Genomic DNA, 140,656 nt, shown 5'->3' with positions numbered 1-140,656 from the left:
CACATTCTGATTGATCCTGTCCTGTCTAGGGATCCCTGACCGTGCCATTACCAGTGACCCCTCTTGTGGCCAGGATTTTTCTCTAGAAATCCTTTTTTTTTTTTTTTTTAAGATTTTACTTATTTATTTGACAGACAAAGATCACAAGTAGGCAGAGAGGCAGGCAGAGAGAGAGGAGGAAGCAGACTCCCTGCTGAGCAGAGAGTCAGATGCTTCCAGGACCCTGGGATCATGACCTGAGCCGAAGGCAGAGGCTTTAACCCACTGAGCCACCCAGACACCCTAGAAATCTTCATTTTTGAGAGGTTTGTGGAGGAAAAATGCATGTAATAGGTAATCATTGATCTATTTTTGTATCTTAATTAATCAAAGGCATTTAACTGCCAGGGCTTCCAATCAGTAAGAGGTGAGATAATTTTAGCCCAAAGCAAGGAAACAACATTTCAATCAGGCTGTGCAGCTTTTTTTTTTTTTTTTTTTTTTTGGGGTGAATGCATGGGGCACCGTCTTTCTCCATTCCTAACCCAGGGATTTGAAGACTCCAAATGAGAAAGTCCTGTCCTGGGGGGGACCCCCTAGTAATAGCAGTGCCTCACACATCAGACCTAAGGAAGACACAAAGAACCTTCTAAGATGGGACCCAGGGGCAACCTTAGAAGCATTAAAATAATCCCAAGAAACTAGTTGGCAATAGTGTGAGGAGAGTGGGACTGACAAACGGCACATTTGGACTCATGCAGTCTCAGGAGGAAGATTTATTACTTAAAAAAAAAATTTTTTTTAAGATCTTATTTATTTGACAGACAGAGATCACAAGTAGGCAGAGAGGCAGACAGAGAGAGAGGAGGAAGCAGGCTCCCTGCCGAGCAGAGAGCCTGATGTGGGGCTCGATCCAGGACCCTGGGATCACGACCTGAGCCGAAGGCAGAGCCTTTAACCGGCTGAGCTACCCAGGTGCCCCTCAGGAGGAAGATTTAAAATGTATGTGTGGGGGAAGGGTGGGTAACATCTTCTTAAGCGTGTTGGAAGGTGTACTCAACCGATGAGGGGAACTTTGAGCTATGGACTATTAATAATAATACATATTAAATTCCTATTATATATCAGGCACCCTAGTTAACTTAATGCAATTCCTCAAAACCCACCTGTGAGGTTGGCACTGCCCCCCCCCCTTTTTAACGATTTTATTTATTTATTTGACAGAGAGACATAGCTAGAGAGGGAACACAAGCAGGGGTAGTGGGAGAGGGAGAAGCAGGCTTCCCGATGAGCAGGGAGCCCAGTTCCAGGGAGCCTTGATTCCAGGACCCTGGGATTATGACCTGAGCTGAAGGCAGACACTTAACAACTGAGCCACTCAGGAGCCCCGATACTGCCCACCATTTTAGAAATGAGGAAGCCGAGTCAGAGAAGCCTTAAGGAACTTGCCCAAGGTCATGTGGCTAGTAGGTCAAGAGCCACTTGTCTGACCCCCAAACCAGCCTCCAGCCACTGGAGACCTGGCTCTCCTGTGCATGAGAAATGAGCATCGAGTACTGGGTCTCAGTTTTGGCTGCTGGTTGGACTCTCTTGGGGAGCTTTAAGAAATATTGATGCCTGGGTCCTACAGCTATGGATTTTTCTTTAATGGAGCATGGGGACTTTTAAAGGTTCCCCGGTGGGAGGTGGTTCTAACATGCAGCCAAGGCTGAGCGCCCCTGGCTTTGCGGGTACTGCGCCCACCACCTGACCATCTCCAGGATTAAGAAACAGGGCAGAGAAGCCCCCGCCAAGCTCAAAGTCCAAGGTTGGTAACTGGGGCTGGCCGGGAGCCAAACTGGGAACTAGGCACCAGTAATGATAGCACGATGTCAATCACAGAGACAGACAATACTTTGATCCTGATATATTGAGCTGTACAGATGCTCTAGCCACGCTCACAGCAAGGTGAGGAGGTAGGTACAACAATAAATTTCTCCAGTTTGTAACTGAGGACACTGAGGCACAGACAGCTTAAGTGCAGGGTCACTTAGCTAGGCTGGGTTGGGCTGCTGACCCCTGGCTTCTCTATACCACCTCTCTAACCCAAGGCCACTCTCAGCTTTGCAGACCCTGCACCCCCTCACCCCCCACCCCCCCTTCCCCCCTCCCCCCGTCCCCAGAGGTCTTGTACCAAGAACAGCCCTCTGGTGCCTGATTGGCTGGGGGCCTGCTCTGCCCGGGAGAGGTGGGGTGGGGAAGGTGGAATCCTGTCCCCCTAACCCTAATGGGTCTCCCAGTCTGGTAGGGGAGTAAGGGCAGAATCCCCAGGCTCTTAGAGCAGACACAGTGAGCCAGGACCTTGCATGTTGGGGGCACTAGGACACAGAGGACTTGAGGGGGTTGGGGCTCCTCCCAAATCCCCAGCTGATGGAGGGATCCTAACCCCAGGGCGGCAAGCATCCAAGACCCCTCTGAACCTCAGGGTTAAACGTCAGAGTCTGGCTCCCTGGGCTCTCTTTATGGCCCCCACAAAGCATCTAGACAGAGACAGAACAGTAGTCAAGACACATATAGTACAGGGCCAGACCTTCAACGCTGTGGACACCGCTTCCCCTCCCATAACAGGCCCTCCCCGCAGGTTTGGGGCGGGGGTGGGGGTGGGGAGCCACCTGAGCCAGTCTGGCACTGCTAGGAGCCCCTCGCCCACAGCCATTTCCTCCCCTTACCCTGCACTTCCATCACCAGAGCCTGGCGAGGCTGTCCAGCCGCTTCCTGAGCTCTGAATGTTCATGGTGAATGGAAACTCTGAGAGGACCATGTCTCTCTGCATTTCCCCAGCAACCAACAAGGGCCTGGCACAGGGCTTCTTCAGAAATGCTCGCCAGGCGGAATTGTTCTCGGCTGGCGGCGCGGCCCGGTGACTCAGCCCATCCTGAGAGATGTGCTTGGACCAGGGCGTCCAGGCCAGTCAACCCCTGTTAGCCAGCCTGGAGTCAGTGGTTCCCTGGCCCAGGAGCCCCGGGGGGGTTGGGTGGGGTGGTGTCCACGGGGGGCGCCGTGGGGGTGGGAGCCGAGGGCATTCAGGTCCCAAGGCCCAGGGTGCCCCAGACTGTCCAAATCAAGGTCTCGTGGCAAAGGCCCAGGCAGACGTGTGGCTTACACAGTCCCTTCTGGTGTCACCTGAGGGTCTTTGTGTGACAAGACAGGAGTGTTAGCTTACAATACAGCATCCGGGCGTAGGCCCCAAACCAGATGAATCTATGCCTCTGACCCATCCCTGAGGGATTCCTTTTTTCTTATTTTCTTATGATTTTATTTGCACAGTAAGCTGTAGGAATTTCTGAAGGACACCAGGGTGAGGAAGAAGCAGGCCTGGCCCCCAGGGCTACCTGGTGGAGGGGGGGGGGGAGACCCTGGGGGGATGAGGAGGCAAGTCTGTGGAGGGGGGCTGGGTGGGGGCTTCTTGCAGGAGGCAGAGCCACATTCCTCTCATTCCCTAAGAATGAATTTCTGGAGCACCTGAGGGGCTCAGCGGCTTGAGTCTAACTCTTGAGCTCAGCTCAGATCTAGATTTCAGGGCTGTGAGTTCAAGCACCCTATTCGGTCCCATGATGGGTGTGGAGCCTACTTTAAAAAAAAAAAAAAAAGGGCACCTGGGTGGCTCAGTGGGTTAAGCCTCTGACTTCGGCTCAGGTCATGATCTCAGGGTCCTGGGATCGAGCCCTACATCGGGCTCTGCTCGGCAGGGAGCCTGCTTCCTCCTCTCTCTCTCTCTGCCTGCCTCTCCTGCCTCTCTGCCTACTTGTGATCTCTATCTGTCAAATAAATAAATAAAGTCTTAAAAAAAATTAAAAAAAAAAAGAATGAATTTTTTTTTTTTTTTAAGAATTTAAAATTTGTGTGAGAAAGCGCGCAAGAGAGAGCTAGAGAGAGCATGGTCGGGGAGGAGAGGGAGAAGCAGACTCCCACTGAGCAGGGAGCCTGAGAGGGACTCCAATCCCAGGACCCAGGGATCTTGACCTGAGCTGAAGGCAGATGGTTGACTGAGCCACCCAGGCATCCCAAAACAATGAATTTCTAAGAGTAGAATTTCAAGGGTGGTAAACAAAGAGGCAAGAGGAGCTTTTACTTATTTACTTCTCCATCCATCCATCCATCCATCCATCCATCCATCCATCCATCCATCCATTTCTTTGCTTCCTCTAATGCGCTCCTGGGGCTAATCAGCTTGCCCTAGCACAGCCTCCAAGGTCGGCTTCTCTAACCTACCAGCCTGGCTGAAGAGACCCATATGAGAACTCACACCAACCCCAGGGAAGCTGCATGCCAGCGTGTTGGGGGGCGGGGTGACTTTGAGTCCCAGGAGAGCTCTGGGAGCCCCTGCTCCTAGCCCACAGATCTGACCCAGCTGTTCCTGGGCCTGTGGAGCCCCCAGGACCAGGAATGAAAGAGACCAGGATCTAAATGGCCCCCAGGGCTGGCTGAGGGATCCCTGGGAGGCTGACCCCGGGGGGCAGCAGCGGTGGCTCTGGTGACCATGGGACCATCCCAGGAATGGGCTCTGGCTTCTATTCCAGAAGCAGCTCTGGGGCAGACATGCGGTCTTCTAGGTGCATTAGCCTGAGCCGAGGCCCCTTCCTCATAGCATGTGTCCAGGGCAACACAGGCTCACGCATTCAGTCAACACTTGCTATGAGCCAGGCACCTTGCTTGGCTGTGCAAGTCAGCCCTGAATGACACCAACAAGGCGGGACTCTGGTGGAGAAGGAGGGGAACAGACACCAAACTGCGAACACATCAGTACGGAACCTAATCAGGTCAGTCGTATCAGGAAGAAAGATGAAGCGAGATAAGGGGAGAGAGAGTGGTTGGTGTGGAAAGGTGAGCTATTTCTGCTCCTGGGCAGGGGAAGCCTTGGAAGGCAGTGAGCAGAGGCCTGAGGGAAAGGAGTGGAGCCAGCAGACTGGAGGGAAGGAGGGAAGGAACCTGCAGGTATGGAGGTTCTGCTCCCAGAAGGAGCTTGAGGCGTGACAAGGAGGTCAGCATGGCTACCATGCTGGGAAGGAGAGTGTGATGGCAAATGGGGGTGCAGAGGTAGGAAGGGCTGCATCTCTGCGACCCACGGGGCCCTGCTTTTTCTGTGTGTCGTGACAGGAGGCCACAGGTTGGCTTGGGAGGAGCGAGGAGCGAGGGATTTGAAAGCTGCCAACTCTTCGGGAAGTTGAGACAGGAGGATTCGATGCTGGGATGGAGGCAGGTGTGAGGAAAGAGGAGGAGGCAAGGCTGGTTCCTAGGTTTGCCTCCTGAGTTTCCCAGCCCACAGTGCTGGCGAGGGGAAGTTAAGAATTCTGCTGGGGACCCGTGACGCTTGAGGTGTCCAACTGTGGAGACTCTGGCTTGTGGCTGGGGATGGGAGGCTGTGAGGCTGGATCTGGGGTGGGGTCGGGCCTGGCTTACAGGTGGGGCTGACAGGTGGAACTGACAGCTCTGGGAGAGATGGGATCCCTGGAGAAACTGAGAAGGGAGGAGAGGCATAGTGAGCACCGAGCCCCAGGCCTCTACCACGGAGGTCCGCCAGAGGAGGCCAAACCAGCCTAGGAGACCAAACAAGAGGAGCTGGACAAGAAAGATGAAACCAAGTGGACAAGGCAATGTGACCAAGTGAAGGCACACCGGCAGGAAAGGGGCCAGCTGACCTGCGCCCAGACTGCTCACGGGTGAGAACATTTAGACCGGCTTGCTGGAGGCCGCGGGTGACGTGGACAAGAGAGCCTCAGCGGGGTGATGGGGACTGAGGCCTCGGAAGAGTGGGTGCAGGCATGCATGGGACAGCGGGACACCCAGGTGCAAGGGCAGACAAATGTCCCTGAGGGCGTTCGCTATGCAAGGGAACAGGGAAATGGAGCCAGAGATTAGCCAGTGGCACCTGCAGGGTGAAGAAGGCCGTGGGCCGTGATGACCTTGCTGAGAGCTTTCAGAGCTGCAGAAGTAGAAGCGGACTGTTAGTCGGGAGGCCGGCATGTCGTCCTGGAGACTGGAAGGAAAGACATAAGGAAGGAGAAATATGCAGGCAGCTCTGAAGGGGATGGAGGGCCTCTGCCAAGGCTAAAAGCCTCTGACTTAGCAAACAAGGGGAAAGATGCTTAAGTAGTGCCCCGTTATTACCAGACAAGAGCAGAGCTGAGATGGAGGCTGGTGGAGGAGGGCCCCAAGATAAAGGGGGAGCTCTAGTTAGAGCCCTTTTGCCCCAGGCGGGTCCTAAGAGCTGGCCAGGCTGGGATCCAGCATGGGATGGGACATCAGCAAACAGCCAGCCTCACAGCCCAGGATTTTCTTACTACTAGATGAGGCATTGGCTTAAGAAGCCATCGGCTCTGCTTGGGGGCCTGGTGACACAGAGGGGCTAATAGACCTCTGGCAGGGAGAGGCCCTTCTTGCTGTCTCCCCATTCCCGGAGGGCTTCCTCCACCCACACTAGTGAAATAATGAGGATGGACTTTTACCTCTAGAACCTGGATGAACCAGTTAGGATGCCTTAAACCAATGTAACAGTGATGCTCGCAACTCAAAGTACGGTCCCTGAACCAACAGCTTCGACATTAACTGGGGTCTTGCTAAAAAATATAGAAGCTCAGACCTACCGAATCAGTCTTAGTTTAATGAATTCCCAGGTGATTTGTAAGCACGTAAATACTGGCTTATGCAGCTGGGTCTCAAATTAGCTGTACCTTGGAATCACCAGATTTTTAAAAATATTGGTGCCTGAGTACCACCCCACCTTCTGCAGACCTCCCAGAAATGCTGATTTTACTGGTAGGGGCTGTGGCTTGGGCATCAGGAATCTTAAAATCTTTCCAGGTGATTCCAACATGCTAACTTAACCACAAACTCTGAAAACCACTAACTGAAACTGTGAAGAAATTTATTTTGGGAGTTAGATTCCAGGGTTCCTCCAGGGTAGGTTCAGCAACCCCCCTGATGTAATTGAGGACAAACCATTATTAGAGGGTTTTTTGATCCTTAGGCTGGTCACCTCATGGTTGCAAAATGGCTGCCATAGCTCCTGGAATCATTCACCCACATGACAGGGGTCAAAAGTTGGGAATGAGGTGCAGGGCCCATGTGATGAGTTTGGTTTTGGGCTTCTCTCCTCTTGTCAAGCGGGGAAAAAAACATTCTTAGATCCTTGTATAGATGTCCCCTTCGTTCTCATCGGGCAAAGACAGGTCACGCTTAGCTGCTGGGGAGACTGGGAAAGTGAATTTTGGGGTTTTTCACTGTCCACAGCAGGAAGCAGAAAATGGAGAAGAGGGCTGGAAAGGCTCCCGGGTCTGCCAGAAAAGGCACATCTGAAATACAAAGGCACAGGTGGCAAGCTTAATGCTTAACACATGAAATAACCGAGTCATTAGTTAACTACCCCCATCCCTAAGCAAGAAGCCACTCCCTGACTCCCCCAAATGGGAATGTTCTCAGAGGCTTCTGGAGACCCTGCCCACTTGGCCCAGTTTATGTTTTGGTGGAAACTCTTAATATTTCCATTGTCTGACTTGAGAGTGTTGAAATTATTCATCTTAATTAAGTGTTGCCTAGGTGTTATTTTGACAGAGACTCTCACCCGTTGAATTTTCTTTACCTCTTCTTTGTTTTAGAAGCCAAGAAGGAAAACGTGTTAGTGGGAGGGCAACTTTCCTGCCTGCAGCATCTGTATCTGAAAGATTGCTGGAAGAAATGACAGTCAGGTTGGCCCCAGGATGGCCTGCCTTCCCACTCAGCCAGTCTTTTAGAGTCTTGAAAGGCAGCGAGAACTCTTTCTTTGCAGAAGTAGCTGCTCGGGTTCCAAGGTAGGTCAAATAACATCCCTCACCTAAGTAGACCAGGTGCTGGTTTCACGAGGGGATATTTATCCTCTGGACTAAAATGTGGATTCCTAATGTGTACCAGGAGGTTTTTGTGAGGAGAGGGAGCAAACAAGTCTACACGGGTGACCATGAGCAGCCTCTCAGGGTGGCATTTGACCTGAGACTTTTCTTTTTTTTTTGAGCTGAGACTTGAATGGACATCCAACCATAAGCCAGTCTGGGTAAACAGAGTCCCAGAGGAAACCACAAGGGAAAAGACAAGTGTGGGAATGAATTTGGCCATTTCTAGGAAAGATGGAAGCCTGGGAGGTCTGAAGTGACAGGACCAAAGGTATAGATATTTTTTTTAAAAGATTTTATTTATTTATTTATTTGAGAGAAAGAAAGACAAAGAGCAGGGAGAGGGGCAGAGGGAGACGGAGAGAGGGAATCTTAAGCAGATTGCACGCCCAGCACAGAGCCCCATGCAGAGCTTGGTCTCATGACCAAGCCCAGACCAAGAGTTGGATGCTCAACGGACTGAACTATCTTTGGCCTCCTGTTACAGATGTTTTTAAAATGACTTTTGATACACACACATATGTATATATGGCTGCCTTGTTTTCCAGAATGAACATATATAGTTCACGGGTCCAGTTGCTAACAGTTGTTATTCCTGGGGTGTGGGATGTAGAGGTTGACATGATGAGAAAGGGGGCTTTAAAGTTTCCATCTTCTGCATGATTTGAATTTTGGCTAAATATTTTGGCATATATCATTTGTAAAACTTAAAGTGACCTAATGTTTTAGAACATTGGTAATAAGCAAGGTGGTAGATAGAGTGTTTTATTATTCTAAATATTATATATGTTATATAAATTCTGTTATTAGTATGAAATATTTCATACCCAAAACTTGATTTTTATAAAGTGTATTAATTTATACATCACCAGGTAGTTCTGAATATGACAGTTTCCCTACATACACACAAAGATTAATGATTATTCCTTTTTAATAGTTTTGCTTCTTTATTCAGGTGTAGGCTCTGATTCGCTCTAAGCCACTTTATACTCTTGTAGGTTTAAGTTTTTTGTCAAATGGGAAGAAAGATCTGACTAACCTCTCAATTCCCTAATAGAATTGTTCAGGAAATTAAATGAAACGGTAAATGAAAGGCACTCTGTAGATTTTTATTTTTAAAAAATATTTATTTATTCATTCATTCATTCATTCAAGGGGGAAGGAGCAGAGGGAGAGGGAAAGAGAGAATCTTCTTTTCTTTTTAAGATTTTATTTATTTGAGAGAGAGAGAGAGAGAGAGAGAGTATGTGCGCGTTTGCACGGCATGAAGGGGGGAGGGGCAGAGGGACAAACAGACTCCCTGTTGAGCAAGGAGCCCAACGTGGGGTTTGATCCCAGGACCCAGAGATCATGACCTGAGACGAAAGCAAGAGTCAGATGCCCGATGACCAAACCATCCAGGCACCTCTCTGCAGACTTTTAAATGCAGTAGAATAGAGTGGAGGAGGAAAGAGAATTAGGAAGGAATTTTCACTGGGAATGAACTCCCCCTTTAATCACATCTCACCAAAGCCAGCGGCTTCTCAGTGCAGCCTTCCTGGACTCTACCATTCACCCTGATCTCTCCATTCTCTTAATTCTGTCTCGAATGTTCTTGGCTACACGATGTGACCCTTCAGTGGTTTTGTATGCGTTGACAATGACCTCCCCCAGAGAAGGGCCCCACGAAGGCACCAAGTCCTGATGGTGGGATTTGAGGCATTAGGGAAGAGGTAGAGAGGAGATAATTTAAGGGGAAAAGGTGATCTTTTACAGAGACTTGTACGTGTTGGGAAGAGCTTCAGATTAGGCTGTGGAAGAACTGAGTTCTAGTCGTTCAGGGACGAACTCTGAGCATGTCAAGTCTTTTCACCTCCCTCGTTTTGGTTTTCTTGAGCTGTGGGGCAGTTTACGTTTTTGTTCTGTCATTTACTACCTGCGAGTCGTGAAACGTCCCTGTGGTCCACGTGCTGTAGAGTCCCCACTCTCTGGGCCTCCTCCTCTCCCAGGAGTGTGAAGACGCAGCTTGCTGGTGGCTGGGTGGGGTGATGGGACTAGATCACTTCCAGGCAGAGTGAACCCCATGGGCCTGGTTCTCCAGGCTCCCTCCTGCCCTGCCCCGGCGATTGTGGAAGGAGTCCTGGCGTGGACACGGTGTGCGGAAGGGTCAAGGCCACTGAGATCGCTGAGTCCCTGCACGGAGAGCTGCTGTGGGAGTGGGAAATGGACTCAAGCTACATAAAACCACTGAGATTCCTGGGACCTTCTGTTACCTAGACTGGCCTCATGAACGTACAGACTGAGCCTCAGTTTCCCCTCCTCTGGAGTAATGACACCTGGTTTACATGGTTGTGGTGAACACTGAATGAGAGAGAGAGAATGGGTGTCAGATTTGGTGCTCAGTGTCGGTTCACGGAAAGAGCTCACTACACGTTTGCTCCTTGCCCTTCCCTAGCAAGATGCTCATTCTTGGCAAAGACAGGGAGGCCATCTGACCAGCCCTTCCTGTGGACCCCTGGGGCATGACAATGAGGTTAGTAGCTCCCAATGGAAAGAGGCACATAATCGTTATTAAGCAGCAGTTCTTCTGAGTTCTGTCTGTCCACACTTCCTGTTGCCTTCCACGTACATCCCGGGGCAGGAGTTTGGGGTTATTGAGCAACTGGGACTGAGGGCTTCTGCCATCCACCTTCCACTTGAAACAAGCCTTGGCAGCTGCACTTTCTCCTCTCCTTGGCCCCTAGCTGCCTCTGTCCTGCTGGGAGGGGACCATGGGAGTGGGGGTGGGGGGGGGGAGGGAGCCCTCCCCATTTACTGTGAACGGTCCCCTTGGTGCCATGAAACAGGGAAGAAAGATTTGGGACTATGGGCATCCAGTAGTAGGGCCCTCGCGCCTCACTTCATCTATGCCTTGACTCTAGTCACAACAACAGAAGATAAATAAATAAATAAATAAATAAATAAATAAAATAAATGAAAACAGACCTCTGAGCTACAAGTGCCTTTTTTTTTTTTTTTTTTTTTTTAAAGAGGAAAGTATTGAAATGGTGGTGCATGGAACAGAACATGAGCCTGAGAGTTCAATGGAGAGAAACCCCTACCACCCCCCACCCCGGGGAAAGCACGCTTCCCTTGTGAATGATGGCAGGGTCTGTGGGAGGCACAGCTCTGTGTGGGGATTCCTGCGACCAGTCCCATACATACTTTCAGGTGCCTCAAGACAGCAGTTTCCTGAATCCAACCCACAGGAGTGGACAAGAGAGGTTAAAGTGTTCTTAGGAATTTGAATTAGTTCGATGGCAGAATTTTTCAGAGCCAGTGACTCAGGACTGAAATCCCACTGAAATCCCCCAGCCCCACAGTTCTAGTTATGGAGGAGAGGATGGGAGCAACTTGGAAATGCTTTTAGCCGAAACTTTAAAGACTCAAAAGAAAGTCAAGTCCATTTTCAAAGTCTGGGCCTGGCTGTGGGAGGCCCTGGTCCTACTTCAGCTGCTCTCTGAACCCACAGGGTCTGTGGCCGACAAGTAAGGAGCTATCCCAGAGAGTTCAGAAAGATGGATTCCATCTTATGAGAAACAGATGACTCCTTGCTCTGAAATGGCGAGCGCCTCCAGGAATCCATCCTTGTCCCTTCCTTGTTCCAAAGCAAACACTTGCCTTGGCTTCTGTTCTCACGCCCAGACGTGCTCTGTGGGAGTGGAGCTCCTGAGCCAAGGACCTGGGACTTGAATTTGAATGGAAATCAACAAGCCTATCCATGAGCTGTGACCACAGAGTAAAGGGACTGCCTTCATAACGAACCTTCCAGACTTAAACATCCACCTAAGTGTCATCCCCTACAACACGGTCACCTCAGTGGGCCACACATTTGTATCCCAGGTGATTATAATAGCACGGGATCAGCATTTATGGAGCATTTACCAAGTGTTAGGCTCTGTGCTAGAAACTTCTGGGTATTTCTCATTGGACCCTCATAGTCCCATTACCAGATGAAAAAAACCGACGTTTAACGAGATCAAGCCATGTGACCAGTGGATGATAAGGCTGAGAGTCAAACACTGGCCCAAAGCTCTCCACTCCAGGGTCAGAATGACCTTGAGAATTTCGAATGACTGCTGTCCTTCCAGATCCTCACTGCTGGTGTGAGGGTTCACCTTCACTCAGGTTCATACCCGGGAATCAGGAACTTTCACATTCCTTCACTATGTCATTGAAATCTCCCCGCTGGGAGGCATGTGGACAATCATCCCAGCCCCCAGCCATCTTCAGGACAAGCCAGGGATGCTCAGAGAGGGTAAGGAACTTGCAGGAAGTGGCAGTGCAATAACTCTCGGGAATGGACTTGATTTTTTTTTTTTTTTTTTAAACAGCCAAAAGCTATTTGGAGCCAAGTCTAGTAATCTAGGTAATACATCCAACTTGGCAAAATTAGGTATGTTCAGCATAAATTACACAAGACTGATCATCTTGCGGGGTTCATAGTCTGGTCATGAAGGCGATTCCAGAAGAGGCGTTTTAGGAATGGTTAGAAATTTCTTTCTGGTCTGAACCAAAATCTGCCTCCTTGTGATTTGCTCCTGGGGCTCTAGTTTGAATCCTGGAGCCACAGACTTGGCCCCATCACCACCATTCTCCATACCCCACTCTGTCCTAACAAGCTCAGTTATCTAGGTTAGAAGCAGCAAATGGAAAAGATGAACATGCACATTACGTCTTTAACCTACAATGTCCAGAGAGTCAGCTTTTTCCAACAGCCTGATGGATAAAAGTATAGTTGCTTTTTTCAAGTTTATCAAGTGACTTTAATACAGGGTTGAGAACCACTGTGTTAAGAAGAAAGGACAATTTAAACCTGGAGCAGCTCAGTAACTCCTAGCCCAAGGCGGCCCAGGAACCATGCCCCAGAGCTGGGCTTCAAGTCACCCACCAACTGGACACGCCCACTCTCCTTGACCCACAAGGGTTCCCTGCACTTGGGGTCCCAGCAGGGACAGCGAGGGAGAAACAGTCTCTGCGACGTGCTTATCACCCCCAGCAATGCTGGATCTCTTGTTTGGAAGACCTCCGTGTGGGATGTGCTGTCTGGATTGCTGGAACACCGAAGGCAGGCAGTGCTCAGGTGCTCCTGGGTTCTGACTCTGCTCAGCCCCCACATGAGGGTATAGCCCTAGTGACATGGTCCGGGTCCAGAACCAGGAGAGGCCTGTATTTGCAGACATTCTCTTATCACACGGGATGGTTAGATGTTAATTCCTCTGGAACTATGAAGTAAGCTCTGTTGTAATAGGGTAAGAAATTCAAATTTCCAGTGAGATCTCACCTCCCAGGGATGAAGGCAGGCAGGCACCCCTCCCCACCTCCTCTAGAATTCCTCTAGAATTCTGAGGGCCAAAGGAAGCTCCTGTCACTACCTTTCTTCTGATAAGATTTTGAGTCCTTCTCTAATTTAATTTAACCTTACAGGGATTAAGTGTAGCATCAGTGCCCATAACTTCAGTTTGGGACATGAGGAAGGGCTGACCTCCTGGCCCTGGACCTGAGCCTGATAGGAATAACGGGCCTAAAGGAACCAAGGCAGGGATGGGCGGGGGTTGCCTCCCCCAAGGCTCCTCTGGGAGCCTGCCCACTAGCCAGGCCTGGCCTCCATGGCCCCTCCCTCTGTGGCCCCTCTATTTCAGCCTCCCCAGTGGTCTTTTTTTCTTAAACCCAAAGTATCCCAGGACGTTCTGGTCCCAGCTCTCTGTCAGCTCTCTGCAGCTGAAGTGGCCTTTTGGCCATTTCCCTTCCACGGCTGTCTCTACTCCCTTCTCTCAAGTCAAGGACAACGACAGGAGGGAATTTCAGGCCAAGAGCAAGACACAGTTGTAGCGCTTAATCAAATGCCAGCCATCTATTTACATGACTACAAATGAACTGCTTCCATGGACACAGTGATTTTACATACTGTGCCATCCAGATGACCTTGTGTGATAGTTATGTGCTTACTTGACTGAACCACTCATGCCCGGATGTTTGGTCAGATATTATGCTGGGTGGTTCTGGATGAGATTAACACTGAAATCAGTAGATGGAGTGAAGCAGATTGCTCTCCTTAATGTGGGTGGGCCTCAACCAATCAGTTGAAGGTTAGCCTAGAACAAAAAGACTGACTCTGCCCTAAGTAAGGAAGAATTCATCTTGTCTGATGGCCTTTGAACTGGTTTGTCAGCCTTCTTCCTGCCTTTGGACTTGGGCTGAATCGAAACACTGGCTTTTCCTGGGTCCTGAGCCTATGGACCTGAGCACTGGGACTGCAGTATCCGCTCCCCTGCTTCTCAGACATTCAGACTCGACCAGAACTAACCATCTGGCTCTCCCGAGTCTCCAGCTTACCAGCTTATCCTGGGGATGCTGGGACTTGCCCGCCTCTACTATCAGGTGAGACAATTCCTTATAGTAAGTCTCTTTGTCTCTCTCCATATATATCCTATTGGTTCTGTTTCTCCAGAGACCCCGACCTTGCCTCACAGATATTGCTAATATTCCCATTTTACAGATGGAGAAAAGGGCCACCCTCCCCACCCCCCACACTCAGGTGTATGCTGCCCTGCCCTCTCCAGCAGCACCAGCTGGATCCCGCTTACTCCAGCTCTGCTCTCCTCCTTCCCTCCTTTGGATCTGCACCTGCGCATCTGGCTCACCTTGTCTCGGTGGAAGCCCTGCCTCCATCCCTCTGTCCACCTGGGCCCGGATGTGCCTGGATCTAGGCTCTGTGATTCTTCCGGCTTTCAAAGCCAAGTCGATATTCCTGGGGGAGTTAAAACACACTTGCTGGCCTTCATTGGTGCAGTCACTTCCTTTTTAAACAGTTGGAAATATTTCAGGACCCACATGATTCCATTTGGTTGTCAAGCCACATCATTGTTTTGGAGAGCAGGCTTGTATTTCCTGGAGACTGTGCCTAATCTCCATGCCTTTCCCCACCTCTTTACACATTCCTTTCTCACTCCAGACAATCTCCTCCTTCATGCAGGTTTATTTCCAAAACAACTCAGGGAAAGGTGTTCGGCTGGCCCATACATTTTGACCCACTGTGTTTTCCCAAAATCTAGGGGGTAGATGAGCTGCTTCTTGGCCATAGGCTGGGTAATTTTTGTGCTAGAGCAAATGTATTCTGACTTTTTGATGGTAGAAAGAAAGGAAAGAAAGGAAGAAAAAAGGAGAGGAAAGAAACCAATAGCAACACCCAACAGCCAAATTGATATGCACATTATGGTAACAATTCTGCAAGAACAGCTTGTATTCGCAGACAACTTAGCCTCTGGCCAACCAGGAACAGGGGGCACCGACAACCAGCAAGCCATATACCAACCATAAGATTGTATTTGCCCAGGTACTTTTCCCATCCCTATTCAAAAACACTTCAGCACATCAATGCTTCTTCCTTCTGAACATCCAGAGAAACAGGTCGGTGAAGGGGATGGCTCGGGCTGGCGGACGGAGGTGGGAGACGAGAAGATCTGTGAGGCCCAGACAGTGTTCTCTGTGAGACTTCTGCTCAAGGCTGGAACCCGGGAGCAGGATCATAAACTATGCCACAGTGAAGTTAGGGAAGGTGGAGGAAGGCTTTCCAGAAGGCAGGAGCATGAAAGAGGGTTTGAAGAAAAGGCTTGTGGAGGGCGTGCCAAGAGAGCCCTGAAGTAAAGTTCCCAGAACCCTCCAGCCCTCCAGTTAAAGGACCATTAACCACGAATTATCGTCCAGGCTATTCTTTCTGTCGGCAATCACAGCCATGACAATGGATGCTGCAAAAGTCAACCCCAGAGCTCCTGTTGCCTAATCCATTTAGTGAGGGCTGGAGGCGGAAATGAGCTGATGAAGTTTGTTGTTGATCCAGACACATTTCAGCTGGCAGGCCGCAAGGTCTGTGAGAAACTCCAGATGGAGTTAATCTCTGCGTCCTGGGCAAGGAGGGCGGCTAAAATTGACCCTGAGCCCATTCAAGGTAAGGCACAAGGAGTGAAAGCTCATCTCCGCTTCCTTGGTGAGGACTCCGGGTGGGGTCCTGACGGGGAGTGGGCACTCGCCCAGCTCGGGGCAGAGGCCCGCCTGGGGCACCAGAGCACGCAACTTGCCTGCTGTAGAAGGACCCCGGGCTCCAGCTTCCTGAGCAGCTGCTAGGCCCACAGGAGTCTGGGCTGCCCCTTTTATCTGGAGTCATCTCAAATCCCACCTGGCATTGCAAAGACCCACCCAAGGTCACCCAGTTAGATAGAGGACGAGCCAGGCCCAGAAGCCAAAGTATTTCCACTCCACCTGCCTGTAGCTACCCCGCCCCACCAGAGGCAAGTAAACAGCAACCTTGAAACCTCCAGCTGGAGGTGGTGGGGGATGGGGAGCCATCCCCGTCTCACTCGCTCCAGTCAGGCTTTCCAGCAAATACATATTGAGCCTCTGCTGCTTCTCATGCATGGTTCCATGTGGGGGATGAGGGCACGGAGGTCGGAGTCAGACCTTGGTCATTTAATTCTTCTGAGCCTTGATTTCCTCATCTGGAAAATGGGCAACATTCATCGCTGGGCCTCACACATACAGTGAGGGCTCCATGAAAGGAGGCTACATAAGATGAGGGCCTGGCCCCCAAGAAGTTCTTGGTCTCTCAGGGGAGCCAGATTCGTTAATAATTGTTCGTAGTATACATGACCACAGTGTTTGGGAGCCGAGGAAGGACTCACTAGCCAACGCGGGCTCTGCCACTCACCCGAGGCACTACTGCCACAAGTTCCTCAACCTCTTTAGAGGGCCTGGTTACTTGCGCATGGGGATGATATAAATAGCGCATATATTTAGGGCCATGGATTTGCGATTTGGACCTCATAAATACGAAGGACCCAATGCTCAGGAGGCATCAGTAAAGTAGTATCAATTCTGAGGTGAAATCAGAGAATCTTCACAGGAGAGGTGACATTTGAACTGGCTTTTGAGCGGAGTTTTACAGGGAGAAGTTGGGCAGAATGGCATGGACCAGGGCATGAAGATGTGGAAATACGGCATTTTCAGAGAAGAGTGAGCAGCGTGACAAGTCTGAAGCAGGGAGCTTGTGGGAGCGCAGGGACGAGGGCTCTGGGAACAAGCTATGGTGGCCATGTGCCCCATTTAGAGAAATCTGACCTTTTGGGCAATGAGGGCGAGTGGAGGTTTTTGAGCTCAGGTAGGACAGGGTCAAATCTGCCTTTTTAAGATGTACTTTGTTAGCACTTCACTGGCTGCTGGTTTTTTGTTTTGCCAAGAGCCATGTTATAACAGCAGTAATACAATAGTGATAAACTCCTGAGTAATTGTCAGCACGCTGTTGGTTGCCAGTGAAGGAAAACCAAAATCAGACTAGGAGCGCTAGTTTTCAGGTATGTCCACAAGTTCTTTGATCTTCCTTCCTTTGAGAAGGATGCCCCTCCCCTTGAGTGGAGGCTTAATGTCACAACTCTCTTCTAACCAGCAGAGTAAACGGAAGTCACCATGCACTTGAGACACCAACTCAAAAGGCACTCCTCATTGCTCCCTTGGACATCTGGTCGTGGGGGTGTCAACTGCCACGTTGTGAGGACACTCAGTCAGCCTCTAGAGAGCCCACGGGACGAGGAGCAGAGGGCTCCCACCACTGGCCACATCGCTAGCCCCTGGGAAAGCATATCCTTCAGGCCCGGCCCAGTCAGGCCTTCAGAGTCCTTGGTAATACCCAGACTGAACTCCTTGGAGGGACTCTGAGCCAGAACTGCTCAGCTAAGAGCACCCCCAAATCTCTGACCTATGGAAAGTATGAGATGGGAGATGTCAGTTACCGCATCTTGCTGTAGTTCGTTGGTTTGTGCGGCAACAGGTAACCCACCAGCGTATGCAACCCAACAGAACAGGCAATTAATCGGCGCACTTGAACTGAGAGATTCTGAAGTAGGTACGACTTGATGCACAGGATCAAAATATGTCGACAGGATTCAGTTTCTTTTCAGCCCTTCGATCTGGCTTCCTCTGCATTGGCTTTTTTTCAGGTTCCCCGTGTTGGCTCCTGAGAGCTCCAGGCTCCGGTCATCCTTAGGGTTAAGATCTCCAGGGGAAGAGACTGTGTGACTCTGTCCCAAGGGTGTGTCTTTCATTCTGGTTGGGTTCCATGCTCATTCTAAACCAATTATTGTGCTCTGATTGGCCAGGCCCATCATTTGCCATCATTAGGGGTGGGGCCACCCTACCAGCAGGATGGGGCCTGGGGCAAGGGAGGTGCCTCCTTAGAGGAAAATCAGGGTTGAGTTGCCTGGAGGGGAAATGGTTGCTGGGCAGTGAAACAATGGGTATCTATTATACCCATGTTTGCATTGTACTTGTGTGTGTGTGTGTGTGTGTGTCTGCTCTGTGTTACTCCACAATAGACACCTGATCTCCTGGTTCTTCCTCAAATGCTTTAGCTTCCTCCCTCTCCTTTAGGTCTTAAATGTTACTCAGTGAAATTTCCCCTGAACACGCCATTTTATTTTACTTTATTTTATTATTTTTTAAAGGATTTTATTTATTTATTTGACAGGGAGAGACACAGCGAGAGAGGGAATACAAGCAGGGGGAGCAGGGAAGGCAGAAGCAGGCTCCCCGCAGAGCAGGGAGCCCAATACAGGGCTCGATCCCAGGACCCTGGGATCATGACCTGAGCTGAAGGCAGATGCTTAATGACTGAGTCATTGAGCCACCCTGAACATGCCACTTTAAAAATGTCACCTCCCTCTACTTCTCCACTGAGATATTGTGATTTTTTTAAGTTTTTTTTTTTTAAGTAATCTTTACACCCAAAGTGGGGCTTGAACTCATGACCCCGAGGTCAAGCATTACATGCTTTTCTGACAGAGCCAGCCAGGTGCCCCGATACTGTGATTTATAATAAGAAATATATATTTGGTCTTTGTGTCCATTTTTGGCACAAAGTTCCTAAAACCCTTCAATTTCCTGTGTGATAAGACTAACGAAGTTGCTCTTATTGAACTCCTTTCAATAACACCTGGGTTTATGTAAATGAGGTGATTTTTGGAAAGCACTGAGTGGTGCTGGTTGTGGGGGAGGGGGGAAGGGGGAAGGGGGGAGTGGGGGTAGCCAACCATGTGTTGGAAGGGTTAGACCCTTCAGTCTCATCCCCCTGACCTTCAGGGAGAGGAGAGGGATCGGAGGTTAGATCAATTGCTAGTGGGCAATGATTTAATCAGTCATGCCTGTGTAATGAATCCCCCATAAAAACCCAAAAAAGGATGGGGTTTGGAAAGCCTCTGGGTTGGTGAACATGTGGAGAACCCAGGAGAATGGATCCTGTCCCCATAGGCACCACTTCCATCTGGCTGCTTCTGAACAATATCCTTTTATAATAAACCAATCATCAAGTAAGTAAAATGTGTCTGAATTTTCTGAACCACTCTGGCAAATTAATCAAACCCATGGAGGGGGCTGTGGGGACCTGGAATCTAGAGCCATTCAGTCCAAAATCGAGGTGACATCCTGAACTTGGGATTAGCATCTGAATCTTGCAGGTGTGGGAACTTAACCAGTGGGGCCCGATGCTGGCACCAGGTAGGGTCGTAAAGGAGTTGAATTGTTGGACACCCGCTGGTGTCAGGGAATTGCTTGGTGATATCGAAAAACCCACATTATCAGATCCCCATAAGCTGTTCCCTTCCCTGCTTGGTTTTTTTTCTTCATACTATCATATTGTTTTCTTCATTTATCTTATTATCAGTCTCCCCTGCTGGAATGTCAGCTCCACAGGGCAGGGATTTTTGTCCATTTTGGTCACTGCTATACCCTGTGTGCCTAGAACATAGTAGGTACTCAATAAATAATGATAGGATGAATGAATGAATGTTCACAGTCATCCTGTGAACTAGGTAGAATCAAGGTGATTCTCCTTCCCTCTCTTTCTCTCTCTCTTTTTTAAAAGATTTATTTATTTATTTGAGACAGAGAGAGGTAGTGCGTGGGAGGGTGGTGGTACACAGAAGGAAAGAATCTGGAGCAGACTCCCTGGTGAGGTGGAGCCCAAGGTGGGGAGCCATCCCTCCAGCCCGGAGATCATGGCCTGAGCTGCAGTCAAGAATCAGACACCTAGGGGCACTTGGGTGGCTCAGTGGGTTAAAGCCTCTGCCTTCAGCTTGGGTCATGATCCCAGGGTCCTGGGATCCAGCCCCGCATCGGGCTCTCTGCTCCACAGGGAGCCTGCTCCCCGGCCCTTCTCTGCCTAGTTGTGATCTCTGTCTGTCAAATAAATAAATAAAATCTTAAAAAAAAAAAAAGAATTAGACACCTAACCAACTGAGCCACCCGGGCACCCTGGTGATACTTCTTTTATAGATAAGGACATTGAAACTTTTTTTAAAAAAAGATTTTATTTATTTATTTGACAGAGATCACAAGCAGACAGAGAGATAGAGGAGGAAGGAAGCAGGCTCCCCGCTGAGCAGAGAGCCCGATGTGGGGCTCCATCCCAGAACCCCAGGATCATGACCTGAGCCGAAGGCAGAGGCTTTAACCCACTGAGCCACCCAGGCGCCCCCATTGAAACTTTTTTTAGAGTAAAAAAAATTTTTTCCAGGTGCCTGTGTGGCTTAGTGGGTTAAGCATCTGCCTTCAGCTCAGGTCAAGATCCCCGGGTCCTGGGATGGAGACCTATATGAGCAGAGAGCCTGCTTCCCCCTCTCCCTCTGCTGCTCCCCCTGCTTGTGCTCTCTCTCTGTCAAAAAAATAAAATCTTACATTTTTTTTCTTTCTAAGTAAATTCTACCCCCCAACGTGGGGTCCAAACTCATGACCCTGAGATCAAGAGCAGCACACTCTGCCGACCAAGGCTGAAAGGCACCCCAAAATTTAAAAAAATGTTCACTGAAACATAGTTTACATATAACCTCGTATTAGCTTCAGGTATCCGACGTAGCAACTCGACAATTCCCTCTGTTACTGTGTACTCACCATGATAAGTGGAGCTACCATCTGTCACCACACAAAGTTATGACAATATTATTGACTCTATTCCCTACACTGGACTTTTTATCCCTGTGATTTATTTTATAACTGAATGCGTGCACCTCTTCTTCCTCCCCTCCCCCTATTTTGTCCATCCCCCACCCCAGGATACTGAAACTTGAGAGAAGGATCCTATTGGCAAAAAGATGAAAAAGAACTTTAAAAAAAACCAAAACGCCAAATTCCTTTAATTGTTGAGTGCTAATGAGAACGCGGCAGAAGGGAACTTAACGCATTACAGTGTGTTCCCACCAAGTGAAGGTTAAATGGTGCCCTGATGAGCGGTGCTTCTGATGGAGAACGTAGCAGGAGAACTGAGTCGTCACGGGGCACCTGCTGGATCACAGTCAGCGCTGGGAGCCGGCAGCCACCCCCCCCACCCCCGTTTCCTTTCAGCAAATAGCAACAGTCACGTTCAAATTAGAGTGGCTACTTTGAGTTTTACTGGCTTAATCGTTTCTGGTGAACAGGGATTTGTAAGCTTGTTTTGATTTTACTTGCAAACCTAAAACCTCAAGAAGTTTGTATCAAGTTTTAGGTTCATAAACATTTGACAAACATTAAAACAAAAATTAAGTAACTTTGTGAGAATTTGTATCCTTTGTAGAGGGCCGAGCTTATGTTCAAGACTGAGAGAAGCCGGGTTTCAGAAGACTCAGTCCTTCTTGTCATGGGTGGCAGAGAGAAGGAGCCTGAGAAGGATGTTCTTAGGACAGGGCTCAGGGCTTAAGGACCACCAAGCCCTTACTGTGAGGGGGACTAAACTGACCGAGGGAGCACAGGTCCTCAGATCCCAAGGATCTTTCTTTGATGTTATCCTGCCAGCCAGATAAGGATACCTGTCCTCCAGAAGATACTCTTTTTTTCTTTTAAATGGTTTTATTTACGTCATCTCTACCCACGACATGGGGCTTGAACTCATGACCCCAAGATCAATAGTTGCATGGTCCCCTGACTGAGCCAGCCAGGTGCCCCCCACCACCCCGCAGATATTCTTTCACTTCTAGGAAGTTGAAATTCACTTCCAGGGTTGAGCTTCTGAAGACCGGTGGAATCCAGCTGCTAAGAGGGGGAAGCTGAGGTTAATACAGTTCCCCTGCAGCAACTCACTCCCCAGCCCCACAGCTGGCCCACCAGGTCCTAAAATGGGGCAGGGGAGTGTCTACTCAGCAGGAGTTTCCCAGTCCATGACCTGGGGGTTTTGCTCTGGTATTTGCCCGGAAGTAGAGCTCACTATGGGAAAGTGCATGGCCCTCCCTGGAGGAGTGAGGTTGCGCAGCCACCGGGCATGACTATCTCTGCACATCAGGGTAGGGATATATGCAAAAAGATGAAAAAGAGGGCAGCAGAGAGGCCAGATGTTCCATCCCCTGACACCCAAGGCCAGAGAACTGGGAGGAACATGGAAACTAAAAAAACTTCTGCCTGCTGTGGGCCAGTCCTTCACCAGAGACCCTGCAAGAAGGAAACTGACGGTGTTTTCTCTTCCCCTGAGCAGCCTGTGGTGGGAGGGGCAGGAACTGGCCTATAAGCAAACAACCTTTCAGAGATGGGGAAGGCAGGGGCCTGGTGAGGGCTGGGAGCTGAGGGCTGAGGCACATGAGCATGATGGCCACGTCAGTGTCTCCAGAACTGGCTTCTTGGGTGGTCAGAAGATCTAGGAAATGCTTACATGGACTATGTCAAAGGACTGGCCTTCCAGGGCCTCTCACAGCTTGATGAGGGAAACTGAGGCACAGAGCTAGAATGTGCCTAATGCCATTTTTCATTCAGCAAAAATTGAGCTGGACCACCTATAGTGTTCTAGGCCCTGTGTTAAGCTGTGTGGGAGAAAGAAGAGGAATGAGACCAGAAGGGGACAGTAGGAAAGAAAATGTGGACAAAGAACACAAGAAAGCAGAGAAAGTTACCTCAGTCATAAATGGTGTCTGAGGGAGTTCAGGATAAAATGTGCTCATGAATTAGATCGCTGCTGGGACTGGCAACAAAACTAAGGTCTCTGACCAACTGAGCTAGATCAGTGATCTTCCCTCCCTCCTTTTAGCCTTCTACAGATACTGCTGTGCCCTTAGCTCTCTTAGGAAGAGCCAAGAAGGACCCTATTACCATTAGTGGGGTAGGGATAGAGATTCAGGACATGATGAAGGAAACACCCAGATCTTTGGGCTGGGAGGCCCACGGTACTTTTAATTTCTAGAATCTTGCAGATCCTACTTTTTCTGTGTTTCCCCATGGGGACTTACATGGCCAGTGACACAGAGTGGGGGGAAGAAAAAGGAACTTCTGAGCATCTAAGTGGTCTGCTGCCTTCCAGACACAGGGCTGGCCCTCTACATTCTTGATGTTACCTCATGGGGCAGTCTAATTCGTTTCTATTCTCTTGGCCTGTGCCTGTCTGTGAGTATATGTTAGATGATGAATGCTAGGGGAAGAAGCCCATTGTTTGGGCCCAGCTAGACCAGAAGGTTTGGGAGGAATAGGGCTCTTCTGTGTGTCTCCTAGCATACTGCCTGGCACTGAGTGGGTGCCCAATAAGTACTTCCAGAACTCATAGACAAGAGAATTCCTCCTTCGTTCTAAGGATACTGGGTCATCTACTCCAGAGCAAGGTTCTTTCAATAGCAAAGCATCTATGACTTTCTGGGTGACTCATTACCCCAGACTGGGGCAGGGGACGGCTGCCTGCAGGGCTGGTGGTGGGTGAGGCTAGTCTCAGAGCCTGTTGCTGGCAAGTCAGGAGACCTCTATTCCTTGAGCAGCTCCGGGGAGAGGCCTGACTGGGGCCTGAAGGAGCATGTTGTCTTCCCTACCTTGACTTGAGCAAACTTCTTGGGCCTCCGTTTCTGCCCCCTGGCCTGTAGATTGGCAAGAACTCTGCCCACAGCCTGTTCCTTTGTGGTTGCCTCCAGAGAAATGCAGAGGATGAATGGAAAAGGGGCAACAGAGGCTGAGCCTCTGGAGAGAAAACGGTCAGGACTGCTTTCCAGATGAATCCTTCCATTTTCTTTCATGACCTTACCTCACTCTATTTTGGCTGTGCCCACATGACCCCAAGCGTTTTGTTTTGTTTTTAAGGGGCTGTTTTCTTTTCAACTTTTAATTGAAAAGTCATATGAAGTGGACATGCTTGAGCTTCCCACCAAAACAAGCCCAGACAAACAGCTCCAGCAAGGGCTCAAACAGCCTCTGAAACCATCATTCACGCCATACTTACTAAGCACCAACTGCCTGTTCTAAGAGGGACATGACCATCTGGCATCTTTATCTGGTGTGGTGCTGGGCATAGAGCAATCGCTTGCTAAATATTAAACTTGGGGAAACCGATAAATGCCTGCCATTGTCCCTTATCTCAAGCCCCAACATGGGGCTTGAACTCAACAGCCTGAGATCAAGACCTGAGGTGAGATCAGGAGTTGGATGCTTAACTGACTGAGCCACCCAGATGCCCCTCAAGCAGCTAACACATTATGAATCAGTTGCTATTGGGGTGCCTGGATGGCTCAGTGGGTTAAGCCTCTGCCTTCGGCTCAGGTCATGATCTCAGGGTCCTGGGATCGAGCCTAGGATCAAGCCCCGCATCGGGCTCTCTGCTCAGCAGGGAGCCTGCTTCCCCTCTTCCCCGCACGCCCCCCCCCCACCTACTTGTGATCTCTCTCTGTCTGTCAAATAAATGAATAAATAAAATCTTTTTAAAAATTGTCAAATATTAAAAAAAAAAAAAAAGAACCAGTTGCTATTAAAATGAATACCAGCAGGAATGGAAGTTAAAAGGTTGACAAGCCTATGGAAGATTAAACCCCTAAAAAGAGCCCACTCCTCACCCACTGTAATGGCTGAAATTAAAAAAAAAAAATTGGTAATACCTGGTAGGAGGATGAGGAGCAACTGGATTTCTCACCCCTGCTGCTTGAGAGCCAATTTTTACCGCCCATTTGAAAAAGTGTTTCGCAATATCTACTAAAAGGAGACATAGGGGCGCCTGGGTGGCTCAGTGGGTTAAAGCCTCTGCCTTCAGCTCAGGTCATGATCTCAGGGTCCTGGGATCGAGCCCCGCATCAGGCTCTCTGCTCAGCAGGGAGCCTGCTTCCTCCTCTCTGTCTCTGCCTGCCTCTCTGCCTACTTGTCTGTCAAATAAATAAATAAAATCTTTAAAAAAAAATAAAATAAATAAAAGGAGACATAGACCCATCCTATGACCCAATAATTCCATGCCTAGGTATATACCCAAGAGAAATGAATGCATACGTTCACCAAAATGCATGTAAAAATGTTCATGGCAGGGGCACCTGGGTGGCTCAGTCAGTTAAGCATCTGACTCCTGATGTCAACTTAGGTCTTGATCTCAGGGTTGTCAGTTCAAGCCCCGAGTTGGGCTCCATGTTGAGACTACTTTAAAAAACAAAAACCAAAAAACAAAACAGTGTTCGTGGCAGCTTTATTCATAGTAGCTCTAAACTGGAAACAAGGCAAAAACCCATCAATAACAGAGTGAATAAATTACTTAGGATATACTTACACAGCGGAATACTGCACAGCAAAACCAGAAAAACAGAAACAAATTAACTAGTGATGCAAGCCCCCAGATAAAGAACTCTCATAGATATGAAATTGAGTGAAAAACCCAGAAACCAAAGCGTACAGATTGTACGATCCCATTTATATGAAGTTTAGAAACAAGTAAGTACAATTATTAGCAGCAGGAAGTCAGAATAATGGTTTCCTATGTTGATTGCGAGTATAGGTTGGGAGGAGGCACGAGAAACCTGAGGTGCTGAAAATGTTTTATCGTAATGTGGGTGGGAGTTTCATGGGTGTAAACCCAGGAGAAATTTCACTGAGCTGTATGCGAAAGATTAGCACCCTTGGGGAATGTGTTCTACCCCATTTTTAAAAAAGATTTTATTTTTTAAAGGAATCTCTATGCCCAGTGTAGGGCTCGAAATCATCACAATCCCTAGATCAAGAGTCACATGCTCAACCGACTGAGCCAGTCAGGTGCACCTGTATGTTATACCCCAATTGGAAAAAAAAGGATGGATATTATAAACATGCGTATACCTTAGTATCCCTAAAAAATTAACATTTTAGTAATTCTGTTCTCTCTATAGAACGTGCTAGTGTATGGGACTTGTATCACCAGTGTGAAGGCCACTAGTGAGTCCTGGATGGAAAGACTGGTCAATCCATCACCTTTGGTCCATCCCTCGGGGCCTCCTCCCTATTGAGAAGACTAAGATCATCAATGATTGCTTCAACCCACTCCCTGACCCTCTTCCCATTCACTGATGGACACCCATGCTCATCCTTGGAACCCTTCCCCCCTCTCAGAGCACCAAGGCCTTTCCTCCTTTTTTTTATTTTTTCTTTGAGATTTTGTTTCTAAATAATCTGTCCCCCCAACATGGGGCTTGAACTCACAACCCTGAGATCAAGAGTTGCATGCTCTGCTGACTAAGCCACCCCTTTCCTCTTATTGGTCCACCCTTTAGCCTATGTTCTTGAATCACCATGGTCCTGTCTCCTCAAGAACTATTCTGTCTCTCACTTTTCTCTTGCTTGCATTTTCAATTTTTTCCTCTCAACTGAGTCTTTCCTTTCAGACCACAAACAGCTCAAGTTTCTCCTACTTAAAAAAAAAAAAAAAAAAAAAAAAAATTCCTCTTTTGGACCCCACCAGGAATGCCCTATATATATATTTTTCCCTCCTATCCCTCCTATATCCTTCCTTCACTGCCTAGTGTCTCTTAAATTCACAGCTTTGGCCACACTACTAAAATTCCACAGGCAAAGGACACTACTGAATTTTCAATGATCACATGCAAAGAATGCTGTCAGGCCTTATTTTCCTGATACCTCTGATGCTGCTGATTCTCCTCACTTTGAAACTTGATACCTTTGAATTTCAGACACCATGAGGTCCCAACTCTCTGTGTTCCTGCTGACCCCCTCCTCTCTGTCTCCTCGGGGGATATTGTTCTTTACACGCCCTTCCAAGTGCTGCTTCTCCCAGCTCCACCCTTGGTCCCCTCCCCACCCCCACTTAGGCATCCTTCATGGGTGGTCTCATGGTTGTCAATACCATCTGTAGACCGTTCACTTCCAGATCTGTTTACTCTGAGTTCAGGGCCATGCGGCCAACTGATTGATGGACAACCGCGTCTCAAGGTTCTCAGAGCACTTCAAGTTCAATGTGTTCAAACTCAATCCAGGATTCTACTCCCCAATCTGAAATTCTTTATCTCAGTTGGTTGTACTCTGCCACCATTCACCAGATCATCCCAGCTAGAAACCGATAGTGAAGGTGGGGGTTCTCGTCTCTAGTACTGTTGATATCTTGGGCTGAATCATTCTTTGTTGTGGGGAGACTGTCCTGTCCCACTCGGAGATGTTCAGCAGCATCCCTGGCCTCTATCCACTGTATGCCAGTAGTGACCTACCAATTGTGACAACTAAGAAACGTCTCCAGACACTGCCAAATATTCCCTGGCAGGGAGGGTGTCAAGCTATCCCAGGGTTGAGAAACACTGGGTCCAAAGCATGGGTTAAGGAGTCAGTTATCCGTGTGTAACCTTGCATGAGTTAGCTACCTGCCCGAGCCTTAGCTGTTTTTCTCTGTAGGGTGGAGGTAGTTCTCTTCTCATAGGTAGGGCTTATGTAGATCATACAGGAAGTGTATGGTCTGTCCCCAGTGGGGCCCTGGGTGGGAAGAGCAAAAACGCCTCTCTGTCCTCACACTGAAACTCTGAGTCCTCTCGGTTTTATATTCTGAGTGTTTCTACCCACTCTTCTCTTTGCAAAAAACTCTTCTCTTTTTGCAACTGACTGAATGTTCCTGTCCTGCCAATGTTGCTATGTTGCAAAGCCTAACCCCCAGAGTGATGCTGTTAGGAGGGTGAATAGGGCACGAGGGCAGAGTCCCTTCCACCACATGAGGACACAGAAGATGCCTTCTGGCAACCAGGCCACGGGCTCTCACCAACACAGAATCTAACCTTGGACCTCTCCGCCTCCGGAACAGTGAGAGGTAAGTGTTCTTGTTGAAGCCACCCGATCTACAGTATTCTGTGACAGTGGCCCAAATGGACCAAGACACCGTTCCTACCTGGCTGACTGTAGCTGCTCTGCACCTGGCTCTCACCTCCTGTCCAGCCTTGTTCCCCTCGGATCCGCACTTCCCACCCTGCCCTGGGCCCTGTGGGCTGGCAGCTGCCCACCTCCGAGGTCCTACCTCTTGCCCCTCCTGGCCTTGAATTTCTAGTCTAGCCATGATGAAATGTTAGGCATTCCTTTTATACCCGTTTCCTGCCCCCGTGTACTCAGACTGATCCTTCTGCCTGGAAGAGCTTCCCACACTTGCATCTTGCCGACTACTTGCTTTGAAGGCCCACTTGAATTTCACCTGCTCCAAAAAGTTACACCTGGAGCCTTCTTTCCCCGGCTGGGCTCAGTGGTCGGAGCTTTCCCCTGTCTGAGCTGCTGTCTCCTTGCTCTGTATTTTTGTTTCTGCATCTTGTCTCTGCTGGGCTGCATGGGGAAGGCATTGTGTCTTTTCATCTCTGTATACATAACATCTAGCACATTCCCGGACACGCAGATGGGGCGAGTATTTATTGAGTGAGCGAACGGCTACAGCACCCTATTGCCCTCTATGTTAGGTTTAGAGCCATAGTTTAGAAATGGTTATAAAATACTTCATGAATCTACTCTCTCTGGCTCCGAGGTAGGGCTTCCCCGGCCAGGGGCTGTGGCAGGCAGGGCACCGACTGGTAACACTTGCATAAATGTGAGGTTGACTAATGTCGTAGGGAGCCACACCAGATATCTGCTTACAACAGCATCTGCCAGCGGTTCTGAGAGACAGAGGCACAGTCTTCAGCTTTTTTGTCTGTGGCCTTTCGAAGTATCCTAATCCATGGTCCTTTCTGGAGATTCACTCTTCTCTTTACTCCTTCACTGGCCTCTGGATGGACAAGCTGGAGTATCTCCAGTTGGCTCAGCCAGTCCTTGGGGCAGAAATATAAAAGCACTACTGTGTGCATGATCTATCGGAGAACTGTTCTTCGGTCTGGTATCCCCCAGAGGAGCCCACCAGGAGGTCGCGCCTGCCTCTTCCCAGTATCTGTCACAGCTCGGGTGGTGTGTTAGACTCTCCTGACTAGGCCCAGGGAAGGAAGCCCAGGCAGGCACCAAGAAGTTAGAGGTGTTTGGCCAATCTTGCCCTCCTTCTTCCTCCAGTAACAATTAAGGCTTTGTTTGTCAGGCCTGAGGTTACAGGCTTGGCCTTGGAGTCCTGAAAACGTGCTAAAATCCCTTTTCCAACCCAACCCTTTGAGCCTCAGTTTGCCCATCTGTCAGGGGTGTGTGCTGGGGGCGGGGCGTGGAGTAGGTAGACCACTCAGGGCCCTCCCTTCCAGTTTTCAGGGTGCTGCTGGCCTAAGAGGGTAAATCTTGCTTGCAAGCCAGCGGGGACCAGCAGGGGATCCCGGGAAGCCGGGCGACGTAGGCGCCACCGGGAAGCCCTTAGGCAGAGCGGTCCCTAGGGCCGGAGGTCGGGCCAGAAAGAACCCTGTAACGAGGCGGGAAAGTTCTGCGGCCTCCGAACGCCGTTCGCGGGTCTGACCCGGGTCTCTCGGAGCGCAGGGGTCGGCTAGGTCGCGACGGGAGGGGCCGGGCGGGGGCGGGAGGGACGGAGTCAGGAAATTCCCAGGAAATTCCTTTCCATTCCGGCATACCCTGCCCCCTTTCCTTGGGTGCTGACTTCTCCGGATCCTAGGAAGGACAAATGAAATACTTTCCGGGTTTGCTCGCGTCCCTTCTCCAGCCTCTGGCCGCCTGGGGTTTGGCGCGCGTGGGGGGCAAATTCAGGCCGGCTCGCCCGAGTTCGCCGCCTTCCCGCGGACGCGAAGCGGGTCCAGTACCCGGCGGCGACCGGAGCTCCGGGGCGCGCTGCCGCTCGGTCTCAGAGCTCGGGGAAGCGTCCCCCGGCTTCGGTCCCGTTCGGTTTAAGCTGGTGTCACATGAGCGGCGGAGGAGTGGGAACCCGGGGAGTGGGCGGGGGCGTGCGCGCCGGGAGGGGGCCCGCCCAGCCACCTATATGCGCCGCGGCCCCGCTGACGGATGCCAGGAATTCCCAATGAAAGGCGATGGGGGGAAGTTTGGGCAACTCGGCCTGGCCAATGGAGAACCTCGGGAGGGCTCTGCCCCTTTCCCCCGCCCCCGCCCGCCTCGGCTCCCGCAGCGCTAGTGTGTCCGCCTCGCTCACTGTGCGTGGAGATTTAGGTCCCAAGCAGACAGTCCGCGAGCTCCAGCCGCAGCCGCCGCCGCTTCCTCCCGCAGCAGCTATCGCGAGCAGCGCCGCGGCGGAACCGGGCGCAGGGGAGCGAGCCCGGCCCCACCAGCCCAGCCCAGCCCAGCCCAGCCCAGCCCGACTCCCTCCCCACGCCGGGGCAGGAGCAGCAGCAGCCGCCGCCGGGAGAGAAGGTGGAGGAAGAAATCCAGCTCGTAGCACGCGCGCACCATCATGGACCATTATGATTCCCAGCAAACCAACGACTACATGCAGCCCGAAGAGGACTGGGATCGGGACCTGCTCCTGGACCCGGCCTGGGAGAAGCAGCAGAGAAAGGTCAGCAGCCTCCCCAGCCCGCCGCAGCCCCCCCGGCTCAAACAGCTCCACCCGCCGCGCTCCCGGCTCCCGGCTCTGAACTGGCTCCAGGCTCGCACGAGCGGGGGCGGGGGATGCGCGGGCGCTGCGAGGTGGGGTGTTGGGTTACAGGCGCGGGCGGAAGGGGGAGAGCCCCTTTCCCAGAGCCCGCGAACGCAGAGCCCGAGCGCGGGGAGGTGGGGCCGCCGGCGAGCAGGTCGCCTTGGGGTCCACGATTCAGGCCACCCGGCTGCAGCTGCACGGCCCCCGCGTGGGCAAGGGGTGGGAGGCGGTGCTTGGGAGGCTGGGGCTGAGTCGCTGGCTGCTTGCTCCGGATCGATTTTCCCTTCCCTTCCCCGCCCCCTGGCCGCCTCTCCATGTGGCGTGCGGTGGCAGCGCGCTTCCTGGGCCGCCCTGGGCTGGGTACCTGCGGGGGGGCCAGGATCGCGGGACTCTGCACCTTCCAAGCCCAGCCCGCAGGCCGGGGGGAAAGCGGGCGCCCCGGGGATTGGCCGCCACCTTTGGGTCTGCCTGGAGGTGTGGACCTGCTGGAATGGGGCCGGAGCCGAGAAAACTAGGGGGCAGAAGCGGGTTCCCCAGCCAGCCCTGTGGGGGCGGGGTCAGGACGGCAAACCGTTTTATTGCTTAACTCAGCTGCGGGCGGACACGGGTTGGCGTTTGCGTCCTGCCGCTCCGACACCGCTTATTCCTGGGAGAAGGCGAATTTGGGCAACTTGATCAGAGTTGACGGGCTCCAGGACAAGAGGTTGTTTACTGGGATATTTGGGGTCAGTCATTGGGGAATTCCTGCTTAGCCACCATCCCCAGGCATCCCAGACGAGGTGTGCTGGGTGCGCACGCCGCCACAGGGGCTGGCTCGGAGCTGGCGATGGGACCCGGGCACAGTGGCCGGTGGCAGGAAGAGGTCCGAAACCACTCTTGTGGGGCAGGAGGGGAGGGCGCCCCAACCCTGCCTCTGCTTCCTGCCTGTGCTGTGAGCTCTTGCCCCAGGCGGCCACGTACCCTGAACCCCCCCCCCCCCCCGCTGTCCGCTCCCATCCGGTCCCTCCTCGTTTCATCTCCCCCCCTCCACCCCCCGCTGATCTGGGAATGGGGGGGGGACAGGATGGCGCGTCCCTTTGGATAGTGCGGTTAGGGCTGGGCTTGAGGGAGAACGCTCATGTCCAAAAATGGTAACATTCATTCCCTTTTTTAAACTTAAAAGGGGGGGAGTTTAGGGAGCCGACTGAAGTTTTTTTTTTTTTTCCAGCCAAAGGCATCCTGTATTAGCTCACTCAGGAATCCTAAGCCCTGAATCGGGGCCCTTTTACTCACTTCATCAGACAAGCAGAGGTAATTTAAAACACACGCACAAAGGGCTTCCTCAAAGCCTGAGACCTGAGACCCAGGCGGGGGCTTCGGCTGGCCGGGCTCTATAGGGCAACAGCAGAAGGTCTCTGGGTTGGAGCTGACTTACTTGCACCGTGACAGTTGCTTAAACATCCTCCCCCTCTTCCTGTTGCCCCCACCCCCTCAGGGTCTGGGAGGGTGGATCTGGGGGAGAGGCTGTGACAGCCCCCCACTCACCACGCTTATTTCTTGGCACAGTTGGGCTGTTGGTGGAGCTGTGAATGGAGTGGGTAATTTGGAGATTCTCATGGGGGCAAGGATAGGGGCTTTTTAAAATTTCAGGATAAGGTCTTCTTGAGACTAGATTTTAAGTTGGATAGGGGGAGGTGGGATTAGGGCGGTGGATGTCTTGGGATCTTCCATGGGGAGTAGAGGAAACATCCCTGTTTATGGAGCACCTACTATGTGCCTAGTTGTGGCACAAGTGACAGGACTGTGGGATGAAGTCCTGGGAGGGCAGAAACTCTTGTCTCCCCAGGGTTGGTCACTGGACCCGTGTATAGTATTGTATATTATTAAATGAATGACTGTATTAAATACAATTGGGGGAAAAATTATATTGTCTCTGTCTCTTTCTCTGTATACACATATATAGACTCATGAAACTCTGATGTGGGTGCTGGTGGGTGTGGGTGCCTCTGCGTAGCCAGGTGGGAACAGGGTCCTCTGAGAAATCTGGCGATCTAGGGGGTAAACTTGGTGGTTGAAGAGCTGACATTGGTAGATGTTAGCCTGGTACACCTGAGGCTCAGGAAATGAGTACAGGGGGAGTAAGCAGTCCAGAGTCCTAACTGGTGCGTGGGGGGAGGGGCTGGAATGCAGCCATCTTAGGGGCAGGAAGCTTCCCCTCACTTGTCCCTGGGTAGGGAGGAAGGCAAGAAAGTTGAGCTTGGCATCCAGAGCCTGTGAGGATCTCTGGACCAAGGGGAGCCAACATGCGCTTTGGCAGGGTTGATGGGGGCGGTGGGGGTGTGGGACAGGCTCTGGGCCTGACTTTGAAAATCCAAGGTCCCCCCCCCCCCTGCCGTGAATTCTGTAATCTTGCGTGGGCCTCTTTTTCTTGTCTGAAAATCTCACCTAGTTCTCGGTGGGGTGGTGGAGATATAGGGAAGTGGTACTACATGGGAGATCAGACCTAAAGTAACTTGTTGCCTTTTTTTTTTTTTTTTTTAAGATGTGTTTATTTATTTGAGGGAGAGAATGCCCAAGTGAGAGGGGCAGAGGGCTAGGGTGAGAAAGCATGCTCTCAAGCAGACTGAGCTGAGCACTGTGCCTGGGCTCGATCTCATGACCCTGAGATCACGACCTGAGCCAGAACCAAGAGTTGGATGCTTCACCAACTGTGCCACCCCAGGCGCCCCAACCTGGGTGTTTTGACAGCCTCCCTGCTGAGCGTGGGAGATGAGGGATGAGGGCGATCAGAGCAGACTAGTGGACAGAGGAGGCCGGCTATTCTGGATGGGGAGGCAGGAGGGTGAGAGCAGATGGGTGGGAGGATACAGTGCGGTGGGATACAAAGGCTTCTGGGTGGGAGGCAGAAGGCTCTGTTTTTGGCCGTGGTGCAGTTACAACAATTGGAGAGACTTTGGGCATAGTTTCTCTGAGCTACTATTCAGCAGATATTTTGGGAGCACCTACCCTGGCAGGCAGGCCCCATTCCAAGTGCTGGGGCTTCAGCAGAGAAAGCTCCCGACAGGTGCTTCCGATCTGTTTCCTCCTCTGTAAATGGGCCGCATTCCTGTCCCGCCCTGCCCCGCCGAGCCCTCAGGGGCTCTGACAGGCCTCTGATGGAATGATGTGGCAGGAAGTACTTCCCTGGTGATTGGGGAGGCCTAGGCAGAGGCCCGTAGAAGTCTGCATCGGTGGGCTGTGGCTTGGCCCGGCTTCAAAGAATGCTTCTGTGCAGAGTTCACGGGGCTGGCCTCCCTGCCTCCAGACACAAAATGCAGTGGCTTAGGGAGTGGGCTGGCCTTCCCCATCTTCCTGACCTTCGAGGCTGAGCTCTGAATCCACCTTTTTGAGGGGAGCAGGTCTGAACGCCCCATCTTTGCCAGGTGACGATAGCCTTGGTTTCTTGGCTCACGTGTGTCTCGCGCACACCCTCCTATGTGTGCCTGCTGGACACCAGGCCAGCTGGAGAGAGCATGGACTCCTTGAGTAGCACCCTGGCTCTCCACTTGACAGGCTTGTGACCTTGGGCGAGTTACTTTAACAGCTCAGCCTCCAGTTCCTTATGTATAAAAAGGAGCTAATATCCCCACCTGCTGGGTTGATGAAAATTTGTAAAATGGCAGTTTCCAGCTGTTAAGTTTTATTCTCTCTGCTCTCTTGTCTTTTGAATCCTGGAGGCTCAGGTTTAATGGGTATTCCCACAGGTGCCAGTCCTGGGGTTTTTAAAAGTTTATTTACTTATTTTATTTTTACATATAGGAGCTTAGTCAATGTTTGTTGAGCTAATGGTGTTGAAATAGGCATTCACCTGGCAGGCGAATGAAGGCCCAGGTCCCTAGTCTGCACCCACATCGTGCCAGGTCTCAGGAAGATGGGCCCCTTGTTTACACTCCCTGCTGGCCTGCAGGACCATGGTAGGAGCTGGCCAAGGCCACCGGTCCAGGGGGAGGCCTGCTATGGAGGGGTTTACCTGGGGGGGTTTACAGGACGTCCATCTGCCTTGAAGGTTAGGGCTGCAAAAACCAGAGTGATGCCCAGTGGAGGTAAAGTGTGCAGGAGGCGAGAACTGACTCAGTTCAGTCCTCCTGCCCCTCACTGTTTTCCCTCATGCCTCAGTCGGTGCCTGTGGCCGTGGCCGCAGGACCCAGCTTCTTGTGTTCTGTGCTGGATCCCTGGTGCCTAGTCCAGGGCAAGGTGTCGGGAAACACAGTACCACGCAGGGCTCCCAACTCCGGGGTGGGAGGTGGGGCCGGGGATGGGACACTTTACATTCCAGACAAGCCGCCCCATCTTGGGGCTATATCCTGGCTCCAGCCTCTGCAGATAGACGTGCTCTGGGCATTCTGGGTTCAGATCTTGGCCCCCCTCCGTGGACTTCCTGTGTGACCTTCAGTGAGTCACCTGCCTGCTCTGTGCCTGATGATGCCAGTGGGGAAATGAGGAAATTAATCATTCCTGCCCGATAAGGGTTGAGTGGAGGTTTAAACCAAGTAATGTGTGTAGGGAATTTAGCATAGCACGTAACGGTGAGTGCTCAGTAAATACATGTTTGAGTAGAGGAGCCAGAGTTTCTGTGGCCTTTCCCACATATTCTTGGAGATAAGGTGTAGCATATAAACCCATCTTAGAAGCAGCCGACTCCTATGGGGCTAGGAGTATGCCGAGCTGTGTCCTTGTTGACCTTGGGCCTTGAAGTGGACTCTGGCTCCTTCTGTGTCACTTGACCTTTCTGTTTGCTTTGTCCCTTCACTGTAGAGTGCTGTAGAATCCTTGCCTACCCTTTTTTTACCTACCTCCTGGGTATCCAGGATGGAGAGATGAATGTGAAGTTCCCGAAAACTCTGTCAGTTTGTTACAGGACAGGTAAAATGACCCCAAAGCATGAATGTCCTCCAGCGGATACTGCTTGGAGTGTCTTCAGGCCCCACGGTCAAGTAGCTGAGGGCATTCTTGAGGCCCTGCCCATACCTCCGGGCAACCGCCAGCCCTGCTTTGCTCTAGGACTGGTTACAGCCGCTTCCCCTCCCAAACTTCTCTCTTGTGGGTGCTCTGAGAACACGTGCCCCATGGTTTGCCAATGATCACCAAAACCCGTAAGAAAGCTGGACGGGGGCCTGGAGCCTTGGGTCTGCATGGCTGGCTCTGGCTGTCACCTAGGCTTCGCTAGGACAGATGGGAGAAGGCCCGGAGCTCACTGAGAACCACATTGCCCAGTTTTGAGGAGTGATGAGATCCTGGGGGGCTGTTGGTCACTGGAGTCGGGCTTGTAGGAGTGATAGGCCCCCAGGCACCAATTTCCTGAAGCTGACTTCTTGAGGGGCCGTTGCCAAGGCTGTGCTCACTGCAGTGGGGGTGCGGGTGGGGGAGGCCTGGACCCATGGGCCCTTCCTTGCAGGCAGTTCTGGGTGTGAGGAGGTAAAACCAAACGGGCATCCTGTAGTTTGCTGGTGGTGGTTGGGATTTGGGCCTCTCCTCTCCTCTAGGAAGGCCCAGAGCTGGGCACCTGGCCAGTGGCTCCAAACTGTAAGCCTGGCTTAAGGACTTGTCCCACGAAGCCTTGTGCCTTCTATGCTTCTAAAACAGCCTGGGCCTGAGACCTGAGATCTGCTGCTGTGTGTCTCTAGAGAAGAGCCAGGGTCTCTCTGCCCCGCTACCTTTTAGTCCCTTCTTATTGTAAAAACATCAACGAATTCCCCTGGCGGAGTCCCATCAACGGCGAGCATTGGCTGAATCCGGGTTATGTGTCTTGTGCTCCACCCGCCTGGGGTCGTGCACATCTTGGTTTCAGTGGAGAGGGAAGCAGAAAGCTAGAACGTCGCACCAGGCAGCGCCCCAGATGGCCAGAGGTGTGGTGTTGGCTGCTGTGGGGCAGGAGCCAGCCCTGCTCCCTGTCCGCGCTGGTGGAGGAGGGGAAGAGCTGGGGCCATTGAGCTGCTTCCTGAAGGACTGGCGGCGTTTGAAGATTCTGCTGGGAAGCCCCCGCTTTCTTGGCAGTTGGGCTGTGTGTGTGTGTGTGTGTGTGTGTGTGTGTGTGTGTGTGTAAACAAGGGCAGGGCAGGAGGGAGCCAGGAGAAGTGTGGAAGGGCAGACCAGAGGGTAGGCGTGTCTAAGCTGCTTCAGCTCACCGGCCAGCACCTGCTCCCATTGTTCTCCCTCCTCGTCCTTCCTCCCGACCTGACCTCTCACCTTTCCGAGAGACCAGGCTCTTTGTACCGCTCGAAGGTGGGGCTCTTGAGCCCCACACTTGTGCAAGCGTCGTGGGGACCATTCCAGACAGTTCACCTGACCTGAGCTGCCCCCACATGTAACTCACCCAGGCTTTTCCTAGGATGGGGTGTGCAGCCAATGGCCTGTGATCTCAGGGCGCCTTCCCCCCAGCCCTGTTTTTCTCCCCACTGAGTATGCTTGGTGGGCACACATCTCTGCCAGGGCCTGGGGACCTGGGCTCGGTTACTCACCAACGACACTGGAGAGGCTTCAGACCCACTGGCTGGTTTGGACAGGTTAGTCCCTGGAGAGGTCATGGCCAAGAGGCTGTAGGAAGAGGAAAACCCTTAGCCTGGTTCCTAAGTCCTGGCCACACTGGGTCAGCCCACTCAGACTCCTGATTCAGGCCCAGGGGGGATCCTCACTGCTGAGATACCAGTGTCCTGCTAAGCACTAATTGCCCAGACCTGGTCCTGCTGGAGGCAAGGGGCCTTGGGAGTGGTGGGGGCAGGAGACCCAGCAAATCCAGGGCTCAGAGCCAGCCTGGAAGCCCACCTTCCTCTTTTTTTTTTTTTTTTAAATAGATTTTATTTTTAAGTAATCTCTATACCCAACATGGGGCTTGAACTCAAAACCGCAAGATCAAGAGTCTCATGCTCCACTAACTGAACCAGCGAGGCATCCCCTCCCCCCCTCTTTTTAACACATCAGGATTTCTCACTGGGTCCTAGGCTAGGCATCAAGTCCAAGCTCCCAGAAATCTTCCTTCTCAGTGTGTAGGGGGTAAATTTTTACAGAGAGGGCTGGTCAGGTGCTCTCTTTGCTGCTTTGCCTGCCCTCACCCCTGCTCCCATGTCCTGCCTGGGATTATCTGGCAGGTTCTCAGCACATTAGGCACCTCGAGTCTGGTATAGTGATGCATTGGTCCCAAAGCCACGTGGGTGACCATCATGACCCCAACATGCCCCCCCCCGGCAACGTGTGCCCCATTCAGCCCTCCCAGACAAATATGCAAAAACAGTGGCAGTCCCCAACAGCCTGGGCATGGTCATCTTCCCAGACCAGAGCTGGGAGTAGAACTGTACTTAAAAAAACCAACCAACCGACCAACCAACCTTTTTCTCATCATATTCATAGCGGCTCCCCCAATCTGAGTACAGGCCAAAGATCAGGCTCTGTGTTGGGGACCCTGTGTTGAATTAGCACATCTGATCCCATGAGGCAGGCACTTTATCCCCATGTTACAGATGAGAGAGCTGGCTCAGAGCAGCAGCGTAATTTTCCAAGATCACATAGCCGGTCAGAGGAGGGCCTGGATCCCAGGCTGGGCAGTGTGGCTTCCCTGTTTGCCTCCTCACCACTTTGCTGCTTATCAAAGAAATGCTTGTGTTATCTGGGAACATCTGACCAGAGACAGAGATGAAAACATTCTGGAATTAGATAGTGGCTATGGTGGTACAACCTTGTGCATACATGAAAAACCATATACTAAATAAACTAAAACTTGCTCAAAATCTGTATACACTAAATATATGTAAGTATAGTCTAAATATATATAAATATACTATATAAGCAGAACTTCTAGAACCCGCTCAGATGGGTGATTTGTACGGTATGATTGTGTCTTCATTTAAAAAACCTGAGAACATGCTAAGTGATACAGAGGAGAAAGTGACAGTTGCCTGTCCTCCCACCTCCGGAGCTCACTGGCCTCTCAGGAGTTTCTGGTGCTCTCTGCCTCCTGGCCCCTCTTCCTCCTTTGTGTCTACCTGTTCTCTGTTGCTCACTGTTTACTCTGAGGTCAGGGATCCAGGTTCATGGGGACTGAGTGGGAGAGCCACAAAAGAGGAAAATAATCAAGAGGGGCATCTTTCATAAAAAGCTTGATGTGACCCTGTGCTTGGAAACTGCTTAAGAATAGATCACATATAAGCACAGGCAAGTAGAAGGCGGGGGTAGGGAGGGAGGGGGTGGCTCTCCTCATTCCCCCAAGGCCAAGTCCCACCACACCTGCTCTTCTAAACCCTGTTGGTTGGGAGTGCTTCCCACCTTCTGCCATCCCCAGGGTTAATGGGGTGGGGTGGGAGTGTCCACGGGGGGGGGCAGCTTTCCCCAGGGACCGAGTCCTGGGAAGTGGTGGTGGGGGGCGGGGTCCTCCCCCAGGAGGCAGCTGCATGCTCTCAGGGTTGCTTAGCAATAGTGGGAAGAGGTGACTTAGCCCACTACAGAGGCGGGAAGAGAATCAAAAGCAGCCAGGGATGGAAATCGGGAGTAGATGCAGAGGATGCTGTTACCCTGGAAACTGCCTGCTTGGTCCTGGGCTGTAGCCGGCTACTTTGGGGCTGGGGTCTGCTCTTCATTGAGAGGTTGTGAGGTCCTTTCCAGGCCTGCAGGGTGGGGGACACAGAGAAACGCCTCTTGCACGTGGCTTGCATGTTAGACATGTTCTCTCCGTTTAGCATCCACGACAGCCTTGGAAGGGACGTGGGATGATCACTCCTGAGAGATGAAAATCCCAAGCCGGGAGAGAGAAAGTAACATGCTCACCAGCTGCAGAGCGAGAAGGGTCTGGGAAGGAAGGTGCTGATGCCCTTGGTCTTTATTTATTTCTTTTTTAAAAAATATTTTATTTATTTGACAGACAGAGAGCACAAGTAGGCAGAGAGGCAGGCAGAGAGAGGAGGAAGCAGGCTCCCTGCCAAGCAGAGAGCCTGATGCGGGGCTTGATCCCAGGACCCTGGGACCATGACCTGAGCTGAAGGCAGAGGCTTAACCCACTGAGCCACCCAGGTGCCCTGCCCTTGGTCTTTAAGGGGAACCTTTTGGTTTAAAGTGTTTCCCAAGCCCGAGACCTGGGAGGTTATGTAAACACTGTCTACCTCCTGGGGAGGGAAGAGAAGATGAGAGAGGGAAGGCTGGAAAGGAGCATTTTCTGCTTTATATGAGTCCACCAGTATTTATTAAGAATGTCTTGGTTCCCCAAATAAATAAAATGACTGATTGTTACACTATTTGAAGGTTGTATGGTTTGAATTACCTCAATCTGTCAACCCTTGGAGGAAGGTACTGTTATTTTCCTTGTTGCAGACAGGGAAACTGAGGCTCAGAGAGGTTCAGTATCTTTTCCAAGCTCAACCAGCCAGTAAGCCAGGTTATGAATGAGCCCAGGCAGATAGACCTTGGAACTCAACTCTTAACCATAAGTACCAACAAACCTTTTGGTATTCTGTAGTTTATGTTTTGAGAGACAAGGCTTATGTAAATGAGATAGTAAGGAACAGCTAAAGATGGTTTATAATCAAGCACTCATTATAGGATTCATGGTTGGGGCTTTTTTTTTTTTTAAGATTTATTTATTTGAGAGACACAGAGAGAGAGAGAGAGAGCGAGCACAGGAGTGGGAGGAGCTGAGAGAGAGGCAGGGAGAGTATCAAGCAGTCTTCCCAGTGAGTGTGGAGCCAGATGTGGGGCTTGATCTCATGACCCTGACATCATGACCTGAGCTGAAACCAAGTCAGTTGCTTAACTGACTGAGCCACGAGGTGCCCCAGGATTTGTGGGGTTTTTTTTTGTTTTTATTTTTATTTTATTTTATTAATATTTTATTTATTTATGACAGAGAGATTACAAGTAGGCAGAGGCGCAGGTGTAGAGGGCAGGGGCGGGGTGGGGGAAGCAGGCTCCCCACTGAGCAGGGAGCCCGATGCGGGGCTCCATCCCAGGACCCTGAGATCACGACCCGAGCTGAAGGCAGAGGTTTAACCCACTGAGCCACCCAGGTGCTCCTTTTTTTTTTTTTTTTTGTTTTTAAAGTAAACTCTGTCCCCAATAGGTGGCTCGAATTCATGACCCTGAGAGTTGCACACTCTACTCACTGAACCAGCCAGGTGCCCCGTGATTCATGATTTTTAACATTTGTGCTTTCACACGTGGTTTTCTCTTAGTTAATCATGATGAGCAAACTTGTGAGGTCTTACTCCCTTTATATACAGAGGGCAAGTAAGGTTCAGAAAGGTTAAATGACTTTGCCAGGGTCTCTCTTTCAGCTTGAACACGCGTGGAGTTGGTTTTGAATCCAAGTCTTTGACTGAAGGGTGTGAGAGGCTAAGTCAGGCGAGCAGGGCCGACCCGAAGTTACTTTTCCTGGTTGAAAAGGTAGGAGAGCATTTTTTTTTTTTTTTTTAAGATTTTATTTATTTATTTGACAGACAGAGATCACAAGTAGGCAGAGAGACAGGCAGAGAGAGACGGGGGAAGCAGGCTCCCCGATGAGCAGAGAGCCTGATCCGGGGCTCGGTCCCAGGACCCCGGGATCATGACCCGAGCTGAAAGCAGAGGCTTTAACCCACTGAGCCACCCAGGCGCCCCAGCATTCTTTTTTTTTATTTTAAAGATTTTATTTATTTATTTGACAGAGATCACAAGTAGGCAGAGAGGCAGGCAGAGAGAGAAGGGGAAGCAGGCTCCCCACTGAGCAGAGATCCCGATGTGGGGCCCGATCCCAGGACCCTGAGATCATGACCTGAGCTGAAGGCAGAGGCTTAACCCACTGAGCCACCCAGGCGCCCCTAGGAGAGCATTCTAATTGTATTTCTCCATGCTTCTGAGTAGAAGGAGTAACAGGAATAGACGGAGGTCCCCTGAGCCTGAAGGGCCCTCTGGGTCCCCGGTGGCCTCTGTAGAGCTGACCCTGGCTTTTGGGAACTGGCTTCCCTGCTTCAGGACTCAACCCTGTCCCTCCTCTGTTGCTGTGCTTCCCTGAGCCTCACCTGCTCGTTGTCTTTCCCTTTGTTTGGTCACCAGGGGAACGGGCTTTGAACCAGGGAGCCTAGGCTCACTGTTTATTTTTTTTAAATGGAACCCAAAGCTGGAGGTTCTTGTTTAAACTGTGAGATTGCTAAGAAAGCTGGGGAGGGAAAGTTGGGGGGCTCAGGCTGGAGTGAGTTCAGGCTTTTCAGTGCTGCAGGCCAGGGCAGGGGACAACCCTGGGGGGGAGGACAGTGCCCTTTGTGACCCCCACTTTCAGCTCAGGTTGTAAATCAGAGGCCCCAAGTGGTTCAGTGGGTGGCGGAAAAGTGGTCAGGGGGCTTGGGGGAGGGAGCCAGTGACAAGCTGTCTCCTCTCTGTCTTGGTTTACCTGTTGCATGCTGGTTGGTACCAGGGGCCTGGTCAGAGTGCAGACACAGGCCCAGGGCAGGGCCCACACGGGAGCATTTTTATGGGCCCGAAGATTTATTTTTTAAAAGCCATCTGTAAAGCTGATTGTAAATGGATGGGAACAGAATGGAGGGTGCTGAGCTCTATTTTCAAGTCCTCTGTAGGTGAAACGCCAGGAGGGGAGGGTACATTGGGGTGGGTGGCCTCCTTCGTGCAGGCCTCCGAATGGAACTTGGCTTTCCGTCTTGCAGGACAAGCCATGAGCCCTGTATGTGGGTGGGTAGGTGGGGGCTTGGTGCCGTCGGATTCTGTCTTCTCTCCTTATGTCCGATGTCGGACTCTCCACTGTCACAGCTTCAGGTTTGGGGAGGGAGAGAAGTGAGGCTTTCAGTTCTTCTCAGTCCCAATGCCAGGAAAACAGGATCCCCACCGCCCCCCAGTCGGGGTCTGCGGTGGGGAGGGGGCACTAGGCCTCCATGTCTGTCCTAGGTGTGCAGGCCGTGCAGGTACATGAATGCAGGTACATGTGTGTGTGTCTCTGGCTCTCAGAAGCCCCTGTGTTGATTTTGGCCGCTGTCTTGACTTTGGCAGAGGAGTGGCTCCCTTGCAAATACCACAGACATCCTCCCGGTCATATATAATGGCAATTTCCAGTGGAGTTCCTGATATTTCGGAAAGGCCTTTCTTTCCAGGAACCTGAAGTACTTTTCCAGACTTGGCTCTGGGAGCCGGGAGATGGAGGAGGGGGCTCATGAGTCGTGCTTTCCCGGAGCAGGGGAAGCAGGGCCAGACCCCTGGTTTCCTGTCCTTTATCCTGGATCCTGGCTGGGACTGTTTGGAGGTATCTTTGCAGGCATGAAACCCTAAGGCCTCCTTTTAATTTCGACGTTTCCCCAAACTTGAGTCTCTGTGAAAGCCACTGTTTTTGCTTCAGTTAAACAGTACTTAATTTAGAGGTTCATTGTACATAACTAAAAAAAAAAAATTAAGGAAGGCTGCACTGGGGTGTCAGTCCACTGGGCCTGTGTGGGCTGCTGGCACAAACAGAAAGGCTGCAGTGGGGCACAGGGGTGCCAGACTTGGGGACCTATCCCTGATTTCCCCTTCCGTGGGAGCTACTAGTTCAGGAGGCCCAGGCCCAGGGAATTTGTCTGGGAATGTGGAGCTGAGCATTACCCCGCCCCGTGTGCGCCAGCCCAGTAGGGAGCTGTGGGCCAGGCATGGTCAAGTGTTTTCCAGATATTAATTCATTTAGTCTTATTTTTTTTTAAGATTTTATTTATTTATTTATTTACTGATTTACTTATTTATCTATCTATCTGAGCAGGGAGCCCAATTCAGGGCTTGATCCCAGCACCCTGGGATCGTAACCCAAGCCAAAGGCAGATGCTTAACTCATTTGCCAGGCACCCCTCATTTAGTCTTTATGAGATGACTTAGCTGGAGGTAAAGAAATTTAGAAAGGCCTTGAAAGGCTCAGACAGTTCCAGCTGGTATTTCTAGGTTTTTCTAGGCCAGTGTGCAAAGACCACATGTGTTACTGGTAGAGGTGAGGTGCTGGGGTGCCTGTCTCCCATGCTGTTCCCATCCTCCCTGGAAGTACCGTGGTCTGGTGCTCAGTGCTTTCTGTCCTCAGGGTGTGTTGTATTGTGCAATCCCTGCCTGTGTAGTCATCTATATTTTAAGTGGTGGCACAGCCAACGGCACTGTGTGTGCATGCTGTCCTTTCTGCTCACGCCTTTTCTGTGCCCTGGAGCCGTTGAGGTTGGCCTGGCCCGCTACCCTACCCCGTTTCATGGGGGAGACCATGGCTAGGTCCTGGAGGGGCTGAAGGACCTGAGGGCCTTGGCTGGGTGGCAAGGGGGCTTTCAGGTGGAGGCAAGACCAGAAGCTGGGTTTCCTGCCTCTGTGGGTTGCTCTCTGTGTTACATCTGCTGCTCCGCACCTCCCCCCCCACCCCGCCCTGGTTCAAAGACTCCTGGTATTTGAGGAGGAAGGGCAACTGCAGCCAGCCTCAGTTTCTTCTTTTCTTTCCTCCCACATGTGTTTGGGCACCCGGCTCCCATTTCCTGGGGACCATTTGCACCCTTGCCCGCTGCCCTCCTTTCCCGGGGCCTCCGAGAGTCCGCTTCTTAGGGACTCGCTGCTTTGCCAGTTTTTCTCCTCCCAGAGTAGCAGTTGTGGTTTTTATTGCTTCTTGATGAAGCAGATGCGCAGTGACAGAAAGCTACTGTGGATCTGGGAGTGCTTCTAAATGAGTTTGCATTTTATGTCTCACACTGGCATCTTGCAGTGTTGGGAAGTTAGTTGTCCTCTGCACGCAGGGTTTGGGAAGAGGCCGAGGTGGGGAGCCACAGCTGAGCCCTTCTTGGCTGGGCCCCAGGGGTGGCCGGTGGGATTCCAGATATGTCTCCATGCCCCCGGCCTGGTTTCCTGGCTCTGGCCTTTTCTTCCTTCTCTGCTGGCTCTTGGCCCCTCAGCACTTGCCTTGCCCATTTAGCGCCTGGGCAGAGGATGGAGGGAGGGGGGATTGGAAAGGACAGGCGTGTTGGCAGCCCTCATCACCCTCGCTTTGGGCATTGTTGTGAAATGCTTGGCTCTGAGGACATTTGGAGGGTTCTCGGGATGTCACTGATCTATGAATGACTTGGGGCTCCTTGGATGATTGGACGTGGGACTGTGGGGGAAGTCTCAGGAGCCCCCCCCTCCCACCCCGGTAGGAGGGTTGTCATCTGGGCCTCCTGGAGGCTATGCTTCTGTGATCTAGACAGACTCACGTCACCTCATCCCAGAGCCTGGAAGGGTGGCTCTCCAATGTGACTGGGCATCAGAATCACCCAGAAGGCTTGTTAAAATGCAGATGGTGGGTGCCATTGTCAGGGTTTGTGTTTCTCCGGGGTGGGGCCTGAGAATTTGCATTTTTAACAAGCGAGCCGGCACCTCAAATTTACTAGCAAAGGAGCTAGACACAAGCAGGGGTGAAGAATGGGGCTTTGCAGTCTGCTGTGGAGGTCTTTTTTTTTTTTTTTTAAAGATTTTATTTATTTATTTGACAGACAGAGATCACAAGTAGGCAGAGAGGCAGGCAGAGAGAGAGGAAGGGAAGCAGGTTCCCTGCTGAGAGCCCAATGCGGGGGGGGGGGGGGGGGGGCGCTCCATCCCAGGACCCTGGGATCATGACCCGAGGCAAAAGCAGAGGCTTTAACCCACTGAGCCACTCAGGTGCCCCTGCTGTGGAGGTCTTGACAAGATGGAGACTTTGCTGATACCACCTAGTGCTTCCTCCCCCTCCCCCTAAAATAAGTAGAAGCTGCATTCTTTCTCGATTTGGGTGGCCCAGGCCTGGGGAGGGAAATGGGCTCCTGCACTGTGAGCAGGGTAAGTCCTCGGGAGACCCCTGTTGGCACAGGGTAGGTGCTCAGCAAGTATTAGATGTGCTGAATGGTGACAGTGGGTGCCTTGGGAGGGGGTGTGGCAGGGTGGCAAAAGCCCAGGTCACCAAGGGGCACAGCAGTGGGGCTGAATCTAGGGCCCAGAGCAGAGCCCTGATGGCTCCCCAGCATCGAGGTATGTGGCCTGGAGTCTGGAGGAGGCCAGAGGCTGAGGAAGCATCAGCTGGAGATGGGGTCTGAGACTAGGATGACTTCAGGCCCTGCTACGCTGCTCTGCACCCCCTCTCGGGGTGTCTGAATGCTGGGTGGCCTGGAATCTGTGCACTCTACCCCCCCACCCCCCAGCTCCCTCTTAGGCAGTCCAGCTGTGTTTTCCTCCTGTGGCCAGCGGCCAACTTCGGATTCCTCTCCTGAGGTCCTGGCCATGCTGACACGTCCCTCTGCTCCCTGCCCTGGTCACATTTGGCTAGGGCCCCTACTTCAGAAAATCTTAGGGAGTTTCTGGTCCTCTTGTATGGGTTTGGGGGCCTCCAAGGAAGTAAAACCTCCTTCCAGCCCCAGCACTCAGGGTTCTCTCTCAGGCAGAGGATGTCAGGAGCCTGCTGTCTGTAGCCACAGCAGCCTGGGGGTGGGGGGCGGTGGAACCCGACAGAAGCTTCAGAGCCTCCCGCTCACCAGCATGTGGAGTCCAGCAGGACCTTGGTCCACCTGCCTCCCTTTCTGTGGGGACCCTGGTAGGTGGCGTTTAGGAAAGGAGTGTGTGGAATAACCATTCTCTTTGGGACTGTCAGTTTGGAGAGCTTGGGAGTGCCAGGGAGGACCCTGTTCTATGGCCTGGGAACGAGGAGAACAGGCGTGCAGGACGTACTAGGCCCTGTGGCTGCTGCGTGATGCTGGACAAGCCACGCGGGAGCCTCATCTGCAACACGAGGGGGCTGGGTTAGAGCACGGTGGGAGGGCCGTGTTGTAAATGGCTTACCTGTGTCATCACATGGAGGTGATCTAAAGGTCTGGGCAATGCCAGCATTGCATGTTTCTACCCTCTTGATGGGGGTTGCTAGGTAGAGCCAAGCACTTCTAGAGGTGATCTTGAGGTTGATTCCTGGGCTTCCCAGCCTGGCCCTGAACTGAACTATTCTGCCAACACACAGAGACTCTTATCTTCAGAAGTCTACCGTGTCCTCAGCTTTCAGGAATTTGGTCCCACCCTCTAGGCAGGGCGTGGGTGGGGCCAGGTGAATGAGTTTCCCTTACGGGATCCACTGGTGCTCTGTGTTTTGGGCCCTGTGTGTACTCTTATTCTGGAAATGCCTGCTTGGGTGTGGCCATGTGGGAAGCCTGGTGCCTGTGGAGCAGAGGGAGCCTTATTTGGGATTGGCGAAGGGTCCCTTAGCTCAGCTTTCTGGCCTGGGTGCTCCAGGTGTGGTCTCGGGGTGGGAGAGCATCTCTGCCCACTGCAAGGTGGACCGTTCATAATCTGTCTTTTGTGTAGGCTTAGCTGCGTCACGGGACTGGTGCGAGGTGGGAGAAACTCCAGCCTGCACCAGGGAGCAAGGATTTCAGCCTGGAATCCGCCCAAGGGACGGGTGTCAGTAGGCGGCCTTGTCCTTCACTTTGTTTACTTCCAGAACCCAGCTCTACCCTTCTTTGCCTTGCAGCGGTGGGAAGAAATCGAACCATAGAATACCAGAGGGGACTATACTGTCACCTGGTCCCCCCCCCCCCCGCCCCCGCCACCTACGAAGAGACTGAAGTCCATAGTGGTGATCTGACTTGTGCAAGGATGCTCTGCCCTGGGTTCATTCCTCATGGGGCTGGTTTGGGTTAAGGACTGTTTATTCAAGCCCCTATACAGCCCCTATACTTCTGAGGTCATGCTTGTGGGTGGGCTGCAGAACACACCTGCAGACAGGCGGGCAGGCGGCCTGAGCTGCTGTTTCCGAAGGCAGAGGGATGGAGTTGTTGCAGTTCTGGTTAGCGTGTGGGTGGTCGAGTTCAGGTGGATTTCACACATGACAGCAGCTGTGCTCTGCCAGGTTGGAGGTGGTGAAGGACAGGTGGGTCGTTTGTATGACTGTCCTTATACTCAGATGTTCCTGGGACTGCCTCCTGAGATTGCCGTTGAGGAAGGGAGGGAGGAATGAGCCGAAGGGTCAGGGCTGGCGGTGAGGATGGGATTAGTGGTCACGGTCCTGATACTTCCAGCTCACGCGCCCGCACACCCAGCCCTGTGGCATCACCCACGTGAGCTTTAAACCACGAACCCTCAGAACCACACTGTGGAGTAAAGGTACTCTTCCATTTTCATCTCCACTTACACAATAACTTGAGCTTTAGTGAGATTGAATAATTGTCCCAGCCCACACAGCTCTTGCGTGGTGTTCTCACCTTAGAACTAGTGCTGCCTGGCCGGAGCCCACAGTCCTCACCACTGCCCTGACTGGGGACTGAGAGCCCCTCATTTGGGACAGAACTGGGTCTCCACCCTCCTTGGGCCCCAAGTACACACACACTCCTGCACTTGCCTGCAGAACCTGGGGTTGCCCATGGCTGCTGCGTGGTGCTGGACAAGCCAACCCTGCACCTCACCTACAACGTGGGGGGCTTAGTGATAGGATGGGGGGGTGCTCTGCTGTCAGCACTGCTGGACACACCAGGGGCCTGCGCTATGTCAGGCAGTGGACATGGGGCCAGCTCAAGGCTAGATGTGGGCTTCTCTTGGCCTCTTCCCTTCTTGCCCATGTCTTTTCTCTTTCCCTCTTGCTCCATGTGGCACCCCAGGCACTGGCCATCCCCAACACTGGTCTTGGGAATGAGGTTCTACTGGGCCTTGCCTCTGGGGAGAGGCGGAACTCCCTGCCTTCCTGGGAGCCCAGGGGTGCTGGCTGTGCCTCTGCTGGCTGCCGTGGCACCTCAAGATTTTGGCCATGTCCGGGTTGGGCTGACCCCGTGTCTGTGGAGGTGCCCCAGGTTCTCCCTTCCAACCTAGTCCTGGTGGTTGTAGGCCCTGCGTTTCACATCACGCTCTTGCTTTATCCCCACAACAAGGTACAAGGCATCAAGGCTATTTACAGGTGAGGGGAGCAAAACCCCGAGGAGTCAAATGTGCTGGAGACTCAGATTTGCACCTAAGAGTCAGTAGGTCTGTGGGGGCTGAATTGCTCATGTCCCCCAAGGCCCAGAGGGAACAGAAATGGTGGCAGCTGGCTCCAAAAGTCAAAAGCCCAAACCCCAAATAGCAAGGAAACAGTGCTCAGCCTGGCTACAGCATCCTGGGTCTGGGCAGGCTGGGGAGAAGGAGGCGCTGGCCGGATGGGAAGCTTTCACAGGTTCGTGAGCATCATTTACCCGTTTGGTTGTGCTGGGGCATCACTCCAGAAAGCTCAGGCAGGCCAAGGTGTTGGTGCAAGGACAGCCAGAGCCAGTCTGGGCCTGTCTGGAATCTAGCCTTGCCTCTGGGATTTTGTTCTTTGCCTTTCACGCTCCATCATCGCTGGGGCCTGTTTCTAGGCCAGAGGGGCCTGGTGGATAATACTCACGCAGGAGTCATTGGAAGTGACTCTTCTAATGCTGAGTGCTAGGCGCCGGGCTTGGCTTTTTACCACGAAGCACCGGGACCAGGGCTTTCCATGCGCTGACCCATAAAATCCTCACACCACCACTTCGAGGTGGGCATTAGTATCCCCATTTTACACATGGGAAAATTGAGGCCCAGAGAGGTTTAGTAATTCACCCTGAGTCCTGCCGCTGGTAGTAGGTGGCAGAGCAAGGATTTGAGTCCAAGGGTTTCCACTCAATAGGACCATGATTCCCTTGAAGTCGGGGACCTCCCTGGGGCCTTTTTTTCAATCTCCCAAGCTGGCCTAGTCCCTGATACTCAGAGGGCTTTAGGAAAGTTGTAATGATAGAATGAAGGGCGTTTGGGTCCTGCCCTTTGAGGGAAAGCTGTCTTTGTTTGGCAGGTATCCTGGCCTGGCTGCCTGTGGGCTTGGGAGATCGGCAGCAGCCCTGCGGCCCACCTTGGTGTCCCGCAGGCAGGGCTGGGGAGACAAGCCCAGGAGACATGGCCCCAAAAGCCCCTCCTTAGCTCTTCTGCCCTTTGGGGAGATCAGAATTGTCTTCATGTCGCATGTGCCATCAGGTGTTGAATTTTCCAGGAGGGATAAGATAGCAAATAATTTAGGATTTTTTTTTTTTTAAAGATTTTATTTATTTATTTGACAGAGATCACAAGTAGGCAGAGAGGCAGGCAGAGAGAGAGGGGGAAGCAGGCTCCCCGCTGAGCAGAGAGCCCGATGTGGGACTTGATCCCAGGACCCCGAGACCATGACCTGAGCCGAAGGCAGAGCCTTAACCCACTGAGCCACCCAGGCGCCCAATAATTTAGAATTTAATCCAGTTTTCAACTCATGGCCAGGGGAGAGGGGGTTGTTTCTTATTTCTCACTTTATCTACAGTGCCTGGCTAGTGGTAGGCACTTAGGGAATGTTAGTTGCATGAATAAGTTAAAAACAAAAAACTTACTCTGGAAAATTCAGATACAGGAGTAGAGGATGGTATAATGAATCCCACTGTACCCACGACCCAGCCGCGAAACCGCCCTGTCACATTTAGCCCTCTGGGCTACTTTGCTGTGAGATGCGCGTGCTTGGTGTCGCGTGAACGGCTCTTCTCACGTGTACAAAGGACAAACAGGTGAGGTGACCTTACAGCCCTAATGCAAACTCACCCTCGTGTCACCTCCATTCTGGGCACGGACAGGGCCGAGCTCCGGGCTTGAACTGCTTGGTAACTGGCCACATGGCCCGGCCGCAGCCCCAGGGTGGGAAGAAAGTCTCTGAAGGATGAGTTCAGCCGGATATTTGAGGTGGTGAGACATACTGTGGGGCCGAAGGCCTTGTAGCCAGTGATCATCTGGACACTCATTTACTCATTTCACACTGTGGGTCATTTCATTTTTTAAAATGACGTTTTTAAATCCGAGAAAGAGTATGGAGAATAGTATAGCGAAAACCGATGTGCTCACCACCCAGATTTCACAGGTATCAATCATCTGCTCTTTCCAGGTCAGGGTCAGGTGCTTGAGAGGCCAGTGGGTGACAGGCCTGTAAACTGGCTCTTCCTTGTCACAGTAAAAGATGTTACATGCAGTTTAGTGAAGGGAGCCTGGGGAAGGCCTCAACCCACCCTGGAGGAGACAGGTGAGAGTTATAAAGTGAGCTAAAAATCAAATCTGGGGAATGTCCGGGTGAGTCAGGCCAGGGGGGTGGTGGCAAAGGGCGGGGACGTGAACCAGGCAGAGTGTGACCAAAAGCATGAGCAATGAGTACCAGGCTCTGGCCAGGGTGGGGCAGGGAATGAGTGAGAAGGAGTGGGCTGGGAGCAGCCGGAGAGAAAGAGGCCTGGGGGTGGGTGGCAGTGTACCCTGTGAGTCAGCAGAGGGGCGAGCGCGGCCATATTAGGGGACAGCCACGGGCTCTGGGCTTGTCCTGAGTCCTGCTCGGCTGTCTGAACTGGAAACTGCATGTCGAGAGAGTTGGAGACCCATGCGGTCTGGTGGGGAGGATGGGAGCTGTGTCAGGAGTCATGGAAGGATCCTGGCTGGGTAGAGAAGGCTCCAGGCCATGTAGCAGGGCCCAAGGGAGAGAAGTACTCTACTGGTGGGAGTTGTGTGGGGGAGATGGAGTCTAGCTCAGAATTTCTAATCGTCAGACTTTCCAGAGAAGGAATGAACTGCGGGGTCATGAGTTTTCTGGTCTTGGGTGTGTTTGGGTAGACTTGTGAAGCCCTTGGGGGTGGTGGGGGGAGGAGGGCCCTGCCTTGCCCGGCCCCCAAGGCCCCGGCTCACTCCATTCTCAGGTTTGAGGCTAGGGAGGGTAGGGTGGGTGACCCCTGGCACAGGTGGAGGAGGTGCTGGCTGGTTGCCATGGGAACCATCTCGGCTGTGGGTTTCTAGTTCTGAGGATGCCCTGGAAGGGAATGAGCTCACTCCACCTGCAAGGTGGTGAGTCAGCCTCCTACTTGTTCTCCAGGGTGAGGCTGTGCCTCAGACCACCGGTGCTTCTCTGCCTGACGAGGGCTGTCGTCTCTGGAGAAGAACTGGACACAGTCGAGGTGCCGCCAGCCGTTCTGGCCGCTCCGGGGACCCTGACTCCAGTGGAGGCAGGAGGAAGCTTGTAGTCGCTCAAACCTCGGCCCTCAGCAGGGGCTGAACCACCCCATCCACTGGCCTGGGCACCAGCTGCAACTGTGCTGGCCTTGGGCTCGCAGTCGCCTGGGCTGGACGGACGCAGAGGATGTGATTGTAGAGGTGCGGGGGCTGTGGAGGGAGGCGCGCAGGCCATTTGTGAATGTCCGTCCATCAGGGCTGAGGGTAGTTTCTGGGGATGGATGAGGGAAGCTTCCTGGAGGGACTGGCATTTGATCGGATATGGGGAAGCTGAGGGGTCACTTGTTTGCCAGTCAAGTCCTAGGCATTTGGAGGTCAGGGGTCATGGCCGATGGCTGCGGCCACTCTCCACAGCCGTGTGTCCAGGTGTCTAGGCTGTTGTTCTTATGAGGGTGGGCTCAGAGCGATGTCGAGGAGCTCCAACAGCTTTCAGGGCACCAGGCATCTTCCTTGGAACTCTAAGCCATCCAGACCACACCCACTGGGTTCCGTTCCCTAAGGAGCCAATGGCAGTTTATAGCCTGTCCCCTCTTCCAGTATGACAGCCTTGGTGGGGAGGGTGACATGGGAAGGCCAGGGAGCTCTGGCTTCTGCTTGCCTCCTTCCTTCACCCACATGGGCTTCTGTTTCCATTCGAGAAGATAAACAACTTCGAGGGGTGAAAAATGACCATTTAACCTTTTTGTCTCAACACACAATTCATAGTTCCAGAAACCTGTTTTTGTTTTCACCCCCATACATGCATTATTTTTGATAGTGGTAATCATAGTGTATATACAGTTTAGTTCTGCTTTTTTATTTCTCCACATGGGATTTTATCAAAGATTTTTTTTTTCATACATAGCTGCACAGCCTTTGTGTTCTTTCCCTGGAGAAAATGAGATCCAAGTATAGAGTTTGCTTCATGAATATTTTTTTATTTGTACCTTTTTTTTTTTTTTTGCCTGTCTTCAGAAAGCGTTTGAGAAGAGCACATTAGAAGACTCTTGTATAACAAAGTTTTAAAGTTGCAAGATCTGAGTTTTGTCAGGGTGAGGAGGAGGTAGTTGAGAAAACAGTGTTATAAGAGGTTAGTTTTTGTAAGTTTGCCTTGACCCTAGTTTGGAGCTTCCTGGTAGCCAGAGCAAAAGGGGAAATTTGAATTATCATACGTTTGTTTCTAATAAAAGGAAGTATATCAGTTCATGAGAGAGACACTTTTTTCTAAGTACTGAATACCAGGAACTTTTCCATTTTAGGAGAGTGGTACGCCGGCCGATGCTGTCAGTAGTGGTTTCATGGAACACAGAGATCTTTTTTGCATAGTAGTTCTTCTTCTTCTCTTTTTTCTTTTTTCTTTTCTTTTCTTTTTTTTTTAAGATTATTTATTTATTTATTTGACAGACAGAGATCATAAGTAGGCAGAGAGGCAGGCAGAGAGAGAGGAAGGGAAGCAGGTTCCCGCTGAGCAGAGAGCCCGATGCAGGCCTTGATCCCAGGACCCTGGGATCATGACCCGAGCTGAAGGCAGAGGCTTTAACCCACTGAGCCACCCAAGCGCCCTCTCTTTTTTCTTTTTTTTTTTTTTTTAAGATTTTTATTTTTAAGTAATGTCCACACCCAATATGGGGCTTGAACTTACAACCCCAAGATCAAGAGTCACCTGCCCCACCGGAGCCAGCCAGGCGCCCCTGCATATTGGTTCTTAAGTCACACCCCAGGAGACATGATGTTAAGTCACAGTTAGATGAAGGCATTTCTGTGAAAAGACGAATAATGAAATATCATCCTCTGCTTCTAGAGGTTCAGCCTAGGTTCAGCCTTAATCCTTGCAGATGCTTCTTATGGGAGACCCTCACTTGAGGCTGGATGTCCGGGCCCGGAGAGCCTTCTGTGTGGACTCCTGGCGCTGTATTTGTTTGAGGTTTTCTGAGAGCTTTACAGAGACGAGAACTGTTTGCTTTAGGTATGAGGCGTGTGAGGACCAAAGCTGCTCTTTTGCTAGGAAAACGAGAGAGTGTGGCCCATCTCCCTTTTCAGAAGGAAGGCGGCAGAGGTCAAGGATGTCCTCTAGAAGCTCTTTTGGATTTGCTCCGTGTCTCAGCTAGGCATTTCTGGCCCAGGCTCCTTGCTGCAGAGCAGGGATGAGGCCCTGCGGGGGGGAAATTGGCTTGCCTGTTGAGGCTGTGCCTGGCGTGGCACCTTTACCAGCTGCTTCTCTCCTCACCGAGGTGACAGTTTTCTCCTCTTCCTTCTCCCAGTGGCGGACATTTCCATGCTTTCCAGTTTTTGGCTATCGTAGCTTATGCCTCTGTAAATACTCTTTTCATGTGGACACTTCCCTGCATTTTAGGTGAATATTTGGGATCGGAGTTAATTGGAGATGACCATTTTACATATTCATCAGTCACCTTTGTAAGATGGACTGACTTAATATGCCACCAGCAATATACAACCTATTTTTTTTTAAAGCTAATTAAAAAGGAAAGTAATGCTTATTGTGGAAAATACAGCCAAGTATAAGGAAGAGAAGAGAGATGACCTGGAATTCTACCATGCTGAAGAGTATGGAGGTGTTGGTTTTGGGCACTGCTGGAGTGAACCTGCTGCCCCTTGTCAGGCCGGGGTTGGAGCTGGGACAGTCCCCTCTGAATGGCCGTCCTAGGTGTCCCCTACCTGGCAGGGGTGCCCGATTTTCCCCTGACCCAAAATATCTTAGCCACTAGCCTGCCTGGCTGAGGGCTTACATTTCTAACCTGAAGGCCTTGCTCACATTTTCATCCAGTGTTAAATGTGTGGAAGGTGACTCAGAAAACTGTCAGGACTTAAATATTTGGGAGGAAGATGTGAAATATTATCCCCCAGTGACAACTTAGCAGATTCTTCAGGACCCCCCCACCCCAAGCATGCCAGGGCAAGACCTCAGGGATGGGGGCACAAGCTGGAGGAGCTTTCAGGGAGAAGTGGAATCCGTGTCCTGGAAGTTTTTGCCCAGACCTGGCTGCTGACCACAGTCTTCAAGTTCCTGTCTTCTCTGTGAGGCTTGTCAGAAGGACCAGGGTGTTTGGTAACATTGGAGGGAAGTGGGTTAAGTTGTAGAAGAGAACTAAAGCTGCCGCCTCTCACTTCTCCCCGTTCACTTCCCCGGCCTGGGCGCCGCTTTCCTGTACCCCTATCTGTGGGAGGAAGCCTGGGGGCAGGAGGGCCGGCTTCCTGCGCTGGCCAGGCCCCTGCTGAACTCTTGGCTGGGCTGCTGGGTCTGGGCTGAGGGTGGCCGCACCCCCAACCCGTGGTTTTCCTTCTGTCCCCGGGCAGCTCTGCTCTCACCTGTGCGGTTACGTATCTGACAGAATTTCCCAGATGCTGGGATAGGAAGAGGAAGTTGGACTGTTCATGAAATGACTTGACCTAAAATGGGGAGGAGGCCTCAGTCCCTGGGAGCTCTGAGAGCCAGCTAAAGATTTCTTAGGTGGCCTCAAATGCCCATGTGGGTGCTGCATCAGGAACACTCATGCACCAGTGACACCCCTGGATGTTTGCATCATTTTCGAGACGTGAGAGACGAGGCACAGAAGCTTCCTTTCTCCTGCAGCTCTGGCCCTCCCTGTTGTTCAGCCTCACTGAGCCCTGGATATGTGGAGTTGGGCACTGCATCTGGAGGTCCATGGGGGAGGAAGAGGTTGCCCTTCCGTGACGGTGTCGTAGAGTTACCCAAGCCCCTGTACCCACCTGTGGGTGTGTCAGAGGTGCACCTAGGGGGTGCTGATGCTGAGTGTCCCTAACATTGAGTGTCCCACAGCCAGCCCATCCAACATACTGCCCAGCTTTCCGGTGTCCAAGGGCTGTGGATGACCAGACGCTTGGAGCCGTGGGATTCGCCAGAGGGATTCTTGGCATGGGAACATTTCCTCTGGGGCACCGAAGAGGGAAGCCACTGGAATGTCCCAGCTGCTGTTCGGGTTGTCCGGGTGAAGAGCTTCCTGTCGGGGCCTCAGGCTGCCCCAGCTTGCAGCCGTGTGCGCGGGCCGGGATTGATGTGTTCTGTCTGGCTTGTGGACACGCTACCCTCTTTGCCTCGCCCCACCCAGAAAACCGCAAGGAACTGTAAAGGCTGGTCCAATTAAGACTCCTGGTAATTGGGAAGGAGAGAAGGACTCCTGAGGAAGCCAGCCGGCTTGTGCTTTGCTCTGAGGAGTGAGGCAGAGGACAATGACCGGCCTCCTGCCTACATTTGATTAATTGAGGACCCACTCCAGGTGACCCTGTAGGTCTTCTGGTTCCAGTGGGCATGTCCGCTCTCTGCCACCCACGGGGAGAGTTTCACTCCGAGGCCATATTTACTAAAGGGGAGTCCCTGGCCCCACATAGGGTTCATGTACGAACCATTGCCTCCTGAGCCTTGCCCAGACCTGCCAAACCAAATGCTCTGGGCTCAGAGCCCAGGAATCTGCATTTCTAGCAAGCACCCTACTTAATTTTTGGATGACACTAGAGACTTCTGTGGAGGATTCCCTGGAGAATCTTGTTGCTTCAGTCTGAATGTAGAAGTATCCCCAGAATATGAACCAAATGTGTCTTCTGGGTTCTAAACCCACATCAGTTAGTGGGAAAGTAAGGAAAGGAAGGAAAATCTGTTCTTGCTTTCCTGGCTGTACATTGTTTGGGGCCAGTTGGCTGTCTGCAAGGCTGTTTTATTTTATGTTTAAATTTAATTCAGTTTTTTTTTTGTTTTGTTTTGTTTTAAGTAGGCTCCACGCCCATTGTGGGGCTTGAACTTAAACCCTGAGATTAAGGGTCGGCTTGCTCTCCTGACTGAGCCAGCAGGTGCTCCTGCAAGGTGGCTTTAAAGCAGCAGTGCGGGGGCACCTGGGTGGCTCAGTTAGGCACCTGCCTTCGGCTTGGGCTGTGATCCCGGGGTCCTGGGATTGAGCCCCGAGGCAGGCTGCCTCCTCAGCGGGGAGCCTGCTTCTCCCTCTCCTGCTTCTCCTGCTTGTGCACCCCCTTGCCACCCTCCCCGGTCAAATAAATAAATAAAACCTTTAAAAAAGGAAAAAGGAATCCTTCAGTGCTCATGGTAGAGGCCGTGCTTTTCTCACCCTGGGCTTTTTGAGGGGCCCCCTCTGCCAGACAGGTGACCCTCCCTGCTCCCCGAGCACAAACATCTGTGTCCTCCAGTGACCGTCCAGCTCTGTTGTTTGGTTTCCTGTGGAGAGAGGGCTTTTCAAGTTCTGCATCCTGCCTCGCCCTGCGCCCTGCCTTGTCCCACCTTTGTGACCTCTGACCCTCTAGTGTCCACGGAGCCAGATGCTGACTGTTGTCTGGATTCTAGCTTTCAGGCAGACGGCGTGACCGTGGGGGTTTGGGTTGGCTCTGGCTGTGGGCGCCTCCTCGTTGTCACGCTCCTGGGTCTGTCCAGCCTGGGCGGCTGCCAGTAACAGTGTGTTTTGTTGGCACAGACTCAGACTGGCCCCTGGAGATGGCCCCAGGCAACGGGAAGCCTACAAGGCCTGTGAGACTCCGTTTACCAGGGTAGTTCGACATCCCTGGGCATTATTTTGGGGGCTCTAGGTCCCTTGGCTGCCTGTCTCTCTCGGGAGTTTCTCAGGGGGGATGTGGAACTGCGGGGCCCACTGTGTGGAAGGTGATCAGAGATCTCAGATGTGGGGGAGATTGAGTTTGGTAGAGCAGGCCTCAGGGGAGCCCCAACTTGCTCGTGACATCAGAATGGACTAGGGTTAGCAGGGTTAGTATGGAGAAGGTGGGCCTTGGAGCGAAGGCACAAGTTAAAGGACCCATGGAGCCCTTAATTCTGAAGGCCCAGAGATAATGAAATCTTCCAGGCAATACAGTTAACTGAGAAACAGTTTCGCCAAGAAGAAGCGTCCCGTCGGGCAGGGTTCTAGGTGACTCAACAAGTGGGTCCCCGGCTTTCTGAGGGTGCTCGGGATTGGTGTGGCCCGTGGGTCAGTGTCTTGGCTCACTGAGGTAGTGAAAGCTGTGCCAGTGCTTAGACACTTCGGCCAGGTTGTTCTACACCCCCAGCCTCTAGGATTTTGTCCGAAGACAGCTGTCCGGCTGAAATAGAAATGCCTAAGGATATTCTCTGTGCTATCTGGGAAAAAAAGCTCCCAAGCTTCCATGTCTAGGGAACATTAGGGGAGGAATTTCACAAACCTGTTACCTGATAGTGTCGGAACTTTCTTCAGCCTTTGAAACGACATTTATAAAGATCATACAGAAATGAAATACTCAGTGGTCTGCTGATTATTACAGAACACTATACGGTATGTGCCTTGTAATCCATTGCAGCTGTCAAAACTGGTGTAAACAAAAATAAGAAGCAAAAATGAAAATGTCTCTGCTGAGGTTATAGGATGAAATACCCTTTTTTTTTTTTTTAAAGATTTTATTTATTTGAGAGAGCAAACACAAGCAGGGGGAGCAGCAGGCAGAGGGAGAGGGAGCAGCAGACTCCCCACTGAGCAAGGAGCCCAACTGGGGGCTTGATCCTAGGACCCTGGGACCATGACCTGAGCTGAAGGCAGTGGCTTAACCCACTGAGCCACCCATGTGCCCTGGGATGAAATACTTTTCAAGAAAAAATAGTATTTCAGTTTTATAGCAAGTCAGGTAATTTCTACCTGAAGCACCATCCCTCTCTAAATATTTTTTTGCGGTCACTGGCCCTTTGCTTGAGTAATGGCGGCTCCGTGAGATTTTACCTTGTGTTCTGAGCATGCTCAGTGTATGCCGCATACTGTCAGGTGCTGCGGAGTGCACAGAAGGTATACAGAGTGGTTCTCCCGAGCTGAAGGGCAGGACATGTGTCGCTTGGTTGGGGAGATGGGCCAGCTGATTAGTGCTTGGTGCTGAGGCATGGCCCTGGCACTGATAGGGGGCCTGGGGAGGTGGGGGGAGGATAGGTGGATGGTCTGGGCCTTCAGCTGAGGTGGGAAGGACCTGTAGGACCAGGAGAACTTTCCAGACAGGGGAGCAACCAGTCTGGCAGCCCAGCAGAGTCCAGTTCTCTTGAGGTGGGCTCTGTCTGGGTCCTCGCAGCCTTGCCTGAGAGCAGAGAGAAAGAAGACGCCTGTTACTCATCTGTAGAGACTGTCAGCTCTAGGCCTAGAAATGGACTCCTAGGAATCTCCAGAGTCCTCGAGGGACAGGGCTGGTGCTCCCTGGGAGCCGGCCGCCCTGACTTTGCAAGCCCTCTCCGCACTTTCCAGGGGCAAATCCCAGGCGCAGGAACCACCTCTGGTAGGCTGCCCTTTGGTCCCTCCTGGGCTGGTGGTAGAGGAGCGGCATTTCTTTTCCAGTGACCTTTCCTTTTAAATCGGTCCCTGGCCTGCATGGGTGCCAGGCGCTCCTGGGGGGCCGCCCCATCCACACTTGCCATTTGGGGACTTTGACATTTTGTTTAAGCAGGGATGTGATTGAGAGCGTGTGAGAGTGAGAACCGGAGGTGCTGGCTCTTTAAGGCTCGGCCTTCAAGTGAGTTTGGCAGAGGAGACACCGAATGTTTAATTTTAGGGCCAGGAGGGGGTGGGGGAAAGTCCCTACCACATCTGGTTTGTGTTAAGCCCTTCCCTTCAGAAAAGGGCTGTGTTTATGGTTCAGATCCAGCAGAGCTGGGGCGGGAGGGGTGCCCCTTTCCCCTACTAGGCACTGGGGCACCGAGAATGCACAAAGCTTCCTCCTGGTCCTGTGACGCCATCCTGAGCTGAAAGGTTCCAACTTCGAGAACTCTCCGACATCCATTTTATCCCTGAAGTTCCAGCAGATGTTCGCCTTCAGACGGCCTTCAGCAGCTGGGATTGCGGGGCTGAGCTCTGTCCCTGGTGCCCCAGAACTCCCCGGAGTTGGCCGGCTGTCAACTCGCCTGTCTGGAGTCTGCGGGTCCCGGATGGTCAGGGGTCAGCGGTGCTGCTGGGATCCCGGCATCCCAGAGACTTTCCAGGCTGTCAGAGCTGGAGGGTCCTGCAGACACCAGCCTTAGACCCCTTTTGACAGATCGGAAAACTGAGGCCCAGAGGGCTGAAGAAGCTAGTCCAAGGTCACACAGAAAATCAGCAGCAGATGTGGGATTCAGACCACACTTTCCTGGCTCTCAGCTGGCTTGGTGCTCTTTTCGGGACCCCGTATGGCTTCCCCTTCTGCCTGCTGTTTGTTTTACTCTTGTAGGCCCTGCTCTCTCTGAGGGCTGGCTTGAGGACAGCGGGTGGGGTGGAGACATCCGGGAGGCTGTGAGTGCCTCGAGGCTGGGCAGCTCACTGGTTTCCCAGCTCTGGCTCGGCCCCTGGCACAGGGCGAGAGCTTAGAAAACATGAAGTGAATGAATGGTGTGGTCTGAGGGTGGGGGTTCTAGTGCTTCTGTTAGAAGCATTGCTTCCTGGGGTGGGGGGGGCACGGGGGTTACCGGGCATGGGTCCCTGTCTTGAGGCGCTCCTTGTTCCAAGGCCGTGTCTTGTCTTCCCCAGCCCTTTCCCAGTTCTGGAATATCACCCAGCGGGTACGGAAGCCCATGGTTTCAGAGCCGAAAGGAGCTGGCTGATAGCAAGCGTTCCATCCCTTTCAAGTGACAGAGGAGGAACTTGAGGCAGGGCCACTCACTCAGCTTGGTGGTGGGAGCATCAGCACGCGAGCCCCCGTCTGTAGCCATCCTGTGTGCTCGTGGAGGGAACAGAGGGTGGAGAGAGGAAAGGCCCGCCTGTCCTTTGCGCCTTCTCCACCCTGTGTCTTCCTCCATCAGATGAACGTTTTCTCTGTCTCCCTCTTCCTGTGTCCCTGAAGTGGAGGTGGAGGATGGGAGGTGGTTTCCCCAGAGCCCTCCTGTGCAGGGACTGGGCTAAGTCATTCCCTCGTGGCTTCCTAGAAGGGGAACTGGGGCAGACTGGCTCATTTTCTCCCAGAGCTGGAGTCATCTTGGAGTCTGAGCCCAGGGAGGGGCACGCTAGTAGTCCTTTGGCTCTGGCCCTGGGGGCACATCTCTGCTGCTGTTTTCATAAAGGGTGGGAGGCCCTGGGCATGATCGCTGGCCCCTACCCGAAGTCCACCTTCCTGCCTTCGGGGCGGGCTGTGTTTCTTGGGCAGGCTGGTGCTGGTGGCAAGGGGACAGTCAGGCGATGGCATTGCTCCACTGTGTGGAGTGGGCAGCTCCGTGGGTCATGATTTGAAATGTGTCGGATTGTTAAGTCTTTAGTGTCTATTTTATTACGAGAGTATAACTTGCTTGTGGTAAAAAAAAAAAATTCCCCGTAGGTAACATGGTTATTTTTTCTATGCCACACATAAGGTTTTGTGTTTAATCTTCATCTCTCTGTATTTTTATATATATATAGAGAGAGTTTATGGTAAAATACACATAAGATTACCATTTTTACTATTTTTTAAAAAGATTTTATTTAGTTAGAGAGATCGCAAGTAGGGGTAGAGGGAGAAGCAGGCTCCCCACTGAGGAAGGAGCCCGACACAAGGCTTGATCCCAGGACCCTGAGATCATGACCTGAGCCAAAGGCAGATGCTTAACCAATTGGCGCACTAAGGTGCCCCCCATTTTACCATTTTTAAGTGTGCAGTTCAATGGCAGTAAGTGCATTCACTTACTGTGAATGTGTCGTGTGACTATACCGCCATCCAAGCTCCAGAACACTTGTCATCTGGCAAAACTGAAACTGTCCCCGTTAAACACGAACTCCCCATGGCCCACTCCTCCCGGTCCAGGACAGCCACCCTTCCATCTTCCCTGTGAATTTGACTGCTTTAGGTACTGGGTTGAAGGGCAATTGTGCACCCTTTGTCCTTTCGGATCTGGCTTACGCGCTTCGCCTCCTGTCCTCCGGGTTCATCTGTGTGGTGGCCTGTGTCAGCATGGCCTTCCTTTTCCTGGCTGACCGGTACTCCCTGGCATGCGTACACCACATGCTGCTGACCCATTCATCTTTCAGCGGATGCTCGGATCGCTTCCACCCTTTGGCTGTGGTGTGTGATGCTGCTGTGAACATGGGTGTACAAATATTTGTTTGAGTCCTTGCTTTCAGTTCTTTTCTGTATCTACCCAGAAGTGCAGTTGCTGCATTTTATGGATTGGCTGTTTATTTTGTTTTTTGTATTTTTTTATTATTATTTTTTTGTATCGACTGTTTATGCTTTTTGGCCACTTTGAGCCCCCACAGCAGGGTTGGTAGGTCAGCGGAGGGCTCTGGACACCTGCCCTTTTTCCTCATCCCTCAGGGCCAGGTCCCTGGTCTGTTGGCCTTGCCCCAGTAGCTGCCTGCAGAGGTGGGCAGGCTGGCCAGCTGGGTCACCACGGGGGTACCATGGCTACTGCCGGTTGTAGCACAGAAGTCTGGAGAAGTCTGGGGCCACTGAGCTAATGAGAAGCTCTGGCATCTTCTGCTGAAGAAGGGCCTTTTTGGCCCTGGTCCCAGCCTTGCTCCTGCTACAGATCCTCGGAGGGGGACTGCAGCGTCCTGGGTACTCTGGGGAGGAGTGGGGGGACCCAGAACCTGCTGGCCCCACTCTCCCCGACCCCTTGTCCTGAGCTGATTCTGTGCCAGAGGCTCTCCTGGAGGGTAATTGTGAGAGAGATTTTTGGCCCGTTAGAGAGACTAATGTAAAATTTCCTAGCTTCCTTTGGAAAGCAGTTCTCTTTATTTATTTTTTTAGAAGATTTTATTTATTTATTAGACGGAGAGAAACACTGAGAAAGGGAACACAAGCAGGAGGAGTGGCAGAGGGAGAGAGAAGCAGGCTCCCCGCTGAGCAGAGAGCCCGATGGGGGCTCGATCCCAGAACCCTGGGATCATGACCAGCGCCGAAGGCAGACACTTAACGACTGAGCCACCCAGGCGCCACTGTCTGTTTCTTGACAGCAGAGCAGGATCTCCTCTCCATGTCTGCTGCCCCTGCAGCTGACCACTGGTTCAAGTTGGGCCCTCAAATATGGCTCCACCTCAGAGCCGCATGTGGAGCAAACCGGTTTCTGCCTGCTGGCTGGTGTAGACCTCCACCACTCGCCAGGACCCTGGCTCCCTGCAGGGATCTGTGCATCATTCCTTCTTGGGTGCCCCACTTGGCAATGTGTGTAGTGATCTGTCAGCCCCATGTTGGCTCCCTGAGGCTCAGCAAGGGAGGCAGAGGCAGCAGGGGAAGGAACTGTGGAACTGGGTGCTAGGGAACTCCTGGGTTTTGGTTGAGGGCTTCGTCTTTGCCAGCTGGGCTGCTTAACCCTCTGGAGCCTCAGTTTTTCCATCTCTGAAATGGGGGGTCAAAATCTGACTTACAAGGTTGTGGCGAGGAATCCACGTGATGACCGGTACATAGTGCTTGCTTGGTAAGCAGGTGTCACTGAATGTCAGCTGTGGGCATTGCTGTGTCCTCTAAGTGGGAGGGGAGCCACCAGCCAGCAGGCTTGGGTCAGGTCCTGGTGCAGGAAGGCGAGGTCTGGGGACTGCCTGGTGCTTTCTTCTGTTGCTCTGAGCCCCCTGGGAGAGTCTGGATGAGCAGAGGAGGGGTGGATCTCCTCCGCCCACCCCCTGCCATCACTGTCATGGGGGCAGCTGCGTCTCGCTTAGCAGGGATTACGTGTTTTGGGGAAGAAAAGGGCCGGGGTACCTTGGGCTTCATTCCAATGCCACGTGTTCTTAGATCCCGGCACCCTCTCCTGCCAGACCCTCTTAGAACCCCCACGTCAGCACCAGGCATTCTGGCTCAGCACTCTCTCTAAGCTGGGTCACCGTATGACTCTTTCTTAGGTGGGTCTCCCCCACCTTCCTAGATTGCAGGCTCCAGGACCCCTGTCCTCCTTGTATTTGGGGACTATAGCGGTCTCCCTCTCCAGGCAGTGGGTGCCCCTTTCTCCTACTGGATAGGATGCTCGGGACCACCTGTGCATGGATCCCGTCCGGGCTCAGGGGAGGGAGCAGGGGTAGTCCCGCTTGCTGCTGTGTTCTTTTTGTCCCACCCTGCGGGAGAGTCCGTCTTACAAAGGCTGCAGTGTGCTGAGAGGAGCCTAGCTTTGTGTTGGCAGTTCTGGGGTGAAGGGAAGCTCTGCCATCTTCTTCCTGTGTCCTGCAGTCTGTCCTACAGGGTCACTGCCAGGACTAACTGAGAGGAGGGACATCGGCCACCCTGGGGGCTCCCTAAGCGTGGGCGGGGCTTGTTACTTCCTATGTGCACACAGAGCCAGGGAGCGCTTTCAGCAAACCCTTCTTTTCCTTCTCTGCACGGGGGAGGTGGTGCAGACTTCCTCTGCGTTTCTCGAGCCTAGAGTTACCCCAGCTTGCTCGATGACAGGACTCACTGGAAGTACTTGTTACTTGTTAAAATGCTGATTCATGGGTCCCACCCCAGAACTCCTGAACCAGAACGGCGGTTCTTGGGGTGGGATCTGCATCTTCAGCATGTTTTATAATGAGGCCAGTTTTGGAAACTCTCGCATTTGCTACTCTCGGATTCCTGTCCCAGCGGCTGTTATCATTTGATTTCACGAGAGCCCACTGAGACAGCTGTGAGGCAGGTATGGCCCCCCATAACATCAAAGACTTTCTGAGTAAGGAGACCGTGAGGCTTCTGGGATAGACTCAGGCTCTGTGTTCCTTTGTGGTGGAAGCGGAATTAGAACTCGGACCTCGAGGTGCCGTGTGTGCCCATTGTGCCCGCCAGCGTTCTACTGAAGCATGGAAAAGGTGGGGGAAGGAGAGAGGTGGGGTGACAGGAAGGAGGTGAGTTTCGTGGCTGTGGTGGTAGCAGAGGGGGAACAGCGGTGACCTGCTGCTGCCCCTTGAGGGAGGCTGGTGCAGACCAGCTACAGTGAGTGGGTGGCAGGGCTGCGGGCAGGCGGAGCTTCCCCAGGTGTGCCTTCTGAAAGTCAGGCCCCAGCTGAGCATGGGAAGCCATGGGCTTTGTTCCAGGGCCGCAGGCTTTGTTCTGCGCATCCACAGATGGGAGGGTAGGGAGGCAGGAGGGGCCAGGTGAACAGGGCTTGAACACTGTTTCAGGGCCATTGATAGAATCCTGGAAGTCCTGTGGGTAGCTAGTGTCTACTTCTCCCGTCCTTCGCCCCTGTTATGATTAGGTCTGGGAAGCCTTCTAGAAGTACAGGCAGGGCGAACCCCCCAGCTCAGACGGTGGAGGGCAGAGTGTGTGGGGAGTGAGGAATGGCCCTTCCAGGGGCAGGTGTCTGCTGCCTCCCCTCCTTCCTTATTCCCAAGGTTGGCTTGGTCCATGAAAGGAAAACCTTTTTAGGTTCTTTGTGTGCCCTCCTCCCCGCCATTTCAGTTTCCCTACAAGAAGCTCTTAATGATTTCAGCCTGCTTGTCTCTGGGTTTTGGTGGAAAGGCTCGGAGAAGGGGGTGGGACTCACTGGACTTGGTCCAATAGGCTCTTTGCTCTAAGGCTCAGCTTGTCTGTCCCTTCTGTGCAGTAGGATTGCCTTTCCCTGGGGAGCTTCAGGTGTTCCTGTGCGGGCTCCACACCTGGAGGGTGATCTGCCTGGGTTGGGAGGACATGGGCCAGTGGGCAGTGAGGGGGGACGAGCCTCACACTGGGCTTGTGCACATCACCTGCTGCTGGGCGCTTGGGAGAGTCAGGAGAGAGGAGGTCCAGGCTGACCGAGCCTGTGGTTAGAAGCATGGGCTCTGCAGCCTGAATTCTGCAGAATTCACCCATGTGCTGTTTGAGATGACCTTGAGTGACTTTGTGAGCTGTGTGTGTGCTGTCTCATCAGTAAAATGGGATTGATGATAGTATGTACCTCATAGGGAGATTGGGAGGATTAATGGTGCTGATGCTGACCGAGCACTTGACAGTGGGCTTGGGAGGGTATCCTGGTCTCTCAGATCCTTTCTCTCTTGACTTTCACACTAGATTGTCAGTCTGAGAGCTGCCGAGACCCTCCTTTGGTAGTCATGGTGAGCTGCTGGAGGTGTCTGGGTGGGCATGGGCATTGCTGGAAAGCCGGGTTTCGGTGGATGGCACCTTCATCCATTCATTCCTTCATCTCTTGGCTCAGGTACAAAATCTGAGGGTGACCTCTGATCCCTCCCTGACCCCCACGTGTACTTGCGCCCACCCACTTAATCTGTCTCCACCACCGTCATCCTGGTCTAAGGCACTTTTCTCTCTTGCCCGGGCCTTTGTGTGGTTCCCTGGCCGTTCTCTGCTGACGTTCTTGTCCATGTCTGATCTGTGCTTCACACCAAAATTAGGAGTCTCTTTCCAAGATGCAGGTGTAGTTATGGGTCAGCTAGCACCTGATTCCAGCACCCACCTCATCCTCACCCCCTGACCCTCTGCTGAAGTCACACCTCTTCAGGGGCTTCCATTGTTCTTAGGAGAAACCATCCTAACCTCCTGCAGAACCTCAAGTCCTGGTGGCTGGCTGACCTCAGCCTCTGCCCCCCACCTTCCTCCTGCACCATCTTCCAGTGGTTTGAGCAAGTGGGTCCTTGTGCCTGAGCATGGGATCCTTCGCCCCATCTGCGTGGGGCATCACCGCCTGACCACGCCCAGCCCCATACACCTGCATAGGGTGACCCTATGGCTTGGTTTGCACCTGTTACCCTGATGTAATTATTATTTTTTTTTAATTTAAATTTAATTAGTTAACATATAGTGTCTTATTAGTTGCAGAGGTAGAGATCAGTGATTCATCAGTTACATATCATACCAGTGCTCATTACAATATCATGTGCCCTCCTTAATGCCCATTATCCGTTACCCCATTCCCCCAGCCCCCACCCCTCCAGCAGCCCGAAGTTTGTTTCCTGTGATTAAGAGTCTCTTACGGTTTGTCACCCTCTTTAATTTCGTCTTGTTTTGTTTTCCCTCCCTTCCTCTATGCTCCTCTGTTCTGTTACTTCAGTTCCACATATGAGTGAGATCATACGATAATTGTGTTTCTCTGGCTTATTTCGCTTAGCGTAATACTCTTTAGTACTACCCGTGTCATTGCAAATGGCAAGATTTCTTTTTGATGGCTGAGTAATATTTCATTGTATATATATATTACACCTTCTTTATCCATTCATCAGTTGATATCCCCCATGGAATTATTAACAGCATCTCCTTTTATTTTGAAGTGCCTCGGTTTGGATGATAAATTACCTGGTTCCCTTTCACGTTCACAGTCTTTTCATCTAATTAAAATTCATCAGCTTTAAAAATTCATTAGAATTCATTAAAAATGCCCATTAAATGGCCCACTCTTTTTTTTATAATCATTTTTTTAAAATTTATTTTCAGCATAACAGTATTCATTGTTTTTGTACCACACCCAGTGCTCCATGCAATCCGTGCCCTCTCTAATACCCACCACCTGGTTTCCCCAACCTCCCACCCCCCCCACCTCTTCAAACCCTTCAGATTGTTTTAAATGGCCCACTCTTGATTTTGGTTCAGGTCATGATCTCAGGCTCAGGACATGGTCTCAGGGTGTTGAGGTCCAGCCCCGTGCTGGGTTCCATGCTCAGGGCCGAGTCTCCTTGAGAGTCTCTCCCTCTGCCCCTCCCACTTGCACTCTCTGGCTCTCTAAAATAAATAAGTAAATCTTAAAAAGAAGAATATCCACTGACTTCCTCAAGGCAGCAGTCCGTATGGGGTGTGAATGCACACTCCTACACACACATGACCAGGTTAGGGCCCTTTTTAAGCCCTAGATCTTCTGGAACTTTCCCCGTATGCATTTAAACTCAGCTTGCAAATATACAGTCATTTATATGAGTGATTAACATTTGTCATCCCCAGCAGACTGAAGGCTCCTTGATTTAGGAGCCCAGTGTGTGACCCCAGGGCCCATGTGAATCTGGCTCCTGGCTCCCAGGCGGGGGATCCTGGAGCCTGGGCGAGTCAGGGCATCTGCAGTGGACCGCTGTGGGGGAGGCTGCTGACATCAGGCCAGTCCAAGCCCAAACAAGCCAGTTGCCCACACTCTGGCATACACACCCCTGACTTGGCTGCCCCTTTAATTATTCCTGATCTCTGTCAATGGGCTTTGTGTTCAGAAAGCCAAAAGAGACCAGAGTTCAAACCCTCTCTCCATCTCCCTAAAGTTGAGACTTGAAGAAAAACCTGCCTGGCCCATTCTGCATCCCCAGGGAGCCACCAGGTCCAGGACCTTCTCTTGTGGCTGGATGTGAGCGTTGGGGGTGACTCTTAACCCTGTGTCCTAGGCTGACCTTTAGCTACCCTCCTTGATCCAGGCCCAGGGATGGCCTGAGGACAGCTGCACAGGTGCCCGTGTGGCTCTAGACAGGTGCAGGACTGAAGCAGGATGGTGGGTGAAGCTGGGTGGTTGGGGCAGGTGGTGCTGGCTGATTCCTCCTTCATTTCCCAGCCTACGTGAAAATAGAAGGCTTCCTGGGGCTGAGGCTTTGGTGTCCTGTGGACCCTGGTTCAGATTTCAGTTCTGCCTCTCACCAGCTGGGTTCCTGGGAAGGTTGTGAGCACCTCTGACCCTCGGTTTCCTCCTCTAGCCCAGGATTGTTGAGCAGGTTTGCTGAAGTGTTGGGTGCCTCATAAAGTGGTAAGGATAGCCAACCTCTCTGATCTCATTCCCTCTCTAACCCCCTCCTGGAGTCCAGAGGTCCCCATTGCCTTTAGTGCCCCTTTTGAGGGGGGCTTGACACTCTGTTTTTCTCTGGACTGAGGTTTGGGGGAGGCTATGTTGCCCGCTGGCTGCCCCTGCTCTCTGCACAGTTTCTGAGGCTAAGCCCAGCGCTGGGGAACAGAGTGCCTGTGGCTCTTCCTGCTTTGGGGGAGGCTGCGATCACACTCCCCCACAGACAGATGCCCCATGTCCTGCCCAGTCCCAGCAGAGTTGGAGGGTCCTGGTCAGACCCACCTGCAGCTACACTTCTCCCCCTCCCCACCCCGCCAAAAATGTGGACATTTCTGTGACACATTCCTGTTCTTCAGCCTCCTGCTTCCTGCTCCTGATCCGTTTGCTGCCCTGTCCCTTGAGCTGGGCCAGCCACGTGGCCAGTAGGCCCACCATGCTGGCTGCCAATGCGCCGTACCCCCTGTACTCCTGTCTGGTGGCCAGGCTGGGCGGGCAGTGGTGGCATGGGCTGCATCAGCCTGGGCCTGGCTGTGCTCTTCTTGGCTCACAGGTTGTCTTTGGGGCCTTAATGGGGGATTTGGGGGTTTCTGTGTTGCTTTATAATGTGCTGATCTGTGTTTGGGTTTTGAGAGAAGAAACTTTGTTTTCCGGGACCTCAGGTGAGGAGAACTGACCTAACTAGGCCCTCAGCTCACAGCCCACTGTCACTGCAGGTCTGTGTCTGGCCACTGTACCCGCTGTCTTCCTTACAGTGGACCTGCGAATTGTTCCCAACCCCGCCCCTTCCAACACAGCTGATGGGATGATGAATTTTCTCCCTTGGACCCGGTGGTCACCAAGGGAGGAAGTCTCTGAGACGGCGACTTCCAGCCCAGAGCCTTGCTGGGGGGCCAAGCACGTGTTCCCGCCGTTGTTCCCGACCTAGTGCTGGGTTGCTCTTCAGCAGGGCATACGAGCCCCTGTTTCCCTGGACCCCAACAACATCCTAATTGTTGCCCAGTCTCTTAGGTGTAAAGGGACAATTGTGTGACTCAGGAGGTACTCTGTGTGCCCCGCCTCTCGTTCCCTTTCTCCATTCAGGGCTCCAGGAACCAGAAACTTCCTGTTAGGCATGGGGTAATTGCTGTCCCAGAGGAGACTGACAGAGATCTTCTGCAGAAAGCCCTGTTCCCCACGGGAGTGGCAGAGAGTCTGTTGTTGCTCAGGAAGTTTGCGCCCTACCCCCAACCCACTTGTGCTGCTCCCACTGCCCTTGGACTCTGAGTTGGCACCGCCACCCCTGCTTTTTGCTTGGGGCATCTCTGGGTTCCCCGGAGCTTGGAGCTTTCCCTTGGGAGGCCACATTTCTACCCGTATTTGGGGGAGGTCACGTGGACTGGGTGGCAGTCCCCTCCAGAGCACGGTGGGAGCATCGCGGCATTGGCTTCGGTCTGGGCCAGACTGGTGCCGAGGGCCCATCGGTCATGTGTCCTTGGCTGGGTCAAGGAGGCCAGGCCCAGAGGTGCTGGGCCATGGGGCCCGCCGCAGCGTGCTGACCCAGACTCAGGGACACACATGTGCCAAGGGGACCTCCCACACTCCTGCGTGGTGCCCGCTGACCGTATGGCACACAGTGTGCGTCCTCTTGCAGGCCTGTTTCTGCGGAGTGTGGTCTCCTAGATGGAGGCTTCCAGAGGCAAAGTCAAGGGTCACACCTCAACAACACAGGGAAGTCCAGCTACGGGCGAGTCAGCCAGACCACAGATCCCCATATTTTATGAATATGAGACTGGGCCAAATCCTTGTCATCTGGGGAAGCTTTCTGTGGAACCAAGTGGCCCATAGCTGTAATCGTCAGTGCCAGAAAAACCAAATGACCTCACTTTTGGGTGGCTTTTCCTTCTTTGGAGAAGGAATGTGTGGGCTACTCCTGTGAGCTCCAGCCTCCTGAGGCCTGTGTACCAGCGGACCTGCGGGCCAGGACTGGACTCCAGACGTGGGGGAGGCGTCCCAGACGAGGCCATCTCCAGGTCCACGGTGGGGAGCAGGCTGTCCTCACACTGGTCTCCAGAGCGAGGTGTTGCTCTGCAGCAGGGGTGGCCAGGAGCAGATGCTGTGGGCTCTGAGCTGCCCTGTCGAGTAGCTGTTCCTTGGGAGTGGTACCTCCTGTACCTCATGGTTCAAGCCTGGCCCCACCAAAGATGAGACCCATCCCTGTCACCTCGGAAACCTCCTGCTAGCTTGCTCCTGGGCCACAGTCAGTAGCTGGCTGGTTCAGTCCATACCCTCGCACCTGGATGCCTGGACAAGGGGAGGGTCCAGGGCATGCCTTTGTGGCTGGTTTCTTGCCAGTGGGACTGATGGGTAAACAACAACAACAAAACCACAGTAAAAGGCTTAGTGGGGTCCTGGAACAGTTTAGTCTACTTTTGTCTTTTTTTTATAACAGCTTTTTTGAGATACAATTTATATATAGTTCACCCATGTCAAGGGTATGGTTGGAAGGCAGTTAGCCTACTCACAGCTGTGCAACCCTCCTCACCGTCAGCTTGAGAATAGTTTTTTTTTTCCTATAAGATTTTATTTATTTATTTGATAGAGTTGGGGATAGAGTTGATAGAGAGGAGAGCAAAGCAGGGGGAGCGGCAGGTAGAGAGAGAGGGAGAAGCAGGTTCCCACCTGAGCAGGGAGCCCCATGTGGGACTTGATCCCAGGACCCAGGAATAACGACCCAAGCTGAAGGAAGATGTTTAATGACTAAGCCACCCAGGCTCCCCTGAGGACATTTTCATCACCTCAGAATGAAAGCCTATGCCCCTTCGCTTCACCCCACTTTCTCCTCTGCTCCCAGCCCTAAGCAACTAGGACTCACTTTGTGTCTCCGTAGATAGCTTTTTGGTTTTTAACATCTAGCGAGCCCTCAGTCTGCATCTGGTCATGGGCTAAGCCCTTTGCATTCACTCGCACAACCCTCCCGCCCGACCACCGTGTGGAGTAGATGCTCATATTTGTTTTTGTCTTCTTGATATGACAACTGAGGCCCATGGATCGGGATCACAAAGGCCACCGGGATCGGGATCTTTGGCTGACGGCTGTCGACGGCTGCATCGCCAGTCTTTGCTCTCTGGCTGTGGAAGTGGCGATGGTGGAGGTCACTGACCTTCGTGGGCCAGGAGCTCAGGGGACAGCCTTGGCTTCCTCACAGGGATCACAGGGCCACCAGTCTTTTAAAACAGTTCCCCATTCTCTCAGAAGCTGGCAAGTTCCACCTACACAGTAGGGAAGGTGCTGAGCTGCCCAGTCTCCCCTTTGCTCTCTGAGGGCCTTTTCGGGGAGGCAGTGCGAGCTCTCCCCAACCCGGGTGTGTTCATCAGGTCGGAGGGCCTGCCGGGTTGAGCCAGTCAGGCCCCTGCTCCTTTGTCTCCCAACCTGGGCTGCAGGCGGACATAAACGAGGGAATGGACAGGCCCTTGCTCCCCTGGCTGGCAGGCTGGTCTCGAGGAAAAAACAACCACAGGAAAAACAACCGCAGGACGTCTTTCTTTCCAGCCTGCAGAGCTCTGTGAATGATTAACCTTGATTAAACAGAAGGGTTGGGAAGTGAAAGGATGACCCCAGATGTGTATGGGTTCCTGCTCTGTTGTGTTTGCTTCCATTGGCCTCATTTTGACAGCAACCTGCAAAGTAGCAATATGATGTGTCCCCATTTGTCAGATGAAGCGATGGAGGCCTAGATAGGTTAATTCAGGTCCTGCAGCCAGTGAGGGACGGAGGCGGGCTGGATTGAGATTTTTTAAGAGTCTGCCGTTGACATAGCGCCAGGCCATTTTTGATTAAGTACATAAGATCTAATTTGGTCCTTTCTGATGCCGTGCTGTGTAGGTCTTGTGGTTTTGTTTGTTTGTTTTTTGTCAGAAAGAGAACATAAGCTGGGGTGGGGGGTTGGTGGCAGGCAGAGCAGGCCAAGGAAGAAGCAGACGCCCTGCTGAGCAGGGTGAGATGCGGGACTGATCCCAGGACTCTGGGATCATGACCTGAGCTGAAGGCAGACGGTTGACCTACTGAGCCCCCCAGGCATCCTGCTGTGTCTTATTATCCCCATTTTATAGGTGGGCATCCTGAGGCCGAGACTAAGGATCCTGCCCAGAGAGAACTGGTGAAAGGTGTAGACGGGGACCGCAGCCCCAGCTCTGCCCGGTTCCGCAGTCCAGCTCCCTGGGGTGCCCCAGCCACCTGCACCCGGAGTCTCTAGGATGCCAGCCTTCACGTGGCCTGGGGGGCAAGCTGTGTGAGAGGTACCCTTTCCAAACAGAGGAAGCTGCCCGGCGGTTCTCAACTTTGTCAGCAACCGCTCCCAGGTTGGGGGAAAGTACACAGATCTGGGTGGAGATGTTCTTGAGGACTCTGCTTTTCATCTCGAGCGAGCCAGCTGACAGCTTGCTTTGAAAGGCTGGCAACGTGCCCTTGATAAGTGAACCAGATACTCTTGTTTATGTTACGAGAGCAGCGGGCATCTGAGATCACTTCTGGGCAGCTCTTGGCCTACACACACCACCCAGTGCCCACACCCTGGCTGGCCTGGCCACGGGTGGGGACCAGAGGGTCTGCAGGGTGGCCGGCGGGAGAGAGAAGGCACCCTGGCAGTGCCCGCGGATGCTGTGGAGAACTCAACCCTGAGCACGTGCTGGCCCAGCCCCCTCAGGGGTCCCGGGCCTGATGCCCACCCACTGCGCCAACTGGCAGCTGTGGTGGAGCACCCGCTGGCAGGGGGGCTGCAGAACTGGTTTTTGAACCTGGGAGCCTAGACCACGTCCCTGGTTGCTCTGCTCCCGGGATAGAGGGGACGCACTGAGAATGAGCAGCCAGGTACCACCTTTAAGAGGCTGAGAAACTAGACTGGGGTTTTCAGGAGCCTCTTGGCTGGGGAGTGCTGCCTTTGCTCTCGCCCCACGATTAGCAGTTTACCAGCTATTGGGGTGGATGTGTGTGTGATTGCTGGCTTATCCTCCTGTCCCTGCCCCCGATTATGACTTTCCCTGGAATATTCTACATGGATAAGGCACTTTAAAGTTTTTCAGAACCCTTTCTCTGTGTGGCATCTTATTTGATTCTCTTCCTAATTCTTTTAAGTAGATGGGACAGTTTTCCCTTTTGATTACTTTTTTTCTTTAGAAACATCTCCCCCTGCCCTGATAATAAATGAGCATGCATCCCTCTCCCCCCCGCCCCCAGAGTTCCCAGAGAAATGGGAAGTTCCCTGTATCCCATCCCAGAGGTCTAACTTAGGGAAATGCGTATGTTTGCAGACAGACTTTTCTTACATTTGCATAGCTTTTTTTTTTTTTTTTTAAATAGGTAATGACTGTATCCAGTATAAAATTCAAAAGAAACAGAAGGGTATTCTGTAAAAAACAAATGTCCTTCCGTCCTCTGTCAGGAGGCCCCAGCTCCCCTCCCTTCCAGGAACATTCCAGCATACAGCTTTTGTGGGTGATCCACTGAGCTCCCAACAGGTATCTGGTTGTGAGGACGGGAGCTGTCAGTCTCGAGACTGAAACACTGATCGTACTTGGAGTTCATGGAGATGAAACGTCCCTAATGGAATTTATTGGCCTCTTTTGATAAGGACCAGAGCCTACCAATTGGAATCAGCCCTACATGGAACAAAAGATTGCCCCTGGTGCTCTGTTTGGCTGTGCCCTTTTTTTTTTTTTGATTGTATAGTTGCCACAGCATTCCATTGGTTTTAGGTATACAGTAGTGATTCTGGACAACTCTATACCTTATGCTATGCTCACCCCAATTGTAGCTCTCATCTGTGCTTCCATCTTTGAATTAGGCATGTTATGATGGGAAAAGTTGCTGGATTCCGGCCTGCCAGGTATGAGGGACTTGTTTGGGGTTCCATAGCTGGAAGGGGTCCAGGTCACTTATATGGGATCACATGCACACCAGGTCCTCTGAACAATAGCTCCCCTGGAGTGATCCCAGAGGAGTGGGAGGGTGTGCCTGGGAGAGGTGTGGGCAGCACGTGAGCCCAAGGCCTGGGGCGGCTGGGTGAGACGGCGCTGCTGTCTCCCCACCACGGCCAGGCCATCTTATTGGGCTGCAGGTGGGTTATCTTATTTCCTCTGTCGTGTGACCGATAGAAAAGGCACCTTTGTCAACAGAGGCTTCTCTGGTGAGGTCAGCCAAGAGTGGACGGCCTGGATTGTGTTCCGAGGCGAGTAAACATCCAAAAGGAAAGTGCTAGCAGGGAGAAGGGCGAGGAAGCAGATCGTTAATGCAGGTCGTATTTGCAGATGCTTGATGCAGGGAAGCAGAGGAAGTCGGGCATTGGCTTCCTGGAGCCCCGGCGTCTTCACGCTGGATGGGTTTTGTTTCAGGGGCTTTTCACGTTCCTGGGGTCACTCACTTAGCTTTGACCCTGCTGCTGTACATACGGTTCTGTATCCTGCTTTTTTGTTAATTATCTCTAAGGGTTCTTTGCATAATAATACATAGTTTCAGAACCTCTCATTTTGGCCGTGTAATGTTCCATTAAGTGGATGAATCATAATTTACGTTACTGATACTTTATTAGTATAATTGGGGCCGTTTCTAATTTTTTCCTCTCAAGTAATGCTGACAAGAACATTTTCTTACTCATGGCCTTAATTTAGCAGTGTTTGCCCAGAATAGCGCCTAGGCATTGGGCTAGGGCTTGCGTGGACTTCAGTTCCCCTTGGTGGGGAGCTTTCCCCAGGAGTCCTACGGCGTCATCCTGCCCGCTGTGACGTCATCCCGCCCGCTGTGACGTCATCTCCACCTGCTGTGACATCTTGCGGGGCCTTGTCTCGGTACCCACCCTGCCATGGGAATGAACAGAAACTTACTTTTGCCAAGGTAACAAGTGACAATCGATACCCTTTGTTTCAATTCACCAAGTATGGCAGTATGAGTGGTACCTTTCACTGTCCCCCCGGTGACAGGTATCAGTCCTTGATCCAGCCCAAGTGAGGGGAGCCCCCACTGCCCCGACAGGAAGTCCTGTCAGCTTTTGCTGCCAGATCCCTGGGCGGCTGGCACCCCCTCTGTGGTGGCTGCAGGGGTGCCTGCGCACACACCGTTGCATGCTTAGTACTTGCGTCAATACCTTGTACGATCCTGTTCCTGTGTGTGCCGCTTTTTTTGTTAGGAGACTTAGAAAGATTTCATGTTCTCCCATTAAGGAGCCAGAGACCCTAGGAGTCTTTTTTTTTTTAAATAAATATTTTATTTCTAAGTAATCTCTACAGGCAACATAGGGCTCCAACTCACAACCCCTAGATCAGGAGTCACTTGCTCTGCCAAACTGAGTGAGTCAGGCGCCCCAGTCCTGTTTTCCTCACACTTGCCCCTTCTGCTCATTTATTTAACCTCTTTGAGGCTTCGTTTCCTCCTCCGTAAAATGAGGACGATAAGAGCACCTGCTTCAGAGTGGTGTTGCAAAGATGTAGGAGTTAAAGAGGGTGAAACACTCAGAAGAGGGTCTAGTCCACAGATGTGCTTAGTAGAGTTAGCTGCTAATACTGTGATTTAGGGCATGTGTTTGTCTCCTTTGGGCTCTCAAGGGATGGTGACCTTTGGTTGTCACCACTTGAAATGGGGAGATGTTAGTGGTATCTCACGGGAGGGCCCAGGGGAGCTCCTGGACATCTGTGATTCACAGGACAGGCCCCCCCGACCCCTGACAAGAAACCAGCCCCAAGTACCAATAGTACAGAGGTTGAGAAGCTCTGCCCACACGTTTAAGTGTGACTCTTGGTAACTGAGCTCTTTGAACATATCTCTAAAGTAACCTTTTCAAGGACTGCCTTGGTCTCTCAGAGAATCAGCATCGTAAGGGAATGTTGCTCAGGGCCCAGGGGTGTGTGGATCCCTCCCCAGCACCCTCACAAAGCACATGCCATTGGCAGGTAGCACACTGGACATTTGGTCTTTTCTGACACTGAACTCTAGCCTTCCTGGCACTGTCCTAGATCCTAATACTAGTAGCCACCATTCTTTGAACCTTACGCGTGGGAGATCGTGCTCAGCGGTTGCCGTGTGTTTGCTGCGTCCATCCCCTCACCATCCTTGGAGGTGGGTTCTGTTCTTACACCTAGTTTACGGATGGGCAAGCCAGTGAAGTCACTGGCCCACAATTGCTCAGGGGCAGAGCTGGGACTGGGCCTGGTCAGTCTTGCTCTCAAATCTATATTCCTTACTTTGCCTCCTGCCTTGTCCAGCAGACTTATTTGCTCATCCATGGGAAGGTCTTTCAAATCTTTGAAGTGAGCCCCTGAGTCCTCTCTTCTATCCTCTGGTCAGACAGCCCCAGTTCTCAGAGTTCCCTGCAAAGACATGTTTCTGATCTGCTCGCCATCCAGAACGCTCTCCCATGTCTTGGTGACCGCCTGCCTGCTTCCTGGCTCTGCTCCCGTTGCCTCTCCACCACGCTGCCCCCAGACAGGCTGCCCCTCCCACGCCAGCTCTCCTGATGGGCCGTCAGCTCAGACTCTGTGCCACGGCTGACCTGAGTCACCCAGATTCCATCTGGTTGCTGGTGTCATTTCACAGTGACCCATTTTCAACGATACTCTATAAGATTTAGCCCACCGTACCTGCAGCCTGAAATCTGCAGTGTCCTGGTGGAACGGAAAGTGTGTGGTAAGGGGAGTCAGGAGGCTGCGTTGTGACCATACCCGACTTGGTGGCCTGCGAAGAGCCACTTGCCTTCTCTGGTCACGTGTCCTCCGTGGTAAAGGGAGGCTTTGACGTGGGTGCTGTTAGCATGGCTTCTGGCTCTAACATTCTTCAGCGAAATGCATTGGGCAGCAAGAACTTGTAATAATGGTAGTTTTGATTATTGTGGTAGCAGTGAGAATAGGTAACTATCAGGCAGCCACTCTGTCCCAGGCTCTTTTCAGGGGCTTAAATGGCTCGTCTTATGGAATCCCCAGGCCCCATGTGTTCTTACCCTCTTCATATTATCCCCGCTCTACAGGTGAGCGCCTTGAGCAAAGCCACACTGAGTCGCTTGCCCACCATTACCACCTGACCCAGAAGTGGTGGGACCCGGGGTTTGCGTGATCTTCTTTAGAGTGAATCCTTCCAGACTCCCAGATGCTTGCTGTCCAGAGTGATCCTCTAGTCAAGTGCCTTGACTTCCCGTGTTTTAGCATCTCGCGTTTGACCACTCCTTCTCCCACCAAGATGAAGGCTGTGAACGCTGCTTGACTTTAAAGGTTCAGCCTCTGATTCGTGCTTGTGGGGTGATCTTCTGTACCCCAGAACCAAGCTGAATATGATAATACAGATACTCTTTCGGAATCTTAAGATATAGACAATAATGATGATGCTAGTGACTGTTTCTTAACGCATTTACTATATTTCAGACGTATATTAATACTGTGTTATCATTAACATAAATTAGCAATATTAAGGTTAATATTCTCTTTTTTCAAATTTTTTATTTTCTACTTTTATATCTTATTTAAATTTCATCACAGTTCTGCCGACTAGATGCTATTGTCTATTCCCATTTTACAGATTTGAAAACAGAGGCTCAAAGAGACCCGTGTGACTAAAGTCACATTCTGGTGCCTCTGAGCTGGGAGTGGGGGAGAGCACGTTCTCAAAAGCCACTTGTTTTCTCAACACGTTTTAGGGGAAATATTTACTTGTTAAAGACATAATGGAAAAGTATTAGAGGATTCTCTGTGACAGCAGGACTTTGAGGCCCATAGAGAAAGAAGGTAGACAAAGGTGCTTCTCCGTGGCTAGCTCCATGGAACTCAGCCTGGGCTCAAGCACCCTCCTTCTTCTCCCCTATCTCCCCTGTCATGACGTGTCCAACTGTCCCCCCACCCCCAACTTGGGACCTGGCCAGGCCTATTGGCAGCCCTGACTTTCAGCCATTAGATAGGGTTAGATATGCAGATTGGAGGTGGGTAGATAGTACAAGGTCTGAGAGAGGTTGAACCCAGGTTCTGGTTCTCTGCCAGCCCCTCTCTTTCTCCCAGCACCCTCAGAGGTTGCAGCCGGAGGAGGGTGAAATGGGAAAGGAACCTGTGAGCCCTTCCAGCATGGGGCCCCAAGCACATTTCCTGAGATCTCCCAGCACCCCTGAGCCCATTTCTGCTGCAGAGTGCGTCCACCAAAGGCCCATCGGCGGCTTCTTTTCTTTTTTTAAGATTTTATTTATTTGTTTGAGAGAGAGCGAGCAAGCACCCACAAGCAAAGGGAGGGGCAGAAGGAGAGGGAGAAGCAGACTCCCCACTGAGCAGGGAGCCCGAGCCCAGGACCCTAGGATCATGACCTCAGCGGAAGGCAGACGCTTAACTGACTAAGCCACCCAGGTGTCCCCCATCAGCAGCTTCTGTCTCTTTAGACTGTGATCTGAAGAAGGACCCATTGATGGGGCTCTTGGAGCAATAGGAAGGTCCGATAGGGTGAGGCAAGGTTGGGACTAAGGCCATAAGGTGGCCCCCTGCCCTTCATTTGAGTGAGGCTGGACCCTAGCCCAGCGGGGGTAGCACTCCTCACCACACTGGGATGCGTGGCCTGGAGGCCCTGGGCCCTGGGTCTCTAACTATGGGTATCACTTGTAGCTGTTGGCTTTTCGTCCTTGTTGGAGCTTTGGGGCACTGCCAAGGAGCAGGTGCAGGTGTCCTCCTCTATCATAATGTTGGAACGTGAACGTGAAGACCAAGGTCTGTTCGTACATCTTCACCAGCAAGTGGGACATCTCCACCCTTTGTTCATCTGGTGGAAATGACTGGAACTTTGTGTTTTGAATTTAGTTTAATAAGTCCTTCACTAAGGAGCTCCTGGAGGGCTGCCCTGGCCAGGGAACCAGGACTCTTCAGTCCAGACACAACAGTGGGGTTGTACGCCAGAGGCGAGCATATGGCTGCGTGGTGCCCACATTGTCCTCCCCACTCCTTTGCCCCGTTGGTTTCTTCTCTGGTGAGGATCCACAGAGCTGCTGTACAAGTCATGGGCCTCCTGCACCCCACACCACAATGTTAGTCCTTTACCATAACACAGCAGAGTTCTCAGACACACAGGGTCATATTGGGAGCTCAGGGCTGCACTTCGGGGTGGGACCTGGACAGAGTTTGGTGGCTGAGGGCAGGGAGGAGACTGCAGGCTAGGGGCACAGAGCAGGTGAGTCCACGGGGAGAGCAGCTGCTTTATCTCCTCCTCCTTATCACCGAATGGCACGCTTTCGAAGTGACAGGCAATTTACAAGTGTTTTCTAGTTAACCCTCCTGACTTCTTTTTTTTTTTTTTTTAAGATTTTATTTATTTATTTGTCAGAGACAGAGGGAGAGAGAGTGAGCGAGCACAGGCAGACAGAGAGGCAGGCAGAGGCAGAGGGAGAAGAAGCAGGCTCCCCACCGAGCAAGGAGCCCGATGTGGGACTCGATCCCAGGACGCTGGGATCATGACCTGAGCCGAAGGCAGCCGCTTAACCAACTGAGCCACCCAGGCGTCCCAAACCCTCCTGACTTCTTAAAGTGCTGTCACGGTCTGGCTTTTACTGGTCAGGGAACTGAAGTTGAGGGAGGGTAATCTCAGAGTCACACAGCTGGAAAAGAGTTGAACCAGATGTGGTGCACCCCGACATGCCTGGTCTCAGCCCGCAAGTGACCTCCACCCCTTCCGTCCCGTGGCCTGAGCTGCGTGAGAGGTGCTGCTTATTGGTGGAACTTTCCTTCAGGTGCCCCTTCAAGGCAGTCACCTGTGGGGCCCGGGATGGGACACTGAGGGTCTCCCAGTGGCGCGCAGCTCCAGAGGCCTCAGAACCAGGGCTTTGTGTGGGAGCCATGAGCAAACACAGGTGCATTTCTGTCTCCCAGAGCTCTGAGCCTGGCTTCCCCAGGAAATGGGGTCGGCTGCTTTCAACAGCATTTTCCTCTTGCAAAAGCAGTATTTTTTTTTTTTTTTTTTTCAAAACCAGCCTCTTCTTCCTCTCATCCCCAACCCCTCTCCACAGCTGAGCGATAAACAGATCTCAGGGCCCCCAGCTGTGGCCAGTGCGGGTGATTCCCACCAGGACCTTGGCCACATTGGACCCGAAATTGTCCCCTGCTGGGGGGAGGGGCACTTCCCCTGGAGTCTGTAGGAAACCCCGGGGCAGAGGCTGAGTGTGGGCCTGGAAGGGAGGTGAGAGCAAAGCGCGGTGGAAATTCCAGATGGTGGTAGATGAGAAGAAGCTGCCCTCCCCCCGCATACCTATCGTGATGACACCCGGGGTGGGAGTATGTGGACAGGTCACAGCTGGGAGAGGATATGGAACCACAAGATAAATTCTCTTCAAGATGACAAAGTTCTCTAATATGTTTTACAACAAAAAAATTTTAACAAAATGAAAAAGGCTAAGTACCCCCTAGTCTCCTGCCAGGTCACGGTGCCAACACTAGGGGCAGGGCACCCAGTAAACAGACCTCCTCTGGGTGGTCTTACGCTTCTGGAGGGTCCCCGAGGGCGCTGTTTGGCCCAACAGCCCACTGCCCAGATACCTCCCGGCATCATTCACAGGTGCATCTGGGTCTTCTAGAACTGTCCCCCCCCCCATCCCTCCAGCTTTGCAAGGCTCCTTCACCATGCTCCTTCACCCAGCTGTCCAGTTTTTACATTGTCTGGAATGTCCACTGCACAGGGAGTTTTTGCTGAGCAGGGGTTTTTGCTCTTTTGGTCACTGATGTGTCCCTGACCCTGTGCTCTGGAACTCTAGGCAGAGCATTGAGGCCACACCCTCTCCGACAAGTGGCCAGGCAATGACCGTGCACTGGGATAGGGGCAATGATGGCGTGGGTGCAGGATGCTTTGGGCTCTATGCCCCCAAACCAGGTGTGGCGGTGGGCTGTCAGGAAGGCTTCCGGGAGGAGGTGATCGCTGAGCCTGATCTTGGAAGATGAGTGTGAGCTAGCCAAGCATGGCGTGGAGGACATTCCAGCCTGAGGGTCAGAATATATCCCTGCTCACCCTCATCTGTGTATCAGGCTTCCCAAAGCTTTTGGATAGCACCCACAAGCCTCTTCTCCATTGTGGGAGCTGACTGGCACAGAGTGGAGTAGCATTTGTAGGGAGAGAGAAGTCGCCTCATGAGGTGTGATTTAAAGATGAAGACTTGGACTTTGGGGTGTCGTTGCGCTGCCTCCTCCTCCCCACCTGCGTGGACTGACACCGTCCCTCCTTCTTGCTCACTAGCTCTGCAGCTCTTGCTCATAAACCCGAGCAGCCGTTTCTTTTCTGCTCACGATCACTGGGGTGCCATTCCTCTCTTCGGCCTGTTCCTTGCCACTTCCCTTTGTTCCCCCCCAAGGGCAAGAGGAAGTGGTGGGGGAAGGGGGTCATGAGTCTGGTGACCTTTCTGAGGAGGAGGGGTGGTTCTGGTGTGCCTGCTACTGGTTGAGTAACACACCGCTCACCATTAAAGTTTTGCAGGGCGGGTGGGAGGGGAGCTGACTGGCGCTGCTGGGGGCGGTGGGGGGCTGGACATGGGGACTTGAGACCCTGTGTTGTTGAGGATGCCGTTTGGTGCATAGAATTCTGGAGCTGCCAAGAAGTAGATTGCATCTGAAGCTGGAGAGCTCTTCTTTCTGGGGAGAGACCCTGCCCCAGTTTTAGGCGGGCTTGGGAAATGGAAGCACCTGCTTCTGTCTCTGTTCCTGGGGTCAGCCTGTTCCTTGTGGGAGCCACGAGGTGGCGCTGTCCTTGAGGGACTGCTTGGTTGGTCCTGGGCTGCTTCAGTGTTGCTGCTCTCCCCTGCCCCCCTGCCCCCACCGCAACCCCTGCGCGCAGACTGGAAAATCACAATATAGATGGGCTTTCATTTAGTCTCCTCAGAGTCCCTTCTGGAATTCTTCCTCACACCTTTGCAGCTGGAGGTGCCTCACACCCTGACGCCAGACAGACAGACACATACACACATGGGCACATTGGGGTCCTCCCCTTTCTCTCCTTGTCCTGACATCGTCTGTGAACTGTGAACCCAACAAGACTCACTAATTCTTTCCTTAGCCAGCTGCCAAGTGGACAAAGATTTATTCAACTCATTTGCCCTGATAATTAATTAAGGCTCACTATGCCTCCCCTGGGGTATTCTGCCGTGTAACTGTGAGGATGGAAACTAAGTCTAAGACCCTAAGAGGTCAGTGGCCAGCCCTTCTAACAGTGCATGGAGAGGCCGCAAAGGAGGGTCCGTCCCAGGGTTGCCCGCCCATATCATCCACACGGCGCCTGGAGAGGGCGTGGTAGGCGGGGCCCGGGACCCACCAAGGCCCCTGTGAAGCCTCAGAGACTCTGGGATGAGTGGAGAGCCTGACCCCTTGCTCGTCTTCCTTTTGCCTAGACGTTCACGGCATGGTGCAACTCCCACCTCCGCAAGGCAGGGACGCAGATCGAGAACATCGAGGAGGACTTCCGGGATGGACTGAAGCTCATGCTGCTGCTGGAGGTCATCTCAGGTGAGGGGGGCCACCCTGGCTGAGGGTGAGGTGCTTGCCTGCTGGGTTCGGCCACGGTGGGGGGATGCTGCCTTGACACGTCAGCTTCTGCTCTGCCTTTGCTCGTGGTGAGCCCTGGGTCTCTTGGAAGAAGCTGGGGTCGCTGTGTGTGAATTCAGACTAGGAGACTGGGTTTGGTCCTGGCTCTGCTGCCGGCCATCCACGTGCCTCAGGACCCTCATTTGCAAGAAGAAAGAAGGTCCACCATGGCTGACCATCTTCAAACCTTGGCTCTACTAGTACCTCTCCACCTCTGTCCAGATGATCCCACTCCCTTATCTGGCCCCCAGTGAAGAATTTGGATGTCCAGAAATCTGGAGAGACAGCTCCCCTTGAATGTAGTCCTCTGCCTTCTTAGGAATACCTTTCCTCCACCATGCCTTCAAGGTTGGTGGTTCCAACATTCTCGCCTGGGTTTATACGCTGGGTAAACTTAAGCTACTCTCTCACTTTACCTTCTACCTCAGTATCAGTGACGCTCAGACCTGGTTTCAGTCCAGCCTTTTCCCTCAGGCCCCATCTCCACCCAGATGTCCCCCCAGCATCCCCTCAGTGTGCCCAAGACTATGCGGACTACCCTTGGCCCCGACAGACCTCTTTCCTATATTCTCCGTCTTCTTCTCCCAAACCTAATGTAGAGCTCTGAGACAACGCTTCTTTTGCTTTGCTTTCCAACTTGGCATTCAAGTTCCATTCCTTCTATTTCCTTCTTCTGTTAGCCTTTTAACCTCTGCCATGTGGTGTCAGTGTGGGCCTTGCCAGCTCTCACCTAGATGATCCGCAGAGGCCTTGGACCCCTCCCAGCTCCTTCCCCACCGCAGTCCATCCTCTGCATGGCAGCCCGAGGGGCCGGCTCAGGCCCAAATAAGGTCTCGCTGTCTCTTGCTCAGAGCCCTTCAGTGCCTCCCCAGGGCTCGAAGCCTGCAGCCCACATTCCTTCACGTAGCTCGCAGGATCCTTTGTGAGCTGGCACCTGTTTCATTTTCAGCTAACTTCCCAAAAAGGTATCAGACCTCAGACCCTCTGTCACCCCAAAAGACGCGCAGTCCTCACCAGGGACGGGCTCTCTGCCCTCTGTGCTTCTGCACAAGCTCCAGCCATCTTGTTCCCCAGAACTTTTAAATATCTTCCTGCAGGTGAAATTTGTGTGTGGGAGAATGGAGATGGGGAGGGGGGATTGTGTGTGTGCGGTACAACCTATGAAACAGAAAATTGAGTGTTATAAACATTTTCAATTTCCTGGACTATTTTGTAAGTCCCTTTGTTGTGCAGACACAACAGCATCCATCTGCGACTTCTCCGTCACCCCACATGGAGACCCCAAGCCCATCAAACACCGCCCCCCCACCCCCCCGCTCCCTTCTCCCTTGAGCCCCAGCAGTCACCCTTGTCTTAGTTTCTGTGACTGTTCTCGGCACCTTGTATTAGTGGAATCAGACAGTGTATGTCTTTCTGTGGCTTATTTCATTGTAATGTCTTCCAGGTTCGTCCATGTGTCCCGCTCTCCTTCCTTTTTGAGGCTAACATTGCGCTGTACATACACACCGCGTTCTGTGTACCCATTCATCTTCCGGTGCACACTGGAACTGCTTCTACCTTTTGGCTCTTAAGACTAACACTGCTGTGAACTGGGGTGTACGGATATCTGTTTGAGCCCTGCTTTCAGTTCTCTGGGGTAAATACCCAGAAATGGAATTGTTGGATCATATGGTAATTCTAGGTTTAATTTTTTTAGGAACCACCATACTGTTCTCCTCCAACTGCCTTTCTGAGTGTTCTCCCCTCTCTCCTCTTCTAACATTTCTTAGTTTACACAAACCTGGTGTTGTTCTTTTTCATTCTTCCCGGCTCAGCTCAGGGTTTTCTTCCAGGAAGGCTTTCCCCAAATGAGTGGCTGTCCTCAGGAGTGACAGGAGCTCTGGGCTCCTGTCACACCCTGTTCATTCCTCTTGTCATTCCTCTGTCATGTTCGTTTGCCCACGGTATGATCATTTTTGGCCCATTTGTGCTTTTCCGCATCCCACTCTCAGCTGCTTGGGGGCAGGGATGGTCTCATCTCTGTGTCCCAAGTGCTCAGAACGGTGCTTGGCATGTGTGTGATGGTCGGCAAATATTAGAGTGACCAGATGCCCTGTGCTGGACTTTTCTGCAGGACTAGCCACATATTCCCCACGGAACAGGTGGGCCTGTGCCCAAGGGGACCTGTGCACGTCTGTGAACCGGGGTTCTCTCTTTCCTTGGGGTGGGGAACATTGAGTCACTGAGGCATTGCATTTTCTCCCTTGAGCATTGTGAGGTGAGTAGAAGGACAGAAGGAAGGGGCTGGTGCCCCCAGTGGTCTTCTGAGGAGCATCCCCAGACCACCCCCGCCAGAATCTGCAGGAGTGCTTGTCCACATGCAAAGTCCTAGGCACACCCCAGACCACCTAATTTCCAAAATTAGGAGGCAGGGGAAGGGGGCTGGGCATTGGAATTGCGAGAACTGCTGGCCTCGCTGCCTTCACTGTCCCGATGGAGAAGTCCTGTTCCAGCCAGGGTACACAGCTTGGGGGCTGGCTGGGGAGCCCAGGCTTGGCAGGACCTGAGGGCTAGGGCTTCAGCAGGAGAGCTTCAGGACGGGGGGCGGGATGCGGCGTTGCCTCATCCCTCCAATGGGAGGGAGTCCCTGGGGCATTTCGTCTGCCTAGGGGGATGATGGGGTACCTCGCTTCGGAGGCTGAGCAGGGGCCACAGCCTTGGGAGAGCTGCAAGTGGAAGGTCTTAATTTAATCATTAAAACCCAGCTGTGCTTCCTTGGGAGCTGCCAGGCCTAATCACATCTGTGGCAGGAAGTCTGTTCTCCAGAAGCTGGGGTGGAGGGGGCCTGGGAGGCCCCCTGGAGAAGTGCTGCTCCCACATTGTGGCTGCCCAGCTCCTTGAGCTCTCTTGGCGAGGCTGCTAATGTCCTGGGTGTGGCGGGGAGGGGATTGCGGCTGGGTAGGGCTGCAGACCGTGGCAGGTGCACTGGTCCTGAGTTTCGGGCTCTGGGACAGTACCCAGCCTCCTGGGATCCCTGGACTTTTAGAGACTCTAAAGCTATGTGTCCTTCCCTGGTATGGGCATGCATATTGCACATTTTAATTTTGAGTTTTAGTTTAAAGAGGTCCCTGAATGCCTCTTTTCTGAGCTGAAAGTGCTCTTAATGGGGTGTTCGGAGAACCAGCTCTTTCCCTGCAGCTTCTGACCCTGGAACCTGCGTTGGGGGAGGGGGTGGACTGAGGGTGGGGAGTTGGCTTGGAGCTGAGCCAAGGATGCCCACAGGAGGCAGTGGTTCTTGAGCGAGAGAGGAACACCGTGGGAAGCTCTCTGTGAACACTAGGGGACTTTTTCAGAATATTCTAAAGTGCCCACACATCTTCCCAGACCAAGCAGTATAGACTAGAAGGGGTTCGGGGCCTTTGCATGTGCTGTTCTTCTGCTTTGATCATCACTGCCTGCTGTCGCAGCGCAGCTGCGCTCCCACTCAGAGGCCTTTCCTGACTATTCGACAACTCCTTCATGCCCCACCTGTCCTCCTCTGCATGTTCTTTTTAGGCATTTATCCTTCTTGGTGTTTGTTCGTTTGCACGTATTTGTGTATTTCTCTGTTGAAGCTCTGTCTCCTCCTGGTCCAGAAGTGTGCAAAGGCAGGGAATTGTTTTGTTCACCCCTGTATTCCTAGCGCCTGCCAGGTCCCAGACATAGGGGCTTAATACAGATCAGTTGGGTGGGGGTAAGCACTGAGGTCTGAGAAGTGGCAGGAAAGAGGCAGGGTCGACTCTCCCTGTCACTCCCTGCGAGGGGGCCCCTTGCTCGTGGGCGAGAGTGTCATGAGAGCAGCCTTGCTCCCAGGAAGCAGCACTTGACCCTCCCTGCCCTCCCTCTTGATCTGCATGCAGGGGAGCGCTTGGCCAAGCCGGAGAGAGGCAAGATGAGAGTGCACAAGATCTCCAACGTCAACAAGGCCCTGGATTTCATAGCCAGCAAGGGGGTCAAGCTCGTGTCCATTGGAGCCGAAGGTGAGTGAGGCCTGCCGTCTGGCTGCTCGGCAGAGCCTGATTTTCTGCTCCCTGTTCTCTTAGCCTTTTCTCCCCTGACTCCTGGGTTCCCACGCTGCTGGGTGCATTGGGAAGTGGGGGCAGCCAGCACCTCCATCTGGTCAACCTGCGGATTCTTCATGTAACGGCTACACTTGCCGTCCAATCTCGGCACCCCCCACATCGGCTCTGCCCCCTGGAAAACCACGGGCCTGCTCCCTGGTCCTGACCTGGATCCCTCCCACCCCCAGCCGAATCCTGGTGCCTTGAGATCCTGTGAGAGTGGAGCGCCACCTCCCTCACCCACGGGCCTGCCTGCGCTCTGCTGCCCGAGGCAGAGAATTCTGTTGCCTGGAGAGTGTCAGACACGGGCTGGGTGGAGGTCTTCCCAGGGGTCTGTGGGGAAGACTGATGTCCAGAAGCCTTCAGGAACATTCCTAATAGCATTTTGCTATAGATTAGCTTCTTGACTCTTTTTCTTTCACTTGAAAACAGTTTTTTTTAAAAGCTCCATATATATTGTTATTCGTTTGTTCTTAATGGTTTAAAAGAGGCAGTGCAGTTTCGGTGTGCACTGTGGTGTTCTGGAAGGATTTGGGGAGGGTGGAGGAGAATGGAACACCGTAGGCAGGCTGTGTCAGCACTGCGCCTGGTGGATTCATCCAGGACTCCCTGGGCACCTGCTGTGCAGCACCAGAAATCTAAAGCTGGGAAGCATTTCCATCCATTCATTCACCATTTGACATGCGCGCGTGGCTGTGAATGCCCAAGCACTCGCGCCCTGGTGGGTTCTGGGCTGGAGAGACGATCTCACTGATCCCTCACATGGCCTCCCTGGTGGCTCTCATCGTTACCCTCATTGGATGACAAGGAACCAGATGCCTAATGAAATGAAGTAACTTACTGAAGGTCCCAGTGTCTCTAAGTGGCAAAGCCAGAGTTGAGACCAGGTCTGTGTCGGAGAAATCACCCCCTATCCCCCCCGACCCCCCTCTTGAAGAGTAAACCAGAGGAGCACGTCTCTTCTCTGGTGGGAGGGGTCTTAAGCTCTACCCGCCCCCCCCTTCCTTTCTAGAAATGGAGGGATTTTATATTGCTACATCAAAGGCGAATTTTAGCACGGTATCGGCAAACCACAGTCCGCGGTCTCAAATCCGGCCGACACGGGTTTTGGTACATGCTGGAACCCAGCCACACCTGTCTGTTTACATTTCTCTTTGTCTGCTCTCCTGCTACCGTTGGCAGAAAAGTTGTGACAGAGACCGTATGGCCTGCAGAGCTGAAAATATTTCCTATCAGGCTTTTGCAGAACAATTTCGCCAAGCCCAGCCTCCTGGGGACTTGGGCTCACGTTTGAGCGGTCGTGGGTGCCACCCCGTGTGTCCCAGCACACCCTCGGCTGTGAAGCAAAGTCCGTGTCTTCTGCGTCTGTGTGGTGCGCACAGCAGGTGCTCAGGAGATGTTCGAAGGACTCACACCTAGCGGGGTATTTGTTTTGTGAGTGGAAACATAGTCTCTTCTTGAAAGAGTAGTTTGCTCTATTAGGGAAGATTAAAGACTTGGCAGAAAGAGTTTCCATGAAGCAGGGCTGGGAAACCAGAAGACGGCGCTCGGCTGGTCTGGTGTAAGCTTACATGTCCCCCGGGGCAGGGCAGAAAAGGATGTGTAAGGGAGAGCTGGGGTGATGGTAGGAATGAGTGGGGATTCTGGAGAACTGGGGAAAGCATGTCCTTCCTTCTAAGCGGGGCACCTGCCAGGCAGGTCTGATTGTTTGTTGCTATGGGGGGTGATACAGGTCCATCATGGCAAGAGCTTTCCATCTTTTTTCAAAAGAAGCCAGAAATCCAGATTTTTAGAAAGAAAAACAGCTACCTAACAGGTTTTGTTTTGTTTTGTTTTGTTTCTGTTTTTATTTTTTAAACTCTGAGCAATATTTCTACCCTTTAAAAAAAATAAAAAATTTAAATTTAAAATTAAAAAGGTCTGAAGGGGAGGAGGAAAGGGGAAGATGGGAGAGAAGAGCACTTGCTCCCAGCTCTTTGGCTAGAGAGGATGCTTTGCCTGGGCTCTCCCTTTCTGCCTGTGAGCAGGCCTGTAGGGTGGGCATCATCAACCACATTGTGTAATCCCGGCAGCTGAGACTGAGAAGAGTTGCTGGGGTGGAAGCCGGTGGCGTGGCTGAGCACAGGCTGTGGGTAGACTCCTTCTGTGGGGCAGAGCCAGATTGAACCCGGGAGTTTGGGCTCCAGAGCTGAGATCTGAGCCTCCTTTCATCGCTGCAGACACGGCATGTGGGGGCCGAGGGCAGGACTTTACTGTGTGCTTGTCCTCAGCTACGGAGGGCTGGGTCCGCTTGGCTGTGCCTGTCCCGGCAGAGGGCGAGGAGCAAAGACAGACCCGGGCATAAACTCCATCCGGTGCCTTTGACCTTCCAGGAAGTCAACCAAGCTGGCCGTGATTTCTGATTTGTTTCACACGGGCCTCGCTTCTCTGAAGATTTTGAAAGGCTTCTTTAAAATGAGATAATCCTGACCTCCTCACTGCCCTAGGGATTCCTTGCTGTAGGCCGAGCCTTCTACATTGAAATCACCTCTCCTGTTTCAAACTGAGCACTAAGATCATGTGCTAGGACATCTGCCCTGCCATGCCAGGAAACTGGATGAGGCCACAAATGGGGTGTGTTTATTTTAATGAAATGCGGTTTATTGCTATAGACTAACATAAAACACAGTGGAGCCGATCCCCGGAGTGAGCACTCGTGGGGGTCTGGGTGGGAGGGGTGCATCCTGGGCTGACGGGGGCAGGCCCATCATGGGCGAGACCCCAGACCTTTAAAAGATTATCATAAGGTGCAGGACCAGACTCTGGTGAGCCCCTGATGGGAAGACCCAGGCCCAGGTGGCCCTCTAGGAATGGAATGGGTACTCTGGAGGGGCCTCTGGTCCCTGTCCCCGAAGGTGTTTGCACGGAGGCAGAAAGCAAGGGATTTCCATATGTCCAGGTGGGATTAGAATAGATCCTTGATTTAGGATACACTTGATTTAGAATGTCTAGACTTCGTGGACTTGAGACTTGACCTAGATGAGTGGTTGGTATTTAACCCTGTGAGAGGACCAGAAGGATTTTTTATCTGAAGATCTTTGGGCAGGGAAGGCCTGATGGCTTTGGGTGCCAGGAGCCTGGGCGTGGTCTTGATGATGGGTCACCTGTGCTGGGGGTGAAGCGTAGCGTGGGTCTGGGAGCCGGTGACCCCTGGCGGTCTAGTTTCTGTCATGTGGAATGTCTTCATTCTACCATCTGAGTCATGCACGGGGGGGCTGCCTCCATAGGGTGGGGGCAGGGGGTCAGTGCAGGGTGTGAACGCCTTGTGGCGGGCTATAGACCAGGAACGGCAGAAACATGGCTCCCCCTTCTTCCTATACCCACAGCAGACAGTTTCGTCTGTCACCACGTTTTGTCCCCAGGGCCCAGTGTGGCCTTGGGACCCTCTTTTGAGACCCCGCTTTCCTGGCAGCCCCCTGACATAAGGCTGCTGGTGAGTTGGGCATCCGTGATCCAGACCCACAGATGCCTGGGAAAAGGATTTGTTCTGGGGACCCTTGGGGTGGGGGGGCAGGGGCTACGCTCTGGGGGTGGGATAGGGAGGCAGCGGGCCCTGAGGCTGGGGTGCTGTAGGGGGTGTCAGCCCACTCTTTTTGCCTGTACTTGGCTCTCCTCTGTCCTGCAGGATATGGTATGAGTGAGACTTCAGTGAGCAGAAATCCCTGGGGGTTTCTGGGGAAGGGAGGGAGGAATAAGTGGGCAAAAAAGAAGCCACTCTTGTCTCCCTTAGTGCTGGGAGGGCACTGCACTTGAGGCCATAGGAGGCCCAGGTGTTTGACCTTCACAGGTTGGGTGCGGGGGGAGCCATGGGATGGGGTAGAGGCAGGGGGCCAGTGCTGCAGCCTCTGCCCTCGGAAAGGTCAAGACCTCGCCACCTGAGCCTCTTCTAGATGTTGAAAAAATAATCCCCCGTGTTGAAAACACTGTCCATGAAATTTCACACTTGCTTTTTCCACTTTCCATATCGTGAAGATTTCTCCAGGTCATTAAAAACTCGTGAAGGTAATTCTTAGTGGCTGTGTTCATGGTTGAGCACAGCGGTGCTCTGTTCCAGACCTGGGTCCTGCCCTGGAGGAGCCCGAGTGTGTCTATGATCTCCCAGCCACGGGCCTGGGTAACCTCTGCCTGTTCACCCACATGTGGGTCATGCCCTCCAGTGCTCGCTCATTCATTCATTCATTCATTCATTCAATAGATGTTGATGGGGGGCTTTCTCTGTGCCTGGCACTCCCTCTGCTGGGCTCTAAGCAGTGATGCAGAATGGAAAAATTGTTCCCCTCATGGAGCTTAGGGTCTGGAAGGGGAGAGAGAGAAAATTACACACACACACACACACACACACACACACACACACACACACACACACACACACGTCAGGTGAAGAAGAATCCAGCAGGAAGTACAGGAGGGAGGTTTCCAGGAGAAGATGAAGTGGAGATGGAGGGAGGTGCGGGACAAGTCTCGTGGATATCTGGGGAGGAGAGAGCTGTGGGGAGGCCATGTGACCTTGGGGGGGTGCTGTCAGGGCCCCACTGGTCATGGGCGTGGACTCTGAGGCAGGTGGGAAGCCGTGGAGGTCCTGAGCAGATGGTGACGGGCAGGGAGGGCATTTACTCCATCGCACCTTGTACTGGGTGTATTTCTGCTTTCCAACTTCGGGCCACAAGAAATGACCCTACAACAGGCCCTGTCATACAGCAGCCTTATGCTGCGTGTCCGACCGTTGGCTAGGCATAGATTCCTAGAGGGAGAGTTCACTGTCAGGAAGTTGAACAACTTCAGGGTGCTTGATCCTATTGCCAAATTATTTTCCAGACAGTGTGTTTTTGCTTTTGTTTTTGTTTTTGTTTTTAAAGATTTATTTATTTGAGGGGCGCCTGGATGGCTCAGTGGGTTAAAGCCTCTGCCTTTGGCTCGGGTCAGGATCCCAGGGTCCTGGGATTGAGCCCCGCATCGGGCTCTCTGCTCGGCGGGGAGCCTGCTTCCCCCTCTCTCTGCCTGCTTCTCTGCCTACTTGTGATCTCTCTCTCTCTCAAATAAATAAATAAAATCTTCAAAAAAAAAGATTTTATTTATTTGAGAGAGAGAGAGCGAGCGAGCACTGGAGCATGCATGGGTGGGAGGGGCAGAGGGAGAGAGAATCTAGAGCAGACTCGGTGCTGAACATGGAGCCTGACACGGGGCTCGATCTCATGACGCAGAGATCACAACCTGAGCCGAAACCACAAGTCGAATGCTAAACTGCGTGTGCCACCCGGGCACCCCAGAAAGTGTTTTTTCACACCAGTTTACACTTGTATCCACAGTGTGGTAGGTAGCCTTGTTTACCATCAACCCATGTGAAGGTGTGTGTTCCTTGTTTTTTAAAGTGGCTAATTTAATAGCTAGGAAAATGTTATCTTCTTTAATTACAAGAGAGATTGAACATATGTATAAATTGGTTATATTTTGTGTTTTGTGAAGTATTTATTCAGGTCTTTTGCTTATTGTGAATTTAGACCTTTTTCCTTATCAATTTATATCAACCCTTTAAACGTTATGAAACCTTTGGAAATCACAAGTGAAAGGGCGTTTTTTAAAAAAATCTGTGGGCGCCCGGTGGCTTAGTCATTAAGCATCTGCCTTTTGCTCAGGTCATGATCTCAGGATCCTGGGATCGAGTCCTGCATCGGGCTCCCCTGCCCGGCAGGGAGTCTGCTTCTCCCTCTCCCACTCCCCCTGCTTATGTTCCCTCTCTCGCTGTGTCTCTGTCAAATAAGTAAATAAAAAATCGTTAAAAAAATAAGAACCAAGTCTTGAAGGACTGATTCTTCACCGAGTAACCCTCACCGCGTCTCCCAGCCTGCTCTGCGCGGTGCCAGCTGGCTGTTTTACTGCTTAAGGAAGGTGGTTGTGTGCTGCTCAGTTTTCCATCTCTCACCCAGGCAGTCTGACTCTGGTCTGTGGCCCACTGGTGTCTGCGGCTCTGGGAGGGCTGTGTGAGGCCCTCGTGAGCAGGAAGAGTCACAGGCTGTCCACTGCCCGACGTGAACCCTCTTCCTCCTTGGCACCCCGATGTGGGCTCAGCAGAGTTGCCCCCCCACCCGGGTATCGATAGCAATGCTCTGCCCCTTGCTGAGTCTACAGCGGCATACGGTTTTGCCCTCCCTTTTGAGGAAGATGATAAGATCTTAGAATGTAATTTCCTTAGTGGAACTCACTCTTGCTTAAAGGGTCTGCGGGAAAGACCCTAGTGAACGTGGGCTCAGGATATTGGGAGTTCCTGGAAGTTACCCCTTCTCCCGGTTCTGTTAGGGTTTTCCTACAGTCAGTTTTTTAGGTTGGAAAAAATAAGATATTTCTTGGATGCCAGATGGTTAGCTGAGTACCTTGCCGTGGGGCTGGGTTACTGTCTCCTGGTTTGGAAACAGGTAAGGGTAAGGAGTCTACATTTGATTGGCATAGGTTCAGCTCCCAAGACTGTTAAGTGGCTCCATGTCTTAGGCTCCTTAAAGACAGGTTTTTTTTTTTTTTTTTTTTTTTTCCTGTTTATATTCCCTGCCTCTGGGCCTGGTACAGGAAAAAAAATTACTTCATAGAATTTATAGCATTTTTTAAAAGTCTCGAAGTGTTGCTTAGACTGAATTTTTAATGGATTATCTCTTAATTATGATCTTGAAGTTGTTGTTTGATTTTTTTAAAAATATGCTTTGGTGCCCAACTAATGGCATGGGGTTGATTCCTTTTGATCGATTCCTCTCGGTTGTGCCTGCACTGGCTTTTTGGGTGTGGATGGCTCACAGAGTTGCCAGAACATTTGTGATGATTTAGAAACCTGTCCCTCTTCTCTGTCCGTCTCTCTTGCCTTCTGTGATGCACCCACCGGAATGGATCACACCTATCTCGTGTCCCTGTCACCCCCAAGGAGGCTTCTCTCCTGGCACTGGTGATAACCTGATGGTACTTTAAAAACATAACTTCTTTTCCCTAGAGGTGGAGCTGTGTGGTCTTTGATTTCCTACGTGGTCCACGCAGTGATGTGGGCACTCCGGGAGTTTTAACTCTGCCCTAGCTAATAGCCATCCTAACGTGTCCCAATGCCGTTTCTGTAGAAATCGTGGATGGGAATGTGAAAATGACCCTGGGCATGATCTGGACCATTATCCTCCGTTTTGCCATCCAGGACATCTCTGTGGAAGGTGGGTCTCCTGCTTTGCTTTGTTAGTCCCCAAGCCCCTTCCTCTCCCTGACCCTTACCATCACGTCTTCCTCCCTGAGCTCAGTGTGGAGAACCCCCGACCCCCTTCAGTGGGGGCCTAATCATGGGCTGCCTCCTGGGTTTCTTGCCCATTGGTGGCATCTGTCATCCCTCTTGGTCTGTAGAGAAACTAGAACTGTTCAGGTGCTGGTTTCCACTGGCACATTGGCCCCAGGGACTCCTACTCACTTGGGGACTGCCTAGGGGTGCATGGGGAAGTATTGGCTCTTGGGTTGTTAAATCCAAAAGGGCAGAGAAATAGCTTAGCAGCCGGGAGGCCATGTAGCAGGGCTCCTGGTGGACCCTAGGTCCTCCACTTTGCTCCCATAGCTCCCTCTGGTGGCCACTTCACAGATCTTTAAGAGGAGGCCTCTCTAGGTTGGGGCTGCCATCTCCTTAAACTTAGGGTCCCACACTGGCATTTTTTGAGCTTTATATCTGATGTGTGTACATTTATTTTGTAATAAATTATATTGAGATATTGATATTTGTATCACGAAACACACATGCCAAAACAAATTTTAAACAGGTGAGATGGAGATAATATTTTTAAAGTATTTTTTATTCATGGGACACCTGGCTGGCTCAGTTGGTGGAGCATGCTGTCTCGTGATCTTGGGCTTGTGAGTTCGAGCCCCACACTGGGTGCAGAGATTCCTTTAAAAAAAAAAAAAATAAATAAATAAACACATAAACTTTACAAAATATGTTTTTATTCATTTTCATGACCCAGGAATCGTAGATTTTTATTCAAAGTAATTCTTTTGATGGAAAGAATGTAGAATAAATTGCTTTCTTATGGAAATTTTGGTTTGACATGTGATGCTACAACCATGGGAAGGCCTACATTTAGGGCTGAAGCAGTTGAAAAGGTGTCCACAGTAGTCACTTCGAACATGGAGCTTGTTAGGGATGGTGGCTATAAATCCATTTTCAAATTGCCTTCTTGATGAGCTCATTTTGATTCTTTGGGGACTGATTCCTTCTCAGCTCTGGTTAAATTGTCGTTATTTCAATCTTGTAAAATAGCTGATGAGCTTGAGCTGAGGAGAAGCATTAGCTTTGCTGATTTTTTTTTATTGTTTGTTTGTGCTTGAAATACTATCTTTGCAGAAATCATTTCATGTCATTTAAAAGTCCATTTTGTGAATTGAAAGTAAATGAGATCACCCATGAACCCTCTCTGCCGGGTACCATTTCTGCAATTCATGGATGCGAGCACAAGGGGGCAGTGTGGTTTGCCGTCTGTGCTGGGAACTCCTGGGGTCCCCTCAGACACCTACCTGCTTTACCTTACAGACACGGGTCTGCTTCACACAGCAGTGGTGTCCATCCACGCATTAAATACAAGGAAGCTTCTTAGATAATTCTAACACTTCTGCCCCACACACGGCTCTGTGCACTCTGCACGGCTGGAGTACCCCTCCCCAGAGATCCTGGGACTTTTCATAGACGGATCAGACATAGACCTGACACAGATTGCTGATTTACTTTGTAATGCTCCATGTCTTTGAATTAAAGGGAATAATGGGGGAGATATTCTGAAAGCTTGGAAGGCCATTATATCGGTATTTAAATGTGTTATGTGGCTAGCTTGTAAAAGCGGCCTCACTTGCTTCTCTGTTTCTCAAATAACTTGTCAAACTTCGTTGAGGAAACAGACTTAGTGGCCTAGTAGCCCCAGGGTTGGAATCTTGGGGTCTTTGTATGGACCCCTCATGTGAACAAGCGTGGACCCTGTGGGCACGGTGGGGTTCCCATGAGCCAACACCCCTGCCTGTGCTGAGCCAGCCCACTGACCTCTGCACCCGTTGTCCCCCTCCTCACAGAGACTTCTGCAAAGGAAGGGCTGCTCTTGTGGTGTCAGAGAAAGACAGCCCCCTACAAGAACGTCAACATCCAGAACTTCCACATAAGGTCAGTGGCTGGGGGCTGAGGGGCTCTTGCAGAACCTGGACTGTTTCCCACCAAACTCCTCGGCCCCCTTTGGCTGGGGGTAGTCTCGGCTCTGGAACAGAGCAGAGGTCCTTGGGGAAGAAGTTACTTTCTGCGGGGCGGGGGGGTGGGGGGGTGGTGCCACAGACCCTCCAATGCCATCTTCCTCCCCAAGGAGAGTGTCCAGAATGTTCTAGCCTGGGGTGCTGGAACAGAATGGGGAATGTGGGGGGGGGGCAGGGGAACAACAGAGACCTGGGTGGAGAGTAGAGTTGGATACGGTAGGTGTCTTAGCTTGCCAGGCCCCACAGAATCTTGACCCCAGGGCCTGGGATTGTGGCAGGAAGAAATAGTCCTTCCCATCCTGTTTTAAGTCACTCCTGCTCTGAAGCACTGTGTGTTCATCTCTGGAAAAAAGGTGGGCCCCTCCAGTCCTGGTTTAGAGCTTTCCCCTTGGGTGGTGCCTGGCCCCACTCACCGGCCTGCCCCACCTTCTCTCTCCCTTGCGCAGCTGGAAGGACGGCCTTGGCTTCTGTGCCTTGATCCACCGACACCGACCTGAGCTGATTGACTACGGGAAGCTGCGGAAGGTACGTGAGCCTACCTGACTTCCTGCTGGGTCCCTCCTGGGTAGTGGGGGGATAGAAGGGCAGGACCGGGGCCCTCTTCTGAGAGCCCATGGCCATGGTCAGGGGTGTCACTCCCCTTAGACTGGCCCCAGAGACAATCTGTAGAAGTAAGAGGAAAGCCTCTTTCCTGTGAGGGCTACTTGGCTGTCCCGTGAGCACGGCACCGTGCCCTTGCTGACCTGAACAGCCCATAGCGTATGGGAACCACCATAGGGCATTATTGGGGTCATGGGATCCTCACTGCCATTTTCCCCTTCTATTTTCCGGGGTTTATAAAGTGGATGTAGTAATCACGGAAGGTTGCTTCCGTAATTGAAGCTGTTGTATGTTAGAGGCGTTTGCTCCCATCCAGGGCCAGGACTTGCTGGGAAGCCCCCGCACGTTCCTGCCGGACTCACTGCTGAAGTTTGGCTGGGGGATTTCCTTTAGCTGCTGCTCAGTTTCACTTACGCTCTTGGCTCAAAGCTGCGGGGGGTTTTCCTGAACCTGTGCATGGGTTGAGAGGCAGATTGGGAGGTGGGAGCTGTTCTTAATCGCGAGGTGGTTCTGGTGTCCGGGTTGGCCTAGACCTTGGAGAAGTCTGTCCGGGACCGCTCTGAACTCACTCACCAGCTCTCCTCTGAGCCCATTCCGGTGCCCAGAGGCCGCCTGTGGAGCCCTCCCCCGACCCCCAGCTGATGATCGGGAGCTCAGGTTGGAATGGTGTCAGTCCCTGTGTGGTTCTCTTGACAAGGCAGCTTCTAGGAATGCCTGTTCTCCACTTGATTCTTGACACTTGGAGAACGCAGTGTTCGGTGAAGACCCCCACGTGGCTTGTGGCCTCAGAGGCCAGGCTTGATGTCGCCAGTGTGGGAGCTGCCCTGACAACTCTGTGATGGTGTCAGGGCCTCAGTTTCCAGGGTGTGGCGGAGGAAAGGGGTAGACTCCCGTTTCCTCCGGTCGCTCGAAGCCTGACCAAAGTCTGAGGCTGGGCCCCGGGCCCACTTTCTTTCCTTCTTTCTTTTTTTTTTTTTTTATGGCTTTATTTATTTAGTAGAGAGTGAGTGACAGAGAAAGAGCAAGCGAGCGAGCGCACAAGCAGTGGGGAGGGGCAGAGGGAGAAGCAGACTCCTGGCTGAGCAGGGAGCATGATACGGGGCTCGATCCCAAGACCCTGGGATCGTGACCTGAGCCAAAGGCAGACACTTAACTGACTGAGCCACCCAGGCGCCCCTCGCCCACAGCCTGGCCCTGCACATGTCTTTGGTCAGTGGTTCAGCTCTTCCCAAGCCACTATCTTAGTGGGTGGGAGGGTCCCTGTGCTCTAGCTCAGCTGCTTTGCGAGGAAGACAATCAGATTGAGAACCCCCTGATTTACCTGAAAGCTGTGTGGCTGAATCAGACAGAGCTGAGGTGGGAAACCCTAGAGGTGATGATTTTTTTTTTTTTTCAAAGGCATCATCACGTACCTTCTAACTGTTTACCTGCTGCACCTCGGCGATAGGCATACATGTGTCTGTCCCTGTGTCTGTGTGCTGAGGGGACAGCCAGTTAGTTAATCCATAGCTGTTTGTCACCCTGTATAAAGTGGGGCCCTGCTAACAGTGGCTGTCCGGTCCCTTCCCCCATGCCACAGACTACAGGGTCTTAGCCTTCCAGGAGGTAAGAATCTAGGGCTCTTTGTCTGCTGCCCGGTCAGCTGCCCACCCCCATGTGTCTTGTCTTTTCACTGTATCACTGTGTCTGTCTCTCCTCTTTTTAATTCAGTAGCATCATTAAAATCCAGCCCAGATCGTAGCACAGACCTGGTCGCACTGAACCCTGGATGCTTTCCAGAAAGCACAGGTTACTGGAGCCAAGCGGTGTTTGGATGCCGGAGAGCAGTGGGGCTCTGGCTGGGAAGCTCTTCCTTCCCATTGTGGTCTTAGCTGGGCATGGGACCCTGGCTGTCCGTGGAAATTGAGCATGGCCAGCAGGTGTAGCCTGGTCCCGAGGGCTGCCTAAGGCCCTGGATGGAAGTGATTTCCACTGCTTGGCATTGTTTATGTTTTTGGTTTTTTTTAATCATTTTGGAAGCTATCAGAAACTTTCCCAGGAGGACTCTACCTTCTCTTATTTTGAGCAGTTTCTTCCTGAAAGCATCTGGGTGAATGTATTTATTTCTTTGTAGCTTTGTGATTCTCGTCTTAGCACATGGGGACACTGAGTCCTGGGCTGACAAAACCAGGCTGCTGTATGTAGGTTAGTCTGGGGAACCGGGAAATAGCATGGGAGGACCAGCAAGGAAATCCCATCACTGTGTGGTGGTTTTTTTCCCCCATGTTAAAAAATTCTTTTAATTATGGTAAACATACATAACATAAAATGGAATGTATATAAAAACACAAAGCATAGATGATATAAATACTTGAGCCGTGCTGAGGTGTTCAGGGCGGGGGCAGGGACGTGTCTCCAGTGCTCTTGGTCCTGCACAGCTGAGACCCTGCACCGTGACACCGTCACGCCCCACTCCCTGTTGCCCTTGGCCCCTGGCAGCCACTGTCCTAATTTGTGACTCGGTGAACTTGACTGCTCTGAATGCCTCGTGTAAGTGAGTCATACAGTATTTGTGTCTGGCTTATTTCCCTGAGCGAATGTTTCCAAGGCTGACCCAGGTGGTAGCAGGTGTCAGACTCTCCTTCCTTCGGAAGGCGGGGGACCAGTCCATTATAGGGACACCACATTGGTTTGCCTGCTCATGCGGCAGCTGGCAGTTGTGTCATTTTTGCCTCGTGGCTTTTGTGAACGATGCTGCCTTGGATATGGGCGTATAGATAGCGATTTGAATCCTTGCTTTCAGTTCTTGGGGCTGTACCCCCAGAAGTGGGGTTGCGAGTCCTGTGGCGGTCCGAGTCCCCCCACACCGTGTGCCCAGCGGCTGCACGAGTTTGCGTTCCCACCCCCTGTGCCCAGGGGCTCTGCTTTCTCAGTCCCCAGTTCGCGTTCTGGAGATGGTAGCCCACGTCAGGATAGTCACATTGTGGCTGTTTGAAGGAGCCGCCAAATTTCATGGAAAGGGAGCAGCTTGAGGTCTCCTAGTCCAACTCTTGAATAGTAGAGGGGAGACTGAGGCTGGGCTGCTGAGCGGCAGAGCCGAAACCAGAAGCCTAGAGGAGCGGCGCCCAGGCCAGTGATCTGCTCTCGGCAGGCGCTTTTTAGCCGTTTTTTTCTCGGGCTGCAGGCCAATACGCTTCATCTTCTTTCTCTCACAAACTGAGGCTTGAGGAGGAAAAATGGCCCTTAACCACCCACCCAGCAAGCTCTAGAGGGAAGCCAGCCTTGTGCACACCCAAGAGCTGGGCCCTGGGGATCAAGCCCCGGGGGCCAGAGACATCCTGTCCGCGCTCCCGTCTTTGATCACCCAGACTTCTCGGGCCCCCCCCCCATGCCTTCATCCTCTTCTTCCTCTAGGATGACCCACTCACAAATCTGAACACAGCCTTCGATGTGGCGGAGAAGTACCTGGACATCCCCAAGATGTTGGATGCTGAAGGTAAAAGGTGTTTCCTTCTGTGCCTGTGGCTCTTCCCTCACCGGCCAATGGTGGCCAAGACGGGTGGGGCCCAAGGTGGGAGGTGGGGAGGCCTGGTTCTGCGACCTCCTCTGGGGACCCCGGTGGGGGTGTGGGGGGACCTACCTGTGAGGGATTCCTCATTCCCTAGTGGTTTGAAGGGGAGGCTAGCTTATCGGCTTCAGCTGCCTGAGGATGGTTCTCTGTCTTGGAGCTGGGGTAGTGGGTGCTGGGGTGGAGCAGTGTTCCTTGTTGTAGGGGAGGGAAAAACTCTTTTCCCCTACCTCCTTAGGTGCTCCGGGTGGGATCCTGTAAATTAGACTGGCCAAAAGACAGATTAATGAGAGAAAAGCAAACAGAAGTCTATTAACATGTGCATTCACAGAGCTCTCAGTGATGAGTACTTTGCAGGGGTAGTTAGGAATTTGGGGTCTAAAGCCACACCTGACTTGTAGGGGAAAGGGAGGGGGACAACCAGCATTTATGGAAAAGCAAGTGGCTTTTTAGAAAGTTGCCTGGGCCCTTAGGAGTCGAGGAGGGAGAGGTGATCATTGGTGACATTGTCTGGGACCATTTTCAAATCAATAAAGCCAGGAAGAACAGTATATAAACTTCCGTATACCCCTCCTCCCGAAGACACAGTGAGATTTTGCCACTTTTCCCCCCTTTGGTTTTCGTAGTTGAAATGTTTTAAACCCCAGACATCACAGCATTTCACCACGACATACTTGAGAATACATGCCTTAAAAATGTGGATCTCTTTCTCTGCAGCCCTAAAGCAGATTTCATGCCTAGCACGGTGACTGTCATTCCTTGATATATCTCTTGCCCAATTCAAAATCAGATTTCCCTGATTATTTTTCTCGAGAGTTGGTTTGTTTTAATCAGGATCCAAATAAGTCTGCATGTGGCATTTAGTAGTTCTCTTTCTTCTGCCTTTTCCTGTCTGTAGCACCCACCCGTCCTGTTCCTTTTTATTCCTGTTGTTGGATTTGTTGCAGAAGCAGGGATGGTCCTTATTCTGGGTTTGTTGTTTGCTTCCTTGGGACACTGTTTCTCTGCTCCCTCTACTACCTTTGCTGTTCCTGTAAGTGGAGGCTGGTGCCAGAAGCAGGTAGGGTTCAGGCTCAGCATCTGGGCATAGAAGACTTAGAGGTTCTGTAAGCTTCTTCCCGCGTCACATCACGAAGAGCATCATGTGTTCGCCAGCTGGCTTTTAACTCCGGATTTTTCTTGCCAGACATCGTCGGAACCGCCCGCCCGGATGAGAAAGCCATTATGACTTACGTGTCCAGCTTCTACCATGCCTTCTCTGGAGCCCAGAAGGTACCCAGGGCCCCCTGCTCCTTCCTCGCACAGCACACCTCATGCCAGGCCCCAAACCATGCACCCCCGCCCTGCCCACCTCTTCCTGGCAGCGGGGCCCGGGAGGGTCTGTCTCTCTGGTAGAGTTAGCTCCTGGGGCCAGCGTGACGTGGCGTGCTGTTCTTGCTCGGCGCCTCCTACCCTGCATCTCTGCTCCTTCTCTCATCTTCCTCTGCAGTCTCTGAGAAGACTGGGCTAGAGCTTGCCTTCTGGGGCCCAGAGGGCTGGCTTGAGCAGGAAGAGCTGCATGTGTGAAATCAGGCTGGGGGTTCTGGATGCCTGGAAGGCGCAGTGGGCAGCAGCCCCTCTGTGCCCACCTTTGTTGAAGCTACAGGCTTTCATGGAGCTATGGGGCTTCCCCTGGGGAGGCATCTCCTGTCTCCACTGACCTATTTTACAAAGGTGTCACGAAGCCCCCACCTTTCTCCCATTCACGGGCATGATTTAGCAAATCTATCCACAGCTTTTTTGGACCCTGGTGCCTTTTATATCCTTCTGTATCCTGCCTGGGACCCACATGTGGGGTCACTCTACGCTCTGTATTCATAGACATAAGCACAAACCCTTGGAGTGGGGTGGGGGAGGAAGGAGGAGGTGGGCGGCTATGAGCCCCTTCAAATGTCCTGGCTCAGTTTTGCTCAGGGAGGCCTGAGTTTAAAGTCCAGTTGTGCAGGTTCTGCACTGCACAAGGGTACCACAACTAAAGAGCACCATTCATGCCACAGACACTGAAGATTTGAATATTTTTGTTACTAGGCTTAGCTCAGGCAGCAGAGTCTCCTCTCCTAGACCCCTCTCACAGGCAGGACCCTGAAAACACAACATGCAGGTCAACACAACTACAGACCACAGGCTGGGCCTTCATGGTTTCAGGCCGTGGACCTGTCCCATCATGTGGATGTGCTTAGGCCAATTTCCCACCCTCCGCATGGAGTCCGAGTGACCTGTCTCCATATGCATGATGGGGGTGCTCCCCCCACTTCTGCCCAGCCTTACCCTCTGCTCTCTTCCCCCCTTCCCTGTCTCAGCCTATGCTCTGCCCTGCCCTGCACCCCCCGACCCTCTCCTCCCACCATCTCATTTCTCCTCTTTCTGCCCATTCCCTCATTTGCCGTCTCTGCAACCGTCCTGTATTCTCTCTGTCAACCACGGCTGTTTGGGTTTATTCTGTGCTGCTGCCGCTCCCCTTTCTCCTCTCAACCTCTTCTCCTTCTCTGTGCAGATGTGTAGGCACGCTAAGGCCGGATGGGAAGGCCATGTGACCTATTGTTTCATGTCACTGCCACGCCTTCTTGGGTGCGCAGAAGGTGAGCTCTCCCTCGGCCTCGCCCACTCTCCCTGCCACCCTTCACCCACCTCTTCCGTCCTCCCGGGGTGTTCCAGCAGTGGTCAGATGGGGCCGTGGCCCCTGCAGTGACAGGAGGGACTAGAGAAGGCCCCTTGCCTCTTGTGCTCTCTGAACCTTGGCCAGGACACCTGAAAGTGCCTGGGAGCCCCAGCCTCTGGCTGGCCCCCTGTGTCTCTGTCCACACACGCTGGGCTTAGTGGAGGCCATAGTGGTCTCAGCTCCTTCCCTGGACCCCGAGTAGAGAGCCCTTATCCCAAGTGGTGGAGCTCCTGGCTGTGCTTCCTGACTACTCCCTGAAACATTCAGAAACCCCTTTGTTTTCTCTCCTTCCCACTTAGGCAGGACCATCCTCTCAAGTTACCCAGCAGACAGGGCAGGGAGAAATCTGCCCTGCCTTCCCCTGTAGACGTGGTGCAGCTGCACGCACCACAGGGGAGGCATGGGTGCCCCATAGACCGTCGGGATTTGAATACTTGTTATTGAAGTAATCCTGCAGATGGCAGGAAAAACAGGCTCTAACATACCGGTATGATAGTTTTCCGCTAGAAGTGCCTTGGGAAGAAGCACCTTTAAGCCATTCTGCAGAGGCACCGTATGGGCGAGCAGCAGCCCAGTTCCCTGGCTGGGTGGGCACCCAGAACCCTCCTTGCCTTCCTTCCGACCTCGCCTTCTTGGCACAGAGACAGGAAAGCCGTCCTGCTTGGAGGCTTCCTCACAGGTGTCCTGGCCCTCCCAGGATCCCCAGCCCCTTCCAGCCTCTTTTCTGGTCTGCCTCTTGCTTCCACTTTCTCTCTGTCCTACCACCGCTGCTGCGTCTTGCCAACTTCTTCTGGCCCCTCTGACCCTCCACCTTTCAGCCAGGCTGTGAGCAGCATCTGTCTACTTGCTCTGCGGGCCCCTCCCCCCCGGCCCTGATACCCACAGAGGGCCCACTTGCCTGCATCCATAGCTAGAGGGCACTCTGCTGCAGGGTTTCCAGAACTCTTTCTAGCTCATCCCTCTCCCCGGCTCCTCTGAGGGTTCTGTCCTGGGCTTCATGCCTGCTGACACTGGCCTTCCCTGTGTCCTGGCTGATGATGATGCTCGGATGGGAGTGCATGCTTGCGTGCGAGAGCGTGTGTGTGTGCATGTAGCAGCCTGCTCCTCCCCTCCCCCCAGATCTCATGCCACCTCCCCCATGCCCTCCTCCCTCCCTCTCATCCTTGTTGCAACCATTTCACGCTCCTTTTGTCCACATTCAAGGACAAGGTCACCAGTGTGGGGCTGGGAGTGGGGCAAGGGTGGTGGTGTGCCTCTCAAGGCTGGGGTCGAGAGCCTCACCCAGAGTCATCCCTAAACACTTCAAGGATTCAGGCACCTGCTTAGAGCCAAGCAGGCCAGGGGGAGGGGAAACTTCGCCCTCTCCTATGGAAGAAAGAGGGCTCTTCCAGACCCACACACTCTTCTTGTCTTGACCGTTTCCATGTCTCGTGCCGGTCCGGGGACAGATCCTGAAACCCATGCCCAGTACCCTCCATCCCCTCAACTGTCTTTCTCTTGTCAAGCCTTGGAGGGTGGAACTAGAAAGGCAGCAGAGTGCCTCGTGTGCAGGCTTGTGTCTACACGTGTATGCACGCACGCGAGTCTTGTGGTCCGCCTACCCATACAGGTATGTGGTGTGCAAGTGCACATCACTGGTTTTCTTTGTTGGACGAGGACCAACTTCTGTTTGACATGATGGTTTGGGTTCTGATTCTTTCTCAGTTTTCTTTTCCCCTCCTCTTCCCCCGTGTCGATTTAGAATCAACAGAAAGCAACAGCTTCTGTTGATGTAGTTGGTGCTTTAAAGTTCATGGTCTGTTGGGAATGACCATGAGAAATAACAATCTACGGCACAGGCTGGCTCTGCTGTAGGTATTTCTGGGCACTTTGAGGAGTAAATGGTGATGTTTGTATCTGTCTGGCCCTTCGGTTGCTTTTTTTCACGTTGTGAATCTCCTACGGGAAAGAAACACCATTCCTGCCTTCAAGGGATACATGGTCCCTCTAGGGGAAGCCCTGACATCCAGAAGCCAACGATGGCTGCAGTGTAGTCAGTGCCCACTTTGCTGCAGACTTGAGCAGGGGAGGGGCAGGCCAGGGGGCTGCAGGGCTGCATAATGCGGACGCTTTCTTGAACAGGAGGCCCTTGAGCTTGGGGGTCTTCGGGGTTGGGTAGGGGTCCTCAAGTGAAGATGTGGCAAGGGTAGGGAAGGCAGTCCCAGTGTGGGGGACAGTGCAGCCTGCGCGGGGAGAGTGAGCTCGCCCTGCTGGCCAGGTCTCTCCCACTGCCTGGAGCGAGTCCCCCAGGGGAAGCCAGAGATGGCAGCTTGGGAGCGTGCTGAGCCCCTTTGCCTGCGGGCCCTGCTGGTGGGGACACTGGGGCTGGGTACTGATTTAGATGTAGGGAAGGGCTGAGCTATGGGAGGAAGGAAATGGACAATTCTAGGTAGATATGGGACATTTTTGATGAAAAAGGTCACAGATGACATTTTGGTGGCATTCATGTGAATCCCTGTGGATTGTGGGTGGCAGAGCCATTGTGTGTCATTTGGCCACATTTGGATGACAGACGAGACACCACCTTAATTCACTACCTGGACCAGCGAATTCAATGTTGCTTTTTAGAGCAGCAGTCTGGCCTGGGATAGCTGCGCTTCACGTGGGATAGCTAAGTTGTTAAGTACTCCAAGAATAATAGTCCCTCACTTAAAAAATTAAAAAAAAAATAAAACACTCATAGGAAACCAAACAGATTGTTCTGTGTTAAGCTGTATGATAATACAACTTAAAGTAAGTCATGAAAAAATAAACCAAGGTAAGGTAAATGCAAATTTCTAGAAGTCTTCCTTTGGCGTTTAGAAGTAGTCCTTTTGCCTAGTGTTATAAAATACTTTCTCAGCCCGGTAAAGATATTTGTGCTTATGTCCCTTATCTCTTGTAAATTCTGTTAACATCAGAGAGGACTGGGTGGTCTGGTTCCTCCTCTCTGTTCCAGAGCAGCCCATTTCCTCCTGCTGGGAGAGCCCGGGAGAACCCGAGGCCAGCACTCTTCAGGGCGGTGCTCTGATGGGGCTTCGGTTTCTCTTTCTCTCAGACAATGAATCTTTCCTCCCCTAGAACAAATCTTTCCTCTGAGGCGTCTTTATGACTTGGTGGTCCTTGGTACCTCTCTCCCAAATCCCCCCATAGTGATGGAATTCTTGTAGCCACGGGAGAAATCATTTCTAGAAAACTAGAAAGTGGGACAACTAAGGTAGGCCTCGGTCCCACCCTCAGGGGTCTCACTTGCCTTCACCACAGCGAGTGTGTCCCTCAGGCCTGCCTTCCCTGCGTGGCCTCTGTGGCCTCCTGGGCCGGGGGTGGTGGATGACTGGACCCTTCAAGGGACCAGTGTGGAAGCAGTGTCACCTTGTAGGCTTCTATAGGGGGAGTTATGCAGTGAGCGAAAGACGGGTCAGCGAACTTTCTACCTGTCTTTTTTTTTTTTTTTTCTTCTCCTTAAAATCAAGTCTGGATTCCAGGAGCTTGCTTCTTTCCTAGAGGAAACTGTGGGAGCTGGGAGGAGTTTGCAGACGGGCTGTTGCCATTTCTAAACTCTTGCTCTGTGAGGCCTGTGCTTTCTTTCCAAAGGCACATTTCCTGGTTATAATGATCGCTTTTCTCAGTCTCCTCAGGTAAAGCCACCTGGGTGTGGGCAGGCTGAGTTGCAGGCTTGGGAAGGTGGGACTCTCTGAAAAATCCCCAGGTGGCCCAATGGGGAACTGGCTCCCCCGGACTTTATCTGAAAGGACCCTCTATTGACCCTGGAGCTGGCAGGCTCCGAAGGGAGGGCAGGGCTCCCAGGGGAGGCTCCCAGGATCTGTCTCCTACCATGCTACGAACACAGGCCTCATTCAGTCTGTCAGTTTGACAAAATAGCACACAGGTCAAAGCTTAGGACCACTGAGCTCAGAATTTCAAGATGAATCAGGAAGGTAATGAGGCCAAGGAGGACTTTATCCAGGAAACATGGCAATGGTAGCTGCTGCCTGCCTGTGGTGCGTGGCCGTCTCTGGTCAGCATGCTGGACTGACTTACCTGTGTTACTATGGAGACCACTGCTCCACCCACCTGGAGGTCTCCCTCCCTAGCCTTCAAGGGAAGTGGCCCTGGTGACTTCAGGTGGACTGCTATCCCCAGCCCTCCTCATGGGGCACATCAGCCTGTTTCCTATGACCTTGCTCTTTCCAGGACCCCATAAGGAAGGAATTTCCCTCTTTGTTACCTTTTGGAATTCTCTGTGGTTACCTGTTGGTTCTTAAGAGGAAGGATGATCCATGAGGGGTTCCACGTGAGAAGGGGCCACAGCATCTCCAGGGCAGAGTTAAGCTGAAGGGCAGAGGGGTGACGGTCTAAGAATGTTACTCCTTGCCTCGGTGTCTTGAGACCTGGGATTCAAAGCACCCATCCCATCTTGGAGGCCCTGTGGCCATTCCCACAGTTGGACCTGTGGGAGGTCTCCTTGCTCCGACACCTTATCCTGGAGGGTGCAGTCTCTTGACTTGGAGTTTGAAAGGACCTTTATGCTGACCTGCTTACACACACACACACGCACACGCATCCCAGCAGCCCCTCCTAGTCACATGATTCAGTGGGGTATGTCCTATTTGAAAAGTTCTGCAAAGAAAAAACACTTAACATCTTAAATATTTCTTTCCAGTTCAAAGCACCCTCATTCTCTGGAAGTTCTTTCTTATGCCTAGCCTCCATTTATCTTGCTGCAATAAAAGCTCATTTTGTGTTACTCATCAACTGGTTGTGAGGTCCCATCTTTCTGTTCCTTAAGCCCTTATCAACTGCAGGGTCACTGTTCTCTAGGGCCCTGGAATGCATATCTGTTTTTTCATTGGCATTATCTGCTCCCATCTCTAGGCTTTCTTTCTATCCCAGGACCCCAAAAAGGCTCTGTGTTCCCCTCCCCTTGGAGGTGGGTCATGATGCGAAAAGATGAGTTTAAAAATCACCGGAGCAACTGGTAACTTAGGGCCGTCTGGCCCTTGTTGGTGTTGGGTCCACAGCAGTGTCCCCTGGAGTTTCTGGGCCTTTACCTCTGATTTCCAGTCAATCCCCTCTCATTGCTCTTGTCACCAGGACCCAAAGGCTAGCAGAAGCCCAGCTCTCACTCAGTGAGAGACCCGTGCTTAGCTTTCCTGCAGGCACCTGTGCCCAGCTGCCTGGCCATTCTTCCCATACTGGGTTGATCCTTAAGTCTTACCCTTCGTAACGTAGAGGGTCTCTGAGTCTTCTCTGATATTCTTGGGGCTTTGAGCCAGGAGCGGATTCAGTAGCGATCTCGAGAGGCCTTTTGCCTCTCAGCACCTTATTCCAGACTCCCAGCTGTGAACTTCGGCATCTCCTGAGATCCTGACCGATGCCTGAGAGCCTGAGCCTTGGGAATCCCAGGGCCTCCACTTAGGATTCTAGGCTGTGTGTGCATTTTCTCATCTCTTTACCTGAGCTGAACGTTTTGATTGTATCAGCCATTATTATGTTAGTGTCTTCCCAACATGCAATGGTTGGCCTCAAACTCAGGTTCTTCTCCAGGGATCCCCAGTTCAGCCACCAAGATCTTTCTCTGGGCTCCCTTGACCTGTGGGACCCAGCATGGGCTGGTAGAGGCTGGCGAGGAGGATGTGGATTCAGAGCCTTGGGAGCTGCCTTCCTGCCATGTGGAGCTGCTGGGGTGGGAGCTCCTGCTACCCTGGGCTGACCGTGCGCACCCCCCCACCCCCTCTCTTGTTGCCAGGCGGAGACAGCAGCCAATCGAATCTGCAAGGTGTTGGCCGTCAACCAGGAGAATGAGCAGCTCATGGAAGACTATGAGAAGCTGGCCAGCGATGTGGGTACCTCATGGCTTCTCCTGGCCTGGCTTAAGCAAGGCTCTGCTACCCCACCCTGGGGGGAAGAGGGAGCCCCCAGATCCTGTCCCCCTCAAACCTGTCCCTGGGGCACAGTCGGAGGCTGGGTGTAGTCCTTAGTCCCAGCACAGAAGATCCAGGGAAGCTTTGGCTCCTCTCCCCTTCTCCCAGGAGGCAGAGGCGGGGCCGGGCTCCAGGCTCCAGAGAGCCGAGTCCCGGGCCTTTTCTCTCATCGACAAACAGTAAGCCTGGCGAACTCTGCACCTCTCTGGGTCTTGGTGTTTTTCACTTGTCGGGTGAGAGCTAAGCCAAGAGATCTCTTTCTAGTCTGGTATACTGTTGTACTGTGAGTGGCTTGGCCTAGAAAAGGAGGACGCCTGGTTCAGAGAGGATGTGAACTGGAGAGGGACCAGGGCTGGCTCCAGCTAGCTTAGCAGCTGGGGCTACTCAGGGGATAGGAGAAGACAGTGCTGGGTCTGCTGTTCTGCCGTTGACTGTATGTGGGTGAAGGCTCCACTTGCCTCTTCCTTAAAAGAACTCAGCCTTCTGAACCCAACCTCTTGGGGGATCTGCCATCCAGTGTAGTAGGAACCCAGGTGCCGGGCTTCCTCCCCGCTCTGCCATGCTGGCTTGCTCACCTTGGCAAGTTACGTGACCTCATGGTGCCTCAGTCACCCCTCTGCAACCTGGGGGAGGATCACAGCAGCTAACCCCGTGGGGGGCCTGTGATTATACCAAGGAGTTCGTTTAGGGGACAGGCTGACCCCTCGCCGGCGCTCATTCTATTTCCTGTGACCGCCAACACTCCCTCCACCACACCTTCTCCACCATTGTCACCTCATCCAGGCTGTCATTCCCTGCCTGTGCCCCAGAAGCCAGCCCCTTCCTTTTTGAGTCAGAGATCCTCATTCTAGAATTCTAGGTGGCCAGGTGACAAGGGCCTTGGGAAACAACTGGGCACCCCCTCCCTGGTCCGGCTGAGGACACGGAGGCCCGACCAGGTGGTAGAGCTGGAGCCCAAGCTCAGGTCTCCTCCTAGTCGAGCTGACCTCCCAGCAGGTCTGGCAGAGCAGGGGCTGGAGTCAGCCTCTTCCCCAGGCAGACAGGAGGCTGGTGGCCAGGCTTGGGGAGGGGGGGGCCCTGGGACCTGGCCTCGTGGCTGGGGAGTGGGAGTCCGGACAGAGTGTGCCATCAGGAGGGCCCTCCCAGTGTGGGAAGGACCAAAAGGCCATGAGGAAGAGAGGGAAGCAGCCCCTGCGCCGGCTCCCAGCACCCTCACCCCTTCCGCCCTCCAGCTGCTGGAGTGGATCCGCCGCACGATCCCCTGGCTGGAGAACCGGGCGCCGGAGAACACCATGCAGGCCATGCAGCAGAAGCTGGAGGACTTCCGGGACTACCGGCGCCTGCACAAGCCACCCAAGGTGCAGGAGAAGTGCCAGCTGGAGATCAACTTCAACACGCTGCAGACCAAGCTGCGCCTCAGCAACCGGCCCGCCTTCATGCCCTCCGAGGGCAGGATGGTCTCGGTGAGCTTGGGGGAGCCCGGGGCCCCCCGACCGACCGCCGGCTGCTCCCCCACCTGCCCCCCCACCAGGCTCAGCCCCCTCCTTGCCACTATTCCAGGCCAGACTCGCCCTCCCAGCACCACCTTCTCCCCCACCCCTCAAAAAAACATCTTTGCAAGCAAAATGCCTCTTTACATATTGAGCCAAACAGAGCTCCATCAGTAGCAGTCAGGATAATTTTTTTACTGCTGTGGAATCTTTTCAAGCACTTTGTTTTACTTTTTTTTTTTTTTAAGGTTTTATTTATTTATTTGTCAGAGAGAATGAGAGTGTGAGCACAAGCAGGGTAGCAGCTGGCAGACGAAGAAGCAGGCTCCCTGCTGAGCAAGGAGCCTGATGCAGGATTTGATCCGAGGACCCCGGGATCATGACCTGAGCTGAAAGCAGGCGCTTAACTGATTGAGCCACCCAAAGTGTATTACCATACAAAAAAATGTAATGGCTTTTTTTTTTTTTTTTGGGTAGGCTATTTCAAAGATACAAACAGGCAAAAAGCAGAAAATAGAAATTACCATAATCTCAATTATCAATATCAACTTAGAAAAAATGTTTTTTAGGGGCGCCTGGGTGGCTCAGTCAGTTGGGCATCCAGGTCTTGATCTCAGCTCAGATGTGGGTCTCAGGGTCGTGAGTTCAAGCTGGGTGTGGAGCCTACTTACGAAAAAAAATGTTCTTTGGGAAAGATTCTTTTAGTCTATGTAAATATAACTTTTAAGGAGATCCTAAAGCATGTTTATTTCATAAGCCGCTTTTAAAAAAAAACACTAAAATTATATCGTGAATGGTTTTCCAAGTTGTTAAATTCTCTTCCTGTAGGTTACTTAGGTTATTTCTGCTTCCTGCTTATCCTGTCCTCAGACTTGGGAAGGAACATTATGAGCCAGGGAAACATGCAAAAAAAATTTTCAAAGTTCACCAGGATAAGCTTTTGCCCTTTAAAATGACAAGTCCTGAGACAGTGCGGGGATGCAAAGCAGGAGGAGCATGGGATGGGGAAAGCCAAATGGCGTTGGAAGGAGGCAGGACCCCCGGGGACCCTGGAGGAGAGGAAAGAGTCTCCAATTGCAGTCTTTTTCCAGATTCCAGGCTGAAACAGCAGCTTTTAGGTGGCTAGAGCCCCTGCTACCCGGAGGGTGCTGTGTGTGAGTTAGAAGGGTCCCCCTGCCCCCGGGTGGGTGCAGCCTGTTCCTGGGGCCCCCGGGTGGCATCCAGGCTGGTTCTGCCCCTGTCTGCCCAGTGGGCACCCTGTGCTCATTGTAGGAGCGACCCTGCAGGTGGTTTCCTGTTTGAAGGGCTGGGGTTCTCAGCAGCTGTCACTGTGCTCAGATGCTTGGCCAGCTCAGCGAGACCAAGGTTCCTGCAGGCTCCACGTGACTGCCTAGAGCTCATGACACATCCAGAGATGTGGGCTCTGGGAGCCCTGGGAGGCTCCTATCCCTGCTTCCCTCACTCAGTTGTTGCTCCGTTCTCCGGCTGGCCCTACGTCCTGTGATTGGTCAGCGTCCTGGGCCTCAGAGGGCCTCGGACTCTTTCCCCACAGGGCTGCACGCCAAAGCCCTATAGCTGGGTGGCCCATGTGGACTTGGACCTAATGCCCTGCCCGGGAGGCCTGGTACCCCAGAGCCTGGGAAACACCAGGGTGGGGCTGGGTGGGCATGGCTGACATGGGGAAGGGGCTGGGGTTCTCAGGGGCCAGCAGGGCCTGACCCTGTGCCTCCTATCCCTACAGGACATCAACAATGCCTGGGGCTGCCTAGAGCAGGCAGAGAAGGGCTACGAGGAGTGGCTGCTGAATGAGATCCGGAGGCTGGAGCGGCTCGACCACCTGGCAGAGAAGTTCCGGCAGAAGGCCTCCATCCACGAGGCCTGGACGGATGGTAACGCCAGCCCAGCCTCATGCCTCCCCCGGGGATGCCGGCTTCCATGCTCCACCGGCCAAACCACCAGCCCCAGCTCCTTTCTGTCTTGCTCCTTGTTTGTTTTGCTTTGTCTCTTACTAGTTGCTCTTCCTTAGACAAATTCACTGGCCTTTTGGGTGACTCCGCTTCCTCGTCTGTAGAGTGGGGATAATCACAGTGCCAGCTTCGTAGGTTTAGGGGAACAGAATGAATGACCACCTCGGAAGCACCAAGAAGGATTCCTGGCCTAGGACGAGGCTATGTATGTGTGACTCATTGTTGGTTTTGGTCACCGCAATGATGTCTTCTCCCCTGAGGCTGTTAGCTTGGGTTCTCATCCTGACTCTGCCACCCAGAAGCAGAGTAAGTTTGGACCAGCAGCTTCGCCTCCAGGTCTCATTCCCCCATCTGTGACATGCAGGGGACCAAGCGCCCTCCCCTGTGTCAGCGTCCAGGGCTGCTGGAACCAAGGGCCAGACATTGGCTGGCTTCACACGGCAGAAACGTGCTCCCTCCCAGGTCAGGAGGAGTCCGAAGCAGAAGGGTCGGCGGGGTTGGTTCCTTCTGGAGGCTCCAAGGATGAGGCTGTCTGTGCTGCTTCCTGGCGTCTGGTGCTCGATGGTTGTCCTTGGTGTCATTGGCTTTGTTCAGTCTCTGCCATCTCCCATGGCTGCTTCTGTGTTTCTCCTTTTTCTAATAAAGCCTCCAGTCATTGGATTTAGGGCCCTGCCTAGTCTCCTATGACCTCATCTTAACTAATTGCATCTACAAAGACCCTTTTTTCAAATAAGGTCAGATTCTGAAGTTCTGGCTTGACATGAGTTTCGGGGAACACTATTCAACTCGGTATGCATCCCCCTAGGGTTGCTGTAGTGGTAAGCATCTTAAGGACATTTTATGCTTAGCTGGTGCCTGGCAGGTAGAGCACACTCCGTAAATGGTAGCCCTGGGGATTCTTCCTCCACTGCATGCCCTGTTGCTGTTTCTGGCCTCCAGTGGTAGTGACCTAGAGCCCTTGCCGTGTTAACAGAGGTGAGGTATGTCTCCATTACTCCAGCTTGGAGGCACTTGGGGCCACACCTGGTGTCTCCCTGTTGGCAGCTGAAGTTAACGCCAAAGAAAGAAGAGTCACACCTGGAGTAGGCTTTTCCTAGAACTGGGGCCAGGGCTGGAGAGGGACCCACACTGCCCATCCGTAGGGTCAGCCATTTCAGCTGGAACCTCTGGCGTAGCCTCTGTTGGCTGGTGGGGTGGGTGCAGTGTCTCCATGCTCCCCCATCAGATCTTAGGCTGGAGACGATGAGGGATGGACGGGCTCGCTGTACCCTGTGGCGTGGTGGGGGATGGGCACGTGCTTGAGTCGGCCTGAGGGGGCCGGGGTTAGCTCCATGTTGCAAGTACACAGTGGTGCAAGCTTGCTATCTGCAACCCCCCCCGTCCCACTGCCAGGTGCACCTGGTGCAGAATGGAAGTAGAAATCACACCAGCTCACTCATGTGTGTCAGTTACAGCTTCCCCAGGGCCCCGGGCACAGCTCACAGAAAGGTACAGAGCAGGGGCCAGCCCCGTCAGTCGGTCCTTCACCAGCAGGGACATAAGAACGGCTGGTGTGCGGGCAGCAAATGGGGGCACAACCTCTGGGCAAAGCAGTCTAGCTGGGCACATCCACACCTGGCCATGGTGCTGCCTCCTGACCCAGGAATTCTTGAACCTGTCCGAAGCATGAACCCTGAACATGGGGAAATCACACATCTAGGAAGATTTGCCGGGAGACCCTCTCTGATAGCACAAGCTGAGGGGTCTAGAAGCCCCACGGTAGGGGGACAGGTGTTCACACCAGTGGTGACTCAGCCACCAGAGGGGACACATGTAGAAACTGGAGCCAGAGTAGAGACTCTGAGGATGGGCTGCTGAATGTTCGAAAGCAGGAAACACAGCTTCCATCTCCCTGAGGGTTGTGACATGGCATCCGTATAAGGAAAGATGGAAAAAGAGTAGATAAGTAGGCTCATGGTTAATTTAACATATTATTCTGTAATATGGTAAACTTAACATATTATTCTGACTTAAAGAATAAGAAGTAGCAGGTCACCTGTCTGGCTCAGTCGGAAAAGCATGTGACTCTTGATCTTGGGGTCGTTTGAGCCTCACCTTGGGTGTAGAGATGAGTTAAAAATAAAATCCTTTTTTTTTTCCTTTTTAAGATTTTATGTTATTTATGACAAAGACAGCAAGAGAGGGAACACAAGCAGGCGGAGCTGGAGAGGGTGAAGCAGGCTCCCTGATGAGGGAGGCTCAATTCGGGGTGCCAGGATCATTACCAAAGCCAGAGACAGACGCTTAATGACTAAGCAGCCCAGGTGCCCCTAAAAATAAAATCTTAAAAAAAAAAAAAAAAGGTAGAGGGAAGGAAAGAAAGGCCACTTTGGGCACGGTCTTCCAGCCTCCACAGCCCGGCCTTCATCTGCTGAGACTGGCTGAGCTTCCCTGACAGGCCCAGACATGCAGGGTGGGGGCGTGCAGGCCAGGCCAGGGCAGCCCCTGTGCTGGACCAGATGCTTCATGAGACAGCTGGCAGACGTCGTGTAGCAGTAGTCCTGGGGAGTTCATTTCTCATTCCGTTTCCTCCTGGGAAGCAGAAATCCCAGACATGCCAGCCCGCCCTGTTCCTAAAGAGAGAGCGGCGCCCCTGACAGAGAAGGTTCTGGCCACTGTTGGATTCTGTGTAGAGTGCCGTGGACATGCGGACCACAGCGAGATAATCAAGGGGAGGGGTCCCTGCAGGGCTGCTGGGGGCCAGCAACAGTAGCTGGAGAAAGATGGGGCGTCCCTGAGGTGCTTGACTGGTTCTTTCCTGGCTGTACCACGGGGCATAGCCCAGCGTAGCCTTCGGACATAACCACTCCTCGTGGCCCCATACGCGTCCCATGGAAAGTAGCACCTTCCCCGACTCGGCCTTGTGGCGGATGTTCCAGCTGCGTGTTGCTTTCTCAAACTGCCGATGGTTGATCGCTGTATGGTGGGCATCTGGGGACGTGCCCCGGAAGTGGGGCTTTTGGGGCCCTGACGGGTGGACGGGCAGGTCCAAGAAGATGGGGCTTCTGGCTTCTGCTCAGCCTTGTACCCCTTACCCCCGAACGCAGGCAAAGAGGCTATGCTACGACAGAAGGATTACGAGACCGCCACCCTCTCGGAGATCAAGGCCCTGCTCAAGAAGCACGAGGCCTTTGAGAGTGATCTGGCCGCGCACCAGGACCGCGTGGAGCAGATCGCTGCCATTGCGCAGGAGCTCAAGTAGGCGCGGGCGAGGGTTGGGGCTGCCATGGGAAGGGGGTGTAGCTGTGCAAAGCAAGGAGGGTGGGTACAGCGGGCACCCGGGCAGGAAGGGCACAGATACAGAAGGCAGTGAGTGTTGCCCTGGGCAGAGAATGAGCCGGTGACCCTGCTGCTGAGGGCATCTGGTCCTTCCCTGTAACTAGTGAAGGACCAGAGCTCTCACTCGGCCTCAGGGTCAAGACCGCCTCCAGTGAGATGTGGCAGGGGACCCTGGAGAGAACTGGCCTTATTTGTCTCCCGGCGGTCTTCTGAAAGCCAAGGAGTTGGGGGGTCTTGGGGTCCCTGGAGGTCTTGGGGACCATGCCTGGCTTCCCTGTACCACTCGCGTGCCCAGCGCCGGGGAGAGGGGAGCAGACCCTGGAGGAAACCCAGGTCATCAGACTCTTACTGTCTCTCCCCTTGCAGCGAGCTGGACTATTACGACTCACCCAGTGTCAACGCCCGGTGCCAGAAGATCTGTGACCAGTGGGACAACCTGGGAGCCCTAACCCAGAAGCGGAGGGAAGCTCTGGAGGTGTGGCCCCTGAGGGAGACGGGGGCCTGCCCATAGCAGCTCTGGGAGCCTCTTGCTGCTTTGTGATTCCCTTTGCCTTGAGCCAAAAGGCCCCAGTGGGTTCCCTGGATCCACGGTGGCCTACATGTCAAAGGTTCACTCTGGTGCTGGTTTGGGCTTTGCCTTGATGGAGATGCATCCTTTCTGGCCTCCCAGTCTCATGCACTTCACAGCCCAACCCCAGCCATTTGAGCACTTTCCTATTCTGCAGATCAGACTGAGGGTTGGGCTGGGTGAATCCTGTGTGGAGGGTTTGTAGACCCCACATTAAGAACCAGTGTCCCAGAGAAAGCCTATTCTTTCTGCCTGCCTTAGTCTGGTCTTTCACACCTAGACCCCTTGGGGCAGGACAGCAGTACCTTGGAGGCTTGGGGTGGGGGGTGGGTGGGCAGAGAGTGGTAATTCTGGATAGGACTCTGCTGAATACCTCCCTATCTACCCCTTCCTGTCAATTTTCACTCCCAGCGGACAGAGAAGCTGCTGGAAACCATTGACCAACTGTACTTAGAGTACGCCAAGCGGGCCGCACCCTTCAACAACTGGATGGAGGGGGCCATGGAGGATCTGCAGGACACTTTCATCGTGCACACCATCGAGGAGATCCAGGTGTGCTGCAGACCTCTCACCCCCGAAGGCTGGCTCCCTGAGGCCCCTGTGCAAACCTCACCCCTACAGGACTGCTCTTTGGGATTGGGGATAGCAGCCAAGGATTTTCTACATTTGAACAAATTGCATTTTATATATTTTGATTAGGCAACCTATGCAGACGGTATAAAATCTATAAAATAAAGATGATAGTCCATAAATTCTCCCTCCTACCCTAGAGCCCTCCCCAGAGTGAAGCAGTAGGCCCATGCTGTCTCTGCCTTTGCAAGCAAAAATATTTATTTATTAAGATTTTATTTATTTATTTGACAGACAGAGATTACAAGTAGGCAGAGAGACAGGCGGGGGAGGAGGGGGGGAAGCAGGCTCCCTGCTGAGCAGAGAACCCGATATGGGGCTCGATCCCAGGACCCTGAGATCATGACCTGAGCTGAAGGCAGAGGCTTTAACCCACTGAGCCACCCAGGCGCCCCAAAATGTTTATTAATGTGTTCTTCCCCATACCCCTTTTTAACACAAAAAGCCATTCTTACTATATACTGTATTTTGAACCCTTATTTTTAACTTAATATTTTGGAGCCCATTGCATAGCATTAAATAGCTCCCCCGTTCTTTTATACAGCTGCAGGGGATTGGATTTCAGAGATTTTACAAAGGAAGCCTGGGTTGGGGAAGGTCACCTGGGGGAGCAAACCTTGTCCTTGACGTGACAGTGGGTGGTGTACACTCTAGGGGTGGTCGCTCCTGATTTCACCAGTCCTGAGGACGAAGCTCTTGTTAGATGGCTCTGCCTTCACCTCCCCGTGGCCAGCCCTGCCCACCTGGTTCTCAGCCATGAGCATCCTTGGTTGATGCCTCTTCGTCTCCCCGCTGGTGTGGAGCCAGGCTTTCAGTGTCCCTCCTGCCCCCACCCCCCACTGTGGGATCTGTAGGGCTCCCTTAGTTCATCTTGCCCACGCGAGGCACCATCATTCTACTTCTCTTCCACCCAGGGACTGACCACAGCCCATGAGCAGTTCAAGGCCACCCTCCCTGATGCCGACAAGGAGCGCCTGGCCATCCTGGGTATCCACAACGAGGTGTCCAAGATCGTCCAGACCTACCATGTCAACATGGCGGGCACCAACCCCTACACAACCATCACTCCTCAGGAGATCAATGGCAAATGGGACCACGTGAGTCGAAGGGCTGGGTGGGACATTGGCTGGGCTACAGAAGGTTTTATAAGGGCAGGGATTTTGTCCCCTTTTTTGGTTGACTTTTACTGATGTTCATGGATTTTAGTTTTTTTCATTATCACACGGTAAGCACTCATCTGTCCAGTTAATGAACGATGGAGTTTCTGGAACTGGTCACTCCTGTTCTATTACTGCCTCACTCCTTCCCTTCATGCCTCCTCCATTTCCTCATCTGAAGTATGGGACATGCGGCTGGCCTGTTACCCACGTCCTGTGATTGTCCCCACCCCAGGTGCGGCAGTTGGTGCCACGGAGGGACCAGGCCCTGACGGAGGAGCACGCCCGCCAGCAGCACAATGAGAGGCTACGTAAGCAGTTCGCAGCCCAGGCCAATGTCATCGGGCCCTGGATTCAGACCAAGATGGAGGTGGGTCCCCTCACGGGAGGCAGGGATGGGCCTCCATCTCTTCGCAGCACTGTCCCAGCCAGTCAGGCTGCCCTCTTTCCTCCTAGGCAGAATGCCGGTCCCAAGCCCACGATGGGTCTATGACCCTACAGGGGGTATGGAGCCTGTCAGGGAAGGCCAGTGGGTTGATCCCGATCTCTGATTTGGGCGCAAAGACCCACCCAGGGCTGCCACTAAAGAGCCACATGAGAAAGTGCCACAGATGTATTGTTGATGAATCGCTGATCTATCGTTGACTTATTTGGCTGACCAGGTGTCCCTTCCTCCTGAGCGGAGAGCTTTGTCAAAGAGAAGGATCTTTACAGAGAGAGAACTGGGCCTTGGGCAAGTGTGGAGGTTTTTTGCTGAATTATTGGGCCAGATCCTGGGGTTCTCTCTGTAGATCAGGGAAGGGTCCCTGTTTGGGTTAGAACATGGTGTTCCCGTGAGCTCCTTGAGGGCAGAGACCATGTCAAGCTCATGGTTGTCTCTCCTGCACCACACCCCCACCTGCTTAACCATGCATTGTGCATAGTAGCTGCTCAGGAAATACTGGCTGGGTCAAATTGAGTGCACAGAAAAGGCTTTTACAAACAAGTTTTGTTTCCATAGATGAAGTACAGACAGAAAGGGGGCTGAGGGGCGCCTGGGTGGCTCAGTGGGTTAAGCCGCTGCCTTCGGCTCGGGTCATGATCTCAGGGTCCTGGGATCGAGTCCCGCATCGGGCTCTCTGATCAGCAGGGAGCCTGCTTCCCTCTCTCTCTCTTTCTCTCTGCCTGCCTCTCTGTCTACTTGTGATCTCTCTCTGTCAAATAAATAAATAAAATCTTTAAAAAAAAAAAAAAAAAAAAGGGGGCTGAGGCCTGGCCTGTGGGGCAGGTGGGATTGAGGCAGGCGGAGGCAGGCAGCCTGGGAGCAGAAAAGCAGGTGTGTGGCCACCGAGGAGACATGTCAAGGGCTCTGAGGCTGTGGGGAAGCTGGCTCTGTGGGCAGAGAGAGTCCCTGAGGTGGGTGATCGTTGGAAACACAGCTTGGGCTGGGAGTTTGAATGGCAAGCAGAGGAGCGAGCATTTAGGTTAGGAACTGACCTAGCTGCCCCCTTCTGAGCCTGAGAGGCACCCGGGAGACGGGAGGTGGAGGTATGTCATCTAGCGGTGACAGGGCTTCTCATATGCCTTTATGATGCTGTTTCCATACCAAAGCGTGTCCCTGCTGACTGGGTCTTGTTCTTGGTGGACTGATTATCACTGATGGGTTCCCTGACACTGGGGTGGCGGGTGAGGGGAGGTACCAAGAAGAATCATGTGAGGGGCTGACCGATGACCTGGGTGCCCCAGTCCCTACCCCAGGGACAGAGTGGGGCGGTCTGACAAGAGCTTCCTTCCCGGTGAGCAGGAGATCGGGCGGATCTCCATTGAGATGCATGGGACCCTGGAGGACCAGCTCAGCCACCTGCGACAGTATGAGAAGAGCATTGTCAACTACAAGCCCAAGATCGACCAGCTGGAGGGCGACCACCAGCTCATCCAGGAGGCGCTCATCTTCGACAACAAGCACACCAACTACACCATGGAGGTGGGCGGCACCGGTCTTGCTTCTCCAGGACGGGAGCCCCAGATCCCCTTCTGCTTCCCACACTCCCGGGCTGGGGCAGGGGTGCAGTTACCCATCTTCCAAGGAAAGTGCTCACAGTAGGAGGACAAGCTCTCGCTTGGGAGTGAGGGCATACTTGCCACTGCTCTCCTCTGGAGCTCTGGGTCTTCGGGCCCTTCTGAATTTCCCAGGGAGCTTGTCGAGAATGCAGACTTCAAGCCTTCAGCTCCAGGATTTGATTCACTAGGTCTGGGCAGGGGCTGAGAGGAGTCTGTGTTTCGAACAGGCCCCTGTGATTCAGCTCAGGTGGTCTCCAGACACTGGCTTAGACACCCGCTTTCCAAGCGGTGAATGGTTTGGACCATGAAGGAGAGTGCGTGTGGCTCTGGAGTGGGATATACAGGGCCCTCCCTCCTGACCTGACTCAGGCCACCAGTTCTGGTCTCTGCTGCCTCAGGTGGAGGCCACCGCACTCCTGTGCTTCCCCTTTCATCATCTGGGTCCTCTGTCCCAGTGATACTATAAATCTGGCTGGAAGTCTGGATTTGGGTGGCTTGGGCCATTTCCACGGTTGCGGGGAGGAGTCGCCGGGAGCAGCCAAGGCCCAGGCCTGGGGCCCCTTCGCTGACAGGCTCCTCATCCCCCCAGCACATCCGTGTGGGCTGGGAGCAGCTCCTCACCACCATCGCCAGGACCATCAACGAGGTGGAGAATCAGATCCTCACCCGAGATGCCAAGGGCATCAGCCAGGAGCAGATGAATGAGTTCCGGGCCTCCTTCAACCACTTTGACCGGGTGAGAGCCCCACTGCCCGCGCTCAGAGCAGTCCCCAGCCCCTGCCCCAGGGCCCTGGAAGGCAGTATGCCCAGGAGGTGGGCAGCCATGCTGGGCCAGTTCCTGGGCAAGGGAGGGAGAGGAGGAGGGAAGCAGGAAGGCAGCTTGCCTTGACTCTGGACCGCACAGCTGGTCTCAGAAAGCCTGTCCTGGTGTGCTGTGAACTTCCCCACTTTTCTGGACCAAGAGCTCATACAGTGAGTGGAGAGAGGATCACTGGCCCCCGACACTTGTTCTCCTGCCACGAGGAGTCAGTCCTTGGGAGCGAGGCTACCCTAGCCTCAGGGGCCGGCCTGCTGTCCCCTGTCTGTGGGGACTGTAGCTTGCCTCTGCCTCAGGACAGAGGAGCAGAGGCCCCCTCCCCTATCCCACCCCTCAGCAGCCTTTGGGGGACTCTGGGGGCATCAGCATTGTTCGTCCTGGGTTCTCATCCCAGCTCTGGGACAGACTGAGCTGTACATGGGCCATCCCTCCCAGTGCCCTGGGGCTTCTGGGTAGCCAGACGGCTGGGAGCTTGGGGTTCGGTGCTGCCCACCACCCCTGCCTGCTTCTCTGTCCTCCAGCCTCCTGGGTGGGTGAAGCCCTCTTGGAAAGCAGCATCAGGGCCTTGGGGCTGGGGTGGGCTGGGCCCTTCTGGGGGAGCTTCTCACCCTCCTGGCTCACCATGGTCCCCTCTGGCCTGCTTCCCGGAGCCGGGCTGCGTGTGCCAGGGAGAGGGCACCCACTGGGCCTCGTCCGTGTGTCTAACTGTGTGCACTTTTTATTTCCCCTCCTCCCCTGCCCCTTCCACCCTCCACCCTCTCCCTCCGCATGCCTTTGTCCCCATGTCTCCCCACACGCGCCACCCTCCCCCCGGGGCATGGCCCACCCCCTCCCCTCACGGCCTCCACCTCCCTGGCACCGCATGGCTCGCTGCCTGGCGCACGGCGGCCCCAGGATCACTCCGGCACGCTGGGTCCCGAGGAGTTCAAAGCCTGCCTCATCAGCTTGGGTTATGATATTGGCAACGACCCCCAGGTACTCGCCTCCTGCATGGAGCACACTCAGGGGTGGCATCCGGGGCGAGAAATAACGCGTTTCTCCTTTTTCTTTTCTCTCTCTGTCTGGATCTCCCTGTCTCCCCTTTCCTGTGGGCCTCGGGGGCTCGTCCTCTCCTGCTGTCCCTGCCTGGCCCATGTCGGGCTCCTCTTCCAATTGCTCCGACCTCTAACCTCTGCCCTCGGTCGTCTTTTATGGGAACCTGCCCGGGGCCCATCTTCCTCTCTCCTCATCACTCTCCATCGTGTGGACGGACTTTTGCCTCTCCCTGTCCTCTCTCCTCCCCATGGATGTATCTCCTTCTGTGTTCCTTTTCCCTTCCTAATGCCCCCGATCATACATGTCGACCTCCCCTTCTGGCCATCTGTGCCCTGTCTTCCTGGCCCCGGGCTGGCCCTTCCTCCTCCTGCCTCTGACCCTCCTGTGTCTTGGTGCCACTGGCCCCACAGAAGAAGACAGGCATGATGGACACGGATGATTTCCGCGCCTGCCTTATCTCCATGGGTTACAACATGGTAATGTAAACCCCACCCTCTGTTCTGACGAGGGCCCGCCGTCTGGCCAGGGAAGCCGAGGCCTGGCGAGGGCAGGCTGGAAGCCCTCAGGCTAGGGGCTGCCCTCCCTGGAGGGGCCTCACGATTCTGGTCCGTGGGGAAGCTGGTACCTTGGAGGCTGGGCCCAGCCTCGTGGACTGCGTGTGTCCCAGAGGTCTGGCCCTCTCACCTCGGTCTCTGTGCTGGTGTATTTTTTTTGGTACTTCCCGTGGAGGTGGGCTTTTCCTCTCCCATGGTGGCTGGTGGGGCTGGCCCCAAGGCTAGCAAGAAGGACTGGAGGTTTGGACTTCTGGGTAGGGTTTGGCTCAACTTCATCTTTCAGGAAGCACAGAGATTTCTGTGTCTGCCTTGGGGGTGGCTGCAGCCACGCCCGCCACCCCTTGGCCTTCACGGCCTCCTCCATGGTGTAACCTCACACACGGGGGCCTGAGCTGGGCCACCGGGCAGGTGCCAGGCCTCAGTGCAAAGGACAGAGCTTGTGGCCTGCCCCAGGCCAGGCCAGGGCACAGGCTCGGGACGCAGGGAACCCGGGAGTAAATCCCAGCTCTGTCATCACCAGCTTGGGGAGCGGGGTGAGGTGAGGGGACCCCTACGGGACTGTGGCCAGGGTTCACCGAAGGAACTCTGTGAGTGTGGCTCCTGGGTCTGACACACAGGAAGTACAGTGTGGTGGGGGGACCGCAGGTTGTGGAGCCAGACCATCCAAGTTCAAATCCCAGCTCTGTTACCTGCTGGCTGTGTGACTCTGAGCAAGTCACCAAGCCTGCCTGGGCCTCCGGTTACTCATCTGGAAACCTGATGGAGGTCATAGGGATCTGCGCCATACAATGGGGGGGGTGTGAGAAAAGAGGTGAAAGGCGTCCAGCCGTCAGAAGAGTGCGGCTCGCGGTACCTGTCACGACTGGCAACTGTTAAGCTGTCGTCAGCATCGTCCTCGTGTGCTCCGGCAGGAGCCTGTGGGGTTTGGGAAGCCTGAATGGAGTCTTCGCTCTTGGGTCTGATGTCCCTGTGATGCCCTTAGGACAGCCCCAGGGGCCACTGTGTTCCCCCCTCTAGCAGCCTCAGGCTGCTCTAAGCCCCCAGGGGCGTAGGTCCATGTGAGACATTCCCGGCAGCCTGTGGCTGAGAGGCTGACAGGCCTGGGGTTGGTTCTTCTCTCCAGGGAGAGGCAGAATTTGCCCGTATCATGAGCATCGTGGATCCCAACCGCCTGGGTGTAGTGACGTTCCAGGCCTTCATTGACTTTATGTCTCGGGAGACAGCCGACACAGACACAGCAGACCAGGTCATGGCCTCCTTCAAGATCCTGGCTGGGGACAAGGTGGGTCTCCGGTGGCGTGGGTGCTGTGCAGGGTGCACCCTGATCTGGAGGGGGGGTCAGTTGCACCCTGCGGCCCCTTCTTCCACTGGGCTTCCCCCTGCTGTCCACCTCCACCCATTTCTCTAATGTTTTGGGATCAGCTAAGGTGTTCGGGCACAGCGTGAGTCTAAGGGGGTCTCCTTCCGGGGAGCGGGACCCCTTCACACTCAGGTGGGAGTGATGAGTAGCAGAGGCGGGTAGAGTGGGGTGAGGACGTGACCAGGTGATGGAAGGGCCGTCTGAGAACTCAGACTTCACCCTTCTATTGCACTGCACTCAGGCGTGGACTACCAGCAGGGAGCGGGAGGGAAGCGTGTGTCTGACTGGTCTACCCTGAGCAGCAGTCAGTTTGGGTTTCCCAATTTCCCAAGTTCCCTGCAGTGCCCTGCCTGGCAGTGGAACAGTGGGAGTGCCAGCAGAAACTGGCAAAGTGGGGATGTCTACAGGTAGATTTCCTTTCTGTAAAATTCATAGGATAGTCCTTCTGCCATCCTTCCTTGAGACTGAAAAGATGGAGTTATAAAAAGCCAAAGCCAGTGGGGAGCATCATTTCTGAAATGTCTCAGTCTATAAGGGAGAAAGATTGAGCCAAGAGAAGTTCCTAAAGGTCAATTTCTAAAGTTTAAGGACACCCTCTTAGAGTCCTGGCACATGGAGTTGGAATGACCCTTGGAAACCATCTCCTTGAGGTGACTCTGGGTCTCTGAGGTCCAGAAAGGGGCCTGGGTTCCTGGCTTTTGGAGTGACCTAGGGGTGACCCCACTCTCCTCAAAGCTGGCTCGTAGGGGGCTTTGGCAGAGGTAGGGCATGGCATTGGGGGCCCACCTCGTGGGTCCAAGCCTCCAAGTGAGCTGTTCTGGAGGCTGAAACTCCCCAGAGAAGCAACTTCCCAGTAGACCTGTCACGGGCATGCCGAGACCTGGGCTGGGAACCAGGGGAGGCGCGGGCAGGCCCGCACCTTGCAAACCTGGTGGAGGTAGCTGTCCCCCGCGGCGATGTCACGCTTGGATGCTCACTGTATTTGTGGAAATTACATGATCTTCAGAGTGCTTGCTTGAGTGGGTGTGCCTCCCTTGTGTTACCAGAGTCCCTGCTGGTGGCTCCAGCCTGTGATTGCTGCAGACCAGAGTGATACATGAAATTACAGGTGCAGTTAGCATTTGAATTAGCTTGGAAACAGGCCAGAGTGGTACGGAGATGGCAAACAGGATATTGAAAATAAACGTGTATTTTGTATATGCACACGTGTGTATGTATGCACGTGTATGCATTATAAACACGCGTATATATATGTATACGGGATACACGTGTGGATCTGTGCGTGTGCGCCCGTCTCTGTATCCAGAAGCAGGAGTAGGGGACAGGGTGGGGTGCTGTCGCCCATAGTGACATCCAGGTCCCCCTGCCGGCTCTCTCCGCAGAACTACATCACGGTGGACGAGCTGCGCCGAGAGCTACCACCCGACCAGGCCGAGTACTGCATCGCGCGGATGGCCCCCTACACCGGCCCCGACGCCGTGCCAGGTGCTTTGGACTACATGTCCTTCTCCACGGCGCTGTACGGCGAGAGCGACCTCTAACCCGCCCGCCCAGGCCAGCGCCCTTGCCCTGCCCGCTGTGCGCCCCTGCCCTGCGCCCCCGCTGCCCCCTCTCCCGCCCGGGTGTGGTCTCCGCGCTCTGCCTGGAACCGGGCGAGCCGGGACCCACGTGGCATCGAGCCTCCCTGCCCGCAAAGTGACAGTTTACAAAATTATTTTCTGCAAAAAAGGAAAAAAAAAATTACGTTAAAAAAAGTAAAAAAACAAAAAACCAAAAAACCACATATTTTATTATAGAAAAAGTATTTTTTTCTCCACCAGACTTAAATGGAAAAGAGGAAAAATTAACTGTTTGCACCGAAATGTTTTGTTTTATTGTGACATAGGACAGTAACCAAGCACAACGTTATATTCTATACTTTTTATCAATTTTTTTTTCTCTCTGTATCATCTGCTGTATTCATTTCTCCAATCTCATGTCCACCTTGCTGTGGGAGTGGAGGGGTGGGGGTAGGGGGGTATCTTGTCAAAAGGCACATTGGTGCATGTGTGTTTGCTAGCTCACTTGTCCATGAAAATATTTTATGATATTAAAGAAAATCTTTTGAAATGGCTGTTTTTTAAGGAAGAGAATTTCTGTGTCTTGTCTTCTCGTTTTTAAGCCCAGAGGTGTGGTTAACGCACTTTTTTCCTTTAGTTTTAATATTGCTGATTAAAAATGAGTAAGATTGGAGAGTGTGGACGATTTTGATACTACTTGTCACACACCGTATTAAAGCAACAGCGCTACCATGACCTCTCTTGGCCTGCTCCTTGCTTACTGTTTTCCAGAAGGGTGTGTGGGGTCAAGGATGATGGGGTCCACCTGTACCCAACCTTAATAGGTTTTTGACCCTGACACATTCCATCCTCCTATATTTTGCTATGTTTATTTAATTTAAAAAAAAAAAAAAAGGTGGTTTCCTCAGAAGTCTCTTAAATGAGTTGAAGATAAAGTCATGGATATGTAAGGAAGGGACTCTGTAATGATAAGTCCTACCTTTGTTTTCTGTGGTATCAGACAGCTCTGTGATACCTGTGTGCCCCTCCCTTCTGTTTATTTTTTCTATAAGGGAACACACTGAACTGTCTTAAAGAGTCCTCATGTTTTTTGCTATTCAAAATGTCATCCAGTCGGGGCACCTGGGTGGCTCAGTCGGTTAAGTGTCTGCCTTCGGCTCGGGTCATGATTCTGGGGTTCTGGGACCAAGCCCCATCTCTGGCTCCCTTGCTCAGCAGGGAGTCTGCTTTTGTGCCCCCCTCTGCCTCTCCCCAACTTGTGCTCATTCTCTCTCTCAAATAAATAAATAAAATCTTAAAAAAAAAATGTCCTGCAAACAGCAGCCTTCCAGCATCATCTGGGAGCTTGCTGGAAATGTAGTCTCGGGCCTCACCCCAGACTTCAGAATCTGCATTTTAACAAACTCCCCAGGGCATCTGTGTGCCCCGCCTCTAGCTTTTCCAGTTTTTCCTCGTTACCTGTATCTCCTCCCTGAGGCTGTTTTTTATTTACAGGACAGGGAGAGAAGACTATCCGTGGTAATACCAGCGCAATAGACTGCCATTTCCAAAGTGGGGAGACTTCACTGTAGTTCCTTTAGCCATTAAGTGGCAATAACAGTGCTATTGGAAAGCCAATGCATATCCATAGAGCTCCTAGAGTCTTAGAACATTCTAGAATACTCACTGCCCAGGGAAGGAGGCAAGCAGACTGTTTAGAAGGAAGGACATGGGGTAGAGGTTGGCATTTCCTTTGGGGACATTCCTGTTGGATTAACCACTAGCTGGTTAAAAGTCCAGTAAATGCTCGCTGTCAGTCTGCCGTGGGTGCAGCCCCATGGGGGAAAAACATGGAACAAGGCCAGAGTCTGGCCTCAGAGGCTCAAAGTCCTTTTAAAGAGGCTAATACACAAGATTCCCTGTCTTAGCTATTTACTTGCAAGTGTAACTGAGGGCACAGTGGTAGAGGAGTAGAGGAGGGGGAAGTTGTTCCAACCGGACGGTTTCCTAAACCCAAGGTATGAGCACTTGACCATACCACAGTTTCTAGAGGTACGATCAATCGGCCTTTTCACCACTCAGGTTAGAAAAGAATTGTGTAAGTGTCGTTTGGACGAAAGTACGCTTTTACTGAGTCCACATCCTTTAAAGAAATGCCCTTACTTGATATTCCCAATATTCAAGTGTGCTTGTGTGTGTGCAGATGGCTGTAGTTACTTAAAATTTTCAGTCTGTTAAAGAGGTAAACATTCTAAAATCCGTTTCTGAAGCTGTTTAGGTCATCACACACATCTTATATGGATAATGTCATTTTTTTCTATAAGAATAAAAACACTCTTGCTTCTTCTAATCATTCATACATGTAACAATTAACCACTCCCCAAACAACCCCGTTTAACTCTCCCAAAATAATTAAGTTCCTGTAAATATTTTAAACAGATTTTAATAATTATTACCGGTACCTTGGACTCCCCACGGAGGCAAATTTAAATTGAGGCCGCAAATTCTTGCTCAGCACAAAGCAACTGAAATACTATAAATGGAAATCGAGTCCTCTGGGGCGGCTCAAAGCTGTTTACTGACAGTTCCCTTCCACCTCTAAAATGAAAATCACATCTAATCTCAATTTCACATTCCAGGTAAAAACCCCAAAGCGAATATATGCCAGATTCTCTTATGACTTCAAGCTCCTTAAATTAATCCACAGGTTGTCATGAGTATAAAACCTCTGAATCTTAATGCTGAGAGTGGGATCTATTTCATCCTTCTATTTCTTTCTACCTAGGAGATCTCAAGTTCCCCTGGTGTTCGTTGCTGGGTTTTCGGGTTACAGGTTGAGAATTGTGACGTGTCACGTGGGGAGTCTGAAGCAGGACACAAGATGAGGCGTTCGTCCACTTCGGGATTTCTCCCAAGGCCCTGGGGAACTCAGGGCATCGATGCTAGAGTCGGGTGTTGCTTGCTGGGCCACCAGGGCCCCTGAGCCCAGGCCCCTCCTCGGGCACTTCTGCAGCCTGTCGCCTTACTCCCTTGATGGTCTTTTGTGTCTCACTGTTGGCCACTTTTCGTCATAAACCATTCCAGCTTACTCTGAATGATTGGGTGCATGGAATTTTCTACCCCAACGAAGGTTGACTGTTCCTGCGTCGGTGGGATGAACACATTGCATCTTTCCTGCCGAGGTAGGGCATGAATTTCTTCTGTGTTTTTATCTGCCTCTGCCGCACACCTTCGGAGGTATTTTGTTGACAGCCTGATAAAGGCCAGTCCGTACATACAGCTGCTCTTTCTCTGGCCTGTCAAGCCTTCCATAAAACCCTGCGAACATTCCAAATCCCAGGCCTGTCTCAGGAATCTGCTGTGTCCTGTCACTGGGCCAACTCAGAACAGTCCCCTGGATACAAGACCGATGCCCGAAGGGTACAGTCAGTAGAGTGAGCGAGTTACCAGAACTGAGAACAAATAAGGTTTCCTTAGGTTGTAAGGAGCTCAGGGGCTTTGTGGGTTCTTTGGCCTGTGCTAAAGGGTAGGGCTGCTCGGCATGGATGGTGTTGAAGGGTGGGGCGTGCCTCTGGGTCGCCTCCCCTATGCCCAGCCCTAGACAGGTCTGCCTGCCTGTCACCCAGGGAAGAAATACAACCTCTTTCGACATCAGTGCCTTTCAGGGGAGACACATGGGCTTGGGTGGGCCCTGCTACTTCCCAGCTGGGTGCATAACCTCCCCACATGTGGCTCAGTCATTAAGCATCTGCCTTCGGCTCAGGTCGTGGTCCCAGGGTTCTGGGATCGAGCCCCGCATCGGGCTCCCTGCTCAGCAGAGAGCCTGTTTCTCCCTCTTCTCCTGCTTCCTGCTCCCCCTGTTTGTGTTCCCTCTCTCACTGTCTTTTTCTCTCTCTTTGTCAAATAAATAAAATCTTAAAAAAAAACAAAAGCAAAAAAACACTTCCCCACGTGGTGTCAACAATGCTGCTTTCTGTTTGAGTTGGCCGGTGGTAGGCATTTAATAGGTGACAGTAAGTATTAACACAGTTTTTTTTTTTATTATTATCTGTGCTTTGTTAAGCTATTTTAAATATTCTTAAGGCAAAAAGGCCTGGCCCTAGAAAAATACTAGTAAGGGGAGTCCTCTTCCAGTCTCGGAGCTCCGCGGTAGGCTGAATCCTGGCCCTGGTCCCTGGAGCCTGTGATGACGTCTTTTACATGGCAGATGGGACTTTGCAGAGGTAATTAAGGGTCTGGAGATGGGGAGATTATGCTAGATGGTCTGGGTGGGCCTTCAGAAAGGGCAGGCCAGAGTGTCAAAGTCAGAGAAGGAGAAGTGATGGAGGCAGAGGCTCGAGTGCTGTTGGGCTGTAAGCCGAGGCATGTGGACGGCCTGTGGGAGTTCGAACCAGCAGGGAAACGGATTCTCCCCTAGAACCTCCTGAAGAAATGCAGCCCTGCTACTGACCTTGGCTTTCTGAACTCCAAAACCATAGGCATAAGGCATACCCTGTTCTACGGCACTTCGCAGATGATGTGTTGCTTACAGGTTGAAGCTTTGTGGCCACCCTGAGTTGAGTAAGTCTTGGTGCCATTTTTCCAACATTTGCTCATTTTATGTCTCTGTGTCAATAAAGTATTTTAAAATTAAGGCATGTGCGTTGTTTTTTTTTTTTTTTTTTTTGGACATGTTATCGCACACGTACTAGGCCACGGTATAGTGCAAACACCACTTTTATGTGCATTGGGGGACCAGACATTTCAGCTGGCTGGCTTTATTGCGATGTTTGCTCTGTTGTGGTCCAGATCTAGAATGGAACCTGGAGGAGCTCCGAGCTAGACACAGATAATAAATCTGTGTCGTTTTAAGTCACTACATGTGTGGTAGTTTGTTATAGCACAGTAGGAAACTAATTCATGCTCTGTTGTCCAGGTCTCTGGGAAGCCTGACTGCCTCCCTGATGTCAGTGGTCTGGGTTAGAGGCTTGAGGCCCTGGAGAAACCACTCCAGGCTCAAAGGCCCGAGTTGGCGATGTTGGTGCTCGGGAGGCGGCCACAGCCGTTGGACCAGACCCCCTAACCCTAAACACAGTAGCCCACAGAGGAGGGAGATGGAAGCCACACCCAAAAGGGCCAGAATGGCTGGGCCCAGCAGGAGGTGGGGGAGCTGGTTAGCGGCACGGGGCTGAGAGGCTGAGGGCTGCAAGTAGGACACAGTCTGGACACTAAGTTGTTGGAGAAGATCAGGAGTAGAGGTTTTGTTTCATTTTCAGTCTCTTTGGATCAGATCTAATGGAGCTGTCCCCTTGTCCTTCCCAGAATTTTCTGGGAGCCCTCCCAGGCTCTACTCACTGCAAAAATTCTTTTTAGTTCCAAATTTGGACCCAGTGGTGAAAGCATTTCAGGAAGAGAGGAAGGAGCCATTACAAGCTAAGAGCATGGGGAGCGCCAAGGGAGGGGTGAGAGATTTCCAGGGAAGCTTAAATGGGCCTCCATGGCGGGCGAACTGTGGGATGAAGGACAAGAATGTGGAATGTTAGTGTCAGAACACTGTTGAGGTCACGGAGTCCAACTTTGCCATTTGACAGAGGAGAATATTACAGCCAGAGAGCAATGCCTTGCTTGAGGTCACAGGGGTAGGTTGAGGCAGAGCTGCGGGAGTACCCGGATGACGTCCCCCAGAGGTACAGAACATGGTGGCTTCAGCCAGGGCAATGGGGTTTGCTCACTGGTTTCAGCCTGGCCTGTGCGCTCCCCGGGAGTGGAGGGTGCGGCCCCACTCAGGCCACCTGGACTTGGACTGGGTGTGACAGGACTCTTCCTTGCCAGCGACACACAAGCCTCTGCCTCCCCACAAAACTCCCATAAGGAGTGGGCTCTCCAGAGGTGGATGCTGGCTAGCCAACAAACAGGACATGCTCCACGAAAGTGGGAAGGAATGGATTCCTGGCCCTGATTAGGGGCTGCGGCTGGAGGCCAGGGGAATTGGGGCTGGGACGATGGGTGGCCAGCATCCGAGTCGGAGGCAGCTGCTCTCACTGTCATATACGTACCCAGTCAACTTCCACCTCGAGCTCTTGCATCTCTGTGCCTGGGGACTTTGTGCCCAGAGCCACCGAGGGCCACCCTGGCTGAGGACGAGGACGAGGACAAGGCAGGCTACCAGGAAGAAGCTTCCCGGAAGAAGGCGTACCAGCTCCCTCCCCCTTGGATGGCATTATTCCGAGTCTCAGGTTTTGCAGTTTCACAGTGTTATCCCAACAGGAGTCAGTCCAGCTGCCCACTGAGCTTACAGCACAAGCAGCCACAAAGAGACTGCTTTGGGGCTAAGCCAAATGAACACACAGCCCATTCTCAGGGACATGTCTGAGAGCAACTTGACCTGAGAGCTAGACCCTTGAGATGCACTCCAGGGGAGTCTCACGCTCAGTCCAAACACTGTCCTAGAACACTGGGACCTGCTGGTCAGAGAACCTATCCCTGCTGCCGGGTTGAGAAGGAAACATCAAGTGTGCAGGGAGGGGGCCATCTCCTTTCTCTAGGCTGCACCCCGCGTGTTCCCTCACGTGAAGCTGGTGGCTGGAGGCCGGGGTGGGGGGTGGATAGGGAGCCTGCTGTGGGCTTGCAGAGAAGAGGGGAAACCTGGTGTCAGGATGGTGGGCACTCAGAAAACTGTCCATGGGCACTTGCCGGAGACCCCAGGTTTAGGAGCAAAATTCCCATTTTATAATTCAAGACAATGGGAAAACAGAGTTCTTTCTGCAAAACTTTTCTTTATAGGTATATTTAGGACACATCTGTCCACTAAGCGCTGCCTGGAGGAGGGTGGGCATTTGGTAAAACAACGTACCCAGAGTCCAGTAAGCCCCCATTAAGGCTTCCGCCCTCCCCCACCCCCGCACACTACTACCTGAAAATGCCATTTGGGAAAGCGGGTCTTAAAATGAGCTGGGTCGATGTTGCCCTCCAGTGGCTAAATGTGTCCTTACAGCGCATGGCAGGTGGAGAGCCGCAGGGAGGAAAACCAAAGCACTCACGGGGACATCCTCTCCCGCTTCCATTAGCTATGCTACCAACAACGTGTCTCGACTGGGTAATTTCTGGGAAGGGGAGGGCCCTTGATTTGTGCCACAGAGGGATGGCAGAAGCAACGGTGCACACTTAGCAGGGGAAAAACAATGGCTAACATTTCTTGAGTGCTTAACTTTGCTCCGGCCCAAGTCTTAACTCATTTACATGCATGTAATCTTCACACAGATTATTATTATCCCTTTAAAAACCAGGACACCGGGGCACCTGGGTGGCTTCATTGGTTGAGCGTCTGCCTTCAGCTCAGGTCATGATCTCAGGGTCCTGGGATTGAGCCCCGCATCAGGCTTCCTGCTCAGCGGGGAGATTGCTTCTCCCTCTCTTTCTGTTCGCTTCCGTACTTGTGCTCTCTCTCTCTCCATGTCAAATAAATAAATAAATAAATAAATATGTAAGAAAATAAAGATAAAAACCAGGAAACCAAGTCACAGAAATCTTAGGTTAGTGGCAGAACTGGGATTTGAATCCAGGTCCCTCTAATCCCAGAAGTAGAAGGAGGGCTTTGTTCAATCTACTAGCGGTTCTCAGACTCTGCTGTGTTCAGGAATTGTTTGGGAAGTTTGTCGAAGATGCAGAGTCCAGGGCTCCCTCTCTTGAGAATATGATTGAGTAGGGCCTGAGAGGGGCAAAGACAATTGGGAATCTGTCCTTAGAAACGTTCTGGGTAGAATTCAGTAAGTAATCCAAGCAGGTTCATGGGGCGCACTTTGGGAAGGACCAAAGTAAAATCCCATCATTGCCAGGAGGGTGATTTTGTTTGGACACAAGAAAGAACTTTTTTTTCCCCCAAGATTTTATTTATTTATTTGAGAGAGAGAGAGAATGAGTGGGGGTGCGGGGCAGGCAGAGGGAAAGGGAGAAGCAGACTCCCCATTGAGCAGGGAGCCCAATGAGCAGCTTGATCCCAGGACCCCGAGATCATAACCTGAGCTTAAGGAAGATGCTTAAGTGACTGAGCCACCCAAGCGCCCCAAGAAGAAATTTCTAGTCATATACACAGATTGAATTCACGTCTGCTTGCCAAAGCATTTTGATAGGTGCTCTCATGAACACAGTCTCAGTCCCCCACCTTGGTAACTCTGGGAGCTCAGTGTCCCAGTGTGCTGATGACGATGCCTCCGAGAGAGCGACCCCTCCCTTCCCAGCTTTCTTCTACTCGGAGGTTTCTTTTCGTTCAGCATCCCACTCTGGGTTTACAGTGGGTCTCCCATGATGTCCTCCAAAATAGGCCACTTCCGCACAGGGATTATTTTGAACTGAAGGTGATTGAGAAGCAGATACAAGAAAGGCTCCCTGTCCTCCTATTGGCCAGAAAGCAGGACCTGCAACTGAGAAAGGGTCCCCTTCTCCCCTCTCTACTGGAAAAGACGGAAGTTGGTCACCAGAGAGAATTCTCTCTGCCCACAGTGGCCCCAGAGGAGCCTACATAACAAAACTTGCTAAAAACTAGCCCCTCCTTACCATTCATTTCTGCATTTGCCTTCCCACAATTTGCTGCCCTAGAAACTCAAAGTCTTTTTTCTTTGTCTTATTGCTTCTCTAAAAATGTATTGTTCTGTCGAGATGCTGTTTAAACCCAAGTTCTAACCACCCTTTTTTTTTTTTTAAGTTAATACAGTTCTTTTTTAAAGATTTATTTAAATCAAGAGAGCAAGAGAACACAAGCAGGGGGAGCAGCAGAGGGAGAGGCAGAAGCAGGCTCCCCGCTGAGGCCCCCCCCCCCACATGTAGCATTCCATCCCAGGACCCTGGGGTCACGACCTGAGCTGAAGGCAGATACTTAACCCACTGAGCCACCCAGGCGCCCTCTAACCACCCTTCTAAGTTACCCAGCTCAGTGCTTCTGGCTTCTGTGGGAGGAAAGTGTTAATAAACTTCTGTTTTTCTCTTGTTGCTCTTTTTCTCATTCAAACTCCAACCTTTGTCATTGACTTACATTTACTTTCTTTGGTACTTCAAAATGAAGGATAACTTGGTATATTAAAAAGTATATGAAGATTAAAAATTATCTCAATTATCTACCTTTCAAAGCAGTAAGTGAATTCCCTCTGTTTCGAGGTTTTCCTCTAAAGTATAATGATCATTATTTCAGATTTATGATTTTCACAGAGAAATATGGCTTGAATCAATAATCATCCATCTGATTGATGGAAGATCTAGCATTTAAAATAGACAGGGATGCCTGGGAGGCTTAAGTCTGTTAAGTGTCTGATATTGGCTCAGGTCTTGATCCCAGGGGTGTGAGTTCAAGCCCCGTGTTGGGCTCCACACTGGGCATAGAGTCCTCTTAGATACATGATAGATAGATAGATAGATAGATAGATAGATTAGAATGGACAAATAACCTGAGTCATTCCAGAAGACCTATCACTTGTTAACCTTGCTTTTTCAAATTCGTGAAGTATTTGTTCATTTTTTTTGAGACTCAGAGTCCAAATACCTATGGAAACAAAACTCAGAAGAAAATTTTTGTACTAACATTACATTTGCTATTATAGAAATGCTTCTAGAGAAAGTGGAAAATACTTCTGAAATCTGTCTTTTGTTAGTCTAATTTACAGTGCCCCAGTCAATGAACCTGAGATGGGTAGAGGAAAAAAAAGGTTTCCTTTCCTTCCCCGGACACCCCCGGGTGGAAATTAAGCACCTTGAGGTTGCTGGGGACATTTGCATTGTCTGGCAAGGGGCCCAGAGTTAAGTGTAGGTAGTTGTATTGTTGAGCGGAAATGCCCCAGCTGCCGGGAGCAGGCGTGAGGAGGCTTTGCCAGGCCTATGGAGCAGCTGCCCCAGGTGTCGCAGGGTTGGGGGCTGGGCATCAATCCTGGGATCTGGGGGAGTGGGTGGGAGATATGAGCTGCAATGGGCCATTTGGGAGCCAAGTCCCAGTCATCGCGGGGTTGCTTTTCATGGGAGGCCACAGAGCACTATCAGAGCGGGACACGGCGCCGCCTGCAAGGAAGAGGTCCTGTGCGGGAAGCTGAGGAACCAGAGCAGCAGGAAACTGAGGAACCACTCGCAGCCGGCTGGGAGGAGGGAAGCTAGCTGGCTCACAACTGGGCATCCCAGCCCTGCGGCTCCTTGTGGTCATCTTCCGAATAAACCACTTGTTCTTAAATCCCTGACCGAGGGTCTGTTTTAGGGAAAACTCAAACCAAGCCGGTGCCCCTCCACCCGGGGCCTAGAGCCCCTGGCATGCTGCTGCTTCGTTGATAAGCTAGACCCCGAGGAATATCCAGCAAATAGGAAAAACTCTGGTTTGCAGAGTTTGCTGATTTCTGAGGTGTGAGTGCTCCCACCGGGGCTGACTTCCATCCACCAAGTTGATGTCCTGCCCACGCGGTAGAAAGGAGGGGCCCGGGCTCTGCACAGCCCCTTTCCTGGAACACCCACCACACGCAGGTGTGTGTGTCTGCTCCTGCTCTAGGTCCCTCTGTGGTGGCCTGTCATCTCAGCCCTCAGCAGTGTCCACTCCAACCTGGGTATGAATATTTGTTGAGCTGATGAGAGTAGCAAAGTCACAGTGGTAGGAGAGTTGAGGTTGGCAAAGAAGGTTGTGTCTGGGCAGAGGGGAAGGGACCCATGGGCTTGGGAGAGCCACGGGCTGCCTGGAGGTAGTCTTTTGGCTGAGACCTGAGTCCCTGAGCATAAATTTCAAATCCACCAGGCCTGTTAGGGAGAAACTGAACACCCAGTGGTCAGCAAGATAAAGCCCAATGGGGGTGGGGGGGGTAAGGGGCATGTGGGGGAATGTCAAGCCTTTGGGAAGCAGGTGGCTGCAGCATAGAAGAGGAGAAAGGAGAGATGTCCCTCAGTCTCTGGGGGACAGTGACCCTGGTTTGATGTGCTACCCCACTGGCCCTCCTTAAGCCCCCAGGCTGGAAGCCAGGCAGGCCCGCCAGTGCCCCTCCCCCCAGCTAATTTTGAACCTGGGAGCCCCAACTTGGGCATCCTGCTGGTCAGTTCCAGTCTAACAAGAGAAATTGCAATTTGTGTCTTTCCCCAAACTTCCACCTTTGGGAGCTTCTGCTGTCTCTTTCCTCAGGGCCTTCGGGGAGCAAGCTGGGTCAGTAAAGACCCAGTGGGCTGGGAAGGCAACAGGGAACCGACAATGAGAGTCTGGGAGGACGGGAGGTAGAGTTAGGCCAGAGAGACCAAGTTCATTGAACAGCTGCAGAACAAGGTGAGCTGGGAGCCATGAAGCAGGCCTTCTAGAAGCTTCTGAGCTTGGAGCTGAATATTAAGGATTCAAATAGAGCAGATGAGAATGATCTACTTACCCTGGAGAACTAGCCAGAGCCTGAGGACAGAAATGACAAACTGGCTTTGGTCTTATCCCCCCTTTATCTAGAAGGCATGAGACTCGGACAACCTACAGGGGAGCATAGGGGCAAGCAAACCTGGGTTTGAATCAATGGGGCAAGCAAACCTGGGTTTGAATCAATGGGGCAAGCAAACCTGGGTTTGAATCAATGCTGCTTTGGCTGTTTACTAGTTTGGTGACCTGGGGAAGACTATTTACCCTGGGTCTCATTCCTCATCTGCGAGCTCAGGCTCCCGGGGTTGTGTAATCATGAATGCTAGCTGACCGACATGGTGCCAGCAATAATTACTGTACAATAAATAATATTGGATTTCATCGACTCTAACCTGTCATCAATTTTTATTTCTCAGTTTATGGAGATATTGTTGAATGCCACCAATTTTAAGGGGCATCTTTTGGGGGAGAATGCTTTTACCACATGTATCTCTTTTTTTTTTTTTAAGATTTTTTTAAATTTATTTGACAGAGAGAGAGATCACAAGTAGGCAGAGAGGCAGACAGAGAGAGAGGGGGAAGCAGACTCCCTGCTGAGCAGAGAGCCCGATGCGGGGCTCGATTCCAGGACCCTGAGATTATGACCTGAGCCGAAGGCAGAGGCTTTAACCTACTGATCCACCCAGGCACCCCTTACCATGTGTATATTGTACACTTTATCTCACCATTTTATTTGTCAGTTCTACCTCATTTAAAAAATAAAATCATCTTTATTTTATGCTCTTCTAAGAAAGAAAACCAAGTGGTCATATTAACCGATCTGCTGTCAATGTTAAGACCCATCCAGATTTCAGAGATAATAAAATGTGAAAAAAATGGGCATCTTAGCACTGACAATATGCTGTAGTTCTTTTTTTTCTTCTCATTTGTGGTTTTTATCCTTCTGGACGTTTCTGCCTCTGGAATATTGTAGAATGTCATAACCCCTCCCTGAGCTCCCAGTCTCTGGCTGGGCTGAAGACGTGGTTTCTGAACCTCTTGCCCTCTCTTTCCCTTGCATAGGCTGCTGCCCTCCCACTGCTGGTGCTTGGGGGCTTGGGGTATGTGTGTCCTTTCGGTTTCAAGGGAAAGGAAGTCAGGGTCTACAGTGGCTCAGACTGTGTCCTGGACTTTCTGTCCTCCAGGGGCCATGAATGTGGGCCCACATGGGTCTCCTATCTTTTGGGAGGCTAACAGGCCTCTCTGATTTCTCCCAGCTAAGGCACGCAGAAGTTTAGGACACAGTGAAACAAGCACATGCTCCCTTGGTCTGTAGCGCTCCAGGACTGGTCTCTGAGGCTGGTGCCATACAGGCCCATGTCCCTTCAGTTCTCTGTCCTGTCAAATGTTTTCTTTTAATGCCCAACTCAATGACTTGACTTTCCTTTTGCCACACTTTTAAGGTAAGGCTGATGGCAATGAAGCAAAAATTTGTTTCCAAAAATTTTTTGTTGTTGTTTTGAGATATCTTGGTTGAATCGTTGGTAGTTTTGTCTTGTTCTTCTGTATGAAAGTTAAATCTGCACACCAAAACCTACTGACCCATTCACGGAGCTCCTCTTCAGTGACCTCTGAAACCCTAACCCTGACCTCGGTTTACTCTGGGTAGTTGGACACCGAGAAAAGCGGTTTTCTTTGAAAAATGCACAATAGATTTTTTTTTTTTTTAATTTAAGAGAGTGAGTTTTGGGATTAGATCCCACACTTCCCGGTGTGTTGCTTTATTAATGAGGCTACAGAGGGAAACTCCTGAACATTATCTTTGTACCCATGAATGTGGATGTGTCTGTAAGATTCATTACCAGGAATGGGATTGCTGTATTGAAGAGTATGTGCTTTTATAACCTGATAGGCTGAAAACTACCTCTCATTTGTGTTCCCACCTTAATGTTTAAGAAACCCATTTGTTTGAAGATGAGCTTAAGATTGGATGCCTCGGTGGTTCAGTCAGTTAAGTGTCCTGGGATCAAGTCTCAAATGGGGGCCTCTTGCTCAGTGGGGAAGCTGCTTCTCTCTCTGCCTGCTGCTCCCTCTGCTTGTGTTCCCTCTCTCTGACAAATAAATAAAATCTCAAAATAAATAAATAAATAAATAAAAGACCTTAAGACCATCTATTAGGTTGAAAGCTGCATAACTAATTTGATATGCAAAGGGATCATCATCAGTTAGATGTCAGCGTATTTGTATGTGTGTGAATGCAAAAACATAATCTTTTCATTGCCAAAGGTTTATAAATTGTGTGCCTGGGACTTTTTAAAAACACTGCTTTACCGAGGTCTGATTGGTAATTAGAAAGCTGTGGATATTTAATGTATAAAAGTTGATGTGCTTGTGTCTGGCACCGTTTAAATCTCTCCATCCCCGGAAAGCACACAATTAACATAATAAATTAGACATCACAGTTGTGACGGGACTTTTAAAACGAGGGAAATGAAGTCTGGCTGGGAGGACCTTGCCGCGATCCTGCTTTAGGCCAGCAGATGGCGCCTGTGCTTCCCCAGGGGCCACCCTGCTGTGAAACTGGACTTAATATAGTAACCTGATGTTGCCCTGAACGTATAATTTTCAAACCTCCTATCCCACCACAAGGAAAACCTCGGAGGATTTTCTTCTGGGAAGAGCAATTAGCTTAACCTCTTAGGAGGAGAAATTGCATCCCCGAGCTTGACTGGGAAAGTAAAATATCCTCCCTAAGCGGTCTTGGGGGGTGGAGAGAAACCACCAAAGGCCTTTGGAAGGGAGGGGGTGCTGGGGAGGGCTGGGAACTGCAGGACCATGGTTAGAGCTTGGGGTGGGAAGTGCCTCGAATCTGAGGACATCAGTCCCCAACCTGCCAGCCTCTGGGTTTTGGTGGGAGGGTGGTAGAGATACTGAGGAGCCGCAGGATTACTTGGGGTGGGGAAGGGGCCTCCCACCTGAGCCCAGCTCAGGCCTATGGGGACCAGCTCCACCCCCATATGTAGTGGTCAGATGTCACGGGGAAGCAGCTGTGGCACGGTGGGTCTGGTCCTGCGCTCACAGAGCCTGCAGTTTGGGGTGGGAGCAGAGCAGCATTTGGTGGGGTCTTCTCCCAGTCAGGGGACCCCGATCAGTTGCCTGAGACTCTGGACACCCTGAGATTGGAGAGAAGACTGGAGGGAGTGATCTGAACCAGAGAGAATGACCTAGAAAGGCCCGGACAACTGGAGGAGAGCCAGCTACAACTAACCGATCATTGGGGGAGAGTGGGGAGCTTGGAAGAGGGGGTGAGGGGTGGGGGGTGGGCCACTTGTCACTAGGGCTGTCAGTAATTAGAACCAAAGGAAGCATCCAGAGGGCCAAGATTGTGTGACTTTGGGCAAATACTTAGCCTCTCTATACCTCAGTTTCCTCATCTGTAAAATGGGAACAATATTAGGATCAACCTCATAGGGCGATTAAAAGGGTTAAACACAAAATAATGCTTGTAAAGCATGTTACACTGTCCCTAACGCCTAATAAGGTCTCAGATGGTTGTCGTTGCTATCATTTCCCATCATCATCACTATGAGTTGTCATCTGCTGGAAGGGCAAGGATGGGAAAAGCCAGGAAACCGATAGGCATAGACAGGACAAGGTCATGGGGCGGGGGGGGGGGGGGGGGGGGGGGGGCAGAGCAAACTGGAAAGTGAGGGAACAGTGGGCAAAGTGAGCAAAGGCCGAGGTGAAGTGTCAAATGACAAAGGTAAACAATTTAGTAATGTGTTTGGTGTCTTTTATTTGAGGGAAAACAGTCCATGGATGGGGGAGTACAGAGCCTCACAAACGTGAGGCAGGCTTTCTGAGGGATGTGGGGCAAGAGGTTTTCATGGAAACACCGCGTGACTGGCTGAGTCCGGGGATTCCCTTAAAATCAGGCGGGCCCTATTTTCCAGGGTGAGGTCAGCCAGCCACCCCTGAGTTGGAGGATTGTGATTGGTGCGTTAGGTTTCCTGACAGTGACGCACTTCCGGTTCAGTGCCGCCTGACGTAGGTTTAGACCGGTGACATGGGCCCAGGCACCGGGGTGGGGAGGGGGGGTCCGCGGCCATTTTTTGGGTCCC

General features: G+C 52.4%; 1 protein-coding gene across 4 annotated transcripts; it reads left to right on the top strand.

The window, feature by feature from the left end:
• The first annotated feature begins 27,864 nt into the window (after positions 1-27,864).
• On the top strand, positions 27,865-126,016 carry LOC111148595 (actinin alpha 1). Of its 4 annotated transcripts, XM_022505293.1 has the most exons (22): positions 30,319-30,513; positions 82,422-82,536; positions 86,493-86,612; positions 93,824-93,910; positions 95,799-95,886; positions 96,416-96,494; positions 99,963-100,044; positions 101,303-101,388; positions 108,582-108,674; positions 109,989-110,219; positions 111,988-112,135; positions 115,300-115,450; positions 115,898-116,006; positions 116,511-116,651; positions 117,644-117,826; positions 118,122-118,256; positions 119,670-119,849; positions 120,516-120,662; positions 121,638-121,718; positions 122,189-122,254; positions 123,456-123,614; positions 125,075-126,016. In XM_022505293.1, the coding sequence occupies exons 1-22, from the start codon at positions 30,409-30,411 to the stop codon at positions 125,231-125,233; spliced, it is 2,745 nt and encodes a 914-aa protein (XP_022361001.1). In that variant the 5' UTR covers positions 30,319-30,408; the 3' UTR covers positions 125,234-126,016. The 4 variants fall into 4 exon arrangements, with proteins under 4 accessions (XP_022361004.1, XP_022361001.1, XP_022361003.1 ...); XM_022505296.1 differs by lacking the exons at positions 30,319-30,513; positions 122,189-122,254 and adding an exon at positions 27,865-27,912; XM_022505295.1 differs by lacking the exon at positions 121,638-121,718.
• The last annotated feature ends 14,640 nt before the right edge of the window (positions 126,017-140,656 follow it).

This window comes from Enhydra lutris, unplaced genomic scaffold, assembly GCF_002288905.1.
Source record: "Enhydra lutris kenyoni isolate GAN:26980312 unplaced genomic scaffold, ASM228890v2 scaffoldscaffold20, whole genome shotgun sequence".
Lineage (NCBI taxonomy): Eukaryota > Metazoa > Chordata > Mammalia > Carnivora > Mustelidae > Enhydra > Enhydra lutris.
This window is presented reverse-complemented; position numbering and strand designations above follow the sequence as displayed.

What these genes read in the sequence shown, in the direction of transcription:
- LOC111148595 (XM_022505293.1), top strand. Translation starts at nt 30,409, where the DNA reads ATGGACCATTATGATTCCCAGCAAACCAACGACTACATGCAGCCCGAA. An exon ending in ATGAGAAGCTGGCCAGCGAT is followed by an intron (nt 108,675 to 109,988) that starts GTGGGTACCTCA and finishes TCCGCCCTCCAG; the next exon opens with CTGCTGGAGTGGATCCGCCG. An exon ending in ATATTGGCAACGACCCCCAG is followed by an intron (nt 121,719 to 122,188) that starts GTACTCGCCTCC and finishes CTGGCCCCACAG; the next exon opens with AAGAAGACAGGCATGATGGA.